We start from the raw sequence: 144,179 nt of genomic DNA on the forward strand, positions 1-144,179 counted from the left end.
GGTGTTTCGCAGAGAGCACCGGCATCCACCTATTCGGAGACACTGTCTATGGAGAAGATGGCCATCGCCAGATCTGAACACCCGGACAGGAAACAAACGGAGGCTGAAGCCGATAAAATCAGTGGGGAGCTGTCCAGGTGGGCCATTTGTGGCAAAGACGTCAGGATAAGCAGCTGCCATCTTGAAGGTGGAGCCTTGGTGGTTGGCTGTGCTAACGCAGCAACAAAGGATTGGCTGGTCAAGCAAGTTTAGGAGTAGAATCCCTTCAGGAAAATCTTGCTACAGCTTGCCCCAGCCAGAGACCTTGTGAAAGCTGTGAAGGTATCAGTGTTTCTTTCCACCTCAAAGGGGCAATGACCAGGAAGGCCTCAAGCTGGAGAATGACCTTGACATGGACCACTGGGCATCAAAGGTAAAGATAAAGGGCATTGTCGGGGGAAACTCAAACCCTAACGGACAATTCCTCGTCATGATAATGGCAACATTTCCATTTCCATTTCCATTTTGTTTTGTCATGAGAGCCGAAGCCCCCTGACTGCATACCCGGTACCTATCCTTTAGGACATACCCGGGCCCCATGATGTAGGCCGAAGCTTACGCATCAACCTTTAGCACATCATGGGCGGATGACTTAAGGTCATCAGGCTCGCCGGCTGCCGAAGCAGACCCTTCGGAAGGAGGGTTGCCCCTCAATCCTAACCAGGGATTCCGGCTGCTTGTTTAAGCGTCACTCCACCTGGGTTCCACTAGGTCGAGACCTAGAGGTCCATGGTAGAGCGCCCCGACGCATTTAGTGCAAGCAACACTCGGGACCTATCTAATCCCTGACAGGCAGAACCCGCCATCAATAGCCAGGAGGAAGGGGACCCTCCCATTTACACCGCTGCCCGATCGAGGCCTTACCCATTGCTGGGAAACCAGAGATAACCAGAGCGATAGATCCCCAGATACCCCTGGCGGGCTCGGACCCAGCACCCGATCTACTTCGTTTGCCCGTCAGACCCAAACATCACCCAAACATAATGGCAACATACAGTCAAAGAGAATGCTGCAGACCTTTGGGTGCGATAGTGGCAGATGCCCTTGGGCTGAGTAGGAAAACCCTGCTTCATCAACGGCCACTTAGTTTTGCGCAAAACAATCCATTATTTCATAAATTTCCCTTTAGGTCGTAATTTCTTTTTAAAGGGAACTTTCCAAATAACTAATGTTAAAAATACCTCAGCTGTAACTTACTTTTTTGTTTGTTACTCTTTCAATTTATTACCTTACTAGCTGAACCCGGCAGACGTTGTCTTGCCTTTGACTATTTATAATTTAAGTACCGTAACGTTTAATTGTCTTATTGTATATGAAGTGCTTATAACTAAATTAAAATACTTACGACAACTAATGAAACACATATAGTTCAAAGGATAACCGATTCTTTATTATTGCTCTTATATTAATGCTAGTGGGTAGACAATATTTTTGGTCTTTCTATTCGGCTCAATCACGTCCTGGTTGAAGTTCGTTCGCTACGCTCACTCACCTTTAGGTTGGAGCTCGTTCGCTACGCTCACTCACCTTTAGGTTGGAGCTCGTTCGCTGCGCTCACTTGCCTTCAGGTTAGCTCGTTCACTACGCAAACTCGCCTCCAGGTTGAAGTTCGTTCGCTATGCTCACTCACCTTTTGGTTGCAAATTGTTGTCATAAATGTAAAAGAAATAATAGTGCTACACCCTGTTGGTAATCCTTGTAACTTTAATGCTATTGAACATCATAGAACAGAACCAACTTGTTTAATTGAAACAGCTGTTAAGATTCATTAATTCCATTTCTCATAAGGTTAACATGGGAAACTCCAGAGCCACTGGGGCAGAGCCGATTGGACGGATCACGAAATTGATGGTGTATAAACCTATTCCATGAAATTCTACACGTATGTACCAAGTTTCGTGGCAATCGGTTCAGCGGTGTCTGAGTTTATCACTGCCAAACATATATATACAAACATCCTCTTTTATACTTATAGATTAAAAGTGTGATTATTTGTTTGTATTACTGTATTCTGTTTTGTTTCTTAACTTAACCAATCAATAGTTTTATTAATACTTATGAAGACAAACGGGGCGAAGCCCGTGGGTAACAGCTAGTTTATAATAATTGCTGCAGACAAGCCATTAATGGCTTTGTAACTAGATTTTATGAGTTTGTAAATTTTTTTTATGCAATAAATAAATAATCTTTTTATGTACTAGATCCCTTCCTGATGGTTAGTATCGGAATTGGTAAGATTCTAGATCTCAAACATCATAAAACCGTTTTACTGAAGGGATGGAAAAATATTTGCTATAACTCGTCTTTAAGCAATATTAACCCAGCATCATCAAGAATGACTCTAACTAAACAAACAATTGTCTGGAGTAGAACCGTGTGTGTTCAAAATCAAAAATATGTTTGGAATGGTTAAGAGATTTACATACTTTTGTCAGGAAAATAATTATTCCATTTGCACTTTATTCAAGTTTTGAAAAACCACGTTTTTATATAAAGAATAGTGAATGATTTTTACTTTTTAGAATCTTTTCATTGTGGATATGAGGCTTCATAGCAAATATTGCTTAACATCGATGTTCAAGTGTGTAACCAATCTTTCTGCAGTAAATGGTGGATCTGAAACAGAAAAAGTAACAAAAAAGGTAATTATTCATGAAAATAAAAAGTTGAATAAATTATTCAAATCAAAGCACCATTCATACTTTTTAATGAAACTAAGCGATACTCAAAATACAAGACAGTTCAATAGTTAGTATAAGTTTCCTTCAAAACCAAAAATGTTTTCCGCTTATCCCTCTAATTTAATTTTAATTTTAACACTTAAAAGAATCATGAACAATGATTCCCAGCTCAGAATGTTTACTTAGATTCAAAAGCCGGAACAGAATAACTTAAAAGAGCTTCATTATTACATCTATTGAAATGTAACCTTAATTAATTAATCTATATATACAGGGTTTCCATAAAATAATGGTGCGGTTTGATTATTAAATAAAAAGATAACGAGAAGAGGTACAAAAAAACTATTTATTTTATTGGATTCCTTACATTAAAAAGATTTTATACATATCTAAAAAAGCTCAACATGGCCACCATTCCTAGCCCTGCAGACGTCCAAACGATAATCTACTTCAGCCCACACATTTTGCAAAATCTCTTTTGTCACCGTTGAAACTGCTCATGAATGATTCTTTCCCTTAGGTAGTCCAAATTGCAATTTTTTTGAGCATATACTATGTTTTTTACATGACCCCAAAGAAAAAAATTGCATGGAGTCAGGTCCAGGCTCCTGGGGGGCCATGCTATAGGACCGCCTCTTCCAATCCACCTGTTCGGGAACTTAACATCTAAAGCATCTCGAACAATTGTTTTATAATGTGGAGGTGCTCCATCCTGCTGAAAATAAAGGCTTTTTGCATTTTCCATGTCGTCAAGTTGAGGAAAACAATAGTTTTCTAACATGTCCAAGTAAACATTTCCATTGATAGTTTTTTCAGCGAAGAAAAATGGCCCAATTACTTCTTCTCTGGATAGGCCGCACCAAACGTTTATTTTTGGTGAGTCTCTTTCCTTTTCAAAAGTTTCATGAGGATGCTGAGCTCCCCTAATTCTTACGTTGTGCCTATTAACACAACCACTGATGTGAAATGTGGCTTCATCTGAAAAACGACTTTATTCAAAAATGATTCATTTTCTGCCATTTGGTTCAACATAAATGTAGCGAATCCTGCTCTTTTTATCAAATCTGCCGTTTTTATTTTTTGAAGAAGTTGAATTTTGTAGGCATGAAGATGGAGTCTTTTGTGTAAAACTTTGTGAAGAGTACTTACAGGTATTCCTAATTCAAGACTACGGCGAGGGAGGGATTTCTTTGGACTTCTAACACAAGATAGTCTGATGTCTTCAACTGTCTGGTTAGATACTGGTGGTCTACCAGGTCTACTTTGCTTTTTAACTGACCCAGTGTTTATGAATTGCTTACTCCAACGATTAATGTTGTTTTTATGAGGCGGAGCTTTATTGAATGCTCTTCGAAATGCCCGTTGCACTAAAGTCACTGACTTTAACTCACTTAATAACAATACACACTTAGCTTTTTCCTGATCTGAAAACATGTTGGTCGAAAAAAAACTCAACTTATTGATTAAGAATGTTTTGAATAGTACAACAATCAAAACAGCTGTTTTAACAAATGTGAACAAAACTGAGCGACTAGATACAGGGATACCAACAGAAGTCATTTAATTTGTCTTATAACAGTTTTACAGGTTGTTAAAACCGCACCATTATTTTCTAGTAACTAATAAGCAACTAATATTCTAGCGGTTTTATTTTTTATGTAACATTCAGTTTAATAATTACCGATTTTGAGGTACTTATAAGGCAAGCCTAGGTCCGAGCGTGCGGAGGTAAGTGCCTGCCTGATTGCAAACATCACTGCAGATGCCAGGCAAAGTGGGGGTTGGAAAACAGCTGAAACATGTCACAGTTGATAACCTGATGCTGAAGAAGGGAAATAATAAGCAAGGATCAGACATGAGTTTAGTCATACTGCATGATTCTTAAATCTAAATAATTTACAAAAATGTAATTTTGTACATTGTTTATCTGTATTAATTAGCTCCCAAATGGTTCTTAGTGCATATAGAGCATATATAATCAGCCATAAAAACAAGTTTTATTGAGATTTTTTAAATTGGTAAATTGTACTAAAATTTACCTTTGGATCTTAGAACGCCATCAGGATTATCTCCATTTTTTAATAAATAAACCCTCAAATCTGTAGGTATGTCTTTGGCTCCAGGAATATGGTAGAACTGAAACAAACACATGGTAGCTGCAGTAGTAATTAGTGATATTCAAACAGGTAGATAACAATATGGTTTCCAATGGTTTTAATGTCTGTGTGAATTGATGTCCTCTATTGTATCCCTTCGAGGATAAATAAATCATGAAACTAACCACAAATTTAATATCATAATGAAGTAAGCTACCAAGAATACCTTTTTAATGCGTCATAACTTATGAAACTAAATAAAATTTGTTCAACCGTATAACATTTTTTTGCACTATACTACTAGTTTTTTGTGTACCGGTACACAATTAGTCATCAATATGTGATAATAATAATAATGACAATAATAATAATGCTATCAAATGGGTAGCAATTAATTAACCAACTGAGTATGTGGTTCGGAAGCATGAGGGATGTCTGACTGATATTTTTTATTTGTTGATTCGACCCTGAATCGGTCATTAGTTTGATAGCTCTTCTTTAGAACAAGAATAGTGTAGGAAAAATCATTTTTACTAAATGCCTTTTTATAAAGTGTCCGATCACTTAAGAAAGGTTTATAGGTGAAAAGCTGAGGACACCTGCAAAATGCTGCATTTTGGGACAGATGGTTTAACCCAAGGCTATTAAAAAGAAAAAGAGGTTGCCTCAGTCGCGCGTATGACGTCACCCGCCGACCCAGACGGTGCTGCTTTTAATTCACACAGCTGTCACCTGTCAAGTACTTTGTTATTGTTGTTTGTTTTTCATTTATTTATTTGTAAACAGATCCGGGTCGGCGGGTGACGTCATACGCGCGACTGAGGCAACCTCTTTTTCTTTTTAATAGCCTTGGGTTTAACCAAGGGAGCTTTTAAAAATTTGAATTGGAAATATTTTCATATGGCTCTAGGTTTGAGCTTCACTAGAAATAGCCATAGAAGAATTTATAAGGAGTGTACTTTTTGACAAAACCAACAGTTATAATTTCATCAAAGTTTGAAACGTGCTGTGATTTTATACAAAATTATGAGTTTTGACAGATAGGCCTACCTCTAGTTTTTGCTCTTTTTTAGGACATTTAAAATATGATGTCAATTAATGTGGGTTTCCGTATATCAGAAAATTTCAAACTGCCTGCTGAATACGAAATTTGAGGTAATAAACATATGCTATTATACTTAGAAAGTTCAATGTCATTACTCATTACTCAAAAGGTGTTATAGAATTGGTATGTACATCAAAAATTTAAAATGTGTTTAGACTTTTCACTAATCCTGTATATATTTTCTACTCTCCAACATATAGTTTTAATGTTTTATCTACATAGATATATATTTTATTACTTTGGTTTTCCTTTTTTGTTCAGTTAAAATGTTAACTTAATGATTTCCAAAGTTCATACCAAAGGTCTATTTGTGAGTAGACTCCCTGTCTTGGCATCATACTTGAGCTCTTCCGAAGTGAAATATCCCAAACCCATTACAAATGCTCCTTCTACTGCACCGATGTCAATGAACTGGTTAAGACTTTTGCCAACATCCTCTAGAATGTCTGCTCGGATCACCTATAAGCATAAATTACTTTTTGTCCAGAAAACCCATAAATACTTAATATTATTTTAGTTGATCATCAAAGTAGGACACTATAAGCTCTATCCGCAACTGTTTTTACATTACTTCAGTCTAGAGGGTCGCAGATTATCACTTAAATAAAATCCATTGATGATTGGTATGTGAACCCCAGACTTTGCTTCCGCATTTTACCATTAAACCAGCTCACTCCCAAGATCATAAAATAATTCTTATATTTACATACTTTAGGAAATCTATTTACAAAAGCATAAATCCTTATTAGCAGAATAACTGAATAACACGATGGGAGTTATTTGGTATTCTTCAAAGCTTGGCTGGTATGGTAGTGCAAGACTTAGATCCATGAAGGCCTCATATCAAAACCTGCCAACAGGATGGGGCTTATTTCCACAATCTCAAGATTCAAAGGGAGAAGGATGGGAGATAAACTAAATTAAAATTAAGTCATCAGAGTCAGAATAGCTCAGAGCCATTGTTTAGCTATTGTTCCACCAATCACAATAAAAATAAAAGATGGGTAGTTCAGGGGAGAAATTTTCTTTATGATACAAAACTCTGTTCACTGAAAGTCATTCAATAAATTGTATGTAAACAAACATGTAGCAGTTATTGGATGCACCTCAACCAAATTGCCTTTGGTAGTTGGTGAAATTCAGCTATGACTCTAAATAAAAGTAAATGCTTAAAAAATATTAATCAATTTCAATTTCACTGTCTGCCTGACTGCACATTACAAGCACTACATTAATAGGGTTTGTTGATTTTGAGTACACACATTGTGAGGACTTCTCACAATAATTACCGTATCTATTGTACTATATAGGAACATTTTTTACCTACCCTGTATTCTCCTGTGAGAATATCCACTTCAACCTCAAGAGCTGTAGCTCCAAAAACATTATAACATTTAAGATCACTTTCAGCTGAATACCTGAAACATTGTAAGAAAGGTTAATAGTATTTAATTTAAAACTCAAATCATTTAAGTCTACAAATGTTTAAAAAATAGACATGGTTACAAGTTGCAAGTCATATTTCCATTTAGCTATAAATTTAATCCTAATTTCTGCATATTTTTTAACAAACAGACTTATTGTTTTATAAGTGGTTCTTCCACTAAGATATCAGAAAATAGTACAATAATAAATGGTCATATGTGGCTAATGACGAAAAACTCGTTGACCGTTCTAGGACCTCTTTGGTGGCAGCAGGAGTCCAAGCCAGAAACATCTGTGGATTGAAGTAGGCCTTGTGGCCTGTGAGCAAAAGCAAGCCTCTTCTCTTGGCTGGGGGCTGGAACTGTAACCTTTAACTCCGACTACTCAAGTTATTCAATGGCGAGGTTTATAGTCAATTGATGGTCACACTCACATGTATGAGACGTTGAGGTTGACGTACTGGTTGAATGCAGCTCTGATGAGAGTCAGCCAGTCTGGGTCGCCTAGAGGTTGTCGGACTGGCTCCAGGCGTCTCAGCAGTTCCAGACAACACTGTTCTACTGCCTGAACATATTACAGTCAGTAATGTAGTTGTGAACTTCCCAGCTCAGGAGCGGTCATTTTGCTTCAGAAAAAGTCTTTTGTCAATAAAGATTTTTTTGGAAAATAGAACAGAGTGGTAACGCCCCCATGTGTTCCCTGCTCCACTTCACCACTGATCACAGTTATACCATGTTATACTGAATACTTTCCTATTTTTTCGTTCCTAACCTTTAGCCAAAACAGTAATAAATGTTAGGCAATTAAAAGATTTGTAATTCTACTATAAAATATCACAATGGTAGGGTAGACAGGACAAATATGGTCCAATAGAATTTCAGGTGTGTAAACAGGTGAAACGTGTCACACGAATGTAGTATTACACAGGGTGGCCAGGAACTCTCTTCCACCTGGTATTTATCATTCCTGGACCAAACACAAACAAAAATCACCCGTATAGTTGCCATTTTGTTTTTTCAACAAACCTTTTAATTTCATAATTGCTGTTAGTGATGGATTGAAATTTAGTGCATAGGTTGATAATGCAAAGACCTATTTTGAGACAAAATATTATTTTTTATCATGTTTACTTTCAAAATGGTAGCCATTTACTCCGTTTGATCACAGAAAACATACTACTATAGCCCAGAATGCCAACCGCATGATAAAAAGCGTTAAGTACTTTGAGAGAGCTTTGCCTGTCAATTCGTGATGTTGATATGTTGAGTGCATTGCAACGCTGGTGGCGCTGCCTACGAACTGTACCTCGAACCTAGAACTGGGTTATAGTAGTATGTTTTCTGTGGTTTGATTCTCATAATAGATGTGTGCATTACAATAAAGTTATTGGTTTGGATTCTGCCACACAGTTTAATGCAAATACTAAAGTGATTTACAACAATTGATTTACAACAAGTGATTTAAAACAAAACAAGCTATATGTACGACCGAGAACTGGCTGCAACATTTTTTATACAATTTGTATGGTAAGTGTAACAGTTTTTTTACAGTAGATTTAGAGACCCCCGCATCATTCTCTTTAATATTCCCTGTTGTGAAGAGTGGGCAGAACAACTATTGGTTATAATGTTTTGTAAACCAAACCACCCTATAAATGAGCAGTTATGTTACTTTTTAGAACTTGAACTATAGAGATTTCTATATTAAATCAAACATACTCACATAGAATACACTTTCATCTGAGAATCCGTTTTGAGCAGGAGCATCGTTTGCAGAGACTAAGTTGTTTGTTTTTGTTACAAACACATATTCAATGGGAATTTTAAATAATGCGGCGCAAATCTGTGCAACCTAAAACAATAAAATATGATAGGTTACGTACCTTTGCCCGTGTTCAGTCTTACATATGTCTGAGGATTACTAGTTTGTCTTAAAATCCAACAGACGTCTTTATCAGTGAACACACATTAAAAATATTTAAAAACAAAATGAAAACATTTATTAGCAGATGCTAGGCCAGCCACAAGTGAAACACAAGACAAATCATCAGAGGCTGCTTGGGTAACACAACCCAAATAACCATTGCAAAAACTGCCAATGATTTCGCCATGATCACAGTCAATGTTCATGATTTCGCTGTAAACGTGGAATATATTCATTTTTTTCCGTGACTACTGACTGCTGAAGATGTTCTCAATTTTGCCGATGGAGAAGTACCACAGGACGTGTCTTTAAAATAAAAATTATCATTTGCTATAGGAATTCATGAAAAAACATAGCTACCAACACTCTTCCATCGGACTAGGGCCAGTTCTCCATTTTGCGTAGACTTATAACTAGGCCTACACATATTTTTTACCTTTGTATTGATTCCTTGTCCAGTCTCAGTTCCACCATGGCTTATTCGGACAGTTGCATCTTTTTGATAGACTGATAATGTTGCATGATAGTTTCCTACTAGCTCTACTGGAAATCTCATTGGAACTAAGGATATTCCCTTTTTCTTCCACAGATTTTTCTGAAAATTTTAGAAGGTGCATAGAAATATTTAGAAATGCATTATGTAGTACAGTTAAGATTTAAAAAGTTAAAGCAACCTTGAAATTAATTAATCGTTTTTACCTTTATAAACTGTACATTAGAGAACAAATAAATGTGTGGAAACTAAAGTTCTAAATGGTAATTCTAAATGAAAACTTAAGTTGAAATTAATGATTCTCTTACCTTCGTTACAACACAGTATTTGAAATTAAAGTAGTAATTTGCTGATCACAAAAGATTAGAACTCTTGATTCAACTCTTTACTCAATAAATATGTGAGTAAAGATTGATATTGATTGATTGACCTAAGGCAAACACAGAAGGCAAATTGTAATATCAAACTTAGAAGTGGTTCATATGTATACAAGGTCCAGATCTAGATTCCAGATCTATACAAGGTTTCACAAGGGAACGCACAGTACATTCAGAGAGACAAGATTTTACGACTAAAAACATTTATGATAATAATTCTGCTTCTTACCCAAAATTCAATTATTGTTATTTTTATTCCAGTAAGTTGGGACTAGACAATGCAAATAATACACCCCATGCCTCCTTTGATATATGTGAGGAATCAGTTGCAAAACAGATTTAAAGTTCAAAAAATTATTTCTCAATAACCCCTTAAGAGATGGGACCTAAGTGAGTTACCTCTTTTGACAAATAGAAGCATCGGTCAACTCAAGAGATGTCTCATCTAGTTCACATTAAAGTATAAAAAATCTTACTAAACAAACACCACAGTAATCATCTCTAGTCTGGTACTTTAGCCTAGTAATTGGTTAAAAGTTTTTGCAGTTTCCTAGAAAATTATTAAAACAACCTACTATAATACATACAACAACCTACTATAGTACGGCGAGAATCACCTTGTTATAATCGTCTATGGCTGATTTCCGGGCATCAAAATTAGACTTCTTGATGAGTTGAGCTATAAGATCAGGTATGGGATAGCTCAAGTTCAAGTTGGACATTCTCACAGACAGCGGATCTCTGCCCAGCTCATGGGCAATGTGCTCCATCACATGCTCAGCCATCGTGATGGCCTCCAGGGAACCTGGCCACATTCAAACCAAATCATCAAATTAACTTAACTATCAGTTAGTATAGTGTTTAGATCTATACTTACTATTATATAAAAATCTAATGGTGTCTGTCTGTATGCGTATTACTAATAGGTGCAAAAACTACTGAATCAACTGGGCTTAAATTTTACAAAAATATAGCTACAATACCAAGGACCATTATAGGACTATTCACATTTCGATACTGACCGTAGGCTTTGCCCCTTTGGCTTTAAAAGTTCTGAGGTGAACATTTTAAAAGTAAATAATATTGATCGGTCTCCATGGCTGTGATGAGAACACCAACAATGTTTGTTTACATTTGCTTTGACATTTAAATATAAACAAGAAGAACTGTTAAACTGCATATTTCACAATTTCAGACAGCTGATACAAAGAAATTAAATATAATATTTTCCATAACTATGAAGTAGGTTTATTTTAATCTAACCTTTTATCATGGATTATTTATTCTAAAACTATGTCAATGATTATAGAAAAAAAAGATTTTATAACCGTTGCTGTATCAACTCCGACTCTGCTTTGGAATTTTTAAAGCGTCTTAAGTTAATAATCTTAAGTGAAAATAATGTTATTGATATGTTTTCATGAAAACAGTATGAAAATTACAATGTATAGATGTTTTGTATGAATTTAGAGGCTACTTTAAATAAATTTTAACTGCTTCACATGTGTTAGATTAACTTAACATAACTTGCACATCAGCACATCACATGGTTTTTTAAATGTATATTTAGGTAAATTAAGTTATTGTGTTTTGCTAAACCTATGCTTAAATTAAACTAAAGAATATCATCAATAACTAAATTGTTGTTGATTTTTGTTTTCTAAAATCTGTTGTATATGTGTAACTATATTTAATTATCAAATGATAATACAAAATACTCTTATTTTATCTAAACGTAGCTTTCAGTTCACATTTACTTTATTTGATACATTTATTATTTGTGTTTTGTCACACCACTGATTAAATTAAACCAAGGAAAATATCATAAAACTAAGCAGTACACAGTGTTCTTTCGTTTCTACAATCAATGAAATATCTGTTACTATGTTTTCTTAATGGTAAGTGTGAAAATGTCGATGGAACTGATTAAAAGAACTGGTTTGTATATTAAGTTGTTTGTTGATATTTTTGTAGAGTAGAATCAGAGATGCAATGAAACACTGTATTTGCTATTACATTTTTTAGTCCTTGATGCTTTGATAATCATATTAGTTTTGTCTGCTGTCTTTAATGCTAAATTATTTGTTTGAAATTTTTTATAGTACCTATATAGATATAGTTTCTTTAACATTTCAAAAGACTGAATTGATAAGGCACAGCAATATTTGTAAAGTTTATAACAGCTGACTTAGTTTTGCCAATTATTTATTGTGAGTGAAAAAACTGAAGATGAAAGGATTTGTGATTTAATATAAAGAAGAGTTTAATATAAAGATATTTTAATTTAATAATTAGTATTTTTGCAACTTCAAAATTGAAATTGAAAATGTCAATAATAAATTAAAAGATGTGTAATTAAGGGAGATGAAGGTAAATCTGGTAAATCATGTATCTCAAAGTTTTACTCGAAGATTTGGTCAGTTTTTCTCATATCAGCCTACACAAGATTTAAAATTTATCAAAACCAAAATGGTGGTATCCACTACTTACCAGATTTAAAAGTCATAACTTAAACGTTTCTATTAAGGCCATAAAAGTTTAATTTTGTTTCTAAAAGCGTTGGCGGATGTGTAACTATTATATGCAAGAGATAAAGATTAAAATGTCTCTATTTTGTGTCCTCTTCCCGTTGCAAAGCACGGGTACAACAGCTAGGCTAGTTTAAATATTACATTTTGTATTGTATAACTCAGGTTTTGAACAAATGTTGACAGTATCAAAAATCTAATTCCAAAGAGAAAATTTTACAAAATATACACATATTCAATATACAAAATAATATCTATACATTTAATAGTCCAGCGTGAATTGTGTGACAATTATTGTTTTGAAGTTAAAGTACACCCAAGTGATTAACAGATAGTTCTGGCAGGTACATTTGTTTAAAAAAAAAACTTGTTGAAATAACACCGAGGACATGGAGGAATTTTGCGGCAAAGTTACAACTTTTCCTTTCATTGAGATTGGGTGAGGGAGGCGTGTATCTTAAGAAGGTACGGTATAAGCTGAGTTTTGATGGATACTTGTACAAATCACAAACAGAAAACTATTCTCTTTAGATCCATGAATGTGTAAATGATTTCCTAGACCTCAGTAACAACATGCAAAGTATTTCCTTACCTCCAGCACGACTCCATATGTTACTTGGTTTATCAGTTTTTACATCATACATCTTAGTGCCCCAGGTACTGGTGTTGTAAACATTTGAAAAAGCTTTGAATGCTTGTGGCACAACATTGTCGTTGAAAGTGATTCCTGCATCTTCATAAAACTGAGAATGGAGATACTTAATTTCTCCCTCACCATCGACACCAGCCTGAAAAATTTAAGTTTTAAAATTCAGTAGTGATCAGAATTTGTTTGAGAAATTAAATCAATGAAAGTAAATAAATAAATTCAGAACTTTGAGGTCACCTTTTTGGTTATTTTATTTTTTAAGTTTGTGTTTTGTTTTATTTGTTGTTGCAAAAATCTGTGTACCAAGAAAACTGTACACATCACTTAACACTCTAGAAATCAGTTTACAGCTTATCAACAAGAAATTATTAATTTAATCAATATCATTTTTTAAATGTACCAGAAAAAAATTAAGTTATTGGTAAGTTGTTATTGCAGACTTAACATCTATACTGATAAGGCAAACTTAGGCCACATTTAAGATCACTTTCAGCTGAATACCTGAAACATTGTAAGAAAGGTTGATGGTATTTAATTTAAAACTCAAATCATTTAAGTCTACAAATATTTAAAAAAAATAGACATGGTTACAAGCTGCAACTCATATTTCCATTTAGCTATAAATTTAATCCTAATTTCAGCATATTTTTTAACAAACAGACTTATTGTTTTATAGGTTGTTCTTCCACCAAGATATCAGAAAATAATACAATAATGAATGGTCATATGGGGCTAATGACAAAAAACTCGTTGACCGTCCTAGGACCTCTTTGGTGGCAGCAGGAGTCCAAGCCAGAAAAATCTGTGGATTGAAGTAGGCCTTGTGGCCTGTGAGCAAAAGCAAGCTTAGTTGTAAGCTGACATAGTGAACACTTCTGGATAGCAGTTTTATGTAACATTTTTCTTCTATGTCAACACGGTTTATGTGGTCAAGTCACATGATCGATCCTGCAAGCCCAGTGTGTTGGAAACTCCAGGAAGTATTAGTGAAATAGATTATTACTTATATGACTAAAAAAAGATAAGATATATAACCAATATTTTACCTCATAAGTGAAATAACAAGGGTATCTTTTCCCGACAGCTTCCATTTGAGTTTCCACAGAGAGTAGCATGTGTACAGGACGTTGCAGCAGCCAGGCCGCTAGACTGCAAGCACAAGCTGCCAGACTACCACGGGAGACCTTCAGTCCATACGAGCCTCCTAGTCTGCTCACTGCCACATTGATACTACACAAGAACCAGTGCTATGTAGATCACACAACAATACAATGGTGAGTGAGTAGCACAAAAAACAAAGAAGTTGAGACAGTTATGTTCTAGTCGTACCCAGTGGAGCAGAAAAAATACATCAGTAGTTGATTAATTTACTGTATAGGCTCACCGTAGAAGAGTATAGGGGGGAAGAGCCACTGCAGGTAAACGTTGTAGCTACATGTTGGAAATGTGGTTAGCAAATTTGTAGTTAAGTGGTGTATAAAAGGATTTTGAAGATTTAACAGGAAATGAGGTTGTAGTACTCTATTTTACCTAAAAAATGTTTATATTTATGAAAATGATTTTAAAAAGTAGGTACCTTTTGAATTTTTTTGATAAAATCCACCATAACTTGCAACCTACTCCTCTTTATTAATGAATTTCAAAATATGAATTTACTTAAATTAGATAATAAAATTACAATAAAGTTATAATAAAATATATTTAGGTTCTATAGCTATTACAATAATCTCATTGGGCTAAGATAGTGAAATTATATTTTGGTTTAGGTTTTTTTTTTTGATGGGCTAGGCTAGTTAACAATTTGGAGAGAAAATTATTTAATCTAGGGGTTGGTTCGTGCCGGGTATGGAATTCTGATAGGCTGATTAACTTAATCCATACAGTACTAATATAGGCTAAATAATAGGAGATAGGCTAATAATGAGAATAAAAAAATTTAGGCTATAAGTTCTTAATTTGAAAGTCACTTGAATTTAGTCAATTCACAATGTGGTGGTTGAAATTGATGATGAGTTTTTTAAGTGTTAATTGAGGTTGAATTACCAATTTTGTTGAATAGTGATTTTCTTCTTTCTTTAAGTTATGTCTCTTTATATTCAATATTTATATGTATTCTGAATGTTAATTTTCAATTTTGGATATTTAAATCACTGGAGACTTGGCTCCCACATCCATCTCTCTCTATATCTTCCACCACAAGCACATTTTCTTCCTTTTCTTTAGCTTTCCTTCCAACAATTACTTCACACCTGGACACTGGACAGTACAAAAGAAATATTTCCTACCTAGACACTATTTAATTTTAGAATGGTATTTTTGAATATAGTTTTTCTTCTTCACTAATTTATATTTCATTAAATTTAAATATTCTTTTTGAAAATACAGTAATTAATAAATATTAAAAGTAATTTAGCTACAATTCACATATGAGTATATTCATGTTTTATCTCAATATCCCCTCAGAAATGATGGTATGGTGATGAATCAACAGAACATTATTTCGATAAGATAATGAATGAATGTATGACAACTTAACTAATTTACATAAACAGAACCTTTTTTTTATCTAGAATAAAAACAAACATTGAAAACATAAATATAACCTGATAAAACATAACATGGGACGTTAACACAACAAAAAAATGATTAATAATATTATTATTACAAACAAACAGTGGTAAAGAACAGAAACAGTGGAAAACATAAAGTGGTTTTGTGTCTATATATTTGTGATGTGTGAGTGTGTGGGAATTAACCATTTCCTATTGTCTATCAGTCTATCACCACTGAACACACAGTCCTCTCATCTTTTATAAAAGTTTATCTTGAGCACTATAATTGTCTTTTAAACAATACGGTCATTTTCACTAAAAGATTGTTTATGCACTTGATTTTCAGAGAACAGGAAAGGGAATTAAACATTTTCGTTGTTCATGGGGGGAAAATAGTTCTTGATTGAAGAAATGTGGTATGGACCGAATTCTTCTGGGTTTTCTAAACTACTAATGAAGTATGTCGATGATCCTAACACTCTGCTAATCTTGAATGGTCCTTCATACACTTCAAATAGTTTGGCAGTCTCGCCTTGCGCTAAATTTGAAAGAGGATGATTTCTTATGAGTACTAAATCGCCTGGATGAAAATAAGTTATATGTGATTTGTTAAGATTGTTGGCTATTTTATTACGCTTTTCTTTTATTATATGACATAATATCCCTTCTGTACTAACTTTGTCAAACTTTAATATTTTCTGTGAATCATTTATATTTATTATTATTTGTTCTTGATTGAAATCCATAACAGTTTTCCATGAGCTTAACACGTCCATTCCGAATATAATAGGTCTTACTAAATTGGGTACAATCAACATTTGAATGTTCGTGATTTGATCATCTATGGTGATTGGCAACATTATTATTTTTGATATTTTCTTTGATTTATCATTTACAGCGGTTTTAATACTTGTACCCACAACTGGTAATTGTTCATGACGGCCAATGTTTATTTGGTTCTCAGAGTACCAATTTTCAGACATACACGTTACGTTTGAACCTGTATCAATAAGAGCATTTACAGAAATATTATTAATTTTAATTTTGATTTCTGGATAATGAATTGGAATTTGTTTTAATGAGCATTGTTCATTAAGACTTGGTTCTTCTGTAAGTAGGAATTCTCGGTCACAATAGATATTACATATAGTTTGAGCGTCTTCGTCATTTGGTTTATAATTATTAATTTGCCTACTTAATCCGATTTTGTTAATATTTGGCACTGAAGATCTTTGTTCATTTAATATAGATTCTGATGTTGATTGTAGGCAACTATTATCGACAGTGCCTAACAGTTTAAAGGCTCCTTATATTCGTTAGGAGTTGTTGGGGAAATATTTGGTTGATTTGGACTTCGTTCGATAGTTATGTGGCATATTTGTTTTTGTTCATGGGTAGGATATCGCCTTCCGTCATTTTGATTAACGTGGTAATTGGGTTTGGAACTTGTCTGGTTATTCGCTGGTGGTTGATAATTATTTGTCCTACGGTCGTTATATCTATTATAAGGCTGATCATTTGGTTGAGGTGCTGTCCGGTAGTATTGGTTCTTTGGAACATAGGCTCTATTATCGTAACGGTTTCGATTTGAATCTGATCCCCTCCATTCTTTCTTATGTGGATCATTATAATCTTCATTTCTTCGTGATTGCTCGTTGAATTTGTTTTGCGGATTTTGATGTAAGTTTGAGATGTATGGTTTATGTTGATTTTTCTTCTGTTGATCTTTGATGTCTTCCCGTAAAAGTAAGGCTTCAAACCCTTGGATAGTAGTTATATTTTGTACTCGTCGTGCATTCTGGATTAGTTCTTCGAAATGTTCGCACAGGCAATCCACTATTTCTTCTTCATCAAGGGGTGGTGTCAATGATTGTAGTGTGAGGACACGTTCGACAAAATATTCAGATCGTGAAAGATTACCATTGTTACGATATTTTTCAGATTCCAGTCTTTGTCTGATTCCTCGTTGTGTGTCTTTATTCCAGTATTTGCTTTCGAACATGTTTTGGAAACATTCCCAATTACTTACGTCACGTTTCACTAGGTTAAACCAACGTGCAGCGTGATTTTCTAGGCTATTTTCAATAAGGTCAGTTAAAAATTCAACATCGTCATCGTTTGGATTCTTTTTAAGGAGACTTTTCTTGTAATATTTATATAATTTGGCAATGAACTCTTTAGGGTTATGTCCTCTACCATTGAATTTTGGTAATGTCATATCTGACACGATTCCGGAGTTTCCGTTACATGTAACATAGATATGTTGAGGGGACGATGTTACTTGTCCATGTTTAGTGATATTTTGTTTTATTTTAATAATCTCCTCACTTTGTTTTTGTAGATTCTGTTGGATAGCTGAAATTTCTTGACCTTGATTTTTAATAACGATCAGTGAATTTTGTATTTCATGGGCATTTTGTTTTGATTTTGCTGTTATAAGTTGTTCATGTTCCGACCTGAATTGGTTTATCTGTGAATGAATATCATATTTTTGTTTTTGTATTTCCAAATTCACTTTTTCAAGAGTTTGAGAATTATTTTGGATTATCATGGACTTCATTTCGGATTTTTGTTCTTCTAAGTCTTGGATTAAATTTTCACGTATTTTGGTATCACATTCATATATTTCTGCTTTAAACGTTTCTTTCATTGTAAGGATCTCTTTGGAATGTTGAATCTGAGTTATTTGTATCTGATCCATTTCCTTACGCATGTTTTCTTGGTTAGTTTTAACAGAGGTGATTTTTTCTTCAAGGGAAATCTGGCACTGTTTAATTTCACGCTGAATTTCTGATTTTAAATTATCATTTTGTAATTTTATTTCTGACATTTCAGATTGTATTTCTAATTTTAATGTGTCGTGTTGTGAAATTATTAATGCATTATTCTGTTGAACCATTCGCATTAATTGAAGAATAGAATCATTCATATTTATTTCACTCGCAGCTGTTAGAGGCAGTGATGCGATGTCTGTGACTCCAGTCGTATGTTCATTCGATGTCAGTGTGGTGGCTTTCATAGTGACGTCACTCACATCAGCTGATTTGTCTGTCTGTTGTTGTGACGATTCATCTCCGCCGTTCTTCTTCTCCTCTATGTCAAGTCCTTCTGCTGTGTCCAGTTCTCGTTCCACCATTCCCTGTGTTCCCATTGGCTGGTGTGAATTCGATGCGGATGTCATGGCGGCGTTGTCTTGTGCGTCTGCTGTGTTGTCTGTTCTAGTTCTAGTAGTGACGCTTTGTATATGAATGTGTTCTTGTAGATCGTGTCCTTCGTTGTGCTGTGTGTTCATGTCGTTTGATTGTATGTTGTTTACGGTGTTCACAAAATTATCTTGCTTATTAGCATTTGCTAATTCGCCACAATTATCGTCTGGGTCTGATTCACTGTCGGTATTGTAACGCAAATTATTTTCGGCTGCCTTCCACGATAACTTCGGCTTTGGTCGTAAATTGTACCTTTTGTCATCGTCACTCATATTGATTAAATAAATGATTATTCCCTGTGTTGTTGCATATACTTTTTATTTGTGTATTTGAAGGTTTGTTAGTTGTGTGTTAATTTGGTTACTAGGGCCTATCTTAAATTGTGTAGGTTAATCGTAGGTTAGGCCTAGATCAGAATTTTCAATAGCCCCACGTTGGGCGCCAATTTGCAACCTACTCCTCTTTATTAATGAATTTCAAAATATGAATTTACTTAAATTAGATAATAAAATTACAATAAAGTTATAATAAAATATATTTAGGTTCTATAGCTATTACAATAATCTCATTCGGCTAAGATAGTGAAATTATATTTTGGTTTAGGTTTTTTTTTTTGATGGGCTAGGCTAGTTAACAATTTGGAGAGAAAATTATCTTAATCTAGGGGTTGGTTCGTGCCGGGTATGGAATTCTGATAGGCTGATTAACTTAATTCATACAGTACTAAATATAGGCTAAATAATAGGAGATAGGCTAATAATGAGAATAAAAAAATTTAGGCTATAAGTTCTTAATTTGAAAGTCACTTGAATTTAGTCAATTCACAATGTGGTGGTTGGAAATTGATGATGAGTTTTTTAAGTGTTAATTGAGGTTGATATTACCAATTTTGTTGAATAGTGATTTTCTTCTTTCTTTAAGTTATGTCTCTTTATATTCAATATTTATATGTATTCTGAATGTTAATTTTCAATTTTGGATATTTAAATCACTGGAGACTTGGCTCCCACATCCATCTCTCTCTATATCTTCCACCACAAGCACATTTTCTTCCTTTTCTTTAGCTTTCCTTCCAACAATTACTTCACACCTGGACACTGGACAGTACAAAAGAAATATTTCCTACCTAGACACTATTTAATTTTAGAATGGTATTTTTGAATATAGTTTTTCTTCTTCACTAATTTATATTTCATTAAATTTAAATATTCTTTTTGAAAATACAGTAATTAATAAATATTAAAAGTAATTTAGCTACAATTCACATATGAGTATATTCATGTTTTATCTCAATATCCCCTCAGAAATGATGGTATGGTGATGAATCAACAGAACATTATTTCGATAAGATAATGAATGAATGTATGACAACTTAACTAATTTACATAAACAGAACCTTTTTTTTATCTAGAATAAAAACAAACATTGAAAACATAAATATAACCTGATAAAACATAACATGGGACGTTAACACAACAAAAAAATGATTAATAATATTATTATTACAAACAAACAGTGGTAAAGAACAGAAACAGTGGAAAACATAAAGTGGTTTTGTGTCTATATATTTGTGATGTGTGAGTGTGTGGGAATTAACCATTTCCTATTGTCTATCAGTCTATCACCACTGAACACACAGTCCTCTCATCTTTTATAAAAGTTTATCTTGAGCACTATAATTGTCTTTTAAACAATACGGTCATTTTCACTAAAAGATTGTTTATGCACTTGATTTTCAGAGAACAGGAAAGGGAATTAAACATTTTCGTTGTTCATGGGGGGAAAATAGTTCTTGATTGAAGAAATGTGGTATGGACCGAATTCTTCTGGGTTTTCTAAACTACTAATGAAGTATGTCGATGATCCTAACACTCTGCTAATCTTGAATGGTCCTTCATACACTTCAAATAGTTTGGCAGTCTCGCCTTGCGCTAAATTTGAAAGAGGATGATTTCTTATGAGTACTAAATCGCCTGGATGAAAATAAGTTATATGTGATTTGTTAAGATTGTTGGCTATTTTATTACGCTTTTCTTTTATTATATGACATAATATCCCTTCTGTACTAACTTTGTCAAACTTTAATATTTTCTGTGAATCATTTATATTTATTATTATTTGTTCTTGATTGAAATCCATAACAGTTTTCCATGAGCTTAACACGTCCATTCCGAATATAATAGGTCTTACTAAATTGGGTACAATCAACATTTGAATGTTCGTGATTTGATCATCTATGGTGATTGGCAACATTATTATTTTTGATATTTTCTTTGATTTATCATTTACAGCGGTTTTAATACTTGTACCCACAACTGGTAATTGTTCATGACGGCCAATGTTTATTTGGTTCTCAGAGTACCAATTTTCAGACATACACGTTACGTTTGAACCTGTATCAATAAGAGCATTTACAGAAATATTATTAATTTTAATTTTGATTTCTGGATAATGAATTGGAATTTGTTTTAATGAGCATTGTTCATTAAGACTTGGTTCTTCTGTAAGTAGGAATTCTCGGTCACAATAGATATTACATATAGTTTGAGCGTCTTCGTCATTTGGTTTATAATTATTAATTTGCCTACTTAATCCGATTTTGTTAATATTTGGCACTGAAGATCTTTGTTCATTTAATTTAGATTCTGATGTTGATTGTAGGCAACTATTATCGACAGTGCCTAACAGTTTAAAGGCTCCTTATATTCGTTAGGAGTTGTTGGGGAAATATTTGGTTGATTTGGACTTCGTTCGATAGTTATGTGGCATATTTGTTTTTGTTCATGGGTAGGATATCGCCTTCCGTCATTTTGATTAACGTGGTAATTGGGTTTGGAACTTGTCTGGTTATTCGCTGGTGGTTGATAATTATTTGTCCTACGGTCGTTATATCTATTATAAGGCTGATCATTTGGTTGAGGTGCTGTCCGGTAGTATTGGTTCTTTGGAACATAGGCTCTATTATCGTAACGGTTTCGATTTGAATCTGATCCCCTCCATTCTTTCTTATGTGGATCATTATAATCTTCATTTCTTCGTGATTGCTCGTTGAATTTGTTTTGCGGATTTTGATGTAAGTTTGAGATGTATGGTTTATGTTGATTTTTCTTCTGTTGATCTTTGATGTCTTCCCGTAAAAGTAAGGCTTCAAACCCTTGGATAGTAGTTATATTTTGTACTCGTCGTGCATTCTGGATTAGTTCTTCGAAATGTTCGCACAGGCAATCCACTATTTCTTCTTCATCAAGGGGTGGTGTCAATGATTGTAGTGTGAGGACACGTTCGACAAAATATTCAGATCGTGAAAGATTACCATTGTTACGATATTTTTCAGATTCCAGTCTTTGTCTGATTCCTCGTTGTGTGTCTTTATTCCAGTATTTGCTTTCGAACATGTTTTGGAAACATTCCCAATTACTTACGTCACGTTTCACTAGGTTAAACCAACGTGCAGCGTGATTTTCTAGGCTATTTTCAATAAGGTCAGTTAAAAATTCAACATCGTCATCGTTTGGATTCTTTTTAAGGAGACTTTTCTTGTAATATTTATATAATTTGGCAATGAACTCTTTAGGGTTATGTCCTCTACCATTGAATTTTGGTAATGTCATATCTGACACGATTCCGGAGTTTCCGTTACATGTAACATAGATATGTTGAGGGGACGATGTTACTTGTCCATGTTTAGTGATATTTTGTTTTATTTTAATAATCTCCTCACTTTGTTTTTGTAGATTCTGTTGGATAGCTGAAATTTCTTGACCTTGATTTTTAATAACGATCAGTGAATTTTGTATTTCATGGGCATTTTGTTTTGATTTTGCTGTTATAAGTTGTTCATGTTCCGACCTGAATTGGTTTATCTGTGAATGAATATCATATTTTTGTTTTTGTATTTCCAAATTCACTTTTTCAAGAGTTTGAGAATTATTTTGGATTATCATGGACTTCATTTCGGATTTTTGTTCTTCTAAGTCTTGGATTAAATTTTCACGTATTTTGGTATCACATTCATATATTTCTGCTTTAAACGTTTCTTTCATTGTAAGGATCTCTTTGGAATGTTGAATCTGAGTTATTTGTATCTGATCCATTTCCTTACGCATGTTTTCTTGGTTAGTTTTAACAGAGGTGATTTTTTCTTCAAGGGAAATCTGGCACTGTTTAATTTCACGCTGAATTTCTGATTTTAAATTATCATTTTGTAATTTTATTTCTGACATTTCAGATTGTATTTCTAATTTTAATGTGTCGTGTTGTGAAATTATTAATGCATTATTCTGTTGAACCATTCGCATTAATTGAAGAATAGAATCATTCATATTTATTTCACTCGCAGCTGTTAGAGGCAGTGATGCGATGTCTGTGACTCCAGTCGTATGTTCATTCGATGTCAGTGTGGTGGCTTTCATAGTGACGTCACTCACATCAGCTGATTTGTCTGTCTGTTGTTGTGACGATTCATCTCCGCCGTTCTTCTTCTCCTCTATGTCAAGTCCTTCTGCTGTGTCCAGTTCTCGTTCCACCATTCCCTGTGTTCCCATTGGCTGGTGTGAATTCGATGCGGATGTCATGGCGGCGTTGTCTTGTGCGTCTGCTGTGTTGTCTGTTCTAGTTCTAGTAGTGACGCTTTGTATATGAATGTGTTCTTGTAGATCGTGTCCTTCGTTGTGCTGTGTGTTCATGTCGTTTGATTGTATGTTGTTTACGGTGTTCACAAAATTATCTTGCTTATTAGCATTTGCTAATTCGCCACAATTATCGTCTGGGTCTGATTCACTGTCGGTATTGTAACGCAAATTATTTTCGGCTGCCTTCCACGATAACTTCGGCTTTGGTCGTAAATTGTACCTTTTGTCATCGTCACTCATATTGATTAAATAAATGATTATTCCCTGTGTTGTTGCATATACTTTTTATTTGTGTATTTGAAGGTTTGTTAGTTGTGTGTTAATTTGGTTACTAGGGCCTATCTTAAATTGTGTAGGTTAATCGTAGGTTAGGCCTAGATCAGAATTTTCAATAGCCCCACGTTGGGCGCCAATTTGCAACCTACTCCTCTTTATTAATGAATTTCAAAATATGAATTTACTTAAATTAGATAATAAAATTACAATAAAGTTATAATAAAATATATTTAGGTTCTATAGCTATTACAATAATCTCATTCGGCTAAGATAGTGAAATTATATTTTGGTTTAGGTTTTTTTTTTTGATGGGCTAGGCTAGTTAACAATTTGGAGAGAAAATTATCTTAATCTAGGGGTTGGTTCGTGCCGGGTATGGAATTCTGATAGGCTGATTAACTTAATTCATACAGTACTAAATATAGGCTAAATAATAGGAGATAGGCTAATAATGAGAATAAAAAAAATTAGGCTATAAGTTCTTAATTTGAAAGTCACTTGAATTTAGTCAATTCACAATGTGGTGGTTGGAAATTGATGATGAGTTTTTTAAGTGTTAATTGAGGTTGATATTACCAATTTTGTTGAATAGTGATTTTCTTCTTTCTTTAAGTTATGTCTCTTTATATTCAATATTTATATGTATTCTGAATGTTAATTTTCAATTTTGGATATTTAAATCACTGGAGACTTGGCTCCCACATCCATCTCTTTCTATATCTTCGGGGTAGCGGATTTCTACCCCCGGATATTTACCCCCATGAAAAAACGCCTACGTCATTTTGACGTCACGAGGGGCGGGGCCTATACACGGTCGAGAAACAGCCCGCGACTGGAAATTTACCCCCAATATATTATTAAATAATCAACATGTAATTGTTTGATTATAAAGTTATTTGCCATAGCACGGAAATCTACCCCCGGATATCTACCCCCAGACATTTACCCCCGGATATCTACCCCCGGACATCTACCCCCGGAAATCTACCCCCGGACATCTACCCCCAGATATCTACCCCCGGACATCTGCCCCCAGACATCTACCCCCGGACATCTACCCCCGGACATCTACCCCCGGAAATCAACGGCTCTTCGGTTAAGCATTGTCTTGTAATATCCAGTATTAAGCATGCGATATGTCATTGTCTTGTTTAACATTATCTATCTTCCTAATTCAATAAGCTGCAACAGTCCTTTTTTCACCCGACCTTCTTCGCCGATTGTTACGATTGAGGTGTCATTTTAAAGCTTAAGATCTTGCGCAGAGCAAAATGGTAATTAAAAAGCATATTTCGATTAGGGCTTCAAAAGGTTGACCCCTAAGCCTTTGATTTATTCCTAGAAGGTGCTTCCAATGGTTGACCAACTTTCACACTATACAATAACAGTTATAAAGGTGAAATGTGCGCAGATTACTAATCAGTTCCATTTTTAAGTCAGGTTGAAAACTAGAATAGATCGTCTGCAACTGTGAACAAGAGATGGAACACTACCCCAAAACGACTTTTCGTTCTCAATTGGCCCTCTATCAATAACCTGTGTTGCCTGTACAGCAAGGCATTTTGAGAAGGAGAAAACCCGCCGGATGAATGCTTTAGGTTTATCAATAACGAAAATAAACATGGTTTTAGTTACACACCGGTAATCTTTGAGTTGACTCATTTAAACTCATTGTAAATATTCATTGTTATTCATTTTGAAATAACTCCTTTAACACTTTGCAATTGCTCGAATTCGAGCAACATGTACACTAAATACATATTATTGCACTTACGATTTATTTGATCCGTTTATTTACGTGAGTCACAACATTTTTAATCTTACTTGGTTTTGGATTTTATTACAAAACTTGATCGGAAATGGTTGCAGTATTTGTAAACTAAATGTAATAACAAATTTCCAGTGACAGCTAGAAAAAATAATTTTTATCCAGCTTTTCATCTTTAACAGCTGTTCGTTATTTCATTGATGTCGTATTCTCCAAACAAATTATTAGTATTTCATTAAATACTGGTAAACATTAGGAGTAGCCTAAACTTGACAAAAATGCAAAAAATTGGGGGTTTGAACCAAATTTATTTTAATTCAAAAGTAGTGAGGCCATATTTTAATGGCTTGAGTTACTCGTGTCAATCCACCGAATCCAAAAAGACTATTTAAATCGAATCACGATCGATGCTCTAGTTTTTGAGAAGAAGGCCACGTAAAATGCCTTCTGGGCCTTGACAGACAAGACAGAAATTGAGATACAGACTTGTTTTGGCTTCTTTAATGTATGAAACGTAAAAATGATAAAAATAAATAATTTTAAGCAATGTTCATACTAAACTTTAATTTCATTAAAATAAATTCGTAAAACCAAAAGAACCATGAGGTAAAAATACCTTCCCTATCCCGAAATATCCAATTTTATTCTTTTACATTATTCTCCGTTATTTCACAACCAGCATTGACAACCAGAACCAATCATAAAATATGTTTATGTTTTATTTCTTACGATTTATTATATGTGTAAACAACTAGACTTTTTAACCAATGTAAAACTCCGGATAGTGTCTACGACATAGGAGGTAATTACTACTTATTACTAGGAGGTAATTGATAGTGAAAAAATTATTAATTCATTAATCAACCTGTGGCAGGCTTTTTATCAACATTTAATTGCATTTTTACCACTAGTAATCAGAAAATAACCTCCTTCAGTGATATGTTTTAAATTTCACGATCTGCGCTCGTGCATGTGCCGTTGCCGTTAGCTATGAATGTATGTGAAAATTGGTTAACAATTTAAATCACTGTCTGAAAATAAATCAAATGCTTATGGGTTACACTTTTGGAGCCCTTTATCAAAATATCCTTTTAAATTACCATTTGCGTTGCACTGAAACTCCTAAGCTTAAAAATTACACCTAAATCAGTAACAGCTTAATGAATTGGGAAGATAGATGACATTAAACAAGACAACGACATATCACATGCTTAATACTAGATATTAGAGAGTAATTATTAAACGAAGAGCCATTGATTATTTTTATAAACCAATTACTAAAATCAACTACAACAATGAATATTGACCGATACGTAGTGTTGCACGGGGGTAGATTTCTGGGGGTCGGAAATAAATAATTCCGGGGTCAGACATTTATGATTTGACCACTGGGGGTACATTTCTGGGGGTAGATTTCCGGGGGTAGATATCCGGGGGTAGATGTCTGGGGGTAAATGTCCGGGGGTAGATGTCCGGGGGTAGATGTCCGGGGGTAGATGTCTGGGGGTAGATTTCCGGGGGTAGATGTCTGGGGGTAAATGTCCGGGGGTAGATGTCCGGGGGTGGATGTCTGGGGGTAGATTTCCGGGGGTAAAGTTCCGGTGTCAGGTTTATTAGCATTTTGATTAATTACAACTGTTAAGTAAACCGTGAAATGCGAGTTGATTGAATATACAATAATTTATCCATCCTAAAAGTTCGCGGCCGGAAATCTACCCCCATACATGTGACGTCAAAGTGACGTAGGCGTTTTTTCATGGGGGTAAATATCCGGGGGTAGAAATCCGGCGACCCATATCTTCCACCACAAGCACATTTTCTTCCTTTTCTTTAGCTTTCCTTCCAACAATTACTTCACACCTGGACACTGGACAGTACAAAAGAAATATTTCCTACCTAGACACTATTTAATTTTAGAATGGTATTTTTGAATATAGTTTTTCTTCTTCACTAATTTATATTTCATTAAATTTAAATATTCTTTTTGAAAATACAGTAATTAATAAATATAAATATTAAAAGTAATTTAGCTACAATTCACATATGAGTACATTCATGTTTTATCTCAAACTACTAAATAAACTAATTCAATTAGCTACAAATTTAGTTGCACTTTCAAGTTGTTGGGAGAATGTAAATTATGATTTAAGCATAGATTTTAAGACAAATGTTTGGTTTAGTTTTTTAAAAATTAAAATAACTGAATCATACTGTGATTACTTGTTGTCTGGTATGTTGAGCAGCAGAGACACGCTCTCCTGCACAGCTTGAGGCCACTGAGAGGAGCAGAAGACGTCCAAACTGTCATCATCAACCGGGACTGTCAAGCAAGTCAACGTCTCCAGTGTGAAGTGGTACTGTCCTGGCAGTCTGTAATCTCCTTTCACTACTTTTGTAACTCCAGCTGAAAATAGTATTACAATGATTAGCACACTTGGAAAGGTGTGATATTAGACGTGTTATGGATGGTATGAAATAAACCCATAATAATAGAATTTTATCCATGATGACGTTTTGAGAGCTTCTCTAAAACTTTACCTTCAAACTTTCTTTCCTAACTCATGTTTGGAAATATTGTAATAGATTCTGAATGACTAATGGAAATCTAAAATCGGATGAACTCGCTAAACTTGTTAATGGGTAGATCCTTATCTGGGCAAAGGTTGGTTTAAATTTTGTTGTTCAATTTGCACTAGGAAGTATAATTGTTTCTCGTGGATCCTTCTCACCATCCCTATTCACCCTCTCCTCTTTGTTCCCTTGTTTCATTTGTCTATGCTGTGTACACTTTAATACGAAATTGTCACTACTTTCTCTTATACATCGGCAGATACAAAAAATATGTATGTTTGTGATTAGATTACGTTCTGAACAAATTAGTATAAAGAAAATGTACAGCATTAAACCTGTTTCTACAAATTTCTTTGTGTTACGTTAAACTGTGTTCTGAAATAAAATAGTGTGGCTCTTATCCTAACATTAATTCAAATCTGCAATGAAAGTTCCGTATATAAATTTGAACAAAGGTATATTCATCTAAAGATGGTGAAATAATTGTAATTTAATCACATAAACTGTTACACACTTTGTTATATCATGATGAATATGAATTTGCAAGGCTTTCAAAATTGTTCTCGCTTACATTTCAAAACAGGTATTAAAGCTGTTCAATGAGATAAATATTTTGTTGCCTGTCATCCTCGAACTGTAAGATTGGTTTCAGGTATCGGCTAATAATTGGACTGCCTATTATTTATATATTTATTTTTCATTTTTACTATTTTGCTTGTATTTTGAAAGTACAAGTTCAAAAGTACCAACAGTATATTTAAGGGCAAAAACACAGACTGTGTCTCTTTTATTTTTACACAATTCTGCATATAAACAAGTGTTAATTAACTTAGTTTTTTTCCTAAAACCTCAGAAAACACAGAAAACAGTACATGTACAAGTTACTTTTTGGAACGGCAGTTTTCCCTTGTCTGAACACGACTCTGGAAGTGTCATGTTTCTTGACTGCCTCCTCTACGTCCAGTACAGGTGTCGTCTGGTCTGTGTAGTTGATACTGATCAGCTGTGCAGCCTTGTCCGCCAGTTGTTGACTACAAGCCACTACCAGACCTACAGGCTGTCCCGCAAACTGCACCACTTTCTCTGCAAACAACTGTATAACAACACTGCCATTTGAAGAATACACATTTCAATGGATTATAGCTACTGTAATACAAATATAGATTGAACGGGATATACAGTCACCTCAAAAACTGTTATTAGAGCTCATTTAGTATACTTAGACATACTATTCTGAGTAGAGTAGGTGTTCTAGTTCTCTCACTATCCTCCTTCAGTGTATTTAATAAATTCTTTTATCTATTTAAAATTAATTATCTACTAGGTACTAACTATATTTAGTTTTAACATTTAATACTACTTATAGTTTTGATAGATAGTAACAGTTTTTTTACATTTTGTTTCCAGTGAATTCTGATCATTCCTGCAATTGAATTAACTTAAGGTTTGGGTTACAAACACAATAATTACCTGTTCTCTATAAGACTGAAGTAGGTTGTTTGTAGTGAAAGTATTTTCTCCAGGAATGTCTTGAGCAGAAATAAATGTCACAACTCCTGGGATTTTCTGAAGGGAAAATTAGCATTGAACTTGAATGAAATATTGCATCTTAGACTACAATTTTAGTAATTTTACTTGCTTCATTGATTGAACATATAATCTCAAAAACAGCCGTTTCTATATGTTCATCACTAAAATTTTTAATTATTGAACGATTTGTTACCTTTAGCCTTTGTTCTTGCAGATGTGTTTAGATTGCTCCAATATTTTGCCACACGGACACGGGCAGTTCTATTTTGAAATACAGATATACACAGCACAACTCTGTAAGTTTATTAACAAGGCTAAAGGTAACAGTTAAATAATTAAATTTTCTAGTTCTTTCGGGAAAATAGATACAATTTTTATTGGCATAAAATCAAATATAAATATCACCTAATGGATTTAAATATATCAATATATTTAACAGTTGTAATCTTGACTTGATTGTAGTCAATATTTAATTTGGTTGTTTTTGTTTTTGTGATTTTTTTACTTTTCAAATGCTTTCTGAATAACCCTTGTATTTATGATATTGGTCTTGGATTATATTTTTAAATAACAGAGTTTAAAATAAAAGCAATAAAAAAGTAAAATAAACATACAGTAAAAAAAAATCACACCTAGATCATGTTCAAGATCACTTTATCTTTCCGCTAATGTATAAGACATAATTAAAAACAATCATTCTTTTTAAGAAGTATTCTGTCCATATTAAAAACCAACTTTTCTATATAAAAGCTACCTTTACCTGTTGAGTAAATTTTAACAGAACAATACCATATTTTATATACTTACTAAGGCTTTCGATGAATCTATGCTTGCAAGTTTAGCAGGCCCTTGCTTGGCTAAGACTAATGCAGCGTAAAGATCTTTCACTGATGAACGGATGTCAGGTATGTATTCTGCTTCTCCTAAAATTGTATTAGGGTTGTATTGTATATGCTTTTTCTTGTATAGAGATAAAAAATAATTAATCACAATTGCAAAAATATTTGTCTAAAAATTCCTTTTGCTATGATTTACTTCAAAGTGTCCATTTTTGGGTCACTCTTTTCTTATTGCCTTAAGCTATTATCCATCTAATATTTTAAGAAAATTGTACATATTTTCTGAGAGAAACAATAGAGAGCAAACTTTAGTTGAGCCAAGGTACTAGAGTTAAGTTTCAGAATCCAGTTTTACCAAATCTACTGTAAAAAAGCAATCAGTGGTTTTCAATGGAAGAGTTTGCTGATGACCATTGTTTCTTGAGTTTAAAGCTGAACATCCTCTATATTTGTTTTTAATATTTTATTAGAGTATAAGCTTCATTACAATTATATACATCTAAGTATAAGTCTCTTAAGATTAAACTTGTGAATAAGCATATAGCCCAAAAAAAATTTTTATGATTGACTTTTAAAATTGGTTAAACAAACAAATAACTTGATAAAATCTTCAAGGCAAAATCAATCAAACAACAAGCTAAAATCTCTAAAATAAAATAAACAAATTAATCAAACTAATTATTTTATTGCAAGTGAGTGCTAAATAATCCACAATCCACAACCAATTTGCATTAGGTTCATCTATAATGGTAATTATAATGTAACAATGGTTACTAAGTATTACTGTTGAATTTGAAAACTGCTGCTAGACTTCTCATTTGATCTTAAACTTTAAATCTATAAGTATAAAAGAGGATGTTTGTATATATATTTGGCAGTGATAAACTCAGACACCGCTGAACCGATTGCCACGAAACTTGGTACATACATGTAGAATAAGAGGATGTTTGTATATTTGGCAGTGATAAACTCAGACACCGCTGAACGGATTACCACGAAACTTGGTACATACGTGTAGAAATTCATGGAATAGGTTTATACACCATCAATTTCGTGATCCGTTCAATCGGCTCCGCCCCAGTGGCTCTGGAGTTTCCCATGTTGACCTTATGAGAAATGGAATTAATGAATCTTAACAGCTGTTTCAATTAAACAAGTTGGTTCTGTTCTATGATGTTCAATAGCATTAAAGTTACAAGGATTACCAACAGGGTGCAGCACCCCCCCCCCCCCAACATGTTATTTCTTTTACATTTATGACAACAGCTAATTTGCAACCAAAAGGTGAGTGAGCATAGCGAACGAACTTCAACCTGGAGGCAAGTTAGCGTAGTGAACGAGCTAACCTGAAGGCAAGTGAGCGTAGCAAACGAGCTAACCTGAAGGCAAATGAGCGCAGCCAACGAGCTCCAACCTAAAGGTGAGTGAGCGTAGCAAACGAGCTCCAACCTAAAGGTGAGTGAGCGTAGCAAACGAGCTCCAACCTAAAGGTGAGTGAGCGTAGCGAACAAACTTCAACCAGGACATGATTGAGCCATGCGAACGAGATCATCTTGAAAATTAAGAAGTTAAACGGGGCAAAGCCCGCGGGTTACAGCTAGTATAGTATAAAATATGTTTGAGCACACAGACCTGGATAAAATGAATTCTCCTAGATATAGCAAACATAAAAACAAAAACAGACTCTACATGTACCAAACCAAAACATACAGAATTACTAAATTTTTTCAGTTAATCCAAGAGGATGGCCAATCTACAAGAAGTATGTTCATACCTGAGCACTGGATAAGTGATTCCAGTTTAGGGAGTGGTTGATAGAGAGGTGGTTGACTCGTATCACAAGAGTACTCTTGCTTGCCTGAGGACAGTGGTCGTACTAGATCATCCCCACCACTGCGAATTTTGGGAGCAATGTTATCTGGACTTAGGCTCAACACCGCCTGGTTGATAAAGGAAAAATATATGTTTTAACAAAATTACCTGGATATACTAAGAGTAAAATAGTGTATGTAAAACAGTTGTCATTTTTAGACTAAATTAACTACAAGGGATTATGATTAAAGACTGGTCAATTACATGAGAGCTTCTTGAAAAACACTAAAACGGAACACAATAAGGTTGGTTATCCAGAAGAGGATCAAACAGGAGTGTCAATGAGCAGGAAATAAATAAATAAATAAACTCATATGCAGTGAGGCATGAACAAACTGGTACATTTGGTGACGGTCAGTACTGAATCTTCTCTATAGTATTCCTGGTTGTAAGCATAATAATTTATACTAGATAAGTTTTTGAGTACATAAAATTTCAATTTAAAATTTGCTTTGTTTCACAGTTTCGTCAATAAATTCTGGGTTTTATTTTTTAGTTCTTGTCACACTGAGAACACAGGTTTCATGTCTCATTAATAATTGTATCTTCCTCCAAACAAAAACTGATGCTCTAAAATATCAGTATAACTATGACCAACTATGTAACCAAATTGTTGTTACTGTTTACGCTATAGGTAAACTTTGGTAACTATTTGTCACGTCCAGGTAATTATAGTTACCTTGTACAGTAGAGCCTGGGCAAGACCTCGTCTGTAGAGGGGGCTGCAGTTTCTCTGGTCACGGTCAGGTTTCAGTTCTGTACCAAGAATTGTCAAGGCTTTCTGCAGCACTACTACGTCAAGTAAATGTTTTCCGTTTAAATAATCTTCGGTTGCTCGAGCATGAACCTTGAGCAAAACCATTAGATGTCTTTATTGGATTACGTGTAAAATATTGAGATCAAAATTAAGAAATCGTTTTAACCTCTTTCCATACCTACCTACTGTTTGTTGTATTTTTCTTTAAAAAATCGTGAAATATAATTAAAGGTAATGGAATAACTTATTGCAAGAGGTTCTTTTGCTTAAATATCACCATTACATGTTTATCTTGTTTCATAGATGCTACCCTACTAATATTTCTTGGTCTCTGTTACTAATATACTCCCAGTGTTGGCAATTAGATAGGGCATGGATGGCAACCCCAAATAACCCAAATATGAGTGAAGGATGAGTGTTGAATGGTGTGTGGTGACCTGTGTAGCTTTGTTACTGACTAAGATCAGCGGTTTCATTAGTCAGGATCATTTATTTAAAGCCCAATGATCAGGAACAGCTTGGTCCAGTTTCGAACCATCAAAAAGCTACTGACTTTTCTCAGGATCGAACCGGCGACCTTTTGATTACTAAGCGAGCATTTTGTGCGAAATAAAGGGATTAACTCAGAACATTGAAATACAATCTTTTTTTTAGCAAATTTCCCACATAGGGAATAAGCTATTTAATTGGTTGACTGCCTTTTTGACACTGCACCTGACCGTCTACATGAGCCATAGGTCTATCTGTGCACACAAATCATATTAGGCAAATCAAGGGAGTAGATAATACAAATTAATGAAAATCCTTTCATTATTTAGTTAAAGAAGCAACAGTAGAAATCTTTTTAGAATTGTGCCTCTGAAATATTAACCAACAACATCTTTTCCATGATTTACAGTTCAGCTTAGCCAAACAAGCCGATGTATTGCCTTTCAAACCTCAAGTTTATTTGAGCAAAAATAAAATTTCTAAAGAATGTATTCTTTTTTCTTACCAAAATTGTATTTAAACTATGTCAAGCAAAGTACTTACAAAGGATGAGTTGATGTTTCCATACACCAGGCTAGGTCGTTCCAAAACTTGATATCCATTACTTTTGTTAACTTTGAATCTGAACCCAGCATTTAGGTATGCTAATGCATTCTGAGCTCTTGGTGAAATCTAGAAAAAACATTTTGTGTTACAACTCTAACCCTCACCAATGTGTGTGCTTGGGTTGTCATACATTTTTTAACACTGTTTCATCAAAATGAAAGAATGTAAATGTTACATATCACATTTTATTATGTAATATTATGTAATGTATATTATGTAATGTAATAATAAAATATTCATTTTATTTATTTAAAATCATCCATAGTGTGGGGGGGGGCAGAACCCAATAAATTATTCTTTATGAATAAAGCATATTTGATTTGATTTAATTATGTTAAGCGTTTATCAATAGTTTTCCCTCGATATTCAAGTGTTGAAGTGCTCTTGTTGGTTTATTTGCGATTTTTTATACTAGGTATTTGTTATCTCAAACTAAATTAAACTTAAATTTAATTTTTAGTTGAAAAAGTCTTTTTGAAATGCTTATTTTATTGGTATTTTAGTTTGGTTGAACCGTGTTATGTTTGTTTCAGTAAATATAATCTTTTTACCTCATTCTTGTTTTTAATTACTATCATTGTCTGTCATTATTATTGACATTTTTACTATTTATTAATCGTACACTTAATTTATCGTTATGTTTAGTACTAGTCTAGTTCCAGTTAATTCTTGCATATTTATTTCTTGTTGGGAGTCAAAAAAAAAATATAGTATAGAGTAGTATTTTACCACACATATGATATGTGATTGTACCAATTCATCTACACACTATAAACTTCACTTGGGAAAGGTGACACTGTAATCCTAAAAGCATCCATTTGATAGAAAAGACTGTCATCGTCACTTGTCAGTTAATGCCTTGTTTTCTTAAATAAAATTAATTAGTTTATTAATTGGAGACAGGCATACGGTACCTTGTAAGTAACAACTTCATTTGTAGAGCTGTCAAGAGGAGGTAGAATTATTTGAAGAATCACTTTCTTGTACATATTAAGTTCTAAATACTCAAGTAATGAATGTGTTGTAACAGATCCGTTTTCACTTCCTAAAAAATTAAATACATTTTTAACAACTAGTCAATTAAATATAAAAAAATACCACAAAAAAGTGGCGCAACCGGACACAATTTTTTTTTCAGAAGACAGAATTGGAAACAACTTTACTGACAAGTGAACAACTTAAATTTTTTTTTTTTTTTTCGCTCAGAGTTTAAGTATCCAAAGCACCACACCAAAGGCATTTATTCTGTTTGTACCAATAGCACTTGAAAAATGCGTTTACTTATACAGCACTGTCAGCACTTCAACTCAAGGACTCAAGGCATTGATTTGCAGTTTTGATTTGTAGTGAGCTGACAGTCGGCAGTGTACAGCGCGGCGCCTGTGAGTTTCATTTGATGACTCATGCTCGAGATAAGCGCGCAGCGCCACTACTTGTCACAATAAGAATCTTCCCCCTCCCTTCTACCCCTGATCATTCACCCCTCCTAGAGCAGAGCAGTACGTTGTATCGCTCTCTTAGTTGTATACCGATACTGTTTTTCATTGTAATAGGCTTTATAAAAACTTATATCGTATCCAAGTTATCCTGTAAAAATTTATTTCACATTTAGAAATAAATTATTATCCAAGGGTTTTGCTAAAGTGTGATGAGTAAAAAAGAGTAAACATTTTAAATTTCTGTGAATAATAAACAGTAGTTGAAATTTTTCACCACACTATACCCCACCTATACCCTATTACCACTATTCCCCGCAATAATAATGCACACTGATAGTCAACTCAACTACAACTTTAAGGTTATGTGAAGAAATAATTTGAGGAATCAGCAAAAATAATAATAAATAGTTGCGGTGACAGTAAAACAATTTTATTGCAAGTATTCTTCTAACATAAACTTATAAAAAATTTCTTCCCAAACATTTCACAAATAGGGTTAAGTTATGTTCCTATTGGGTGGGGTGGGGGGGAATTCTAGGTGGCGCTGATTAGGGTGTTTGCTTAACTCTGAAAAATTCCTAGAACCGGCCCTGATTTAACCCTATTTTTAAGTACATACGCCTTTTCAGTTTAAGACAAACATGAAGATTTTGTTAATCAACAACTGAGGAGGATTGCAAGGATTAATAAATTCATGAGAATTAACATACAACGAGCAAAAAGCATTTTTGTTTGATCTTGGATTGAATTGATTCATATTTGTTGTTCACTATTCAGGAATCATGTGAATACTGTGGGTTCCCACAAGCCTGTGGCTAGCAGCAGAAAAATTTGCTTAATTTACTACAAAAATGAGTGTGATGGCCATATAAAAGCTGGACTTAAAGCAGCAGGAAAATACAGTCGCGTGGTCGAAGTCTTAACACCCACATGAATCAGGAGGTTCTCGTCTGATAATAATGAAAAAATGTGTCTGGTAACCTGGTCTGATTTGTTATCCAGAAGTCCAGTGACATGGCATCCTTTCTGCAATTAATTTACAATTATTCTATCGGACAACGGTAATAGTTGTAAAAAATATAAAACTGTATATATCATATTTTTTTCATAACTGGTTTGTTTAGTTACAGGTTGTTTATTACTCACTAATTGACAGCACAGCTCCTACTGTTTCTAGAATAACAAATAGGTCAGATTGGAAGTGTTTATACTGATGTTTTAAAGAGAGGTTGCCAGCTATTGTCCCCACCTAAAACAACCAACCACAAACAAATTATACTAAATAGTCTCCACTAAAATACATTTATATTTTTAGTTATTTTCTAAGAATGCCTTTTTGATATTTTTCCTTTCAAGGTAAAATTTCTGCCGTTTAGCAGACAATATTAGATGTCTTAAACTGAGCTCCTGAAGTAAGCATTCAGAAATCTAAATTCAATAGACCAAATGTTTTAGCAACCAGATGAAAATAAAATGTTCTAATATCGCTTTGAAAAAGGTTCACACTTAAGAGTAAATAAAGCTGGTAGACAATAGGTTAAAAAAAGATGATGTACATTCCAATGAAAAACCTATCACATTGTTTCCGATTTATTATTAAAATGTATTTACTGTCTTCTGTCTTCTGTGTGTACTGTGTAGAAAATCAATGTGTTTTTTCAAAGTGTTCTACCAGTATACAGGCCGCTTATCGCACCGGGGACGGGGCATTAAGTTCAGTCATCGCAAGTCAAGACGCCTCTTCGTGAGCCTTGCCAGGTGCTACAGGCACCACCAGTGCTCCCCGTGGCTTTGGAGATTAATTGTTTTCCCTTTGCTGTTCTCAGTGTTTGGATGCTTTGACATACAGTAGACTCCCCCTTATCCGGACTCCTCGGGACCGAGGCCAGTCCGGATTAAGTTTTCCCAAAAACTTGTTAAAACGGACCATTTAAATGCATACTGTATACAGTATTTGACTTAAATTTAGGAGAGCATTGTATTAAGACACGTGATCACTGGTCTCAAATCTTTCCCACGACAACAATCGTTTCAGTACTGCCCACTTCCTGCCAATTTAGTCTGGTTAAACCGATTCGCTGATAAAAATTGTCCAGTTAAAGAGATGTCATTTCCGCCAAGTGCGGTCCGGTTAAAAGGTGTCTGGATAAGAGGGAGTCTACTGTATTATCCTTGATGTTCTTGGCAAAGAGGATGTTTTTCATTAAAGTATCTTTAAAACACAATTTAAAAACTACCTAAACATTTAACAAAGTAAATAAATATTTTAATAGCTATTTACATTACAAGTGTAGTAAGAGCGTTTTTACTTCACGCAGGTGAATGTTGTGCAACGAGCGGAAGCGAGTTGCATAATTCACCTAAGTGATGTAAACACGCTCTTGCGTAAGTGTAACGTACAAGATTTTACCTGACCCGACAATATACATGGGTTTACGTACAATATTTTTCATTATCCATTTCACTCATCTTCTATCAGTAATGTTCTTTTACTAACAAAAGCTAGGTTAGGTAGGAAAATACTTTAAAGCATAACAATAACATTCAAGCGCACAGCTGATTTCTAGCGTTGAACGTCGTTGGCTCCATAGAGTTATATTTTTTAAGTTAAGCACTCAATGTTATTTAAATGGGTTTCTTTACATCACCGAGTGAGTTTTTGATACTTTACATCACTCGAGAAAGAGAAGTAAGGAAGTTGTATACATCACGCTTGGGATAGGGAAGTTTAACATGGCGGGTTAGGTAAAAGGGTTTAATATTTGACATTACTTTAAAGATTTAATGTATTGTAAAATAAATACCTCACTACTTACATTTCTTACAGCAACATTTCCAACTTTCCAGACGTGTTTCGCTAGCTCCAGCAAGTATGAGAACTGACCCGGCCGGTCCTGTGCAGCTCGTCTGAGAATGTCTACAGTGTCAGACAGCGTTACATTGGCACCCAAATACAGCCCGTCTGATTGGTACCAGTGCTCTTTGAGGAAAGATACACCATTTATGTCTATGTAGGCATCAGGAGTTTTTTCATACTTAAAAATACCTGCAAAACCATGTTTAGGTTAGGAAGACTGAAATGGTATAGCATAGCAACATTTTTTTTACAAAACATTTTAAGGATCTAATAACATTTACTGTAATCTGAGATGAAACACGAATGAGGATAAGAATTGAACAAGCAATGTTGAAATTGATCATAATCCTTAGGTTTCAAATTTGTTTATCACCGTTATTTCTGTACTGACCTTTGTCAATATGTGGATTGGTTATTTATTAGACTACCAATTCTTTAGAACAACCCTTACCACAGCACCAGCCTAGCCATTTGTTTATTTGTATCTCAACGAGTTTTGAACACATACTCCATTGGTTCAGAAAACTTGTGACACATTGGCCGCGAAGTGAGATAAAATAGGAATGAAATATTGTTCAAAAGAAAATAAGAAGCATTAATTTTATAACACACTGCATTCATTTAGACATAACCAGACCTAGAAGCAGGCCATAAACACAAAATTGGCAATTTTATCATGAAAAGATGTTGCAAAATTGTGCTATGACACGTTTTTCAGGCTAATTCTGACCTCATTTACTATAATCCTTTAACAACAGAGAGTATGCAAATCAAACTGCCGGGGTTGTTAGCATTACCTCGACTGGTAAAGCCAGCTACCAGCATGTAAGTGCCACTTATCATGGTGAAGATCTCAAATATCTCATTAACACTGTCCACCTTGTACCACTGCACATGTCCGCCACAAGTTAGTCTCAAGGACGGGGCAGCCAACGCCATCTCTACGAACTCTGCATCACTCTCCTCCCACTCACAATCTTCTGGATCACACTTCTTTTTGCAGGTTTTACCTTTTTGACAAGTTACAATCAAATCCTGAAAATTAGTCCTAACGTTAGAAATACCAACTAAAGTGACATTTTAGCATCCAATTGTAAATATTCAGTCATAAAGGTTCAACCAACTTTTCTCAATATTCGTAAAAACTATGTGACTCCTAATAAATAAAAGTTGTCACATTAAGTACACATATAGTGTTTTATATGTATTTTTCTTTTTTTTTTTTTTTTTGTGGGAAGAGTAAATGTTTATTGTAGTCCTACCGGTAATGATAGTTTAATCAGATTTTATTACTCACAAAACATGAAAGAAAAACAATTTTATTGAGTAATGTGAATATATTTAACAGGAGATCCTAAATTGAAATGAGCCAAGTCTATCTGAATAGTACACAAACATGTATGAGAGGGAAAATGTAATGACAGGTTTAATTACACGGTTATGTGATGGTCCAACTTTACCAGCACTTTTTTAAAGTGTAAAATTAGTCAACTGTATAGGTAGGAGGGGCAATAAAAGAGATTATTGATGCATCTTAAGCTTTTCTCTATCAGTGATGCATGTAATAAAAGGAAAATGATCTTTTTGGTAAAATTGTACAGGGAAATGATCTTTAGCTTCTACTCTTACATTTTTTAACTGATGGTATGAAAATGGTATGGGATGTTGATGTTACATGAACATTTTTTAAGGCACTAACAGTGTTTCATAGATATTAGGAGCCTTAATCGGCTGAGACAGAGGACTCCCTAAATATTGTGATTTGCAAACTCACATTAGTGTATGCATAACAATGTGGCAGATTGCAATAGAAATGTAACTTCACAAAGCAAAGGACTACTTAAATAAAACAATATTTTACTTGCCTAATCTCATTAATTAGCTTACTTCAATATCTATCACTTTCTGTGTCAATTCTTTGTTTCTATCAGATGCGAAACTCTTAAATGCATCTAGGATCGGCCGGTAACCTGTACATCGGCACAGATTTCCAGAAAATGATTCTTCTATTTCTTTCATGGTTGCACCTGGTTTGGACTGTAGCAAACTGTAAAAGATCAGAAAATCTATCTATTATAATGAAATGATTTTTTTTTTGCCAGTGGCATTTTACGAGAGTATAAATGTTAAGTGGATGTGCCGGGGATTGAACCCGTCCCTCCCGCACCGAAGTCTGAGACGCTAACCACTAGGCTAGCAACACAACCATTTAAATGACATAGAACAATTAATTAAATAAATAATAATAATGTTACCTTCTACCGTTCCGAATTGGTGTAGTTTACGACGCGTTTCATCAACACAATGACATCGTCAGGTTATCCGCTATTGATTCGTCTTGAATATTAAAATAAAACAAATTGGTATTGTCGTCGCGGTGTCACCTTGGTCGACTCAGTCGTCCACCAGAATTAATCATGTGTATATGCAAGTTGTGGCCAACGCGTACCCATGTTTAAAGCCCCTGAGATGTTGGACATAATGATAGACAAAATTTCTTGAACGTAATTTCTTGTCACAGTTCAACAAAATATGTCAATTCAGTACTTGTTTGGGTGTTACAACATCATTGTCAGCTTTAGGTACGTGTAGAGTTGAAAAACAGCCCTGATCTGACAAAAGTTGACTGACCGCACTGGTATTAAGGGACAGACTGGCTCTTGCTACCTAAGCGTCAACTTTTGTCAGAACCGGCCTTTTTTCATGTTTATATGTTTTTAGAATTTTATTTTGTTCGACAGGTGTTAATCCCCCTACTACAGGTGTGGCTCTTGAAAGCATATTGAAAAGCGTGCCACACATTTGTATTCACTTCCTGTGGGAACGTGGCTTAACTATATACTATAGTGACCTTCATGAAGGTGAGCTCTATAATCATTTAACTCCCCAGATGATGTAAATACTCATCAAATAGTACGTGGGAACGGCTAAGCTCACCTGTACATGCTCATTACCCATCCAGGGCTGCAGTAGCCACATTGGCTGCCGTAGAAGTTAGCCAACCTGATCTGCACCTCGTTATATCCTGTCTCCTTGCTGCCGATACCTTCTACTGTGGTCACTTTGAGACCGTGACATGCGTACACCGGATATATACACTGTAAAACATTGTATAAAATGATAGTGACTTATCGAGTCTTATAAACGCTAAATGTGCAATTTCTTTTCCTACATTATGGTCTGGTGTTTGTTTTCTTTGCAACTAATCTTAGTTTATGGATAAATATACAAAATAGTATAGGCACTTCTTCTGGATTTTCCTTTGTATAGTTGAACTAAAGATAAATGAAAAACATTGGTTGGATTTAAAATTTATTCTTAATGTACAACTGTGTAGCCTAAACGATTTCTGGTGATAATTCTTTGAAATGTAAGTTGTTCAAATATGGAGGGATTTTCAAACCAGTGTAACAATACCCAAACATGACTTTACGTACCGAGTTGACAGCGACAGTTTTCCGTTTGTCAGTGGCAGAATTGACCAGCTCCAGAGAGACTACACAAGCTCCACAGTTGCCCTCACGACACATGACCTTTGTGCCCTTCAGACCAGCATGGTCCCTGATGTAGGAGCTGAGAGACAGATCCCCCGGCACACCCACCACTGCACATACAACAAACATACGCTGCTAGCTTCAACATGCAAGGTTTTATATAGAATTCTATTAATCCTAAATTTTGTTTCAAATTACATTTACTGCCATACCTAACAAACTAAACTGACTAAATAGTATTGTTTGAAATAATTTCATTACCTTTTTGAAGTTTTCCATTCAATGTAAATGTTGCGCAATCATCTTCAAATCTAAAACAAACATGATCTTACAACATTATTGAGTTATTTACAAAAAGCAAATTTACTAATGTAATCTTTTTGAGTTGAATGTATCAAAATCATAAAAAATGTTTTGAGGAAAGCAAACAAATTATAAAACTGATTGCTCTGATAAAGAAAATAACAAGCTGTTTCAAGTTACAATAGGCTAACCTTTAATCATAAAAAAACAACCATAGATTAGGAGGGTAAAAGATTTGATTTTTCTAGCTGGCATAGTGTGGCAAAGTTTTGATTCTTAAGCCATGTTTACACAAGGCCAGTCAACAGGCTGATTACCTGCCTACTGCAGTTTGTTACAAGTTACCTGAGGCCAAGATGTATGGAGTAAAAGAGGTGGGCCAGACAGAGCGGACTGCGCGCGGTGACGTCACTGCAGTCCCGGCCGCGGCTGCCTCGCCGCTAGATACATGCTAAACGCACAAACCTACTTTTTCAGACACGATTTAAGCTGGTTTGGAGGAGGTATTTCCCGTTATGAAACAAATATCTTTGTGTACTAACTAATGATTTTTATGATTTTTAGCTAACATGAATTGTGAACAGTTTGACAATAGTAAATAACCAATTAGGCCTGTATGTTGCATAGAAAGTGATGAAATGCGGGCGTCTACCGATTCAGTTGGAATAATAATTACACTTTAGAATAATTTTAGATTGAGATATAAAACTCCCCTTTTTCAGGTTAATTAATAAAATATATGTTTTAGCACTAGGTAAAAAAGTTGCCTGTTTAAAAGTTACTTCAACTGCTTTGTGGTGTTAGCTATAAATTAAACGCCTTCTTTTTCATTTTTAATTTCTTCTTTTTCTATTTAATGATAAACTTATTTGGGTTTGTTGATACAAAAAAACAACAACCAATTATATAATATTTTACATGAGAATCATAAATGTTGCTTACCAATCAAAATCAACTACGATACTGCATTACTATTTTACAGGAATTAAATAGACCACAAAAATCTGTTTGGATAAATATAGCATTGACCAAAGAATACGCTCAGAGAATACTAATGATTTTCCCCGAGGAAAGCTTGTTTCACAGGTACTTTTAAAGAAAAAATATCAATACCGTATGTATATACATATATTTCATTTTAGACTTTATTATTTTCGTGTTAAAAGGATTTTCTCTTTTATGTAAGTGCACGTTGTTCGGTGTTTTTATACGAGTTTACTTTCTGAAAACTTTACTTTACTTTCTGAGATAAAAAATGCTAGGTATGCGTTTTCCTCTAGCTATAGTTACCTATTTTAAGACTAAAACTCAATCCGACATAAGAGTCATATTTTATTCGCAAAAAAATTTGTCTTTATTGAAAGGTGCAAAAGAAACGATTTTTGGATTTCAAACATTTTTATATTTATTTTGAAGATGTTTAAAGAAATTAATTTAATGATTATTGGGTTTGGGGAATTTTTAACATTCGTGAGCCCTGAATCAAACTTGTGTTTTCTGAACACAGTATTATCGCAGTGATGCGGAGGAATGCTCGACAAAACGAAAATTCAGAAAACTTTACCGGGGAAACAAAAAAGTTGTGCAAGCTGTGTTGTAATAATAAAACATCGCAATGCAGGCTAAATAAAAATTGAGTTTGGAAAAGGAATTTTAATTTTTTAAATTGAAAAATAAATATTTAAAATGGTTTGATATGAATAAAGTCAAAGTCAAAGTCATCTTTATTGTCACAAAACGTTTTTTTTATGCTCTGGCACAGCCAGGCAAAACAGGTGACATTGTCAAACTATACTAAAATAAACTAGCTTATATTGGTAAAAATAAATACATAGTAGGTAACAAAACAAACAATTCACATTGATTTATCTTCAAGAAACTGACCAATACTATAATAATTCTTTTCCAATAAAAATTCAAAAAATTTTTCTTTAAAAGATACTAATCCTATTATAGATTTGTAGTACCCAGGCAAATTGTTAAAAAATCTTTTACCCATATAAGAAGGTGTCCTTTCCACAAGATTTAATCTGTGTATAGGATATTGAAAATCTGTATGAAATCTAGTGTTATAATTGTGTCGATTATTTTCACTGTGGAGTTTTTCAAAATTTGATTTCACATACAATAAACATTTAAGAATATACAAATTAGGGACGGTTAGAATCTTTAGTTCTTTAAAAAGTTGTTTGCAAGAATGTTTTACAGGTTTAAAAGTCATAATTCTAAGTATTCTTTTTTGAAGTTTAAAAAGTTGATACGAATCAGATGTGACGCCCCAAAGCTCTATTCCATACTGTAAAATTGACGAAAATAAAGCGTGATAAATCATTAGTCTAGTGTTTAAATCAACAACATTTCTTAAGACCAACATTTGAAAACATACTGAATTTCACTTTTTAGAGGTGTTATGAATGTGATTCTTCCAATTCAATAAACTATCTACATCAATTCCTAAAAATTTAGCTGTGTTGCTAAGATTTATTTTTTCATTATCAAAATAAACAAAGCCTTCAAGATCGTCCCTACACTGTGCAGTTTGAAATTTTACTATTTGTGTTTTAATGTGGTTCATTTTTAAACCGTTTACTTTAAACCATTTTGACAGATCTTGAAGAGCTTGATTCAAGGCTAAACTTAGTTCATGACTGTCTTTTGATTTAATGATGGCTGTCGTATCGTCAGCATATAACAACAAACTAGGTTTAACATTCTTAGGTAGATCATTTATGTACATCAAAAACAATAACGGTCCTAATATAGAGCCCTGAGGCACCCCCATAACAATCTTTTCCCATTCAGAAGCATACTTAATGTTTTCTTTAATAATAACTGTTCTTTGAAAGCGATCGTTTAAATATGATTTCAACCACAAAATAACTGATTCTGAGAATCTATAGGAGGATAATTTATCAAGAAGAATTTGATGGTGTACACTATCAAAGGCTTTGGATAGATCACAGAACACGCCAATAGTGCTCTGTGACCCATCCAAGCTCTGTGTTATTGAATTTACAAAATGAGCCACAGTGGAAGTGGTACTTCGATTTTTCCTAAAACCAAACTGTTCATCAGCTAATAAGTTATTAGATTCCAGAATATAGGACATTTGATTGAATGCAATTTTTTCAAATATCTTTGAAAAAGAAGGCAGGACAGAAACAGGTCGGTAGTTATCTGAATTACTCTTAGAACCTTTTTTAAATAATGGCTTCACCTCTGCATACTTCAAATGATTAGGGAAAGTGCTATTGGTTAAAGTCTGATTGATGATTATGGACAATGGCTCAGCAACAAACTTAATTACTTTTTTTAACATAGTAGTTGAAATCCCATCCCAACCAGCCGTTTTTTTATCACTTAGTGACTTGACTATTTTGATAACTTGCTGAGGTGTAACTAAACTAAAGTTAAAAATTGGAATATCAGGCCTATGTGTGATTGATTTTTTTACTAGTTCCATTGCCTTACTCTTGGAAAAATTTACCCCTAAATCCTTCCCTACCTCAATAAATTTAGAATTAAAGTGACTTGCAATAACTGTGCCATCTGAGACTAACTTGCTATCAATAACTAAATCAGGAAAAGAATTATTGATTGGCTTGTAACCAAGTTCGGCTTTAACCACAACCCATGCTGCTTTAGTCTTATTACTAGCCTTATTTATATAACTACAATTATACATTTTCTTTGCTAGGTTACAAACAGATTTAAAAACTTTTTTGTACATTTTTACATAGCCAATAAAGTTAACATCAGTAGAACTCTTTGCTAAGTTGCTTAACATTCTTTTCTTTTGACTAGAAATTTGACTAGAATAAATGACCCTGTGAAGAAAGTAAAGACATTAAGCCATACGCCATAAAGTAAATTGTTTACCTCTAGACCGTCTTGAGCTATTTGCTCAAAGAAGAATAGTAGAGTCTAATGATATTGAAGTTTTTAAACAGGTAAAAACAAATGAGCGGCAACAAAAAATCAAAAACAATCAACTAAGAAACGTCATCGTCAGTACTGAATTTAGGAGTAAGTAAAAGATTTCAATAACTCTAATAACTCAATGTGTTTATATTATATCTGATTACATGTCCAATGGTGAGAGATACACTTGGTAAATAAAGTGTTTTTATTTCCAATGCGTTTTCTTTCCATTTATAAAAATATTAAATATAAATCTCAATTCCTAATTACACTAATCTAATAATGATTGTACATTACCAAAAGCTACTTTTATTTGGCATATCTGTATAGTGAAAAATGTTTGTTTGATTAAATTAATAATTTGAAAAATCTTTAGGGTATCTAATTTAGTTACCAATAAATATATTCATGGACAACTGTAGTTCAGTAGGCTATCCTAAAAATATATAGATCATAAAATTAGTTGCTATTTACCGGATCAGAGTAGATCCTTAGAGACATTACAACAATTGCAGAAATGGACATAAATTTAATCAACAATTGCTCTAATATTTGAGTAGTAATATAATAAGGAATAACATATTAATATATTGAAAACCAAGCAAAACCAATTTTAACAATTACGTAGTACAAACTGGCGTGAACAACGCAAAATAACATCTAAAAGTGTTGTGTACGGGCTGTGAGTAGCGGCTCGAGGACTGCAGTGACGTCACTGCCTCGGTCCGATGGGCGAGGGGGGGAGAGGGGCGCACTCTGTCTGGCCCACCTCTTTTACTCCATGCATCTTGACCTGAGGCAGGTGACCTGATGCCAACTATTTTCGTGAAAACACAGCTTTAGGGAGATGTATTAGGCTTTTTATTCAGAAAATCTAAGTGTCGTAATGCCCAAGACTACAGATTAGTCTCGTAATCTCCAAAAACTGATATTCAACAAAAGTGTCATTTTGTCCAGAACTGTACCTAAGTGTTGAAAGGTCTAAGAGTGACAATTTTCAGAAGTATAAATTAAGAAGTGTTGAAAGGTCCAATTTGCATAATGTCCATGACTATTGGAGAGTTTTAACATGTCCAAAGGACTGTCATTGCTGATGACATACATCCTTCTACCGAAACGTTTTTGCAGGTACTGAGCCAGTTCATACCTGCATTCTTCTAGCTTAAAAAAAAAATACTGCAAAAACTTTTCATACATTTATGATTTGAATGAATGACTAAATAATACAGAGCACATGACATAATAACAAACTAGTTGGTGGTCTTACTGTACATTATGACAATTGGAAATTGTAAAACTCTAACCAGGCATGTTGTGTAAAACATCAGTGGGTGGGTTTGCAGTTTTTTGCCGATAATACTTTTAGTTCAAAATAAATAAAATTATAAAAATAGTTTTTACTGACCTGATATTTGAATTCATATTTTCTACAGTTTCTATACCTATATAAACTCAGAAATGTATTGCTCCATTTAACTCTTAATACTTTTTAATGAGTTATTGTAAACCAAAAGTAGTTGTTTAACTAAAGTGCTTTAGCACAATATAAGAAACTGAACACATCTGCAAAACACTGCAACACAATCTAAAATAAACATATTGGTTATAAATATGACACTGATACCTACAACTTCAGTTCTGTACATTAGAGTTCTGTATGAGACAATGTGAAAGCTGATACTGGTCTACAGAGAATGGAAATTAGAAATGTTAGTCAAGTGTTGTTGAAGTTACACAAAATTAATTAATTTGAAGGAAAAATAAAACCTATGTAACATCCAAACATCCATGAGACTTTATAAAAAGCTTAAAATTACAGTATTCCTAATTTTTCACTTTAGTTTAATGTGGAAGCAACAAACTCAGTCACAAAGAGTGCAATCAAAGATTATTTACTTTAACAAGTTTGCTCCCACATGTACTAAATCTTTCATTCATATGGATCAGCGACGCACATATTATGCGACAGAGCTGGTTTCCACCCATAGACTGCCATCGCATATAAGCGTCGGTGTCCCAATGTTATTAAAAAGCTTATCTTGGTAATAGTCTATTTGAAGGCCCTGAATTCTCTGCAGTGGTCTACAGGGATGTCTGTCACATATGTGCGTCACTTGGTCTGTGGATATGATGATTAGTAACATCATATGATTGTTGGCAAAACTGTTTTTTACTTTGCTGCATCGCTGGCCCGTGGTCTGCGTGTACTGTTAACCAAGTGACACCCGGTCCATGTGTAATATCAAAATGTATACCTCGGGCAATGGCAATGACCGCAGCGTTGCAAATATGTGGTGATCAGTAGCGAACGTGTTAATACTGCTAGGTGTAAAGTATTTCTCCAGACAATCTGAATCTGGCATTTCTACTGCTTTGTTAAGGTAATTAGTTAAAATGAGAATTGATAATAATTAATAGATAAATTAAAATAACTAAGGATCTAAGTTACACCTCTATCGAACAGAATTACTAATCTTCCTATCTGGATTTGTAGAAGTTACAAAATTAATTACATTTTTTTGATGCAGTACATATTTCAAACTAAGCCTGTCATAATGTAAAAAAAACATAATAAATTATGAATAAAGGATAACAATTTATAAAAGAAAATTTGTGGCTATATAGGAAACTTAAGTACCTACATAATTTGATCTCACAGTTTTGTTCAAGGAAACCCTTTAGACCAGGATTTTTTAGTATGAAGGGATACCAGCTGGCTTACCTCATAAAAAGTACAGGTAAGCCATAGAGCACACGGAAAATAAAATATATGGTGCATTTCGTCCACTGGGGTCTTGGTCAAGTGTTGACAAAGAAAGAATGAAATGTTATGAATTACTAAATCACTACTCCATTATGTGCAACTCTCTTCGTTACACTTGATGAAATCCTCCATTGGATGAAATATTAAATATTTTTGTGTGTTCTATGGCCTAGGTTTACGGTTTACTTTTTCTTAAGGTGGACTATTGTCGGGACCACATAAGTTTGCAGTTGAGGGAGGAGCCTATTTACCACATGGTTTTGAATGAAAAAATGAGAACCGTGTGGTGTTGCCAAATCTAATAATACCAGCTGATTTGAAAATATTGCTTTGTATGTTTTAATTAGTGTTGTCAATGGGCGATGTGGCAACGTCGCACTTGCCTTGTCTTGTGATTGGCTGCCACCAACCGCAAACTTACGTGGTCCCGACAATAGGTGTTGAAATCACAATTTCTATTTCACAGAATTTTTAAATACTATTAGGTGGAAGGATAATCACAATAAGTTGTCTGCACTCTTAAGGAATTCAAATTACAACTAGAACACAATAATAAATTGCAACACAAGTGCTAAATTTCAGTGGTCAAAGATTAGGGTACCAGTACTAAAAACACAAATTTTATTACACAATACTAATTTTATTTTAGTATAAAATAGTGATATAAAAGTATACATTTAACACTAACAGTAGAAAACATTAAATATGATTTTTCCTACAAAAAGGATGTTTAATGTATAATTTTTATTATCTACAAAAGATCACAGGGAATTGAACGGTTTCTGCTTATTAAATGTTATTATACCAATTACAATAGGATGGGTTAAGATTTTTTTTTCAAATCGGGTAGGTATTTGTTATGTAGTTTTTCATTTTAACTTAATCTTAAGAGTTATTAAATATAGTGTTATTAGGTTTTACCAACTATACAGTACTTACGTAAACAAAACGTCCTTTACAATAATTTATGCAATAACTTGCCTAACAATCTCCTCAATTTTGATTAGCATGTGTTTTTATTTTCAAGGATTTACAAAATCTTAGTAGTCCATAAAACGTTCATAGTTATTGTTTCCTTAGGGTTCAAATACATAATAATATTTTATCAACTTAACTTTAAATGTGTTGAGGATGGAAGACGGAGCCTTTTGGCTGGTTCAAACCTCTAGTTTTTGCATTGTGTACTAGGCCATCCTTTTCGGTGGGCTATTAATATGGGTTTCCCTTCCATGCGAATTAATAATAGTATTAAATACACCCATTTCAGTCATCATAATTCGTAGCATATTTAAGATAGAAACACACAGTGCTTGATCCGTAACAACTAAAACAACCGGAACTAAGACATTTTCCCACCTCCATTTAATTCCTTCTTTTCTGTCATGTTTCAACAACTTTGTTAGGGGTGATTGCTGGTAGAGTTTGCTATAGAGAAATTCTGCTTTCAAATTAAGTTTTGGTGACATACATACGGATGTACAGTAGAGCGTCGAAAATATGAACATCAAAAATCCTAACCGCTCCTGAGGGTTTAAAATATTTAAATAGCACTGAGACAACAGATGTTTTACAATTTCGCAGGCAAAACAGTCGGCTTAAAGGTAATGTACCAAAAATACCTAAGTACAAAAACCACTGTTTTTATTTTATTTAGGCCTACTGTATCCTAGAACTGTATTTTTATTTTTTAATACTGTAGGCCTAATTATGTCTCTATTATAGGCATTTCTAGGTTATGTTTGAAAATCCGAACAAATCGGTAATCTGAACTATCTACGGTCCCAATTGGTTCGGACTTATGACGTTCCACTGTATATCTAAAGCTGAGTTAAGGATGAAAGAAGCATACAACAAAACTCCTTGTATAACCTTATTAGTGACTACAGCCGTGTTTATTACATGATAGTTTAGAACAAAATATTTTGATCTTTTTTGACCACATGGCATTAAAGTTTTTATCTCCAGTGTCTACGCAACTTTAGACTAACTGATCTAGTCAGAATTACTAAAAAAAACTATTGTTTAATGATGACTACTGGATTTTCTTATTTTAAACATTTTAACCATCATTAACTTTTCTTGAGAGCAAACAAATATTTTAGAAGTAGTATTGTTATATGGTATTTGGTCCTTCATACTTGATGAGAATCAATTCATAAACTAACAGTGAAACCTATCACAATTACCCTGACACACCTGAGGCCGTAATAACTTTCAAGGGTCCTCTTACAGCTCTCAAGACAGTCTTATATGACAATTAGTTCTTGCAATACTCACAGATAATACTGACCCAAGCATTATCAATCAATTAACTATTTATAAAAAGTGGATATGTTATACAGGGTATGAGTAACAGATCGAGTCTTTGTTTTATCTACAAAAATTAGACAGAATTGGACCAAAAATTATCTGAAATGTCTGAATATTTTGGAATAAATGCCAGGGTATGAGAATAACAACAAAATATTTAACTATTGATGAGCATTGTCTATCATGGAGATATTTTTACAAAAACGTGAGGACAAGTTTGATGGGTGGTTACAAACTTAAAAACTTAATTAAGTTACGAGGCATGGCGATTTTTAAAAGATAATAAAGATTTTAACGGTTCCAAATTTGATTTCACCCATAATTAGAAAAAATATGATACAAATATATTTATACCCTACAAGGCATGAAAACTGGATCATCACTCGTCACTTGGCTATTTTTAGGTTATGAAGATACAGTATTTAGATGTTTAATAATGTAAAACAACCTGTTAGAAATTTCATTGAACAAGAGATTTTCTTAAATTCATTAAGATTTGTTACAGTGTTTTGATAAAATAGACTGGACTACAAATAACCCTTGTTGGTCAATGCATTTTCCCAAAACCTCAAGTGATATAGTCAAAGACATTTTTTTCACTCAGCACTCAGCTTAATAATTAGTCGGTCCAATTGATTTGAGACTACAAAATGTTTTGTAATTTTAAGAACCTTCATTACCATTTAATAAAAGTATTATGAAATGTATTTGCAACAGTTACAAGGCAAAACTTTATTTAGCTCCGTGATATTCAAAGATTTAAATACATTGTTTGGATTCAACTTTTTCTTGTTGACAAAAAAAGGCAATATTGACCATTAGTTTCATTGAAGAGTAGCTAGTAGGAACAGGAACTATTTATTAAATGAGCTTAAAAAATATATATATATAGATTGTAAATTCATCCCTAGCTGTTACTTTTCAAAAACTTTAGGATGGAAATCTTTACAGTCCGATTCAACTTAGAGTAACACTATGAAATGGAATCATAATTGTAAAATAAAATTTGCAATACGAAATTAGTATTCAACACTGCAAAAAAGTGTTTCATACAATTGATTACATACCAATTTCTTTTAATCTACTTGGGCTTTAAGTACACAATAAGAAAATATTATTTATCGTCCTTAGTAAATAAAGCATCAGTCTTGATGTTGCATTAAAAAATATATGATTTCTAGTTCTAGCATATTGTACCGGTATATAACCAATGGCCAGGACAAGTCTATGTACTATTGTCAAAGATTCTCTCAGCTTATATGTAGCCTTAGAAAATAGTATATCTTTAAAATGTATATAGTGGTTTACAAATAAAAACTTTACTTTTATTAGAAAAGTAAAAAAAAACCTTATGTAAATTTTATTGAGTAATAATTACTTAAAAACTAACAATAGTACTGCAATAAGTGTTACGGTAAAATAGTTCTATATACACTATATACATGTTCTAGATGATTGTTAATGTTGATGAACTGAAACATTCTTCTCTAACCTCTCCAAATACTACAAGTACACTTAGGCTACTGATCAGACACCAGTCAGTCTTACGTTTGCAATATTTCACCTTTTATATAAAAATACTCCCTTCATAGTTTATGATACGAATCCAAACTCAAATTTGTAATGCCCGTCTACAAAATGTATAAGTAGCTCAAATACGAGGACTTGAAACAAAAGAATGCCACAAAATTGTGAAAGAGAGAGATCAGATCAGACATACTATAAACAGTTAAACACATGAACTGTCTGATGCCAATATCAAAATGAACTCCAAGACCGTTGAAGTACAGAAATGTAACTGATCTTAACTCTTTATACAGCAATTGATATGTTCAACTAGAACATAAAACACTTCTCATTGAATAGTTCTGCAGCAATCCATAATGTTACGGTAGTTTGAATGAATTAGAGTTAAAAGATTAATCTATTACAATGAATGCTTTGAACACACAATACTTACGAGGCTAATAATTATTAATTAGTAAGTAACACATGATGGTCTGTAACCCTTGGTAATGCTCACCATTTCCCTGGGTTTTGTTGTTTACCAGTAAAATTAAGTAATTTAACTATTGGGATGTATTGTATTTCTAGTATAAACATGTCCATTTTTAAATTTTGACAGACACAAGCAGTCTGTTTTAAAGTAAATCAAAGGCATTTAGCCATTATGCTGTGTTTACACCGTAGTTGGCCACAGATATTTTAAACAAACGATTACAACAATCCAAAAAATGGAAGTTTTTATGTTGAAAACATTTTGATGTTTCCAACAGTTTTTCAGTATTTTCAACAAAAAAATTGTTTTCTTAAAGAAGTTGTGAACATTTATCTACATCAATATTCCAAACTTACACTGGAGATTAAGAATTTACGGTCAATACACTTGTTACCTTAGACTATTTGGTATTTTTAAGACTTTTCTTTGGAAGTATACAACCAACAGAAAAATAAACGGGAGTCCTTATTTCTCTTACGAACAACAGACCATCATATGATACAACATTTGAGCTTAATCATAATTGATTTTTAAAAGCATCATGATATTAGGTATTAAGTGTCACTTTCGGAATGTAAAGGAATGTATAATTAAGTGAAATACACTTTAATGAGATAAACTCCAGAAAGCATACAAATTCTTTAACTTGTTTTGAGTTTCCTTCGTGAATGAAGATTGAAATCAGAATGTAACCTTAAAAGGAAATACCGAGACCAAACTGAAATTTTACACAATCAAATTTATTGACATCTCCATTTTTTTAGACAGTATTTTTTACTCAGGATTAATGTCTGTAAGAAAAAAATAAAATCCACTTAACTGTGTATTCACATAAGTAGGTACATAAAATGGAGATCAAAATAATACTTCTGTAAAAAAAATCTAAGAATACAAAGTGAGCTAGTTTATTTAAAATTTGATTTCATAATTAGTAAAGGCATCTGATATTCACCAACTATTATCTAGAGGTTCAGTATAAAATTATCATAAACTTGAAATGCCTCTTATCGGATTATTTAAATAGAAATTCAAATAGAGATCAATATTGATTCATCTGTATCTAGTACTGTCACAAATAGGCTTTTGCTGTAAAGCTAGATCAACAATCTACTGAGAGTTAACGCCTAATCTATTACCTTTTTACAAATCTATTACTATTATTGCAAAAATACGTACAAAGCTAAGCCCACTTAAGGGAAATACAAAAATATCAAAGACTATAAAAGTAAAAAAGCCCTCTATAAAATGGGGAAGAAAATTTGAGTAGGAAGACAGGAAGGTCGGTGAAGGTGTTGATAGGCCGACAAGAGTCTCCTGACTGGAGACGACTCATGTTTCATTGAAATACCACAAATGCATAGAAAATACATCACTCACACACGAAAAGTGTTCAGTCTATTATGTCTCAGAAAATTAATATTTTAAATAAATTAAATTAATAGAACAAACCTTATTAAAGTTAATACTTATAATAATAATAATAAAAACAAAACTAGCCAAACTTGACATAAAATCATATTTTAATTTCTGAAAAAAAAAACACTTACCAGACCATAGTTAACTACGAGATTGAATTTGAACAAGAAAAATGTGACTCGTGGCTTTGTTTACAATAATATGTCAAATACTTCACACCCATCTCCTCAGTATGAGCCAATAACTGCATAATGAGAGTGTCAGAAATACGAGGGGATCTGTGTGCTAATTGTTCATCTGAACAGGATTTAAAACTTCCGAGGCAAACAAAATTATTTAACAGGACTAACCGCCTAGCTTTCAAAGCTTATATTATGAAAATTTGGCCTATTAGGTAAATATAACTACTAGTTTACAATAAATAAAATGATATGGTTTTAGAACTGCGCCAAAGAGTAATTTACCTAACTTAATAATGTAACAATAATTATAAAAAAGTTGACTACTCAATTAGCATCGCTAGATCTTTTAAAGCAAATTTAGAAATAATTAAAACGATAGGGGGAATAAGTTACGCTTTGTTCCTCCGCTAGATGATAAGCTTTGAAATGACACCATAAACGTAAAAATCATCTACAAAGAATACAGAAACCTACCTACTGTGTTGTGTGAGGAAGATAATATTTGTACATTACATCTTGAAAAAATAAAAGGAAGACTACCTAATGAGCCTAGTTTAATGTTACATTTGTTATGACATGTATCCAACCAGATTGACCAGTATCAATATAATAATGTCAAATGCTTTTGCAATTATGTTTGTGGATTATGTGGATATCACAAGTTAATAGTTTTACTGTAATGTTAATAGACCTACAATGTACAAGTTATATCAATTGAAACAATCTTGGATACACATTTCAAGAGTCACATTATTCTTTTTTAACTAAAATAAAATTTCATAAAACCTTTAAAAAAGAATTATTACACATAGCTAACTCTTATTCTAGAATCCTACAAAAGCCCCATTCCCATTTAAAAAAGTGGCACAAACATGTTGTAAGATACAGATAATTCCCTGAGCACCTTCCTCAGAAAAATTCCATGAGGGGTTCGTACAAATTGAAACGGGGCTTAAAACTTTAAGTATTCAATCATTAAATGAAAGTTCAATTTTGTAAGTAAAGTTTATTCCATAGAAAAGTTAGATTGAGCATTTTATGTTATTAGACTTTTAAAAAATATAGATGTTTGTTTTTAAAAATAGTATACTATGTGAAACAAGATAATCGTCTTGTTGATGAAGACATCAAAAACTAGATTTAAACATTGCAAAAAAAATAATGAGAACAACTAACGACGGTACATTTTTCTTTTCTGATTTCAACTGAATTAATTTGGAACTTAATTTTAATACATCACCTTTCAATAGAAACTACACGCTTTAGTGAAACTGTATTGTAAAGGTGGGTATACATAACGACTAGGCTATTGGTTTTTGGTTTCACTTAAGATTATTTAGTACTAATCAGACAATAGCCAAGATCACTTGTGGGAGTCGCTGCCAGATGCTTATGCCGAGTTGTAGAGTATGTTGTCGGTGGACAGCACCATGACTGTGGTTGGTCCACTACCTACAGTCTGTAGGAAGGCCAACTGAGGCTCATTCTCCAAATTCACCTCTGACTCCAGGAGATTGGTGTTCCAGGTGTCGCTCAAGTTCAACTTCTGAGACAAATCCCCGATTTCTTCGTCCTCCTCAGGCCTCTTCTGTTTGTTTCGGCGTATTAAATTGACAACTTTAGTACGAGGTCTTCGGTTATTCTCTTTGTCGCTTGAAACTCTGGCTTGCAAGGATCGAGGTGCAGTTCGCACTCTGCGGAATTCTTCTTCAGAAAGAATTATAATGCCACCTGACTGAGTGAGCACTTTGCCATGACGTGTCTTCAGGTGTCTTTTGTAAGTATTCCTTGTCTTGAATCTAGAAATAAAAGATAGATGGAGAAAACTGGAATGAAAATTATAATTAAATGAAAGATTTGATTTAAAAAAAACTGCCAAAATTTCTTTATGAGCAAAAAAATCTAGCGTCATTTGTATAAACACTTTTCATTCTAACACTTAATTTAAGTAGCCTATAAATATAATTTTTGAATCATAAGATTATTAATTAATTTTTATGCTAAATGAATAGATATTTTAAAATAATTACTGTCATGATAATAAACTAGGTGGCGTTCGCAGAGGCATCCACAAAATTGCGCGGAGTCGTCAAGGGTTCATATTATATTGTTTTTGTCACACTGCAGTAAAAACAGTCGTTTTTAATGCATGCGTTGCGGGTCTAAAGTAGCATTTTTACTCTTTAGGGAGTAAAAATCGTATTTAGCATCTATGGAGTAAAAATCAGCATTTGTCAACTCAGTTGTAAATTTATATTGTAAACAATTGCATGTATTGAAATATGTATCGATTCGTGCTTCGTAATCATTTTAAGCTACAGTCTACAGTTTCTTCCCATAGCATTTTAGCATTACAGATAGGTACATTAATCCATTCCCACACTCAAAACTGCTCACCTTTACTACTTCCTTCACCACCCCCTACGTCGTGGACCTACTTTCCTCTCTTCCCATAGCATTTTAGGATTGCAGATACATTAATGTAATTGCCAAAGACAGTTCCCACACTCTGCACTGCAAGCCTTACTACTTCCTTCACCATTTCCTACGTCGTGGGGCCTGTTTCCTTCCCTTCTCATAGCATTTTAGGATAAAGATACATCTAACAGCCACAGACGGTTCTCACACTATGATCATACTTTACTACTTCCTAAGCCACTTCCTACATCGTGGACCTGTTTCCATCACTTTCCATAGCATTTTAGTATTTTAGATATGTTAATCTAATTGCCACAAACATTCCCCACACTCCGCACTGCTAGCCTTTAGTAGGTTACTTCTTTCACCATTTTCTATGTCGTGGGGATGCTCCCATTCCTTCTTATGGCATTTTAGCATTGCAGATACATTAATCTAACTGCTACAAACAGTTCCCAGTTCCCACACTCCACACTGCTCACCTTACTACTTCCTTCACCTCTTCTTACGTCGCGGACCTGTTTCGCTCTCTTCCCATAGAATTTTAAGATTGTAAATACCTTAATCTAATCGTCATAAACAGTGCCCACACTCCGGACAGCTCGCCTTGACTACTTCCTTCACCACTTCCTACGTCTCAGACCTGTTTCCCTCCCTTCCCATAGCATTTTATTATTAAAGATCCCTTAATCTAATCGTCATAAGCAGTTCCCACACTCCAGACTGCTCGCATTTACTGCTTCCTTTACTACTTCCTACGTCACGGACCTGTTTCCCTCCCTTCCCATAGCATTTAAGGGTTGTAGATACCTTAATCTAATCATCATAAAACGTTCCCACACTGTGGACTGCTCACCTTGACTACTTCCTTCACCATTTCCTACGTCAAGGACCTGTTTACCTCCCTTCCCTTAGCATTATTGGATTGCAAACACCTTAATCTAATCGTCATAAACAGTTTCCACACTCCGGACAGCTCGCCTTGACTACTTCCTTCACCACTTCCTACGTCGCGGACCTGTTTTCCTCCCTTCCCAAAGCATTTTAGGATTGCAGATACCTTAATCTAATCGTCACAAACAGTTCCCACAATCAGGACTGCTTGCCTTTACTACTTCCTTCACCATTTCAAATACGTCACGGACCTGTTTCCCTTCCTTCCCATAGCATCATAGGATTGCAAATACCTTAATCTAATGGTCATACACAGATCCCATACCCCGAACAGCTCATCGTTCGGTATGATGAGTTTACTCACGTTTACTACTTCCTTCACCACTTCCTACGTCACGGACCTCAAGCTAGTGTCGTCATTTGATTATATTTATGATCCATACCGTTTCTGTTCTAATATCTGTGGAATAATGCTATTAGCTATTTCTTTATCTACTGTATTCAAAAGTCAACAGCTGATCATATGTCTTTGTTTATGTGTCAAATACTGCGTCCATAAGGATTACATTGAAACTTTGAGACCCAGTGGGGCGGATTCCTGAGAGACCTTTTTAACGCCATATAGATGTTGGCACTCACCGATATGGTCTTTATAAACATGCAAAATTTGAAAACGATTGATTCAGCCGTCTAGGAGTTTGCGTATTACGAAATGCATAAGAGTCGACGTATAAGAGCTTCGCTCGCTCCCCTCAATAATCAAGAAATGAAGACTCAGCCCTTAAAACCTAATTATTGACTACTTGATTAATAATTTGTTTTAAAATCATAATAAAGAAAAAAAATTTTTACAAAATTAGGGTCACTAAAACTTATAGTGGTAACAACTTCTTAGTTATTTAAAGAGTATATAAACTTCAATATAAATCTCTGTTTTTTTTTATACCTGATAACACAGTCAGAGCACTCAAAGGGTGCCTCGCCAGTGTGTCTCCGCTGGTGCTCTTTGAAGTGTGAGGGATGTCGGAACTTGCGACCACAGTCTGAACAGGTAAACCTAGTCTTGTTGGAGTGGATCAGCAGATGGTAATTGAGACTGTGCTGTCTAGTGAACACTCCTCCACACAAGTGACACTCGTACGGTTTGATGCCTACAACACATTACTGGTTACTACTAAGCTTGCTACACAGTCAGAGAAGGTGAACCTAGTCTTGTTGGAGTGGATCAGCAGATGGTAATTGAGACTGTGCTGTCTATTGAACACTCCTCCACACAAGTGACACTCTTACGGTTTGGTCCCTACAACACATTACTGGTTACTACTAAACTTGGTACCTGTACAGTGTACAGAGTCAGAGAAAAAAAACAAAAAACAAACAAGAGTCTTGTTGAGAGCTTTATGTTCTCAAACTAACATCTTTTGACAATATTTAAATGTACCTATGTGTGTTGACTCACCAGCATGACTGCGGTAGTGGCTGATGAGAGTGGTGGGGGCAGTGAACACTCGGGAAGGCACACAGATCTGACACTCTAGAGGCTCGCTACTGCCCTGCCGCAGCTTCATACTCTCGATCATGCGTACGGCCATCTCCTTCTCCGCCGCAGACTGGCCAATGAACTTGGCTTTTCCCTTCGGCTTCTTATGTTGTCGGTGTTCGTCTCTTTCCACACAGTTCTCCTCAAAGTTTCCATCCTCCAGAAGCCGGTTATCTTGCAATACTGGAGGTTCTAGAAAATTTTTTTCTAACTTAGTACTATTACACAAAACTTACATATTATTATTGTATGATTTCTTGGTAAAGTTTTGTTTGTACTTTTACAGGGTAGAATGAGAACTCCTAGAAAAATTCAAGCATTTTCCCCAGGTTTCCTGGCAGCAAAACCTAGCTTTCCCGCAAGTGTACCTTTGTACTACAATTCAACACCTCCCCTTACCTGTCTTTATGGTGATAAATTCATCAACATATTGTTCCGGTTGGATTTCTTCAAAGACAAAGTCACTATCCACAATTTCAGTTTTCACAACAACTTCATTACTCACAGAGAGCATCTGAAAAAAAAAAATACTTGTCAAAACATAAGAGGAAACTTGTCTCTGTGATGACAGATCTTATTTTACACTATTTGTATTCCATTTAGTTTATTTTGTAGTTTGAGCCTAAGTGAGGTAAGTCGACTTTTCACATATACATTTTACTGTCAATGACCTAACACTTCTAGAACCAGGGGAATGTCGGTTTATCAAAAATTTTGAACTGTCGAAAATAATAAATTTAACCCATGTGCTAGGGATAGTAAACTTATAGAACTTGACTATGAACTTTTGAGGGTTTAAATTAATCAGTTTATGCACTATTTCACAAAAGAATAATTTTTAGTAAAGACAGAAAAAGACATAATTTTATTTTGATTTTGATTGTTATTAACAGCTGTATCTTGTGAGCCTGAATATCGCACGGTTATCCCATAAGCGTGTTTCCTCAGTACCTTACTTGAAATGAAATAAAATACATAACAACAACTTACAGGATTGTCCTCATTGTCGTCGACGGCCACTACATAGTTAGTGATGCCGTTAGACTCGTACTCTTCCTCAGCTTTGACCCAGATGGTCTCCACAGCAGTGTACTCCTCCTGATTGGTGGTCATGTCCACACTTTGTACCGGAGCTTTGAAGTAGTCGTGATCTGCAGCGTTGTTAATGTCGTGGGTCTGAAGCTCCTCGTAGCACTTCGCCAAAGCCATTGATATCGGGTTGCATGGCTGTCCTACATGTACGTCTATTGGAGGTTCGGATTCTATCACTATTTCAGGGCATGTCTCAATAGGAATTTCAGTAGTTTCAATTATTTGTCTTGGCTCTGGTTTTATTGCTTTCACCTTTTTATTTTTAACATAGTAAGTTTGTTTCTTGACTGGAATCTCTTCATGCTGTTTAGGTACTTGTAAAACCTCACCTAGAACAAAACTAATTGTTGGCACAGGCAAACAAGTTTATCAGACATCCGTCAAGGTACAAAATGATGTATCTTGTAATTTTAGGAAATTAATTGTAATCCATGGATTAAACGTTGGCCTCAAAAGCAGAAAATTATATACTAAAAAAGAATAGTTTACACTAATGTGATTATATTGAATTATGTTGCGCAGTAGTATTATGGTGTGTTTTCGCCACTATTTTGAACTATTTAAAATAGTTTTTAGCTTGCAATATGCCTATTATGATTATGTAATCTTTTCTTTTGTTAAAATAAATATTTTTATTTCATGTTTCATATATAGACCAGACTATAACTCCTACACTTAATTTTGTATTTATGTTGCCTATATTACTATAACCTACAAGAAATCTGTCCAGAATAATAAAAAGGCACATTCTACACTAATTACTATCACCAAAGATTACATATGCTAACGCAAAATAGATAATGCACCTTACGGCAAAATTGTGCCAAGTCGTTTTTGGATGGGGCCACCTTCTCGTAGTTGGGTGGTCCCTCAACAGAGGCGCTGTGTCAAGTCTCGATCTGCATTACCATTCAAGCTCGGGTGAGTTCGGTAATGTTCGAGTGCTCGGGATTAACTTTTCTGTACTATTGACTAATGATTATACTGAGGCCTTATGTTTTATCTATGCCTGTATGCAACGCGCTCGCCGACCCGTCGTCATCGTATCTCTACTGCGCTCCTCAACATCGTATCTCTACTGCGCACAGCTATCATTAATGTACCATAACTTTATCTTTTTACAAAAATGGCAGTTATTTAATTTAAAATGAAAGTGACCACGTAACAAAGAGCTAAAGGATACTAAAGGTTTACTGATAAAAAACATGAATTAATAAAAATCTTCAAAAATTGGAGTCACAGTGATAGGTTAATAAGCTTACAATGTTATACTAGTTTTTCTGCATTGAATTTTAACTTACATTTAGAGAACCCTTAACAATTTAGAAATGTATAAATCCTACAAGTTTTAATAATCAGGGACTATTTGTGAGTTCGTCGACTTTTCTGTTTTTGGAATTTTTATCCACAAAGTTTGCTTCCGGATTTCTAGACTCGCGCAATATCTTGCTACTAACTCACGATGAGAAATGTATGGTTAGTCAACTACTACCTAACCATTCAATGGCTACTTGACCTTTTTAAACATAGCAATATACACATAATTTGTAGGAAGAACATTTATCTACACAGATCGGCATTTGTTTTCAAACTACGTATTATCTCGTCACATTGTTGGTGTTTCATAAGTGCAGTTTGCAACTGAGCTTTGAAGAAAATGGAGAGCATAAGATACAAAACATAGATTTTTGATTTGGATTGTTTTATGCAACAAATCTTTCAACTGACGACTATATAAAATAAATTTAAGAACACATAGTTTTAGAAACAGCGGAACCTTAGTTGTACATAAATTAAAGAGGTTATCTTCACCACGTATAAACGATATTTAGATTGGAAATTGGAGGTCAGTCACACTCTCGCCTTCCCAGTAAGTTCCTGAATCAACATTAAGGCATTGTACTGGCGTAGCCAGGTTTGGATTGGAGCGCCCTGGAGCAGAAATTGCCTAACCACCCCTCTCCAAAATTGAACCCCATAAATATATAGCCTAGGATAGTTTATTTCCCTCTTAGTGGTCTTCGTTGATAAACACTTAAACCACAACGTACCTACGTCTATTTTCAATTGACAATAAATTACAAATTATTGCATAATAGTATGATGAAGGTAGTTAATAATATATTTCGGAACTCTATCGTAACTGTTTTAGGCAGACTCTAAAGATAATGAGACATTGACAGTAGAAATACTGGTGAATTTAACGCTATGTGACGAAGGGGCTGCCGCGAGACGGTGGTGATCGTATGTAGAGGCAGTAATGGGTACAGACTGCTGAGTGACAACTGGTGTACATCCATAGTTTGTTAGTACATAACTAGTCATGTTGGTACAGTTTCCTTTTTACTTCTCATATTATTTATAAAGCAGTCAGGTTCAAAATGCAGTTCACACACTAAACGTGAATGTAAAGCAGTGTCGGGAAGGCCTTGCCGTTTTTTGATTGCCGTGTTTGCCATTTATCACATAGGCAGATACACTAGTCTTAATACCTGGTATTGTGCATGAAAATATCCACATCATAATACAATTGTAATTCACTACACATAATACTAACACTTCTTCACTCTTGCTAATCCCTTCTAACAACCCTCCTGTTACTTACATAAGCAAAAGCAAACAACCATAAATAAAGGTTAACCATAATAATAAACAACAACAAAAAATACGTAAATAACAGCTGGTCGTGTCGGCAATGAAGTCTTAGGCCCCGGCCACACGAGGCGGTTTAACCGCGCGAAGTTAAGCCGCGCGAAGTTAAGGGGTTCGACAACACATTGAATCAAATGAGAGTGGCCACACGAGGCGAAGTTTAGCCGCATGTACGGTTGAGCCGCGACATGTCGTCCCCCGACCGCGCGAAGTTAAGCCGCGTTGGAGGGGATGACACATGCAGTCTTATGAGAGTGGCCACACGATACGGTTCGACCGCGCGGCAGCCGCGCTTATTGGAGATATTCTTCGGACATTTTCAGTGGGTTTTGAGTTTGTTTTGGTTGTTTTTTACCGGTTGTGTGGTGTTTAAACAATGTTTGATACATACAAACTCCGAACTATGGTTTCGCATGTGCTCGTAAAAGGTTTGGAACACAAAAAATGGGTTTTCCGTTATGAAGGGATGGACCAAATGATTTATGTAACATTTGGTTCCAGATCACCACGAGCTACTAATGCACAAACTAACATAAATGTTTTGTCCATGACTAAAAGAGTGGACTGAACTATTTAATAGAGTACTGATACTGGGAAAACCCAACAGGAAGCGGTTCATCCGCCCCGTGTGGCCAGGCACTTCGCGCGGCTTAACTTCGCGCGAAGATAAGCCGCGCGGCTTAAATTCGCCTCGTGTGGCCGGGGCCTTAGGTTATGAAGACATTCGCTAGGCTTCGCATGGAAATTGATGTCACAAAAATGGCTTGGCTGCAATATCTATTTTGCGTTAGCATATGTAATCTTTGCTATCACTAATTATTGTGGTTCATCAAGCTACTACAAGCCTTACCTTCAGGAAGATCGTCTAAATGGGAAAGCAAATGGTCCTTAATTAGGTTTCTAGCTTTGGTTTCACTACCAAAACTTTCAAATCGAACACAGCATTTCCTAGGTATCAGAAGGCACTGGAATGAAAATGTACGCCTCAGCTCGTCTCCCTCAAACCTTGAGAACGTACGCACAAGTTGGTTTCCTGACAGCATTTTAGCTTGATTAAGAGGCATTCCACAAGCTTCTTTTGATCTCTGAAACATACAAAATGGATAAACTTTTATAGCTTTTACACAGTTATGATAAGTTATTTAATATAGCTATAAATATTTTAACCCATATAATGGTGTGAGATTATCTGTGTAGGTTTGTTACTAAGATCAGCTGTTTCATTAACCAGGATCATTTATTTAAAGCCCAATGATCAGGAACATCTAGGTCCAGTTTTGAACTATAAAAGCTAATGACTTTTCTCAGGATTGAAACAGTGACCTTTTGATTGCTAGGCAAGCACTAATCGGCTACCCAGCCATTTTGATATATTACTATTGGTAATCAGACAGTAAAAATATACATCTTTAACAAACTACTGTTTTCTACTTTGATCCAACTGTTTTCCAACTAATTTTCTTTTATGAGAAAAATCCAGTTCCACTAACAGATTGTAGAGAAGAATTAGTTCTACCTGGCATTTTTCTTTTTTGATTAGACAAAACAATTGTTTTTTAAACTGTTTTGTCCTTAATTTCTTTTTCAGTTATGTTACATCCGTTCTAATGGTGAGTGATGATTCCTAACCACGGGGCATGGGCCTATTTAAATTTAAAAAGCCAATTAAAATTGATTTATTGTTGGCTATAAGAAGCATTTTAATCTATTTTGGATCAGAGAAAAGTTAAGTTAGGCCGTGCATGAAATAAAAGGATCTAAATAAAAACTACGCTTGTTCCAATTATATACAACTTACAGGCATGTCCAGACGTGACAAACATATCAACAACAATTCAAACCTCAAACAAAAGTGGAGCAACATGTAACAAACCCAACTTTTACAGTTGTGTAATTGATGTCCTAGTGGATGATCAAAATATGAAGTAGTTATAAAAAAAACACATATTACTAGAAATTAGTAGAAGTCAAAGGAGTCCCAGAAGCTACTCAAGTCTACTGTCGGGGAAAAAAGTTTAAACACTCGAGTTTGGAGCTCTACAGAAAAGTGACCAAACTAACTTAGAAAAACACGTAGTATATATAAATTTTCGTTGTTTTATTCTACGTATTCCTGTGAAAACAAAAAATTTTTAGCTCGTTTAGGAAATTTTTTATGACAGTCGGAAGGTAAAAACTACCTATTTTTAAAGTATCAAAAACCATCTTATGACAAATTAAATGTTAACTTATATAAATAATATGCGTAATAATTTGGTTGAGCAATATCAATATTTCAAATACAAAAACAATCACCTTCGAAACAAGCTTTTAATTTTTTTTCTAGCGTTTGCCGTTTTTGAGAAAAAGTTGATTTACAAAAGTTACAACAAAAACTTTTTGGGTAGAGTAAAAATTCTGAAACTACACAAATTAATTCATTATATATGTGTCTATATTGTATTAAAGTTTGATAAAGTTCTGCCGTTTAGTTTACATTGTGCGAATTTTCAAAGTCATAAGATGGTTTTTGGTACTCTAAAAACAGGCAGTTTTTACCTTCCGACTGTCATAAAAAAATTTCCTAAACGAGCTTAATTTTTTTTTTTCACAGGAATACGTAGAATAAAACAACGAAAATTTATATATACAACGCGTTTTTCTAAGTTAGTTGGTTACTTTTCTGTACAGCTGCAAACTCGAGTGTCTAAACTTTTTTCCCCGACAGTAGTTGCTGGGTTTTCTAATGTCTAATGTGATATCATAAGCACTTAGTGATCCAAATTCAAATAAACAGATATCATAGGGAGTTTGTCGTAGACGTACCTTTCGCCTGACAACAGGGGTAGCAGTCTCCGTCTGTCGCAAAGTCTGAGAGGCGACCTCCGCCAACATGTTGAGCATAGCCCCTGTCTGGCCATTGCTGTCGTCCTTCTCACCTAGATTACATATTAAAGACATTGATTACTGTAATTCATAATAGTGTTTGAAATATTTGCATCAAGCCTAGACTAACTTTCAACATTTCAGTTTAGCCTATTAAAATTAATTGGTTTTTAGTAGTATTTGATCACATAAAATTTGAAGAGATAAGTTGTGGTTTCAACAACGCGAGATTTTTAATAACTAATCAATACCGGTATTTGTATTTTCTAAATTTAAATTTAAAATTTGAGACTAATTAAGTCAATGAGTAGGCCTAACTGATGTGGACAGACATTTTTTACATGGTCTAAGCAGTGCTTAATTTTAGAATTTGATGTATCGGAGCTGAAAATAAGTTATGAAACCTCCTTTCTAACCTTTATTTTAACTCAGGCTCCAACCGATTCATAAACCTGTTTGTACTTACTTGCCAAAAGAAGAAAAAAATTATTTATTTAGCAATTTATTTTTGAAATATTTCTTTAAATTAGGTACCTATTTAAAATCCTTTTTATATCCACCCATACCATCATCTCTCTGGTTATTTTTTTTTATGTTTAAGTCTCTCTACCACACACTGTCATGGAAAGTGATTTTACACTCATTAGCTGCAGCTAAAATTAGTTCTTGCTGAGACACTTTGACACTTATTTTAGAATTTTTGAAAAACATTAAATAAAATACCCCCGGCACAGCAAACATGCAGGCTAAGAGAATTTCCATTTGTCCGATGTATTAAAAAATGTCATAATTATTACCTATTTAAATAGCATTAACTACTTTAACAAGTATAGCTTTGTTGCTTCAGGGAATGTAATAATGTGTTTTTAGTGAAATGTTATTAGTTTAGTATAAAATATCAACTACATTTCAATGTCATTTTAATAATTTAAATACAATTTTATCTTGTCACTACATAATAAATCAAAAGTCAATACCGGTACTCAATAGGCTACTGTTTTAATAAAGGTTTTAACAGAGTACACAATACTGCCTGACAGAACAGTTAACATTTACATCTTACATGTTAAAGGTGACTCTTTCCATACGATTTTTTTCCGAAAACACTCTAATAACGTCTTTAACCTGAAGACCTTGGTTTCGTTGTTTTTTCACCATTATTTTTAGTTAATCGAAAGTGTGGTACGTACAATGCCCAATGCTCAATGCAGGGCTATGGCAGATAAGACTAACTTTTTCAAAAAAGTGTCTGTCCTTGAATTTTTGTGATGGTCATGGCAAAAGAAATTTGGCATTGAAACTGCAATGTTTGAATTTTAGGAGAAATTTTCCCTCTAAACTTAATTGGAATAATAATACTCTCGTTTTCCAGTCGAACTTCCAGTAATCATTTTCATATTTAAGACTCATTAATCTCTTTCACCATTATTCTGGTTCCATTAACCTGTCCTTTTTGTGGATTTAAATTTATTAGTAAAATTACAATTCCACCTTTTTATAAACATAACTTGTGAGACATAACCACTTGGTGCTAAAGTTTGGAGAAATTCATCAAGGACATGTAACCGGTCTTCCTCTTCTTGAATCAAAGTGTCCACTGAGTATTAAACTCTACTGTCATTATTTAGTTGCTTAGCTATTTTATTATTAATTTCGTCACCATCATGTTCATTCTTTGGTTAAATTATTGCCTGAATTTTGTCTTTTTTTAAGCATTTTCAAAGAATCCTTCACTGAAGATTTCGTCAATGATATTTTTATTCGCAATACATTGTGGTGGAAGACTTATCAATGTCTCACAAAGACCGTTAAGGTAGCTCTCTTGGCCATTCCTTATTCGTAAAAGATATTCAGCAAATATTGATTCCCTTGGATTTGCTCGATCATGTTTTTAGCTAGTGAAAATAAACATTGACCATAAAGGTGATATAATTATTGAATTTTCTACCATTTCACAGCGACTCGCACCAGAGAATATAGTAACTCATTGTCGGAAATTACCTCCAAAACCTTTCCACCAAAAGACTTTGCTTGGCCTTCTCTTTTGGCGATATCTCGCAGTAATCATTATACAGACGATAAAGCATACTTATTGGACATAGAAGCTTCATCCCATAATATTATTTTACAAATATTTTGCTTCCTTACTATTGGATTTTATTCCGGAGACTGAGACTGACTCATTTAATTTTATTGGCAATTTAAATCTGTTTTGTACTGTACGCTAAAATCTCCTAAGTCAAAATAGTCTGCTTTGTGACAGCATCTGTCCTTGCAATATTAAAAAAAAAAATCAAGCGGTCACATAACATTTCTTTGAACTTCAAAAACCAGCATAGGTAACCTTTTACAATTTATTATCATACCATCTCTGTTGTTAATGCGTCGCTGAATCGCAAACACGGGATTGTTTCTTCTAGGTAGAATTTTATGATAATCAAAATCAGAAATTGGAAAACACAACACATAAAAATATCTATGAAAACTTTAAACACACTATTATATGAAAATAAAATACAATCACATAATGGAATAGACTGGTTTTTACTCCCTATGATTGAAACTGCATAAATAAACTATCCCATCTCATAAGTTAGGCCTATCATTGTATTTGAAAGTAAACTAATAGGTAAACAGAAAAGGTTGATATTAAAATGACAGAAGGGAAACAGGCTATTTTTATGAAGACGGATGTTTTCTTTTAAGAAATGAACCATATGTTACAAAGTACATTGAACTGAGCGTGACAAAAGTTATTCCATGACTTCTACAGAGAATTCCCTTTAATTTGACACCTTAATCATCAAAATCGGTTCATAAATAAAAGAGTTTTGCTGTGCTGCTGTGCACAAGAAATTCCTTAAGGAATTAGAATAATAGACTAGATGGATTTGTCAAATGTTATAAAGCTATGTTCATATAAAAGCAAACACAAAATGGTTTAGAAAGAAATCCCAAAATTTTTTGTTTTTGGTCAAAAATGGTACTCCAAAACAAGAATAGGCCTACATTTTACTATTTATAAACTGACTGCAGAAAAAGTGTATACGTTAGAATGGAAATTAGTAAAACTCTATAGACATGATAAATTCATTTAACTTAATTCTATACATTTTCTCCATAGTAAAACCTATTCAAGGCTTTGGATTTTTCTTCTATTGAAACTCCTACCTTACTTATTTAGTTCTATAGCAATGAACTTATTTACTGATAATAAGTTAAAGTACAGTAGCAACAAATAAAATAATTGACATTTGTTAGTTTACTTTGAGGTTAACAAAACACTGAACATACCACGACTGTAACAATAAAATATAATGTTAAGTGTGATACTCTTTTACTCAGTCATCTCCGTTTACACTGACCCCAAATCCTTAGGAATTCAGAAAAGTATGCAGGTTAGAGAAAACGAATAAGGTTTTACACCTAAACAATCAAAAATTGCAATCAAGTGCAGGGGTAGAACCAAAGCATTTTCTGAATAAGTACAGTTGGGATGACAAAAAGTTGTCTCCAAGTATTTGCTACGGTCACCAGTCATTCCAAACTGAAATAGTGTGAATGTCACAGTAACCTAATGTATTGTCAACAGGGAAGATTGGACAACCAGAAGGTTGGGTATTCCGGAATCTAATGCATCAACTTATTATTACTCGTATCATTGGTGTTTAATAAGTAGGCCTGGAGAAAATAAAAATTAGAAAAAAAAAGTTAACTTATTAACCAAGCTGTAAGTTATTGAAACATTTTAGGAATTGGTGTTAACAGTTCAGTGGCGGTCTCAGGAAGGGATGGGAGGGATAACTTATATCCCCCAAAAATATTTTATATTTTATTAGCTAACATAAAAACTATTAGCTTGAGCATAATTTAGAGCTCACATAAGTATAAAAATATGTTTTTAGGCTTTTAATTCCACATTTTTCCTGGGGGGGAACCCCGGTGGTCATCCCCCTCCCCAGAAATGAAATCCTCGGACCGCGGCTGTAACAGTGTAACAAATAAGTTTAGCTCCAAGTTAACTTACACTAAGTAATATTGATTTAGGAAATATGTACATTTTTAACTAGCCAACAACTGGAGCAGGGCGTGAGCTAGACGTTTCAACTCAATGGTAGGCCTATGTAGGGTGGAGTGTGTTTCAAGTGATAGCCAAAATTCCAGCATAACATGATACAACCTGTCATTTTTTTAATTACACCTTAAGCTAAGCTAAATGTACGCAATTTTCACTCTTTTGAGGAAGTTCTGAAGTGAAATATTTTATGGTATAGGCCTTAATAGAAAAACAGGCCTCCCACCAACTTGCAATTTGGAATCAAGCAATGGCCCTAAACAGTAACTTAGGCCTATTGTAGCCTAGCCTATGTTGCCACTGGAGGAAGGAATTGATGGTTCTTGATGTTTAAAAGAACCAAAAGAAAATATAATCGTTTGTCATCAATTAAAACTTGTCGACAGGATCTATGCAAATAATATAGATATAAACTTTGTACAGTAGTCTACTGCTATTCAACAACTGTGACGTCATACGGCAGAAGCGTCAAAATGAAACAAAGAAATGTAGAAATTCAAGAACGAGATTGACAGAAAACCATGATCAATATGGAATTTGGTGACAATGGTTTTATTGCAATTTTGTAAGGGTTGATATGAAACGTTTAAGATTGGGTAAGCCAAACAGAAATCTAGCAGATATCTTGTCAACATGCAGACGCCAGTTGGCTTGGCGCGATTAAACGTAGCAGACGCCATCCCTGTCACAACAAGTAGCAGCCGACAGCGAGGTTTAATACACGAGAATAACTGTTAAATTAACTAATTCTAAACACAAATGTGGCATGGCAACCAAAGAGAATACATTACCTCCGCATGTTTTGCAGGATTTGGTTTTATTTTCTGGAGTATACATTGTAAATCATAAACAAAACAACATACATTATTTCTACCCACTACAAATGAATGTTTGGTCCGTTTCTGTCTCTTCTCTCTGCTCTGCAGTCGCAGTTTCCTCTCTTCTCTTTTGTCTGTACGCTAAATTTTGCTTCTGCTCTTCCGCACATTTCCAGCCAATGGACAGGTAATGGCGGTAAAATTGCTTTGGATTTTAATTTAGGCCAATAAAATGTATAAACCATCTTATATTTTAAATAATTATATAAAAAAACTGTTTCAAAGCTTATGGCAGCTAGCCCGCTAGCCCTACCATGCTACTGGACCTACACTCGGGTTGTACCAAAATAAAGGTTATCGGTCCTATATGTGTAGGTTTTATTTGTATTTTTAAAATATTTATGTTGGGCCAAAATTGGAAATTACACTATTTTATGGAGATTTAACATAAGGCTAATTCTTTCTATATATTAATAGCCAAGCATGTTTTTTGAATTTTTTTTCTCAGCTCCTGTGCATCGTAGGGAAAATCCACGGCCACCTTTAACTCCCAGGCTAGGGCCTTCAAAATGATAACGTCGCAAGAAAGTGTTTTGTTTGGAGGCTGCTAATGTTACTGTATCATTTGTGTATTAGCGAACTTCCCATATAGGGAATAAAGCTATTACCGCAGGTCTCATGGTAAGACCTGGACCCGAGACCGATTTACTTTTTTCATTTTGAGGTCCCTAGAGGCCAAAAAACACCATCCGTTCAAATTCATATATATATATATATGTATATGTGTGTGTGTGTGTGTGTGTGTGTCCGTTAGCACGTTAACCCTTTGATGCACAGGGAAATTTTTTTATTTCAATTTTTACTGAATTGATGTTTTTTGGTAACCTTAACCGTGTCAGAGCTCAGGAAAAATAATTTAAAAAATTTAATTTTGTTTTTATAATTTTTATTAATAAAAAACAAGGTGGTATTCTATATATACCACTGTGTATCAGTGCGTAGTCTAATGTGCATATAAAATATTAAAAACCTTCCTTGAAACGTAAAACCTACCAATATGTTACAGATAAGAAACAATTATTTACCTGTTCATGTATTGTAATAAAAAGATTACTTATCTAATCTATGTGAAAAATAGTAAATTAGCTCAAGATATTAGTACTCGTAAATACATTTGTATGACAATACTGAATACATTTGAAGGTCTGTTATAAAATAACAAGTTTCCAGAGAATCATTGTACAACATCGTATTCTCCAATCTTAAGATTCAAGATTAATCTTTATCTTAGTTCAGTTGTGAAACTCATAAAAACCATTTTTTGTCTGTCTAGCATAAGCACACTTTGCGCTCGTTACATTCCCAGTATGAGCGAATCTTTTTCTCTTTTGTTCTGCATAAGTTGCATCTCGTCCATGTTGATATTATGGGCATGTGAACGTTCTCCTTGAGCCTCTTTTCTACTGGCATTTTAAATTTATGTTTGATCAAATTTAATTTAGCCTTTCCTTTGCCTTTCGTCGATTTTGAGTGTAAGCCATTCGTGACGGAGATACGGAATTGCTTCACCTGGGTTATGATTCCAAACGCAATAGGTGATTTATAATGATAAAAATAAATTATGTATTTTCATCAATGAAGATGATTATATTTGCTGAAGAGAGACTACTGTCATCTGGTCAATTATCTGATAAACCTATTTCATCTTAGCAACCGTCATTTAGAATTTCTGTTAGTAAGATGTCTTCAGTCATGTCTTTTGGATATCTGAGAATAATAAATAAATATTTAAAATATAGTAAGTAAAATTTATATGACTGAGTTACCTAAAAAAAATAACGAAAGTTATCACAAAATATGCTTGAAATTATATTTTAGCTTAGTAAGGCAACAACAAAATATGTCTAGTGTTAGTAGCATAGTGGTATTGTAGGTATACCACCTATATTTGGCAAAATAAACTTTCAGTTTGAACAAAAACAGTGTTTTTGACGCAATATAACAATTACATAGTGTCTAATTCAACATAAAAACATATATCTTACTTTGTTATATGTAATAGAAGGGTATACAAGACAGTCAAAACCTCTGCATAACAGCCTGTAGCCTGTAGCATACAACGACGCTTTGAAACTTCAACTTTAATACTAAATTAATCTAGAAGCTACTAGTTCCTCCAAAATACGCTAGGTTACAGCACTGACTAGGCCCCTGGTATGGTATTTCCACAATACCAGTATGCATCAATGCAGTAAAAATTATTTTACAAGTGGTATCCTGATAATACCACTGTGAATCAAAGGGTTAACTTGAACAAAAATGATCCGATTTTGATGAAATTTTGTATAAACGTGTAAACCTGCATCTATTTGAACGAGTTCGCGAACCAGCATGATCGGACCATGGGAACGGGGGTTTATGGGGTAAAAATGGGGCTTTCTCATTTTTTACCCTAAAAACATAAAATTTTGGAATTTCTTTCCCAACCATTTTGTAGAGCTTAAAAATAGAAATAATTTAGTATATTTAAGCATTGTTGTATGCCTAATGGTTACGGAGAAAATTCAAAAAAGTGTAAATTTAAAATTCCCATGTTATTCTTATGGAGAAAATGAAAACTGTTGTAGTTTACTTGTTTATGGATACATGTTGATAAGATTTGGCAAATTTATTTATTTCATCGTATACTATTGACGTTTGGTAAAAAAACTGTTTACCTTCCCCGTAGCAGCAAACCTAAGCACTCATTAAATCTAATGTTATTTAAATTGGGAATAAATATGTCTTATTTATGGAAATATATTTTTAAAAATGTACCTAATCATACAAGTTGCAATTCGCTTAGTCTGCAGGTTTACTGCGGCGGGGGTATTTTTTAAGAATAAGCTTAAAAGCTACTGCTAAGATCAAGCTCTAAAGAGCAAGCCTCAGATCTGTCTAAGATTAAGCTTGGTTACTGGGGCTATGAAAATATTGACTCCATTTTAAATGTACAGAAATATATTTTCAATTTATATTGTTTTCTCTTTCAATTCTATATGTTATTTTCAATATTTTAATAAATTTATATTCATACATGTAAATGAATAATACTCGAATTAATGAGCTGGTGTCACCTGCCATGTTATCTTACTCATGGTATGTCTGGCGCTGAACAACACTACTTGCAACTTCAACCAATTCACCCAGACAGTCCTGCATAGACATTTTTAAAAAATTCCGAATTCTAACCTTTCCATCCTTATACATTTTTGAAACATTATCCTTCACCAGAAAAAAATATATCTTCTTTTCGTTCACAGCTCAACAACAGATGATATCCATTTCGTAATTCTCCAGACCTTTCAATTCCTAATCACTCAACGTAATTCTTCCAAAATAATTTTCAATACAATGCCGTCAAGCTTTTTCCTCCTTCCCCAAAGACCGAACAGGATTTAAATAGATTTCAGAAAAAACTAAAGAATTTTTTGCTGGATAATGCCTTCTGCAGCGTTCGTGAGTTTCTTTGCCCTAGAACTGGTAGTGTAAATAAAGTAGCATAGTTGACAGTTTTATTTTATATAAGAGATTTTTTGTTATGTAAATATTGTATTTTATTTTGTTTTTGACGTAGCTAATGCATTTTATGTTAATTTTGCTGAATAAACTACTTATGACTTATGACTTGGGCCGCGGCCTGAAGAGCTATCCACGGTGGCCGTGGAAAATCGTAGGTAGCGTATGGGAGCGTATCTACGTCGTGGTCGTCAAATTATGTACCTATTTTCGTGTTATTCTTCAAGGAATTCTTTGACGCTATATTCTTCTCCACAAGGTAGATTTTTAATAATTAATTGTTTTCTTGAGGACATTATTATCTTCACTTTTTAAATGTTGAGGAAATTATTGTAAATTTTGATGTTCATGTGAATGTGATAGGGACTTATTTTTACCAATGTTGTTCTCACTTGCTGTACATGTAGATCTCGGGCTTGTCTGGCGTTGTGATTATTGATACTATTGTTGTTGGTGAAATGTTCTGGTTTGATTTTACCAGTAACGGCACATTCTAAAACATAAACTTCTGTAGGGTTAAAATGCTAAGTTCCTTGAAGATATCTCTGCAGGAGTCTTGACCTTTCATCTTACAAAAATTATTCATTAATACCATCAACAGATTTTCCAGTATAAACATTCTTTGAGCTACAGTGCTATTTTCCCTTTGCCATTACAATATATGGAAGCAACCGTAGTGATTTTGTACAGCATCAGGACATCTCTATCAATTATATTTTTGAGTCTTCGAATAGGATAGCACTCAACTAGTAAACCCTTTAGCTATGTTTTCTACGTAGTTTTCCCGATTAAGATAAATGTTCAAAATATGGTTATTCCTAAAATTAAGTTACTTTTCTTTTATTCGATTACCATTCCACATTTTTTAAGTGCTGGTAAAGTCCGATTCTTTCCTATTATAAAACTGAATTAGACCTATTATTTTACTCTTTACGGTCATTTTGCCATTGATCCTCCAGTTTTACATATTATTAATTAATTCCGGAGAAAAAGGCATCAGCGTAATGTACAAAGAGCTAAAAAGCGTCTGGAGCCTCTGGATCGTTATTGAACATACACAATTAAATCTAAGGCTTACCTTACGATCCAATTTATTTATATATATCGTTAGTCCTTTGTCTTATAGGTTAGCTAAACTTATTGTTTGCCATCTCTTGTTTGAGATATTGTCGATTTGGTATAATTTTTACACACATTGATCCCATATAAATATTTACAAAGGTCACCATGGCTATAATAACATTGACTGCTATAAATTCTTTTAGCTCAGTGGTGGCACAGAAAACATACTACTATAACCTATAGTACTAACATAGATAAAACATACTGTTCTAATATACAGTATACAGTTATAGCACGGCCTCTAAAGGCGGCCGTGGTTAGTTATAATTTTAGCTCAGTGGTTATAGTATGTTTTCTGTGGTAGTGGTCTGGTGGAAGCGGGGCAAAGTGAAGTGAAATGCATCGAGAATCGACTGAATCAGTGAATCGAGTGAATGTTTTAATTAATTGCATGCAATGTAAATATCAGCTGAGTTTATGTGTTGGTTGGGGAAGCAATTCGTTAATGTCAAAACAAAACAGTATAGCGTAATAGTGTTTAAAAATATCCCAATTAAATAAGTTTAGTTTGAACACTTTTATTTGGTCTAAAATTGATGATATAGATTTTGATAATACCTACCCGAATTAATTGACTAGTTACCTGAAGGAGTTTCTTAAGTTAAGGTTTACAATATATTGATACAAGTTAGAGTGCAAACTAGCCTAAGTTACTACCCTGTACGTTATATTTAAAGCCAAAGCTGTTACTGTGTTTACAACTTTCAAGTTTACATAAATTATTTACAAACGTTCCTGTTTGATTTACCATGGTAGATAGTAAAATCAACGTTAGTTTTGTGTGTCAAAGATGTCTCCAACCATTGAAGATGGACTCTTCTTTTGGGAATATAAATGAACATACCCTTGCAGAACTTACACGTAAGAAAGATTTTTTTATTCTTATGGCCTAGGCTACAAGTTTTATTTTTAGTTCATAACAATTCAACATTTTGACAAAGTCACAGTTGATCTTTGATGGAATAGGAATTCCTAACTTAGATCCATTGCAGTCAAAATTTTGGTATAGGCTACAATTCCACCATTAGCTAAGTATTTACGAACATTATCAAAACAAAAAACTATCACAATTTTCCATTCTATGAACCTAAGTTATGTCTAGGCCGCCCTACTTTTGATAATCATAGGCCTATCTTAATTAATAATTACCAGGTAAGTTTATACGGTAATTATTTACCCTACTATATGTCTACTTACAGTATTTTTAACGCTGAATCCAAAAATGCAATCAGTTTTGATCGGAGAGATTCCTAAGCGCCGTACAGTTATATAATTAATATTAAGCTTAAGTTTTGTTGATTTATTAACATATTTGTGGTATGGACGAGTCCAAGTTCTAGTGGTGACTAACACTAAAAGGGATGGAAGGTTTGTGGAGTGGAAACAGCTGTCAGTTGTTTACATTCTATACTAAACAGACAAAACCACACTCAACGCCATGAGAGCAAAATCAGAGTTACAATATGCAATAACTAGATTTTAAAAAGAAAATGGACTTTGGTGCTGTTTAGAAAATACAATAAATCAATTACGATACATAAACTATTAATCACATGAACATAAATTATAAAACAAAATAGAATTTATTCACGTAAAATATCAGTAATAGAAGCTAGGCCACTGCCGACATGATCATCGTCCTCATTCCAATCCTCAAACATTGACTAATGCCTCAACGTCTGGTAATGAACGTGCCATAGTGCAATCCCATAGTACATAATCCCATTGTGTCTAAAAGTGAAAACGTTCTACAGTGCATAATTTAATGTATCAGCAACTAATATAAATGATGTTACATAATCTAATCTAATCTAACCTAACCCAACCCAACCTTAATATTAATGTCGAAATCGCATTTTATGTCAGAAAGGGCATGTGAGGAAGATAGGTCGGACTTTATGCGGATTCGTGACTATATTAAGTCCTTTGAAGTGAGGTTAGATTAGGTAAGTTAAAGGTTAGGTTATAATGAACCGACTCATTAATTTATGCAACTTCCAGACTGTTTTTGCACTTGAAATAGTGGGTGAAACACAACGAAATAACAATATCAAAAATGTGCAAGCTCGTCGGTTCATTAAACCTAACCTTTACCTTCCTAATCTAACCTCACTTCAAAACACTTACCGGTAATACAGTCACGAATCCGCATAAAACCCGACCTACCTCCCTCACATGCCTAAATAAGAACTGATTATTTGGTTTCAAAGCGAATTTATTTGATTTCATTCCGCATTAGATCAAGTATAAACAGTTGTTTGCTCTTCTCACTCAGTCCTCACTCCTCACTCTTCACTCAGTACGGACCCGTCCAGACCACGCCATATTACCATTAGCCTACCACCTTCAGTACCACTCAATTATCCTTAGATTCGTAATCCTAACCTTCGTTTTACGGCCACTACGGCCACTTAGGAATCTCTCCGTCAAAAACTGATTGCATTTTTGGATTCAGCGTTAAAAATACTGTAAGTAGACATATAAAAATTACATCATATCCCAATGTAAATACGGTAAATATTAGCCACTTACCTTAATATTTTTAATTATAGAGTTAAGTTAATGTTAAGCCTAAGTTAGGCTTAGAATTAAAAAAGTAAAAATACCCATCCATCCTAACCTTGCCTTAGCCTATTACCTTATTACCGGTTCTTCATCTTTTACCCCATGGGAGATTGATGGTGTCATTAAATAACATGAAAAACACTTTACTAAACTTGATTGACTGAACTTGATACATTTACAAATTAAAAAAAAAACATATTTTTAACACTGAGGCTGTGGACAGGTGTACTTCAGCCCAGGCCTAGTAGAGGGTCATCAAAATACTCCTTCAGCGAGTAGTAGGCTTTTTCTTTAAAGTAGGCCTATGCAGTGAGTAGGCCTACCTTAAGGAGTTCCCTTTTGTCGAGAAGTACGATGGAGTTTGGCAACCTATTATATATTGTTAGGGCTCCATTACTAAAGGCCTTCTGTGTCCTTGATAGTCTAACTCTAGGAACATCTAGTTGGTTGCGATGCCTAGTAAGGTGATGATGTTTTGCAGCTCTGGAAGGAAACTCCTCAATATTATCTAGTACATACTTTATGCAGGCGAGGATATAGTGACCAAACACTGTTAGAATTCCCAGCCTGGCAAAGATAGGCTTGCAGTGAGCCAGACGATCGCTGAAGGTGATTGTTCGTAAAGCTCTCTTTTGCTGGACCAGGATGTCTTCGGTCGTGGGTGCGTGTCCCCATAACAGCACACCATAGCTCACGTGACAATGAAACATTTAATGATAGACATTCATTAGGTATTTCTCCGTGACCAGATACCTAGGTTTCAGGAGCAGGCAGCATAATGCCTAATTTATTCCAAGTTATTTTGTGTTTTACATTTGACATGAAATGTAAACGACGCAATTCGTGTAGCAAACATAACATTTCAATCGGAAATTGAAGTATTATTTTCATTGAAGCGATAAAATATAACTATAAACACACCATTATAATCTCATTATTAAGTTTGCTTATATTTAGGGTCTATAACATTATCTTCGTATTTGGTTATTAGTGTGGTGATTACATTTCTTACAATCTAAAATTACGTTTTTCTACACGCTACTACATAAGCAGATGGTTTATTGTTTTACAGTATCTTATATTATTTTATTGCTGTTAGTCAAAATAACATTTTTACGCTGCTACTCGTGAATCTTCACATTTTATCTTTTTATATTAGCTATCTTTAATCAATCTATTAGCGTGACGTATAGGCTACGTGCGAGTGCGGTTGCTAGTTTTTTCAAATGTATTTATTATATTCTAGAGTGACATATGAACATTTAAATACACTGTGAATAAGAAATACGGGTGATGAAAGTTCCGCGTGGTAATATTTATTTAGGTACTTAGAAAACGGAAACATTGCGCAGTGTTACACTGGTAAGGCCAGTTTAAAACATTAAAGTACTCAACGAGGGGACTTCTCGCTCATTTAAAATGGCTAATAAGTTAAAAATCATAATACTATATATTATATAATCCCGGGATCGGCTGAGACAAATCCCGAAATCCCGGGATTGAGACGCCAAGTTGGATATAAAATGTTCTTAGGACCAAGAAGGAAAATATAAACCCTAAGATATTTTTGAATGAAAACAAATTGTTACATTAGGTTTATTTCCCTTAAATAGTTGTAATTTTTTTCAGTACCTATTCTCTCAAGCCCTGAGGTAGATTTAGAATCACAAACTGCCAGTTTAGATCACATGATACCAGCATTCAGACTTATGGACTCAGCCAATGGCAGTAATGGATTCACCCTTGTTGGCAATGAGAATTCTACTACGGGGAGTTTGAGCCATATTATGAAAGTAAGTACAGTAGCCTTGTTCATATTTTTGTGTAGCTTAGGTATTGCGTATATAAGTATTGTTTCCTATGTGTATGCCTTGCCATTTTTAAGTTTTTTAATGAAATCGTCCAACCCCCAGGGTCCAGTTTTGTTACCAACCAATATCAATTTTATGTTTAATATAGCATGGTTAATTTGTCATCAACCAAATCATTTGAAAGCCCAATGTCAAGTAGCGCCTGGGCCAGAACTAGCTTGGAATCGAACCGGTGACCTTCAGATTTCAAGGCGACATCAATAACCAATCGGCTACCCAGACAATTTATTGTGAGCGACAGTGCTTATTTGTTTTTACCCACCTCTGCTCTAAATTTAAGTAGGGCTCTAAATTTATTCTGTGTCCCTTCAAAGTTACCGTAATTATTCTGCTGAAAATGGTATGAAACCACTGTAACCAGCTTTTATGAATTCTCCTTTTTTTTAGAAAACAGCAAGCTTGTTTGACGTTGTTTCTGCAAACTCGGAGGTGGACCACCCTCTGTGTGAGGAATGTACAGACACTCTGCTGGAGCTGATGGATAAGCAGTATCAGCTCACTGCTCAGGAGTGGAATGACTACAGTCAGTTTCTGAAAAGGTAAATTGGTCTACAGGCCTACACAGCCAGTAACTATATACAGCCCTGATTCTATAGGCCTTGGCCTGCTCAGCTGTTAATACAGTCCTGACTTTATAGGCCTCTATTTTAGTATCATGAACTTAAAGAAAAGCACGTTTCCCGTGATAGAAATCTTATCCCGAATTGGCTTTAATATTTTGAGGTATTATGCTAAACTTAAGCTACCTAGTTATCTAGACTTCTTTTTTTACTTTGCCCATCTGAAGGGGTGGGCTAATAAAACGGGAAGACCAAGTTTGAAGTTTCTAAGTAATTCAATCTACTCATCCATAGTTGCATTCATCTCCTACATTTCTTTATGTTTCTCAAACATTTTTCCACTGCAAATTCTTTGGCACTTAACTCAAAACAACCCTTACAACTATGTGGACAACATAAGGTCTCTGTTTGGTTCTGTAGCCTCTTATTTTCCTGGTTACTTAATATAGTGATCCTCTGTTAGTTCTTATGTTGCATTAGTGACAAGAACGGAAGAATTCTGCCAAGTTTTCATTGATCTTTGATCTTCCAGAACCGTTACACTTTGTACCCTCTGAAATGGAGCAAATACACTAAACTTTCTTGAATCTGTAATCTTCCTCAGAATGACCTTGACAGGAGGAACAATTTCATCTTGGATTAATTTATTTTGTCTGTAAATGATTTAAATAATTATTTTGTTTCTAAGGAAACATACAAATTACTTACTGTCAACATGCTGTTCAAGAGCCTTAGACCTTTTACAATGGATAGATTAAGACATTCAATTTTTCCTATAAAGTTGAAACCAAATTTAGAATGAAAAAAAAAAACATATGTATCTTAACTGAGTCTCCAACAGAATGTGCTGCTGTCAATTAGTGATTTATGTTATATCATTGACTATTGGATACTAACTATTGTATCCAAAGTCAAAGGTTTCAAACCAACCTCAAATCAAGCCAAGCAGAAAGGTCTACTTATGGATTTTTGTTAGGATAGCAGGCCTACCTAAGTATGTCCACTCTGGCCTAAGAAACACAAACAATGTATTCCACAGAAATTTGATGCAAGAGAGATACAGTAACTAATATGTAGTCCCATCTTCCTGACATTAGCACCTCGTTTCAAGCGTTGGACATTGTGAAAACAAAGTTCAAAGATAGGTTTTGGAGATTCAGTTAAAATATTATACTTAATTTGTTTGTAATTAGATGAGTTTTAGATAATTAATTCACACAATTTATTTTGATTTTCAGACTCGAAAAAGAAGAAACAAGTGATGGTCATGAAGCTCTTATGCAAGAATTAGCAAGTGTAAGAGATAAATATTCCTATCCTTAACAGAATATCCTATCTTTTTATACTATTTCATTCATGTTCAATACTTTTGGCTGTCATAGCCATAAAACAGAATGGAAGTTTTTACTAAGGGATAAAACAATATAATCAAACAATAGATATATTTGAGTTGTTTTGAGATATATTTTTTACTTTTAAAAGTTTTAAAGTATGGTGAATTCTTAATTATTATTGTGGTTGTTTGGGATGAAAATGCCTGCAAACTATAGATAGATAAATGAAAATTGTTGAAGCCATTTTGCATTTTATGATACAGATTTAGTATTCATTTGTTGTTAAAAACAGCAATACAAATTTAAATGGTGGCAAAAATAAAATATTTTGGAGACATGGTAGGGCCTATAGTACTTTCCAGCTATAATAAAGTATTTAATATAATAAATAGGTTACATACCTTATAAATCCGACAAACAGCTCATTTTAATTGAAGGTCGTTTACATGTTTCGGCTTGTATCGGCCATTGTCAAAACGTTGCAGTTGGATGGTGAAATCCTTGTCATTGTTTTCTACTAAAAGTACATACACAAACACATACACACGGACGGGACGAAAACATTACGAAAAACGAATAAAACTTTAAATAGGCCTATTAAATACACGGGCAGGACGCACGCACACCGTTGTCAAGGTCAGGATGCAGACTGGACTAGTTGTGTCGGTGTTGTCTTATCAGCTGATGTGGACTGCTGACCAATGGGCGTCAAACTCTGCCTTTGTTTTAATATGCTATTGAAAATGTGATGGGATTTGAATTTAAGTTTTTCATTCAGAATTACGCTCTCAAAATTGTTGTTCTCATTAACCTGTGCCTTATAAATTTCAAATTCTTCGAGAGTGTTAAGTCTGCTTCCCTTTTGGCAAATATGTAGGATTTCAAGGCCTTTACTAATATCGTTCATATCATGGTTTTTATCGACCAAATGCTGAGCAAACGATGATTTTTGTTTTGTATTACGAGGATCTGGTCTATGCTCCTTGTATCTAGTATTGAAATCTCTACCTGTCTGCCCAGTATACGTGCTAGGACAACTGGCGCAAGTTAATTTATATACACCACATTTGTCATATTTATCACCACATCTGGTTGAATTGTTTAAAATATTTACGGAACGATTAGTTGTTCTGAAGGATAGATTTATACCATGTTTTTTCAATTGTTTGGATAGGCCGTTATGCAGAATGTTACTGTATTCAACGCAAACATACTTCTCATTGTCCTTTCTTGTGAACTCAGATTTACTGGCTTTTGATTTATGTTTGTGAATGAGCTTATCAATTAAATTAATATGGTAACCATTGGCTATGGCAGTGTGTTTTATTATGCCTAGTTCTTTCTCATAATTCGCAATAGACATGGGTATGTTCAAGAGCCTATGTACCATACTGTTGTAAGCGGCATGTTTCTGAGATGGCGGGTGGTAAGATGAGGTGTGGATTGTCATATCTTTAGTCAATTACACAACAGCACCAGCCTTCAAAGTTGCTAAAAAGCTAGAACAGATTTTGAAAACGTACTTTAAGTTTTTAAATAACTACAGTTTAATTAATTCTTACGACTTTATCAACAAGACAAAAAATACAAACATAAAAATGCATTCAACGTTGGCATCTTTCGACATTGTAAATTTATACACCAACGTCCCTGTCAACAAAACATTAACCATCATTGAAAACAAGTTATTATCCGATTCCGATTTATTACCAGAGGCAGTAAATGAAATAATAGTTCTACTTAAGGAAATACTTAATCAAAACTATTTCACTTTCAACAACAACTTTTACAAACAATGTGATGGACTAGCCATGGGGTCTCCATTATCTGGAATTTTGGCTGATATATACCTTAACCACATTGAGAATGAACATATATTTTCTGATAAAAATAAACTCAAAAATAAAATACTAATGTACCATCGTTATGTTGATGACACTATACTGTTGTTTGATGGAAGTGCTAGACAACTTGATATATTACATAAATATTTAAACAGCATTGATCCAAAGCTAAAATTCACCCTGGAAACTGAAAACGCCAATAAAATCAACTTTTTAGACCTCACTATTGAGAAAATCAACAACAAATTTGATTACAGTGTTTATAGGAAACCAACCACAACAGATATGACAATCCACACCTCATCTTACCACCCGCCATCTCAGAAACATGCCGCTTACAACAGTATGGTACATAGGCTCTTGAACATACCCATGTCTATTGCGAATTATGAGAAAGAACTAGGCATAATAAAACACACTGCCATAGCCAATGGTTACCATATTAATTTAATTGATAAGCTCATTCACAAACATAAATCAAAAGCCAGTAAATCTGAGTTCACAAGAAAGGACAATGAGAAGTATGTTTGCGTTGAATACAGTAACATTCTGCATAACGGCCTATCCAAACAATTGAAAAAACATGGTATAAATCTATCCTTCAGAACAACTAATCGTTCCGTAAATATTTTAAACAATTCAACCAGATGTGGTGATAAATATGACAAATGTGGTGTATATAAATTAACTTGCGCCAGTTGTCCTAGCACGTATACTGGGCAGACAGGTAGAGATTTCAATACTAGATACAAGGAGCATAGACCAGATCCTCGTAATACAAAACAAAAATCATCGTTTGCTCAGCATTTGGTCGATAAAAACCATGATATGAACGATATTAGTAAAGGCCTTGAAATCCTACATATTTGCCAAAAGGGAAGCAGACTTAACACTCTCGAAGAATTTGAAATTTATAAGGCACAGGTTAATGAGAACAACAATTTTGAGAGCGTAATTCTGAATGAAAAACTTAAATTCAAATCCCATCACATTTTCAATAGCATATTAAAACAAAGGCAGAGTTTGACGCCCATTGGTCAGCAGTCCACATCAGCTGATAAGACAACACCGACACAACTAGTCCAGTCTGCATCCTGACCTTGACAACGGTGTGCGTGCGTCCTGCCCGTGTATTTAATAGGCCTATTTAAAGTTTTATTCGTTTTTCGTAATGTTTTCGTCCCGTCCGTGTGTATGTGTTTGTGTATGTACTTTTAGTAGAAAACAATGACAAGGATTTCACCATCCAACTGCAACGTTTTGACAATGGCCGATACAAGCCGAAACATGTAAACGACCTTCAATTAAAATGAGCTGTTTGTCGGATTTATAAGGTATGTAACCTATTTATTATATTGAATACAACAGCTCAGGAGCTAGAATGGAAATGAATTTTAATAAAGTATTTGGTATTAAAGCTAGTTTATATGAAAATTAGACCCCTCGTGTGTATTCTTTCTCAGTACAAATCAATACAAATGGATACTTACACACATTTACTTACATCACTCCTAAACAATTTTTTTGATTCAGTTAAAAAAAAAACACAAATATTTCTATACGTCTCGCCACCCTAAGTTGAGGCAGCCCAAACTGACCGGGAGGGTCATTACCGGCTGTTCCCGCACGACCCTTTATAATCCGATTAGCGACACTTCCGTGAACGCTCTAGTTCAATAATTATCATTAACAACTTTGATGCTGTTTGAACATGTTTGATGCATTAACAACATTATCATTAATAACTTTGATTTAATACACATTTCCGTTTTTGATGGGACAAAAACGGAAATGTTTGTTACCGGTAAATCAAAGTTATTAATGTAAATGACTATATTTATACATCGAAATTAAAATTTGTTAATGATAATTATTGAACTAGAGCGTTCTCGGAAGTGTTGCTAATCGGATTATAAAGGGTCGTGCGGGACCAGCCGGTAATGACCCTCCCGGTCAGTTTGGGCTGCCTCAACTTAGGGTGGCGAGACGTATACCCAAAACTCAAGAAAATTGATGACAAAGAGAAAGTAAAACGTTATTTCCCGTTAAAATTAAAACTTATATACGCTAGATTTATAAACCAAAGTTAAGGGTTGGCTCTATCACTTAAAAATCATTGGGTGCTATAAGTACTTGAAATACTTGTTACCTATTGCAGTTGAAGGATGAAGAAGAGCGTTTGAAGGCAGACTTGTTGGCTTTGCAAGAAGAACATCAGGCTGTAGAGAGGGATCTGAAAGAGAAGGAGTCAGAAAGAGAGAGATTGGAGAGAGAAGAGGACAGATACTGGAGAGAGTACAGCAGGCACAGGCGCGACTATATGATCAATGAAGATGAGCTGCAGAGGTAGGAGAGTCCCTTATAACAACCTCGTATCCGGCCACCACGGGACCAAGCCCCTGGCCAGATAAACCAATTTCTATGATAAAACCAAAAAAATTATACCTAATAAACACAACACTGCAACAGACTTGGAACATTTAACAGACTGTGTTTTCAATGTAACTGGTGTTTTCCACTTGGCCTAGTAAGTCCTACTAATATTATAAATGAGAAAGTTTGGATGTATGGATATATGGATGTATGGATGTATGTTTGTGACAAGTGAACGCGAAAAATACTGGTCGGATTGGGCTGAAATTTGGCATGATGATAGCTGACATTCCCGATTAACATATAGGCATATTCTTATTTCAAAAATCCTTTCGGGCTCCGCCCCAGTGGCTCTGGAGTTTCCCATGTTAACCTAATGAGAAATGGAATTATTGAATCTTAACAGCTGTTTCAATTAAACAAGTTGGTCCTGTTCTATGATGTTCAATAGCATTAAAGTTACAAGGATTGCCAACAGGGTGCAGCACTATTATTTCTTTTACATTTATGACAACAGCTAATTTGCAACCAAAAGGTGAGTGAGCGTAGCGAACGAACTTCAACCTGGAGGCGAGTTAGCGAAGCGAACGAGCTAAACTGAAGGCAAGTGAGCGCAGCGAATGAGCTCCAACCTAAAGGTGAGTGAGCGTAGCGAACGAGCTCCAACCTAAAGGTGAGTGAGCGTAGCAAACAAACTTCAACAAGGACGGCCTAGTAAGTTTATACATATTTTTGTTTAATAAAAGTTAGCTATGATGTTGTTGGTGTTGTATCCATTTCAAATGTGACCATTAATTTTGCTCTTCTCAGTTCATAGACATCTCCTTAAATAAACTACTAGCTACTTTTTTCGGTAATCAAATTGTTTAAATTTCAGCATAGAGTGTCAGCTATCCTATGCTCAGTCACAGCTGGACAGGTTGAAGAAGACCAATGTGTTCAACGCTACTTTCCACATCTGGCACAGTGGGCATGGCCACTTCGGCACAATAAACAACTTCCGTCTGGGTCGGCTGCCGAGCGCTCCTGTAGACTGGAGTGAGATCAATGCTGCGTGGGGCCAGACTGCGCTGCTGCTCACTGCACTTGCACGCAAAATGAACCTCACGTTTGAGAGGTACCGAGTTGTACCTTACGGCAATCACTCGTACATTGAGGTAACTACATATTATCTTGTATGTCTATTGGTTGCTAGGAATGTATTCATAATTTGCTATTAGTAGTAAATAATTTCCTTGTCATGTTATCATCATGGAGAATAAACTAAAACCAATGTAGATAGTTTGGTGTGGATAATTTTCTTTAGGTTGGCAAATTTCTTTATTTGAGTAGGATTTTACAACAAAAAAACATTTGTGACATTTGGGAGTTCCTTGCGAATATAAGCACTCATAATGTATAACTTTATTTGTATTAGGTGTAGGTATGATAGTTAAACCCCCTTGGTTAAAATCTTTTATAGAATAAAAAATCAAAATGCAATATTGCGACTCAATTATGCACCTGGGTGCAAAATACACCTTGTTTTTCAACTTTGTGCTGCTCTTCCTGACAAACTATTGATATGAAACTTTTACTGAAAAATCTGCAAGTACCTGATAATTTCTTGTCAGATCAGACCAACAGTTGGCCAAAGGGGTTGGTTTGGACCTGGAATAATTTTTGGGCCAGACCCGGGTCAAGTCGGGCCAAGCTTTTATTTTTGTGTTCGCAGATAGCATTTGTGAAAACGCACAATCAAAAATTGACATGCTTAACGGTTTGCAGCAATAATGATGATGTTGTCTCGAGACTGGAAAATATATTAATTAGTTTTCTATGTAATTCGTTATATATAACATATAATTATTATAAATATATTATATATAACAATATATTATATAAAACAAATATAAAATATATAATTAGTTAATTACACGTTTGCTACTGATTGCCACAGACCGAGGTATACATTTGAATCTTACACATAGACCGGCTGTCACTTGGCTAACAGTACACACAGACCATGGGCGAAAACCTGTAAAACAGTGATCATTGACATTGTAATACGCTACAGTAAAGTTTGTAAATAATTTATCTTGTTTTTTTGAATTTTTATAACCTTTTGTAATGTCGCATATTTACGACGCTCGGTCTACAGCGAAGATAATAGTGAAAATTATCATACTGTAGTTTTCATGAAATAGACCAAACGTCACATATGCGACAGCTCATTTTTGTTTGTGTTTTGAGGTGAAAATCGGACGACTAATATTAAAGTGGCGTTTTAAATTGTTTTAAATCCAAATAACCAGGAGGGTAGCTGAAAATTAACTTGCACCCCCTTAACTTTTTAAATATTTGAGATATGTGAAATTGGTTTGTGGCAACCTTTTTAGATAGTGGCCACCCTCCTGGTTAATTGGATTTGATGCGTGGTTTTAGGGCGCCACTTTGTTATTAGTGGTCCGATTTTGGTTTTCTTTACGACAATTGTTTAAGGTCGCCATTTCATTGAAAAGTATTAATTAAAAGTATTAAAGTATTTTTGTCATGGAAAATTTTAAGCTACTCCCTATCCCCGCTACCCCTTAGGGCAAAATTTAAACTAGCCATAATTGTTGTAGCTCCTCATTTCTAAGAAGGAGAAAACCGCTTCCATTTATCTCAAGTTCAAAATTTAAGGGGGAATGCAAGTTACTTTTCAGCCACCCTGTATAATATACAGAACAACAGAACCTATCTTTAAATTTATAGCCTCTTTTGTTATGTACCCAAGGTGTTATCAGACCACAAGGAGTTACCATTGTATGGTTCTGGAGGCTTCAGATTCCTGTGGGACACCAAGTTTGATGCTGCCATGGTAGCCTTCCTAGACTGTCTACAGCAGTTCAAAGAGGAGGTTGAGAAGGGAGATTCTGGCTTCTGCCTACCTTACAAAATGGACCGAGGAAAGATCGAGGATGCTTCCACTGGCAACTCTTTTTCGGTCAAGTAAGTTAATTTTGATTAATTTTAATTGTTGATCAGCTAGTAAGTTTGTTTACTGATTTGTGTGCCCATTTAGGTGAGGTAATAAATGTGGCAGTGTTGTAAAAGTTTTACTGCTTTAGAAGGTTAAATAAGAGAATTTTAATATTTTACAGTCATAACTTATAAAATACTTTTATTTTTTTTACAGAATTCAGTTCAACTCAGAAGAGCAATGGACTAAAGCACTAAAGTTCTTGCTTACAAATCTCAAATGGGGCTTGGCTTGGGTTTCATCGCAGTTTGCCAAAGATCAACTAGAGTAGATCAACATTCAGACAGGTAAGTCTTTGTACTTGAAGAATAATTATATTTTTTTTAGTTGCTTTATCTCATGTAATAACTTCTTGCAACTGCTACGAACAAGTTTGGGAAAATCTTAGGTTTGTTTTGAATTAAAACTTTTTAAACCCACCATATTTATCATTATCATTTCATTTTAATTCAAACAATGCTGTCCCTGTGTCAATGAGTCAATCCTTTATTTTAAAATAAAAAATAACATAACTTTACATTCAGCAAAGCTGGCGTAACAGGTGATATTGTCACGAAGTAGGCCTACTAAAACCTTAAGACTAAAAAGACTAGCCTATTTATATGAAATTACTAAAACTAAATCAACTCATCGTTCAAAATAAAAAGAGAGTTAACATTTTGATAGTCCTATGTCTTATTGGTTAACAATTTAGAGACTTCCTTTTTGAATTCATCAATTGTTTCTACAGTTTTGATACGTTCTGGTAATTAGTTACACATTTCCCCCCAAATACTGTGGAAGATTTTCAATTGCAATAAGCCTGTGAATGGGCAGTGTAAATCATATTAATTCCTAGTTCAGAAAGTTAGTTTTCAAAGTCCAAGACTTGTTGTAGAACTGTAATTTGAAAAGCATACTTTATTAAGGTTTTTTTTAGCCAGAATAGCTACATATTCATCCCAATTCAGATTATCGTGCAAAGCCTAAAAGTTTGATAGAGTTGGTGCCATTAATAACTTTACCACTAAAGTTTAGTTGTATATTTATTTTAAAAGTCATGAGTGGTTTTGAATCTGATTATGTGAGTTTTTGCATAATCATAAAGTTAGGTCTTAAGCCATTTGCTTGGAACCATGAGTTCATCAAATACATGATTGATTGTGTATTTTTCATAATGTTTTGGAATTTCAAATCTGACCCCATTCTCAATTGAGTGAGAAAGTCTGATAGTGCTCTACTGTACTTTGATTGCTCAGTGAGAAAGAGTATAATCAACAAGCCATTTGTAAAGATTTAAATATTCACATTGGACTTGGATCATTTTACAATCATATTTCCCTGTTACAGGTTCTAGGGCTGTGCTTGAATCAGTGTGATCATACTAGACATGTGATTTTTCCTACAAGATATTTGCAATGCTAAGTATATTCTATATGAAGTCTTATCTGTGTACTGTTAATTAATTGTTTTAGTATTTATTCTGCAATGTTTAGTTAAAATTGTATCAGCTTTTGTATGGCTTTAGTTTGTACTAGTGAAGTTAAAATAATTATATCAATTATATTTGTATGTTAAAATTTTGTTAAAATAAGTTGTTCTTATTTATTACCTTTCAAAAGAAAGACCCATATTTGATAAAAATATTGTAGTTTTCTTGTGTATTTCCTGAACAAGTTACTTGGCACCCCATCATAATCCAGAATAAACACTATCCTAACATACTTTTAAAGATTGATTGAGCTGAAAACCCTAACACTTTATACTATACTTTGAAAAACCTAGTAAAATAATTTAAGAATCTAAATCAGCCAACCTAATCAATAAGTTAAAAAATAGAGTTTTTAGGTTTGCTATCTATTTTATCGTTATGTCTACAGTACTCAATAAGGCGTTACATTGTATGCACTGCCAGACTGATTGAAACAATTTGAAACGTTGATATGAGCAATGGATTGGTGACTAAATGAAAATCAATAAACATTATGTACTATACTAAACATCACCTGTGTAGTGTTCTTATTGCACTCGTACCACTGAATAGTACATTCTATCTTTACAATATAATTTTCACCACACTACACTGAAAGGGGTACAGTAGCTGGTTTCTATACTCTTAAGCAGCCCACACACTAGCGCGCATATGCCTTGCGTGGCTCGTGTTGAGGTGACTGCGAGCGGTCGAGGCACATGTGTGACTTAAATAGTGACCACCCACTAAAGACACATGCGCGCCACATTGTCCTTGACTATGCAAATACTGGGTTATAACAGCAAATACTGTACAACAGTTATGTTGAAATCATTATAATAAACTGAATTGTATTGTGACCTTGTTACTTTTTAACTATTTGTTTTTCATTTTTGTATTTTTTAGTACTGAGGATTTTTAAGATAACAAACAAAGTTACTAAAGAATAAAATATGCCTTTTAATAGGACATCAGACGTGATTATTCTTCAATTAATGGCTGAGTTAAATCCAGCAAAAAGTGATGAAAAGTTGTTATGGTTTTTAGGTTTATAATACGCTTATAAGCCTATAAAGAGTGATAACTAAGGCATTTAGAGTATAAGAGTTTTAGACTTGGATTTAATAAGTGTACATATGTATGAAAAAAATAAAATTTGATTTTTTAAGATGTTTTAACCAATTGTAAGGACCTCAAAGTTAAAAAAGCTAAATAGAGTCAAAAGCTGAGAAGTTTAAAATTTCCAAATATAGAGTATTGCAAAGTTTGGGGGGGGGGAGTAAATATTAAATTTTGGACCTTTTGGACCACCTAAGGCTGTTCTTCCTTGGCATGAGCTTGCCTTATACAAATTTGTCAAATATCTTTGTGTTATCTTCAATAATTGTGAATATGCATTAAGTTAAGTAATAAAACACGTATACAAATTAAACTGTATTTACTGACACATAAACAAACATTGAGTACCTAGTATTTAAGCATAATGTAAATAGGTAACTCAACAAATGGTTTGCACAATGTAGGTATGCATTGTACACTCTTATATAACGAGATCAAATGTTAAATATTTCCACTGAACAGATACACATTGAACAATATTTTCAACAAAGAAACATAAATCATGTCACCGAACTACTTGCCAAATGAGGCGCCTTTGCCAATGAATGGAATGTTTAAGTATTATTGAGCTGTGAGGTTAGGTGCAACATTAACAAAAAACCAAAACACAGCACAAAGGCATCCTGGTGGGACGTTGACTGTATCTTCCTCAAAGAAGAACACTTTGGCTTCTGTCAAAGACATCTCCACAACTTCTATGAACTCCCCTTCTCCTTGTAGACCTCCTCCTGCAATGAAAACATTGGGTCTTGAATATTATATTTCATCGCTAGGGCTAAAATGTCTGAGACGAAGCCGAGGTCGGAAAATGAGCGAGTGTTGAAAAGACACTGTTTGCTGTGCGATGAACTATATTTTTTGTCATTTTGCACCATTACTACAAATGAACTACAAAACAAAAATTGTTTTTATGTAAAATAAGCTCCCAAAATAACCATTGCGTAAAGATAGTTTTAACGACAGGAGTAGAAAATTTAAGGTACGAGCCTTAAAACTTCTACGAGTGTCGTTAACACTATTTACGCGAGTTACGTACACTCCTTTACCTAAGACAGTGTTTTAATCACTAAAAATCACTACTCATAACTTTTAAGGGAGGTTATGTTTTTGTTTATATCCTCTCATTGCCACTGACAGTGATGCATCAAAACATTGAAACACTAACTGCACCACTCAACAATTAAATTGGTCTGAACAGCTGATTAGTTGAAGTTCAAATCATTACAATTTTACTTCTTTTCTCTCAATCCTTCAACCTCATTGGTCCGGTACCCGTGTTGTTATGAGTAAAACTATGCTGCTATGAAAGTAACCATGCTGTTATGAGAAACTTTTCAATTCCAAGAACTTAACTGAAACGGCTACTTTAAAAAACGGTCGTAGGCAAACACATTAACATTGCTGTTTGGATATTTAACAGAAGAATATGCTACGTTGTACTGTATCAACTCAAATACTTAATGGGGTTACTTTTTTCTGTAAGTTTTAAACTTTTGATAAAAAAAAACATATTTTACAAATAACATTACTCTATGACAAAGAAAAAACACAGTTTATGTGAGAGTAAAACATTATTTAAAGCAGCGGTTCCCAAATCTTTTGGTCCGGTGACCCACCACTGACTTGGAATTTTTCCTGACGACCCACTTATAAAATAATATTATTAGGCTATGATTATATATTAATATATATTTATTAATTTAATCATGCACATTGAGAAACACACAACTAAATGGAAATTGTGAGGACAGCGTTATTCAAAACAAAATTTCTAGTCCAAAACACTATTTTTTTTTTTATTTAGAACATAACAAAATTTTAGAACATAAGTTTAGGCTTAATATTTAGGCCTACAAGAGACTTTATCTCGATTGAATGTTGACAACTACTTGGGCATTTTCCACACATATCCTATTACTAAATTTAATTTTTAAAGAGGATGCCCTCTCACACAAATATGTTTTTAACGACTCAATTAGCTATTTTCGATACTGAATTGATACGATTTCTTTTTATTGGTCTACGTGTTTTAAAACATTAACTAACTATAGTTCATAAAATAATTGTTTTATAACTCTTCAGCTAAAAGATGAACAAATATGTTATATTTTCTTTAGATTTCAGTAAAACAAGTGTTTTTGGAAGTTTTTGGGTCCAGTTGGCCTACTAATACACAGCAGTGGCCTACTTCGGGTCAGGCTCAAAATAAACAATATCCGATATCTAGTATTTCAAAAGATAAAGATAACTGAAGAAACTGTCGTACTAACACTTTCTTCATCTTCACTTCTTCAACAATCTTTAAATTGTAAAGATAAAAAACCATTATAAATTATAAATTAAACATTATCAGAAATGTTTGTACATGAGGTTAATTGTTTACAATTTAACTAAGCCTTCCTGTCGATTCAACAACATAAACTCAAGTTTAGAAAAAATAGGGGCATGAAGGTACGTTTCATATGTTTGTTCAGTAAATTTTGTGTAAGTTTGTATACATAATGTTATGTATCTATCACAAATCCATATTACTTATTTTCTGTAATCGGGGCACTAAGGTAATACTCTCCAACAATTACTGTGACGTCATAATCATCGTCCGCATTTGTAGTAACGCCATGATAATCTACACGTCGTAAAGAATCAACAAAAAACATATGTGCTAAATCGGCCCTTTGCATTTTGCAGCAATACTGTAAAACTTTGGTTGCAAAATCATTGAAGACATTTTCTTTTATCGCAATATTAGAGCGTTATTCACGCTCAAAACACCCAAAACTTAAGGGGGGGGGGGATGAGGGGGATAGAACCCCCCCTCATCATAATCCCAAAATGAAAATAAATATTTGTATCACAGCAATCCTGCTTCTTTAAAATACAGTTGCGTGAAATGAAATCTGTAGTAGGTAAAGACTACTATACTGTTTACTTTCAACTATCTATGTGCATTATGAATGGTTTAACGAGTTTATGAACAGATTTGTTTAAGAAACACATTGTGACTGTAACTGTGGGTAGTTCTAGTTCTAGTATTTCCTGAATCTGACCGGCCAGACTCAGAGATAGCCTCAACTGAGTTGATTTTTTGAGTTCTTTTGAACGTGATTACACCTCTGAAATGCCTGAAAACAAAAACATGAGTTTGGAGTTCTATTTTTTCAAAATTTTCTGGAACCCCCTCTTTGCTGGGGGGTGTACCTCCCCCCCCCCCACATGAGTGCAGACTTTGAGCTCATCCATCCCCCCCAAAGCCATGTTCTAGTTACTCCACTGATTGAAATCCACACATAGAAATTGGGAACAAAAGTTTCCTGAACAAATTGGCATTTTAAATTCCTAATGTAAAGCTAAAACAAGTCAATCACATTAAACAGTGAATAATATTCTGAAAAATGTTCATGTACCGTACAGTACACTCTACGTACAGCCCTGTCCTTATTATCTGCTCGGTACTGTTCTGGTACACAGCAGACCGTTCCAGTAGTCCGGGGTACAAAAAAAAGGACTCATCGCGACCCACCAAAATTGCTCCCGCGTAATCGTGACCCATAGTTTGGGAACCGCAGGTTTAAAGATAAAAAAAACTGAAAACAACAGATTGTTATAACAAAATTTTAAGTATCATTATGGGTGAACTTTTTAGTACGCCTGGAATTATAAATCTACTCTAAGAATAACATGCTCAATATTAACATTAATAAAATTATAATCTGATATATTAATTTACTCGTTTACATTATAAAATATAAATGTGAACAACCACAACTGTCAACTACACAACCAATGAGTCTTATGATTAAATTGTTAATGGGTTATTTCTACCACTACTGACAGTGAGTGAACTAATAATGGACTTACTAAAGCCATGCTATATGGGCTAGACATTAGGAATTATGTGGCAGAATAGCCACATCAATGCAAACAGAAACTCTGGCGGAGAGTTTTCTAAATCTCCGCTATCTAGTAACTGTTTTGTTTCTAACAGACCCATCTCAACAACCTCTATAAACTCTCCTTCCTCCGCTAAACCACCACCTGCAAAACATCAATATCTCAGGCAGAGACAAAAAAAAAAAAAAAAAATATTAGGCTACATCATATCACAGTTCCCAAAACAAACATAACTTTCAATTTTTTGTGTCCTTCATTTCAATTATCAGGCCAAAACTTGTTAGAGTCCCTTCTACATAAGGATTAATTTTGAATGGAAAAAGACAGTTAGTTATCTTTTAGAGATTGGCCACACATGATCAGGGAATTGGAAAATTTAGAAAAAGATCACTCGCTAGATTTTATGCTCCAAATAGGAGTTCGCTAACATTACTAACATTAGCTGTGAAAGTTGGAGGTAGACTCTTATAACTCGTTAAAAATCTGATTAGGATCCAACAAAATATTTATTAAATTTGATTTTTACCTGCCTATATAGGCCTACTTAATATATACATTTTCCAATAGGTATTGAATATCAGTTTGGCAAGATGGTTAAAATAAAAAGACGTCCCAAATCAGTCAGAGTGACTACATACAAAGAAGCTCACCACATGCACATTACTGTATTTCATGACCACATTTCATAAAACACACACACCAAATTCTTATCCCCATATTCACAACCAATGATGATAAATTTAAATACTGTCATACTTCTCACCCCAAACAAAATGAAATATGTTTCCTTTATACATGCCTATACAGTGGACTCTCTCTTCTTAGGGTTCCTATGACCGACTCAGGTACTCGCTCCACCTTGTGTGTAGTATGCTTTGTAAAGGAAGAACAATGGTTTGATAGATAACAAAATCAACAAGTCTCAACATGACAATCAAACCCTTCATGGACCATTACCAGCTGGTCCCGCACAACGCTTTTACAACCCAATTCACGGCGCTTCCGTGGACGCCCTAGCTCAATATTAACATTAATAAAATTATTATAATAATAAAATTATTATTATTAATATTGAACTATGGCGTTCAAGGAAGCGTCACTAATAAGATTGTAAGGGGTCGTGCGGGACCAGCCGATAATGACCCTGCAGGTCAGTTTGGGCTACCTCAAGTTAAGGTGTGACTATAGTGCCTAATTTTGATAGTTTGGATTTTTTTAGTTCTTTTTTTTCGGATCTTGAGGTGGATTTTTTAATTCTTTTTTCAGATCTTGAGGTGCCCAAAGGAGATGGAGTCTACTGTATCTATTCTGGGAGGACACAGAGACCCACAAGGCCATAGCCTGGAGTGGCTTCACAGGATTTCTTTTTCTACTGAAAATGAATTTTGTGTCGAGCTCGGGCTACAATGATGGTGTTCAGTATTTTGCCATCATCACAGGACATGATGATGATGTTTCGGCGATCGTGGAAGATGTTCACATGTCCGTCATAGAAGTAGTTTAATCTGATTGTAGTTTAATCTGATTGTAGTACAATATTCATTTTTTAAATAATATTTTCCAAAGTAATCCGACTTTGACTAGACAAGATTTTGGTCCGAGACCCGGAGGTCAACTTTTTTGACCTGATGTAAAAGTCTGACCTTCAGACCCCTAATATTACTTTTAAATATGATATAAAATTATTTATCAGCTAGTCTCCTAGGTCTATTCGCCGGTAAGATTATAGAAAAAGGTTGTGATCATTAAGTTTGAATCATTACCATGTTTATTTTTAAACCTCTAACTACCAATGAATCAGATGAGAGGGGCCTCTCTGGAGTGAACCACCAGGGGCCATATACAGGGTGTCACAAAAAAGTGTGATGGGCTATACAGGACCTAATTCTACATGCAAAAATAAGTCAAAAATGAAGAATAAAATTTTTTGGATTTCGGCTTAGCTTAGCCGTAATCCGCCATTTTGTTTTTTTGGGAAAATATTTATTATTTCAAAATCCCTTTGAGATATTTTTACGAAACTTGGCAAAATTGTTTACACTATAGTAAGTAACATTTATAAGAAAATTATTATTTTAACTTTCCAAATTTCAAAATGGCGGCCGTTTGAATTTTTTAATGCCAAATTTCATGAAAACCGGTACCTAAATCAAAATTTTGTAAGACACAAAAGTTTTGGTATTTATTATGACAAATCCAACAAAACAAAAATAAATAAAATCGGTTCATAAATAAAGAAGCTGTGTTTATTTTAGTAATTTATACTGAAATTATTAATACTAAAATGTATTAAATGTAATGTAATAATTTATGTAACGTATTAAGTAATTTCAGTCTAAATCACTAAAATAAACACAGCTTCTTTATTTATGAACCGATTTTATTCATTTTTGTTTTGTTGGATTTGTCATAATAAATACTAATACTACTTGATTTTCATGAAATTAGGCATTAAAAAATTCAAACGGCCGCCATTTTGAAATTTGGAAAGTTAAAATAATAATTTTTTGTATAAATGTTACTTACTATAGTGTAAACAACTTTGCCAAGTTTCGTAAAAATATCTCAAAGGGATTTTGAAATAATAAATATTTTCCCCAAAAAACAAAATGGCGGATTACGGCTAAGCTAAGCCGAAATCCAAAAAATTTTATTCTACATTTTTGACTTATTTTTGCATGTAGAATTAGGTCCTGTATAGCCCATCACACTTTTTTGTGACACCCTGTAGATTGAGACAGTAGCGGAAATACTGCTAAATCAAAAATCCAACCGACATCTGAAGATCGATCTTGATCTTCGAATGATTGCTTCCAAAGTCTGAACAAACAGTAAAGACGTCTGTCGATAGCGCTAAAACAACTTAAGACTGTACAAAAATTTTGTTTAAACTGATGCCAAAGTATTGAAAGTACCGACCATCAGATGCCGGATTAGCAAGCTTTTACTGTAGAACAAAATAAGTGTTACCCTAATGTATTAGCTCTCATGATGCTCTACGTGAGTGTTATTTATTATTCCTCCAATGGTTAGAAATATGTATTCATTTTAAACTGCTTACCTCCACCAACTTTCATGTCATCAGTTACTTCTGCATAGAATAAAGTTTGCTGTTCTCCTGCGAATCCTACAGCTCCCCTGAAACAAATTTGTTTCTAGGAGAACATGTAGACTTATACCAGTGACTTGGCAGGGCAAAGAAATCATTTAAATCTCAACTTGGTAAGCAACCTACTTAATTTTTTAAGCAAAGTTTTAAGAGCATGTTCATTATTTACCCTTATTTTTATTATCAAATGGGTTAAAAGTGATAACACGGTTTAAGGGTGCGCTTTACCTCAGCTCGGAAATCTCAGCTTGGGATTCAGTACCTAGCTATGTTTTACCATTGGACAGCGCTGCGAGAAGCGCTCACAGACGTTTCCAAGATTACTGTTTTAGAATTAACAAATAATGATAGCTACGCACTCTAAACGGCTTATAGTAGTACAAAGACCAATCTATAGTTCTGTGTTTTTCAAAAGTTCGAAAAACGTTTTTTTGTATAAGTTAAGGCTAGTTGAAAAGACCCTTTTTTCTTGTACTACAACTCAAGTTTATAAGGTGTGTATTTAAAATAATTGAAATATAGAAACAAAGAACTATAGAAAATTTCATCCTCTTTAATATGAGACCTTAACTTTGATTCTACCTTCAATGTAGCAGGTGAAAACAGAAATCTTGCAAACCCTTGCATTCGGTTGCGTGTCAGGGGTAAAGCGCACCCTTAAATGCATTCTCAAATATACCTGTATTTCTTTATCTGTTTCAGGTTTTTGAGTGGAACATCATAACCACACTCTTCCAAAACCTCTTCACGAGCTATTTCTTCAATTGATTTATCTTTATCAATTATACCAGCACACAGTTCTAATGTGATTCCTAAACTTGCAGGATACTTTTCTGTATCTATGGGGTTACTTCTGTCTTGAAAAGGAATGGAGTTGTACCACACAGCTGAAACAACATAAATTACAGTTGTGATAAGTAACACATAAAAATATGCTATCTATAGAATTTTAAGAAGGAATTACAATTGATTGTATTGTACCTGTTTGGGGGGGGGGGGGTACCTAGGGGAGGTATTGTTTGATTTTGTTTAATATTTTAATTACCAACCCGAAAAGATTCAAAAGGGCACTTACTTCATAAAAAAATAAAATCTTTTTAACACTTGCACATTTAAAAACCTGGTTTCTTTATAAAAACAGAATCTATTTTGGATTGTTTAAATTTGACCTGTGATATATATATATTAAAAATATTGATAAATTAGTACAGTTGGCATATTGAAAAATTGTGCTTGAAAGGGATAATTATGCTGCTTAACAACTACTTATTTTGATTTTGTTACCAAATTAATGTCACTAATAATATAAATACACTTAGATTAATGGGAAATCATTTTGTAATGCAGTAAATTTCCTACAATTAGCCTAGATAGCTTCAGCAGATTTACACAAAGTCAGCTACTGGTACCTATTTAATTTACTAATAATGAATAGGCCCACTTATGGCTTGTCAAATATAAACAAGAACCAGCTTAATTCTTAGATTTTGCTAATAATTGAAAAATAAAAAATTAATATATGTCTAATAATACAAAAAGGATGGTAAGTGGTGATCAATTTAGATTGGACACTCAATTCAGAATCAGACACAATAGGCACTATTACATTTGCCCATTGGGTCTGATGATGAATGGAGAGTCCAATCTAAATCAATTACCACTTACCATCCTTTATATGTATTTGCCGTCTTGTGAGTCAACAGTATAGGTGTAAATATTTAATATATCAAGTGCTCTCATACGTAAATATTTTTGTTTTTTCAGGTAATTTCATATCATGTACAAAGCTAATCAAGAAGTTATTAATAATAGTTGTATTCTTTTGGTTTTATTGGTTATAGCGAAATCAAACTTAATTTAGGCAACTAGGAACCTCAAGTAAAAAAGTTTAGAAGGAGCCATTCTGTTGATAGGTTCCAAATCAATGTTAATTGATAGCATCCACAGAAAATTTATAGTTTTAATTTAATATTAGATATAGAAACGGGGCAACATCTACATATTCAACAAAATAGTTTTTGGCTGCAATGACGAACCTTTCAACGGCAGCCCAAAAATTCACATAAGCACATAAATCGTCTTTGTCTTGTACAAATAATTATAACCAAAATTAATTTAAATAAGGTACATATAAAAATCATTATTGAATTAAGGCCAACACACACCGGGCGTCCATCCATCCACAGATGGACGTCTGCACGCGGACTAAAGACACTCTCAACACACACCAAAATATCCATCCAGTAAGCATGGTTTTTGTTTCGATGGTGTGAGAGTTAGGGGGGGTGCACTAAAGATAGGAGAGAGAGTCAGAGACGTCTGCGGTGAATCGCTCATCGACGGATTTTTGTCGCATCTGCGAGTTGATAGAGGCAGTGTGTGTTGACCCATTTAATAAGCAGGGTAGCGATATTTCCGTTTGGGGTTGGACGCAAGCCTGGTGTGTGTTGGGCTTTATTAAAAATTGTGAATTTCAAGCTTAAGTTTTTTAACCAACAAATGTATTACAACCTTAAAGAGCCATTTTATTTTATTAAAGGAAAGCATACAAAAACGAACCCTACATTTATATATAAAAAAAACATAACAAGCTGTAAGTGCAACAATACATATCTTGACTATCAAACTGAACAGGTAGGCTATTTGGTAGGGGAAACAATAAATAACTTTTATGCTACAAATAAATTTCAAACTAAAATAAATAAGTGCGTAGTGATGATTAAAATTTGGCACTAAAGCTACTTACACAATATTTGTCACTATCACAATATGAATAAGCTAGTATACACATATAAGTTACTAGACTAATTCTTACCAGGTCTAAATTGTTTCACAAAAACCAAAACTTTCCTCGATGTATTGAAAATTATGATCGAGACACTGAAAAAGGATTAGATTAATAGATGAGGAAAAACCATTAAAAATTTTAACGTAAATAATTGTTTTATTCAATAGTCAGTAACAACCATTTTCTTAGCTATTTCCATTTATGTTGAGAAAACTTTGATACATAGCATGTGTTACACACTGCGCTTGTTTTATAATGTACTTAGCTGCTCTACCCGTGCTTCGCAACGCGAAGAAAAATCAGTTTCATAATCATTGAAGTAGATTTAGAATAAATAATCTATGATAAAGTTTTAGATTGAATCATCCTACCACATAAGTTAGTTGTGTAACATATATTTAATTTCTTTGGATCAGCTGTCTAATTGTGAAATACGCATTTGGCAATTTGTCTTTGCCTTTATTCACTTATTTACTAGTCGTGTAGTCCCATCCTACACACAGAGATAAAATAGTCGGTTAAAAGTGTCAAACAGTATTTAATTTAGGAACACTGATTTACACATAAAGTTCAAATTTTTCAAGAGCTGCAGATAAAAAAACTCTTTTACACATGCAATTGTATCACTTGTCTCTTTAATATAGACCACAGTCTAAAGATGTCTTTTACCTCATCTTTGGTCTTCCATTCTTTGGTCGTCTACCTTGCGGTACTCATTGGAATACAATTTTAACTATTGAACAAAAGTCGATTCTCTCCTCCACACTTGGCATGTTCCCCTTAGCCGTTTACCTTTAAAGTAAGTGTTTAAGTTTTTGAACATTTTCTGTTACGTCTCACCGTCCTAATCCAATAAGAGTCTGATTACAGAGGGCTGAATGTAGTTTAAAGTTGTATTCTATGATGAGTTACATTACTTATTCTATTCTTTTGGAGGAGTGTTACTATGAATGTAACAATTCTACTAAAAAAGGGCCACAAACTATCCCTAGTCTTGCAGCCAACTGCTTCCTCTCAATTTGTCAGCAATTTACAATGATATAAAAAGTATTTTTTAAAGGTACAAGTAAAACCAAATATTATTAAGGTTTAAGGATAGCTATAGCTAATTGATTTTTACTTAAGTAATAATAAAACGTTGCTATAAAAATTCTAGGTATCAATAAAACATTTATATAGCTAGATACCGTAGGTAAAAAGGCAAAGGTCTGGTATGTTCCCATATAAATATTAGAAGTTACATTCACATACTAAAAAAACAAAAAAAAAAACAGTACCTAGTTCATACAGTAGCCTAAAAGTGTTAAACTTTGATTTACAATTTTTCAATTTTACAAGTTTTCAATACAGTACTAATAAACCACATGGATTTTAGATAGGTTTAATTACCTGCTATGAGTTTGAATAAGATCCCATCTCTTTTTCACGCCATTCTAAAACATACATTTTAATTTAGATACATAGATTTTAGATAGGTTTAATTACCTGCTATGAGTTTGAATAAGATCCCATCTCTTTTTCACGCCATTCTAAAACATACATTTGGAATAAAGCAAGTAAGTTCTAAATCAAATTGTTATGACAAATAAAAAGATCACAGACCTAAAAAATCATTTTTTAAATTAAAAATACAATCTATTAATTCTTTACTGAATTTCCATAAGATAAGGACGTTTTTTAAGATCCTGAGTTGCCACACAGGTTCCAAAAATATTTCTAAAAATAAATTATGGCAATCTTTTTTGTACAACTCCATTGTATTTAACTTACAAAAGTAACAAACCAAAATCTGTTAGTATTTTCATGGGTCACTGGGAGTTTTAACCCCCTGGAGTTTTACTTCCCATGGGTAAAACTGATGTTAGCCTACTTACTATTACGTAGTAAACTGAGTGATCTCAAGTTTAATCATAGTAATAGAATTTTACCTCCTTTTGATATGGGAGTGTGATAAAATAGACAGAGAGCAATTATCAAATATTATCATAAATTATATAAATTATTTAAGATGGGATACCACTATGTGCGTATTTAAACCCAAATATGAGTGAAGGATGAGTGGCGTGATCTTGTAGTCTTTTTAGTAACTAAGGCCAAACATGTTCTTTAAACACTAATTAATAACAATGATAATATTAATCTGTATAAATATAAAAGAGGATGTTTGTATATATATATTTGGCAATGATAAACTCAGACACCGCTGGACCGATGGCCATGGAACTTGGTACCGGTACATATATGTGGAATTTCATGGAATAGGTTTGTACATAATTCATTTTATGATAACTTTCAGGGCTTAGCCCCCCTGGGACCATCTTGAAGGTAACCATGTCAGGGATTTTTAAAGACTATTTGAAAAAAATCAAAGATATGTTTGATTGAACATTGTTCATTTATTCTACTCATACTGTGCAACTCACGTGTTTGCGGTCTGAAAACAACTCACCTCTGCTGTGACGTTAACTTCGCCTTGGGGTAGATTCCAGGGGGATAAATTTCACTAATTCATTTTCATTATTGAAAATTGAATTAAAAGGCGAGGACGCAGCAGCGACTTAGTCACTCGGATATTAAATTAAAATGCTGCTTTTAAACACCAAAACGAGCCGACAGTGCTGTGGTAGCGAGTTGGATTCGGATACTGAACTAAGGCGTGTCCACACCAAAGATGACAAAGAGTTGACGACCAAAAGTTGATAACTAAAGTTTACAAACTAAATGTTACTCTCAAATTTGAGCAACTAAGTTAGTGGAAAATTTTTTTTAGGGCGCGGCGGGCCGGGGGATTCTACTGCCTGACGTCACCGTTGGGTGCCTGGAGGGGGAATAGTTCTCCACAAGTTTTCTTCTACAAGTTGCTTGCGCAAGGTATGTAGCAACTTATCTTCCACCTTTAGTTGTCAACTTCCTTTGATCTTTACTGAAACTCCACGGGAAACCCAAATCAAGTAGAAGACTTGTCTCTCCACTAGTGGGAGACAGAAACAGTTGCGGTATTTTGTTGAAAAAGCAACTAATTGCCGCAAATAGTGGAACATGGAAGACTTTGGTGTAAACACTGCTTTAAACTGTAAGTTAGGCTATTAAAACCGTCACTACAAGTCGGCAGCACTTTTGAAGCGAGTCGTATTACTCGGGATTGAATACTGAGTCGAGTTGTCCCAGTATCGAGCACAACAGTCTCGAGTAAGCCAAATATTCGACTCATCACAACACTACGTTAAAATCTAAAGGAACCTGGGCTATAACTTTTATTGTTTGGATAAAGTAAATTATGAATGAAATTGAAACTGATCATGCAAAAATTTTCTTTGTTTAGGCTGTCCCCAAACTGGAGACGATTTAAATTTAAACAAAATAGCATAATGTCTGAAAAGCTCTAAATAAAAAAAGTTTACAAAGTATGCCTGGCAGTAGGAAAGGCGTTTGTCGATTAGTTCTTTTAGAACTATGAACGCTTATATTTATAGCTATCGTATGCAATAATGGGAGAATTATAGAATTATTTTATAGAAGCTAATGGATAGAAATACTGTACTGTAATCTCATCATAGGCCTAACTTACCTGCGTGTAATCAATTGATAATGGTTTTACATATTTTGATTCAACCGTTTTAGAAACAGAAACATTAGAAATGTTGAACATTTTACGATGAGTATTAAATTAATTTATATATGCTAGTAATATACGTTAGTTGTTTCTAAATAAAAAATTAACTGACTTAATTAATTATTGACTGCTTTGATGCAATCTAGTTTTGAGGTTATATTTTGAAAACATCTGTTCTGTTGAGTTTGAGTGTTGAATGTCGAGAAAAAGGTTTGCATAGAGTATAAGGCCACTAGAATAAAATAATGACAAGTAAGTAAGTTTATTTCAATAGTTAGCCTGTAAGCATTGATTATTAGTCACAATAATCAAAATCACCTTATTGCAAAATCCAAAGCCCATTTTAATGAGTGTTTATGGTTTAATATTTATTCCATGCCAACGTATTATGTACTCTGTAAAACGATCTTTAGGCTATAGTTTTAAATTTTTGTTATTTTATCTTACTGTGCTAGTATATTAATTTTTACTTTCTCCCCCTATACCATAGTATATGGAGAAAGTATTGTTTTCGTCAAAATTTTCGAGTTTGAGTTTTAAGTGGATATATTCGTTTTGGGCCCCCCTGGACCCAAAAAAGTGGTTTTCGAAGTGATGTGTGTGTCTGTGTGTCTGGTGGATATGTACAGAGCTAGAGACTACACCTGTGGTCCGATTTCGATGAAATGTGGTATGTAGGTTCTAATCCATGGTATCTCCAGGAGTTTTTTTTCATTTTTTTGAAATTTTTATTTTTAATGGGGATTTTCCCATAAAAACCCATAAAATAACGAAAAAATCGGATTTTCTCAAAAATGGCCCGAACGATTTTGATAAAAATTTAGTATGTTGTAGCCCTTCAAATTCTAAATAAAAAGGTACAAATCCCATTTCTGTAAAAATTACGGTTCAAAAATTATGGTTTAAAATGTTATTTTCCCATAAAAACCCCATAAAATAACGAAAAATAGGATTTTAGAAAAAAATCTGGTTTTGATTTAACATATTATGTTATGATCCTTACAATTTTGATAGTTTTTTTTATTTTTTAGAAATTTTTATTTTTAATGGGGATTTTCCCACAAAACCCCATAAAATAACGGAAAAATAGGATTTTCCCAAAAATGGACCGAACGATTTTGAAAAAATATTTTGTATGTTATAGTCCTTTAAATTCTGAAAAAAATTTTACAAATCCCATTTCCGTATATTTACTCTCACCGCTTACACAGTGGCGGTTGTAGGACCTTGTCAAGGGGGGGGGCTACCGGGGGGCTTGGGGGATGTGGAGCACCCACAAATAAAGCCGGGGGGTCCGGGGGTCCTCCCCCGGGAAAATTTGGAATTTTCTATGCTGTTTGGTGACTTTCTAAAGCCATTTTTAACACCTGAAACCGTGCCCAATTGTCCATAAACTCCCATTTCACCTGTTGTTTGTCATGAGCAAATAGACATTTAAAAAATTAAACTATGACGATTGCATTCATGAATTTCAAAACACACTGTAGACTACGGCCATATCCTCCTAAAAGCCGTTGGGTGACTTTCTACAGCCAGTTTTAACGTCTAGAACTGTGTGCAAAACCTCAAATTTACCCATTTATTTGTCATGAATAATCAGACATTTTTTAAACTAACTATGACGATTGCATTCATAAATCTCAAAACATATTGTAGGCAACGGCCATATCCTCCTAAAAGCTGTTTACTGACTTTCTAAAGCCATTATTAATGTCTATATCTGTGTCCAACTGTCCAAAAACCTCCCATTTCACCTGTTATTTGTCTTTGTTATGAGTAAGTAGACATTTAAAAAATCAAACTATGTTGAACTTGCATTCATGCATTTCAAAACATAGGCCTACTGTAGAATACGAAGCCATATATCCTAAAAGCCGTTTGGTGACTTTACAAAGCCATTTCTAACGTCTAGAACTGTGCCCAATTGTCATAAAACCTTCAATTTCACCTGTTATATGTCATGCAAACAAGTAGACACGTTTTTTTAACCTTACGTTTTTCTCCATTTCATAGATCTGTCACAATATGTATAGTATCGTATTCAGTAATAAACTCACTTCAGTATTGACTATATAAACTTAACACTAGTGTTTATATAGTCAATGGTAATAGGCTACTGGTGCTACCGCTGATTGTTGATTGATGCCTGTGTAAAGTGTTAGTGGCTAGCAGACAATTTGAAAACTAACTATGGAACATCAGGAAATCAGCTGTTTCACCGTCCTCGCTCGGCGCTCGCCTTTGCCCTAGCATGTCAACAGCTGACTGCTGTAAATATTGGATGATGCGTACAACCTTCCATAGCGTAATATTGTTTTATTCTTTGTGCTATTGTCCACAAAGTTTATCTATGTGCAACTTAATACTACTTCTGCCATTGCTTATTAAGTGTAATAAAAACTACACTGATGTCTGTTTTGTGACATTGCGTGTTTTAAGGACGAAACGTACGTTTAAATTTATTTTTCCAGGGTCCAGGGGGGGGGCTTTAGCCCCTGTATCCCCCCCCCCTTGGAACCGCCACTGCGCTTACACATGATAATGGTTGTTGACAAACTTATGGGAGATAGTATGTGTCAGAATGCTGATACCGTTTATTAGTATTATATTAGTATAGTAATAGTTTTCTTTGATAAAGCTTAGCAAAGATATGGAGCCCCTTGGGGGATCAATTCTCGATCCCTTCTTATTCCTCTGTTACCTGGAGGGTCTAGCTGTGCTATCTGGTCTAGAAATATGGGACAAGAACTAAAGAACAATACAATAATTAATTCGTCTCTATACAGAATGATACCTGTATGATTACATTACAACTAAATAAAGAAAACCTTGACGAATTCATAAATAAGTAAAGGTTTCTTATAAAGCTAAAATACTCTTCTAAATAATTGTAAAATCTAATTTTGAAACCAAAAAGGCCAATAGGACCTTTATATCCCACAATAACTCAAGATCACTGATTAGATCAATTTACAAAATAAACTTTTTCAGCAAATTGATACATACTTTCTCCCATAAAATCATATGCACCAACTTATATTCATTCAAGATAAATGATTAGATCAATTTACAAAACAAACTGTCCGAGTAAACTGATATATACTAACTTTCTCCCATGGAACAATAACTTTTTAAATATGTAAGCCATGTGAGTAAATCTGCTATTTTAGGGGGAAAATAACAAAAATTGCAATACTCTGTTGAAAAGTAAATTTGATTAAACATCATAGGGTGTTTGTCATATCCTTTATTCTATCTTGACTTCATATGATTTAGTTAATAATTCAAATAAGGTCAAGACAGATGATAATTGTTTTTCAATGTTTACATTTTACTTTATTATAGTCAATCATAACAATTTCAATAAAAGAGTTTCTTCAAATGTGTGCTTATTAATTCAAAGTCACAACAATTATTTGGCGACGAAGGAAAAACAGAATTATTACATGTAAGATTACTAAATTTTTCAGAATTTGGGTTCAAATTATTTTGTATTCAAAATGAATGCAGATCAGTTCAATCAATTCCTTACTATCTTTCAAGAACAACAAAGACAACAGCAAGAAAACCAGAACAAGTTTATTAAAGAAGTATTAGAAACTGTCTTAAAACAGAATGATCAACAGACTGAGATACCTCGGGTCAACTACTCAAATGTGGCTCCTTTTGAAAACTATGATCCAAAGAAAGAAAAATTTACATGTTACCTAGAACGTTTTGAAAACTATTACACCATGAAAGGCCTAACAGACTCAACTAAGATTGGACAGCTACTGTGCATCTCTATCGGCAGTGATCATTATAACAATCTTAATTCTTTTCTAGGCCCCGAGAAACAATTGAAAAGTCTCAACTATGATGAGCTTATCACAGCATTCAAGCAGTTATTGATTCCTAAGAAGAACGTTGTAGTATCTCAACACTATTTTCTAAATGTATTTCAAAAAGAACACCAATCAATAACAGAATTCGTGGCTTCCCTACAACGTGATATTGCTGAGTGTGAATTTTCTGTCAAGTGTTCATGTGACCAGACAGTTTCAATTGCCGAAGTTTTCCTGAGAGCCCAGTTTATTCGAGGTTTGCGAGATGACTGGCTACGAGAACAAATTCTACAGTCAACTGAAGTTACTTTTGAAGGAATCCTTACCAGAGCAATCGCCCTCGAAGCATCAAAAATTGAATCCAGGGAACTGTCTAAACGTTCACATTCAAGTAATGCAAATTTCAATATATGTGACGATGTGAATAAAGTTTCACATAAAGCAAGGAAATCTCAATTCCAAACCGGTAATCGACCTTCCAGACAGCATCAGGGTCACTCCTCACGCTCTCGAAAACGTCCAGATCTGAAATCTCTTGGAATTGGTAATCTTTGCTTCAGGTGTGGAAAAGACAATCACCAAGCATCCGAGTGCCGCACCGACAAATCTAAGCTCAAGTGCAACAAATGTAACAAGCAAGGACACATATCTAAAGTGTGCATTTCGACCCTTATCGCAGAACAGAAGAAAATCAATTCTCCCAGTGCAGCCAACTACATCCAGTGCTGTTCTCCTACAGAGTCTACATCGAAATTTTCTGATTACGGACTAAATAAAGTAACTAATGTCAATTCAAGCCCGAAGTTACTAGATCTGTTTGAAGTAAATAACGATTCAGACAAATACATGATCACAGTTAATCTCAATGGTAAACCACAACAATTCGAAGTAGACACAGGAGCAAAATTCTCACTTCTAGCTAAAAATGATTTCGACAAACTCAAATTGGACATTCCATTGGAAACAACTAACATTGCTTTCAGAACTTACTCAGGTAATATTATCAAACCTGAAGGGAAAGTGAAAATAAATGTTACTTACTGTGGACGTTGCGTCAAAGAGGAACTCCACATTGTTCCAACAGGACACGAAGCACTCTTGGGACGTCAATGGATAAGAGCCCTAGGAATCGAACTGAACAAATTGAATGAAGACACAAATCAAAGCACTCAAATTTCCCAAATCAAAAGAATCCAGTCTCCTGAAGAAATCTTTCAGTCTTTTTCCAACATTTTTGAAGAGAAAATTGGATGCGTTCCAGACTTCAAAGTGTCATTACAGCTTCGAAATGGTGCAAAACCTATTTTTGTTAAGGAACGAAATGTCCCACATGCTTTAACCGACCGAGTGAACAAGGAATTGGACACACTGGAAAATGAAGGGATCATTTCACCCGTGGAGGCCAGCGATTGGGGATCGCCACTGGTTGTCATTCCTAAACCAGACGGTGGTGTCCGCCTCTGCGTCGATTACAAATGCGGTGTCAACGAGCGTCTAATTCAAGCAAATCATCCTATAAGGCGTATTGATGATGTTATTGACAGTTTGCGCAATTCAAAATACTTTTGCAAACTTGACCTCTACAAAGCCTATTTACATCTCCAGGTGGATGAAGAATCTAGCATGATACAGACAATGACGACTCACAGAGGTACTTATAGAGTACATAGACTCAGTTTTGGCATCAAAACTGCACCATCAGAATTCAACCGCATACTCTCTCAGATCTTAAAGGGGTTACGTAAGACAGAAGCATATTTTGATGACATTATTGTGCATGGTTCGACCATTGAAGAATGCAGTGAAAATTTACAAGCCTGTCTACAGAGACTCTCTGATTACAATTTACATGTCAACAGAAACAAATGCTCATTTTTTCAAGAAAAAATTGAGTATTTAGGACGAGTCGTAGAGTTCAACAAAATTAGTAAATCTCCAACGAAAATTCAAGCAGTCCAACAGATGCCTCGCCCGTCCAATACTGAAGAGGTCAAACGTCTACTCGGACTTGTGTCGTACTACTCACGTTTCATCCCTGATGCTTCAACTATCACATATCCTCTGCGACGTCTGTTACAGAAAAATATGAAATGGGAATGGAATTCATCCTGTGAAGCAGCATTTTTACAAATCAAATCAGAGCTCTGCAGTGATCGAGTTCTCGTACCTTTCGATCCGGCTCTCCCTCTAGTACTAACTACAGACGCCAGCCCTACAGGACTTGCAGCCGTGCTTAGTCATGTCACAGAAGGAGAAGAAAAGCCCATTGCATATGCTTCTCGTTCTCTTACAGTTTCTGAAAGAAATTACAGTCAATTAGACCGTGAAAGCCTCGCTATTATTTTTGGCGTGTCACATTTCTACTATTACCTTTTTGGGACTCACTTCACACTAGTAACTGACAATGCACCCATTTCACGGATTTTCCAGCACAACAAAGCACTCCCTCAAATGACATCAGGACGTTTACTCCGATATGCATCTTACTTATCCGGGTTCAACTACACATTAAAATTCAAACCTGGCAAGGAAAATGAAAATGTTGACTGCCTCTCGAGAGCTCCACTTCAGCAAGTAAATTCGACTGTTGATGAAATCATTGCCAATGAAGTCAACCAAGTATACGAACAAATGATTTTCGAGATGTCAGATGAACACATAACCGCTTCAACAATAAGGAGTGAAACAGAAAAGGATCCAGACTTATCAAGAATTGTAAAAGATCTAAAAAACAAGTCTGATGAAACAGAATATACATTGGTTGACGGGATTTTATTTCGCCAAGATCGTGTAATTATTCCAAGAAGCTTACGACCATCAATCTTAAATGAACTTCATTATACCCACCTAGGTATAACAAAAATGAAACAGCTGGCCCGCCGCTACGTCTACTGGCCCAGTATCGACAAAGAAATAGAACGTATTGTCAAAGGATGTGAAAAATGTGCTCTCACACGTCACAGCCCTCCCAAAGTTCCAGTACATCCCTGGGATACACCACAAGAGAATTGGGAAAGGGTTCATATCGACTATGCAGGACCGCTTGATAATACATATTTCCTCATGTGTGTTGATGCAAAATCTAAATGGGCGGAGGTGAAAATCATCAAAGACTCACCTACTAGTGCGAACACAATTAATCTTTTAGAAGGAATTTTCTCATGTCATGGATATCCTCAAGTACTCGTTTCAGATAATGCTACCATTTTCAAAAGTGATATTTTTCAAAATTACTGCAAAACAAACGGTATTTTCCAGAAATTCATCGCTCCAGGGCATCCGGCAACAAACGGTTTAGGTGAGAGATCAATCCAAACACTAAAGAATCGCCTGAAAGCAGTCTCAACTGACCAAACTCCAATCCAAACCAAAATTCAAAATATTTTACAAAGGTACAGAGCAACACCGCTAGCTTGTGGTCAGTCCCCGGCGGAACTCTACCTGCACAGAAAAATAAGGATAAGACTAAATGCCATTTTCCCGTACAAACCTCAACCTTCAACTACACAGTCTTCACCTGCACGTTCACTATATGTGGGGGAGAGGGTACAGGTCAAACTTTTCATCAATAATAAAAACATATGGCAGTTTGGTCAAGTAAAGAAGAGGCTTGGGAAAAGACACTATCTCGTAGTTCTCGACTCATCTGATAGAATCCTGAAGAGGCACATCAATCAACTACGCCCAACGCTGGTACAGAGTCCAAAAACAAAAAATGTTACATTCGGACCAACGCAGTTGTTTGATGTTCCCAGAATTCCAAGACGACCAGAAATACATAGGAATCCAGATCCAGTTGCAGCTCCAGAACCAAGGCAACCAGAAGAACAATCTCCAGCAGAAAGAGCTCAAGCTGAGAATGTCATACCACATCGTGAGCAAGCTGATAATACCAACGCCAGACCACAGCGTAAGCGTCACATGCCCCCAAGATTTAGAGACTACCAGATTTGATTGAAAAAGATTGTTCTTAATTAGTGGGGAAGACTGTCATATCCTTTATTCTATCTTGACTTCATATGATTTAGTTAATAATTCAAATAAGGTCAAGACAGATGATAATTGTTTTTCAATGTTTACATTTTACTTTATTATAGTCAATCATAACAATTTCAATAAAAGAGTTTCTTCAAATGTGTGCTTATTAATTCAAAGTCACAACAGTGTTTTACCATTGTGTTTTAAGTTTAAAAACGACCTTAACATACTAAATTTATATCAAAACCATTCGAGCCGTATTCTTGAAAATCTTATATTTCATTTACCTAATGGGGTTTTAAAAAAAAAAAAAAAAAAAAAAAAACTATCAACAGAGCGGTCTCTAGAAAAATAGTAGCCTACATAATATATATTATGCTTTATTTCCTTGTAAAATACTTGAAAATATTTATTCGATTTACTCACCACTATATAACTATGGAGATTGCTTATAGCATTTTTGCAAATAAATTTTAAATAGTTAGGAAATCGACCAAAGTAGAAGATGATATTTTGAAAGAGAGTACATTTTCCTACAAATTACTATTATTCATTTCTCGATAATACTCAAATAAAAGCAGCTTAAACTTGGCTACAAATAGAAACTTGAAAAAAACGGGTTTTAAATATTTCTTATATGAAACTCGTGTTTTAATTTTCATCATACATCGTTATTATAGAACTTTCATAAATATTTGCAAATCTACACAGATTAAGCTTTCCAAGACAGTTAATTAATAATGGATCATACCAGTAGTAGTGAATATAGCCAATGGTTGTACAAAGTTTAAATATCATACACCAAATTTTCTTAAACCGTGTCCTCTCTCCTATTAACGAGTATAACTGCAATAAGCATTTTATACTTATACGCCAACCCCGTACGAAGGACGGGTACGCTGCTGGTAATCTTTAACTCTGTATTTTCTCATCACTAAATTCGGATGTTGCTTAGTTTTTTTGCAAATAACCTTTAAATGGTGAAGAAATTGACCAAAGTGGAAGGTGATTTTCTGAAAGAGAAGAACATTTCCTACAATTTACTATCATACATTTCTTGAAAATACTCAATAAAGGCATCCTAAATTTTACTACAAATAAAAACTTGAAACCCCCCTGCTTTAGCGAATTTCCCTATAGGGAATAAGCTATTACCGTAGGTCTCATGGTAAGACTTAGTCCCGGGACCGATTTACTTTTTCATTTTGATGTTCCTAGAAGCCAAAAACACCATCCGTTCAAATTCATATATATATATATATATATATATATATATATATATATATATATATCCGTCAGCACGATAACTCGAGCAAAAATGATCCGATTTCGAGCAAAAATGATCCGATTTCGATGAAATTTGGTACAAACGTGTAAACCTACGTTTATTTGAACGAGTTCGCGAGCCAGCATGATCGGACCATGGGAACGGGGTTTTATGGGGGGATTTATGGGGTAAAAATTGGTTTTTCTAATTTTTGACCCTCAAAACATAACATTTCCCGAATTTCTTCTAGACCATTTTGAAGAGCTTAAAAAAACAAATAATTCAGTATATTGAAGTGTTTTTGTATGGTTATTGGTTACGGAGAAGATTATAAATTAAAAATTCCCATGTTATTCTTATGGAGAATAAGTAAACTATTGTAGTTTGCTTGTATATGCATATATTTGGATCAAACTTGGCCAATCGATTTATTTTATACTAAGCTGTTAATATTTTACTGAAAAACACACTTTATTACCCTGTAGGCAGCAAACCTAGGTACTCGTTAAACCTAATGTTATTTGAATAGATTTAATTGAAAATCAAATCAGGCAAATGGAAATTCGCTTAGTCTGCAGGTTTGCTGCGGCGGGGGTATTAAATTACGTATTGTTGGGCTTTTACTTTTTCACCACAAATCTTTGATCAAATAAAAAATCCATAATAATTATTTGCAAATCTACACGAATTAAGTTTTCCAGCGACACATTAAATCGATCCTGTATAACTGAAGATTTAGTTGTACTGTACAAAGATAAACTGAATTATTATAAGGGTAGATTACCAAGTCGAAATTTAAACACACATTTTAAACGTCTGGATATACCATTGATTACCACCCATATACTAAATTTCATTAAAATTACACCACATGTGTAGTTTGTAGCTCTTTTACACATCTTCACAAACATAGACATTACTTCGAAACCACTTTTTGATTTTAGGGGGGCCCAAAACAGATATTTCCTCTCAAAACTCAAGCTCGTAAATGTTGACGAAAACATTACATTCTCTTCCCCTTATATTATGTATATGCGAGGAATATGCAGATCATAAGCTTTGAAATGTTACCAAGCGGTAAAAATCGTTTACGGGATATTATACAGCAATAAGTTGTAATAGAGAAACCCTTTATTGTATTTCAATATCATTTAGTGATTTTATTATATGTAAGCAAAATATGTAATTTTAGCGAATTTCCCTATAGGGAAGTAGCTATTACCGTAGGTGGTACGGTAAGACCTAGGCCCGGGACCGATTTACTTTTCATTTTGATGTCCCTAGAGGCCAAAAACACCATTCGTTCAAATTTTTATATATGTATATATATATATATATACATATATATATATATATATATATATATATATATATATATGTCCGTGAACACGATAACTTGAGTAATTTTTGTCCGATTTTGATGAAATTTGGTTTAAAGGTGTAAGGCGGGATAAACTTGAATGAGTTCGCGAACCAGCATGATCGGACCATGGGAACGGGGTTTTATGGGGTAAAAAATGGTTTTTCTCATTTTTGACCTTCAAAACACAAAATTTCCTAATTTCTCTCTAGACCTTTTTAAAGAGCTTAAAAAACAAATAATTTGGTGTATCAAAGTGTTTTTGTACGGTTATTGGTAACGGAGAAAATTCAAAAAATTGTAAATGTAAAATTTCTATACTATTCTTATGGAGAATATTGTAAAATGTTGTAGTTTGCTTGTTTATGGATATATTTTGATCAAACTTGGTAAATTTATTTATTTTATACTAAGCTATTAATATTTTACAAAAAAAAAATACACTTTATTAGTTTCCTTGTGGCAGCAAACCTATGTAGGTACTCATTAAACCTAATGTTATTTTAAAAGGTTTAGTTGAAAATTAATTCAGACAAATGGAAATTCGCTTAGTCTGCAGGTTTGCTGTGGCGGGGGTATTTATACTTTCACAAATCAGAAATAACCCATATTCGTATTCTTGGTCATAGACTATAAATGGCTGACTGTTTTATAATCGGTTTTAGAAGAAGATATTACTCGTTAAGAAATTGCCCTCTAAACTAATTTAGCCAATAAAAACTACAAATTATTTAGTCTTGACCTTTTTAAGTGAAAACTACACTACTCACAGGCACACATCTACTGTAGATCTTTGATATTTCGGAATGTCTAGACACTTCCCGCAACGAGAGTCTGGGAAATATCCATATTCAAATGCAATTTGTAACCTACCTTTTGACTTTTTTCAACCTGATTCCTCGTTATTTTCGCTCATCTCCCAGCTGCTGTATCACGAATTTTTGGTAACATATCGGTTTGAGAATTCTGTCTTCATGAAGAAGAAATCATATTGTGAACTTACAAAAACAGAAATATTGATCGTAATCTGACCTCAGTAAACAAGAATATATCTAAGATACTAAGTGTACAATGCTGTTGTTGTCTGCTTGCAATATTGAGCGGAGCTAGCATATTAATCTAACACTCTTCCAAAGTCAATACTACATCTGGTTAACGTAAATTGGATGTATACTTGCTGTCTCATAAGTCAATTCTGAATCTAGTTCACGTAAAATTAGACGTCTCCTTACATATCTTAAGTGAATGATACATCTGCTTCACATAAATGGGATCTACTTGCAGTATCTAAAGTCAATGCTTAACCTGTTTCTCGTACACGGGATCTCTACTTGCAGTATCTTAAGTCAATGGTACGTCTGGTTCACGTAAATGGAAAGTCTACTTGCAGTATCCAAAGTCAATGTTATAATTCGTTAACATGAATGGAATGGCTATTTGGAGTATGTATAGTCTTCTTCCCTTTTGTTCTGTATTTATAATGTGCTAGTTTGGATGATTCGTTGACTAACATATTTTAGTTAGGACTGTGCTGTGCTAAATTCCATCACAGAAAACATACTATTCCATGCGCATCGCTATGTAGCCCTTCAGGAGGAGTAATGTTGTAAAACAAAATCAGGGGCGTAAACAATTATTCCCCCATGATTTTGCTCAACTAAAAACCATAAATTAAATTCAGTGCGTTCATTTGGAACATTGAGTTGCTTTGCAGACACATTAGGTAATTGTTTACAATAAAGGAACAAAACGCCGTGTTCCCGATATTTTTATAACCAACCTGATCAATTAAAACGCGTTTCTGTTTGTTTAGTTCTGCATAATGGGTTGAACACGTATGGTTTAGAGAGCACACTCTTTGTACTATTTAATACAAAACAGCAATACAGTATACGATGAGTAGGTATGGTATGGAGTGAAAGGTATGGTATAAGTTGTTAGGTTGGCCGCCGGCCGCCGAGGTCCACCTCATGGGGGAGGGTCAGGCTAAGACTGCATCGTTACCTATTGGAAATTCCGAGTCGGAATGCGGGGACATTAATTAGCAAGCATCGGTCTCGTGAGAAAGTAATGTAGGAAATTATTTAATGTGTAGAGTCGCAAAAAGCAAAGTCTGAGGCCAAACAGGATGTTCAAGGAGCCGGTTCTGTGATTTATAAAACGCACTTCGATTTGTGTTCCCAATTAACAGGGGCTCTCCGCCCGCCACCAAAAAAACTGACACATCACCAGAAAAGATAACAGTGGGAAGATAAAACAACATTCAACAAATATTTTTGATTGTCTTGACGAAAGTCTCCGGGAATGTGAGGCGAAGACGTTCATTAAAATATCTCAGCGCTAGTGGCTAACGTCATAATTCGACGTGGATTCATGGGGAAAACGCCCTTGTTACATCACGTTGAATAACAGACCAGTCACCAGTACACTAGAAACACGCATTAGGAAGCGGGCAAACTATGTACTATTTACTGCATTTGTTATCTAATCACAGATTCACACTAAGGTGCATTCCCCACGTTTTGAATGCATCCAAAGAATGCTAATCAATCCAGAAATCATAGTTTAACTTAACTCTTTCAAACTACAGTACTTGTGAGGACACTTAGAAATATTTGTTTTTCATATTAGGTATACCTTCTGCTGTGTGATTCGTGTTGAGACCATATTTTGCAATGCACATATTATACCCTAACCATTAAAACGTACAAAACCTATTTAATTTGTTCCTAGATTTGATTCTAAAAGTTAGAGAATCAATATATGTAACCATTTAGTGTAAAAGAACCGCTTCAATATTCTAATTATTTCATTTGTCAAGCTGTACAAAATGGTTTGGAAAGAAATCACCAAGGTTTATGTTTAGATGGTTAAAATGGGGGAAATCCCATTTCGCCATAAAACACCGCCGTAAACCCCCGTTCCCATTGTCCAATCATGCTGTTACTCAATCTTGTTCCATCAAACGCAGGTTTACACGTTTTTACCAAATGTAATGGAAAACGGGATGATTTTACTTAGAGTTATTGTGCTAAAGGGTTCTTATAAATGGTATATAAATATATGAATTTGAATGGATGGTGTGTTTGACCTCATGGGACATAAAAACGAAAAAGAAAATCGGTCCTGGGTCTATATAGGTCTTACCATGAGACCTGTACGGTAATAGCTTACCATAATAGTTAATAGCCCTTTATGGGAAATTTGCTAAAAGAAGATTATGTTTAATCATTGACTACTAACCTATAGTCTATGGTTTCGTCAATGAAAGGTAGGATACGTTGTATCCTTGACCTTATCGTTTCTTTGAAATTTGTATAAATGTGCAAAAGGGGGCTCAAATTAAAGAGTTCGAGTTGAACGAATCTATATTTTATGTGACGTAAGTATAATTCCTTTTTTGATTTATCGACTTCAAATCTAAGTCGGAGTTTAAAAGTAAGTACCCATTTAAGGGAGAATGCCGTTACACGTAGGTAGTAGCCTTTATTTTCAAATTAAATCATCAATCATAAAAATAGTTGCAGTATTTCTTAACACGAGGCTGCCTTATGACATTTAAATCCCTTTCACAAATAAAAACATTTAAAACAAAAAATGAATTTTAGATTATAAAATCAATAATATAATAATAACAATGATGGATGTGTAATTATGTCATACAGTAGATCTCATCAACCACATTATTATATCCCGCGTCCTCATCTCGTTGCGAAGCACGGGCTCAGCAGTCACCCAGTCAGTTAGTTAAATTGTACAATATACTACTCACGTTGTACTAAAACTACAATAGAATTACCGTATTTTTGATGACATATCTTTTATATAGATATTTGAAACTGGTTTTAAATATAATATCGTCTCACGCTGAAGTATTTGAAAGCGGCAAACCATCTCTTGGTTTTGAGACAAAGGAGAAGCCTACCCGATTCATTAACGACAACATGAAAATAACGCATTAAAGAAGTCGTTATCTATTTGTGCGAGTTAAATAAATGAGTCTTGTTCCCAGTAAGATTCCAAAACTATAAAAGTGCAGTCGAAACAGAAGTGGTCGAGCCTAATTAGGGAATACCTGCGACATTCCGGTGTCGCGGCCCCACATCACTCATGCCTCATGCCATGCCTCATGTCTCAGGCCACTACTAATGTCTATCGAACTCTTTTTTATTGATGTTTTTTAAGGCATAGATTTTGCCTATCTGCTCTGGGTTCTGCGGCCAGATCAAATCAAATCTAATCAAAATCTCTTTATTCCTGAATTAATGTGTTACATGTTTGTTAAAAATTGTGTGTACAGGAAAAATAATTCCCAAGTAGACTATCCGTCTGTGTTTGGGAATGAGTTGCTAATACAGCTATACACAGGTCCATAAACATTCAGGAGTACTTAGACACTTAATGATGATAGTAGATAAAAAAATATTAACAAGATCAAGAGAGAAAAAAAAACCCTAATTGCATCGAAACATCTAAAATTCAAATTTAGTGATTGTAAGTGGTATTTGGCAATGAAGGAAAGAAAGTGATTTGGTGACGCATGAAACTGCAGAAATTTACGAGTACAACGATTTGAGTAATCCTTCTGATTGCTCCCTGCCGATATTTAAAAGCCAGCTCATGACTCTACGCTTAAACACAGCGACGCTGTCACTCTCCGCCTCTCGAATATGTGAAGGCAAGTTTCTATACAATGTATGACAAACGTAATAAGGTATAGTTTTAAGGGTTGAATGGAAGAGTCTGGGAAAGGAAAAGCCGAAGTTAATGTTACTTCTAGTCAAATAACGATGTTGAACAGGAGAAAAAACCGAACATTTATTAAGTTTTATGAAAATAAGAAGATTTTTTATGAACAATTGTCGGATGTTTAAAACTGGAAAGTCGCAAAACAGTTGCAAGAAAGAAAATCTAGAGTTTTTATTAAAAATAGTTTTGATAACAGATCGTTGAACGACAGAAAGTGGTTCCAGAACAGTAGGAAGGGCACCACCCCAAGCCAGGATACCATACTGCAACACCGACTGCACGTAGGCAAAGTACACGGTCCGCAACTGCTGCCCCGAAAGCACCTCCCGAAGCTGCGTGAATGCGTAAATGAGCTTACGTACTTTGTTTTTGACGTATTGAACATGCGGAGCCCAAGTCAATTTACTATCGATCACAACCCCTAAATACTTATACTGACACGCTCAATCACTCCACATGCGCAGCCAATCGCGAGTGCATCGCCACAGCAGTGCAGCTTCAAAGATCTCTCATCTAGTCCAAAGTTATTTCTAAGAAAAATAGGAAGACATTTAGTTTTTCCAACATTGACTGTAAGTGTATTATAATCAAACCAAGATTTTAAATTGTGGAGATCTGTCGATGCAGAACCGTACACCTCGTCCCACGTACTGCCGGTAGTCACAACCGCCGTGTCATCAGCGAACAGTATCACCTTGCTATTTAATTTAACTTTAGATATGTCATTTATGTAAATAGAAAATAATAGAGGTCCGAGAGTACTGCCTTGAACCACACCATATTCTACCGTTGTTAAATCACTCACAACTCCATTTATGGAAACTACTTGTTCCCGATACTTAAAATAGTTCGCAAACCATCTTAGAGTTGGCCCTTCGATACCTATACATTCTAATTTACTTATTAGCATGTTTCTGTCAATTGAATCAAAGGCTTTGGTAAGATCCAAAAAAGTTATAAGAATTTTTTTGTTTTCACTGAATGATTCAAAGATAAATTTTGTAAGATCGAATAGAGCGTCTGAAGTATTTGCAGTTAGTAGTTGGTAAAATCAAATCAAATCAAATAATTTTATTCAGGCAAAGTTAACAATGAATTGCATTATTTATGTTATAAAATACGAAATAAGAAATACACTTATTCAACACTAAATCTAGGTTTACAAAGGTATTTACAGCTTACTCCTAATATCTACACTTAAAATTACTAGATTCCAGTTCATCTGGTCCAAAAACTCTTGTATGCTATAACAGGAGGTATTTATTAGTTGTTTCTTTAGGCATCTTTTATTTTTGGAGTGGTTTGATTCCAAGGGGAATGGGGAAGGGGAAGGCTATTGTACAATTGGATGCTATTGTAAAGACAATGGTTTTTTTTAAGAAAGATGTTGAGTGTTTGGGTATTGGCAAATTATAGGAGCTACGAAGAAAATACGGGATGATGCGGTGTTTTCCTGAATCATAGAACAAAGGAAGATTTTATTTCACAAAAAGGAGAGATTCAAGGATAGATGGATGGAAGAGTTATACATTTTGGATTGATAAAAGAATCTTCTGCAAGATAGGTGTTTAAATTAGTAAATTAACTACCAACACGTTACAAATCTTACAACAGTACAAATCTATGTTTGACAATTCGTTGAATTAGAGCTCCCATTCTAATGTCGAACCTTCATCTAAATTTAGAATAAAATGAACGTACAGTAGTTGGATTTGGTAACCAGACTGCGCTGATGTCAGTTCTGGTATCTGGTTTTATGACGAATACACAGTCACCAACTTTAAACTAATCTCAACTGAACATGACAACTTATCGAAAGCAATAGCATCTTCTGTGTTCTATAAAACTACCAAAGTATTAACAATCAAGTGAGAAAAACAAATTTGAAAGTAATGCATGCTATGAGTGACTCATTCAACAATTTTTTATTTTAATATCAATTTTTTAACAGCGAATCCATACAGATGGAAAGCCTATTTCATTGTACAAAATAAAATTATTTATTTTAAATTAGCTAAAAAGTAATAATCTAGAATACAGAATTACTCTTTACGGCTGCACATTCTGGATGAATGAAGGTATAATGCGGTTTGCTGTATGCATCTGTTATATCTGTACATGTACAGCATACATTTGGTAATAACACGGGGTTTTTGCAGCTATTTCGTAGCCTGGAAGGTTTTGGCTTGACATTTTTCCTGTTTAGAACTGCGTAATAGAAGAAGAATGTGACAACCTCCATATTTTCCTTGCCGAAGCCTTTGCTTGTCATGTTCAAGTCTTCCATGACTGTGGTGATTGATTTGGAAGACTATATTAAATTCTCTCGTAACAAAACTATATTATGTTAGGTAAGAAAGCAATATGGGAGTGCCCCTGAAAATACGAGGATGTCTTTTAAATGGCGTTCAGAGACACCGAACATCAGTCCTTTAACTCCAATGAATATCAGCCTCACGCCTCACCCAATGATACTCCAGCTGATAGGGGCAAGGAAGCATCCTCAGCTTGATGTCCGGTCATCTCAATAATTTCAGACTTACCTAAGCCAACAAGTTGTGCTTCAGATTCCAGCCTAGACCAAGTGTAAGAATTATTGGTCCCTGTCGCATAATCTTATTGATGTTTGACGTGTTTCTTTGATTACATTATCAAAAATTCCCTCAAAGAGCTATTAGTGTAGCTTTCGTGTTAAAAGCTGTACAAGACCATACACTACCAAAACACACAATTTTTGTATCAATGCATAGGCTATATGCATAATAAATGCATATGCTAATATAAAAAAAACTCTTTCAATTTTTATTTTTATTATTGTTTTAAACCTTTTAACCATTAAGGCACACGATTGATATGATAAAAAACTAAATCGAAAAAAGCAAATAAATGTTGAATACTTGCTATACTTTAGGCAGGAATTACCCAATTCAATCGGTGAATCAAAAGATAATTTTTAATTTCCATAAATTTATCTCGAATAATATAAACCACTATTTCTGATTCAATTATAGTTTTGCTTGCTTTGCTTGGAAACAGTCTAACAATTAAGAATACATATCTTTAAATATTTGGTGGCCGAATTGAATTTCAAGTTACCGTGTGAACTTATAAGAAGATTGAGTTGACTGTGAGTACAGAGTGAAGAAAAGAAATTTCATCATCATCGCTTCTCATTACCCAGTAGCGGAGCGGCCGTTTGAACCCAAGAATGTCATTAATTGGTGTAGAAACTGCGACCCTTTCCAATTTGGTTTATTGTAGACATACGTTGTGGCGGCCATGCAATTACACTCTCTAAGAGGCCGACTCACAGGGACATTAGCGGTAACTGGTCCATCGGCCCCTCTCTTCTCTTTGTTGGACATTTCTCGGGTGAAATGAAGATGAGCGATAAAGCGTCCACGCCAAATGAGTTCATTGACAACGGTTTCTGCCGCATTAACCTGCCATGTTAACAGCCCCAGCCCCGTCGTGTAACGACGCACTTGGCTCTCTGCAACGAACCTGACATGTGAACTCACTACTCCCTCAGTGCACAAGGAATATTGTCAAGACCACTGTAACAGCGTGGCCAGATATACAGGGATGCATTCATAATCTGCCGTTGTAACAGAGTGACACGATATACAGGGAATTATACGTCATGATCTGCCGTTGTAACAGAGTGACAATGTATACAGGGAAGTATCCGGTATACATTATTTGCCAATGTAACAGTATGACCATATACAGGGGTGTATATATGATCTGCCGAACAGTACGGCCTGATATACAGGGATGTATATACATTATCTGCCGCTGTAACAGAGTGACAAGATATACAGGGAAGTATACATGATCTACCGCTGTAACAGAGTGACAAGATATACAGGGATGTATACATGATCTACCGCTGTAACAGAGTGACAAGATATACAGGGAAGTATACATTATCTACCGCTGTAACAGAGTGACACGATATACAGGGAAGTATACATTATCTACCGCTGTAACAGAGTGACACGATATACAGGGATGTATACATGATCTACCGCTGTAACAGAGTGACAAGATATACAGGGAAGTATACATTATCTACCGCTGTAACAGAGTGACAAGATATACAGGGATGTATACATGATCTACCGCTGTAACAGAGTGACAAGATATACAGGGAAGTATACATTATCTACCGCTGTAACAGAGTGACAAGATATACAGGGATGTATACATGATCTACCGCTGTAACAGAGTGACAAGATATACAGGGAAGTATACATTATCTACCGCTGTAACAGAGTGACACGATATACAGGGATGTATACATGATCTACCGCTGTAACAGAGTGACAAGATATACAGGGAAGTACACATTATCTACCGCTGTAACAGAGTGACAAGATATACAGGGATGTATACATGATCTACCGCTGTAACAGAGTGACAAGATATACAGGGAAGTATACATTATCTACCGCTGTAACAGAGTGACAAGATATACAGGGATGTATACATGATCTACCGCTGTAACAGAGTGACAAGATATACAGGGATGTATACATTATCTGCCGCTGTAACAGAGTGACAAGATATACAGGGACGTATACATTATCTGCCGCTGTAACAGAGTGACAAAATTTACAGGGAAGTATACAGGATCTACCGCTGTAACAGAGTGACAAGATATACAGGGATGTATACATGCTCTGCCACTGTACTAGTGTGACCAGATACACATACGGTCGGGGTCGCTCATACGACCAGCCGGGGTGGTGACGTCAGGTTGGTCGAGGCGGCAATCATCCACCTCCTGCTGTGTATGCAACAAAACATCGGCTCAGATAAATCACGAAGCTCGCGTCAAACGCCTTGTCATCCACGGCCGACAACTGGCATTCCACCTCCAGCCTTGCCACTCGCCACCGCCACTCGCTCTACACTCTACTGTACGTTCGCTGCTACTCAATATCGACTGTTTCTTTGTATCCGCTTCTTTTTAAATATTTGCTATTACTCTACATTCACTTCACTTTTCTTATTCAAAATTGGTGTCTTAATAGAGCTCCCGTTGCGGGCTATATCAAATCTGAGAGTGACATAGTGTCTCTTACTTTATCCACTACATTATAGTTGGTTATTTCTCCTATAGGAAAATTAGTTTTGTTGTAGTATTCGGAAATGCCATGAGAGAAAATTGTCGCTCCCGCCACATTGTATCGCGTTCTGCGATTGGGTTGAGTAGGAAGGTTGAGGAGTATTTACTAGGAGGTTGAGAAGGTCAATCCCTGTTTATTACTGGTTGCCAGTTGACAGAGGTGTGTATGCAGAAAAGTGGTTTGATGTAGAATATGTTCTCAAGTGGCTTAGTGAGTTCATAGAAGGCCGTCAAGTTTCCTCAATGAGACATTGTGTTAATCACTCATCAGTTTCCATTAAAACCGGGATTGAATTGAAGAAACAGTGCTTGCTCATGGTCGTGTTTCAAACTTCCAGGGATGGCCGTTGTTCTTGATAATGTTATAAATACAATCTCATTGGTTCAGACATACCATGATCCGAAAGCAAAATTCGCCACTTGTATAAATGTATCTACTGTACCAAAAAAAGTTTAATTATGATAGGAAGATTTGTTTAAACAAGTGTTTGAATGAAGTGTTTGTGCCTGGCTGGAGGCAGCGGCCAGCAGCGGAGGGAGTTGCTCTGAGGCCTTGGGCCATCACGACCGCCCCAGGCAATAATTAATACGGCCGGCGGGACTGGCTCCTAGATCCTTGATTCGACACGAACACACGGACAGATTCACAGCTCAAACTCACCGTTTACCTGGCAGTCACGGCCAAGCCGCCACAACAACGCGCTTATACTCCCATTTTAAAAACAGCACAGCCACATGCTCTCCCCGTGCTCTCATGGCATTCAAGACTTTAGTTCCAATCATTGCTCTTGTTCTTTTATTGCTAAATCATTGCACACATAAAAATCTTTTTTTGTTGTGATTCAAACAGTCAAATGTCGATATTAAAAAAAAAGAAAGTTTATCACCTTTCTTATGATACCTCAATATTTCTGCTTGATTCACAATCAAGCTGGGCTACCTCATGTTAGCATTTCTCCACCTGTCTTTTTTTTTCTTTTAAATAGGCCTACTTGTTTTCACAAATCCCCATTTTTAATAATCAAGCTATATATAACCAGGAGTTGATCTTGCTTCTCTCTTCACTCGTCTCACGAAGTCCCCGCTCGTGGAGAATCAATCTATCCAACCAGACGTACGACCAAAACGTTGTAAAGATTTGACTGTCGAAATCCTTATTTGCCAGCTTTTTAGATCTGCTCAACCAACTGAATACATATCTAATGTTGTAGACCATGAATTGTGTAAGTTAAGGTCTTTAGAATTATGTACTCATAACAACATCCAGGATTATTTTATTGTATCCCCATGGTCAATGCGTGATCAAGACACCTTTGATCAAGAACGATTGAGACAAAGACTTGAGAGTCTACCATTCTAATAGTTCCTAATCAACCCTAACCCTCGAGAAACAAGCCCAGAAAACTATGAGCTGAGCCTTGCCCGGCCTATTGGCTAACAGTATTGCTACAGTATCAAATAAGGGTAGCCGAATTAATCAACTGCAAGACAGAAAAACAAAGCGGTTAACGAGGTCACCTCCCAGGGGTCTTTACCGAACCCTTACCTTTAATTATACATTGTTTTTGTGAAGAGGGGGCAAAATAAATTGGAATGGTAGCGAGAGATGAGCTTCTTTTTAAGAATAGAGCACGACGGGGGGAGGTATAATCAAGGGCGTCGCGGATTGTGGATACTCCCTTCGTAATTCACGGTCCGGAGGTTCACACACCGCGGCAGCGGTTATTACACATCGTTTAATATCCACTTGTGGCGGCCTTCACTGGACCGGACTTATCTTTTATCTGCATTCCCTTTAGATTGAGCAACAATCCGGTCGATCGTAGATGGTTTTGGTAGTTCGACGGAATGTAAAACGTAGTATTGCTTTTACTTGTCAGTCTTTAATCTAATACTCTTGAACTGTTTCAGTGCCAGTTGGCACGCCAATATTGGCAACTGATGAAAAAGAAGACAAGATATTGTAGCCACTATCTTAAAAAAGTCCAAATGTAAAAGGATGATTAGTTTGATTTGGTTTCCATGAAACACAGAGTAAATGTCCGAATAACGGCAAGACCTCACAGTTGACGGGAGACGGCATGAGTAGGAGCAGGAGGAGATCGTAATGTGATCAATCAAGAGTGGCGGAGAAGGAGGATGTCCTGAGTCACTGGGTGACTTGCGACTTGCAACTGTCCTGCCACCGCCAACGCCAACACGCACAAACACGAAACACACATACACACACACACACAAACACATCAGTTTATACACCACCGAAGGCAACTGTCCTGCCTCCTCCAACGCCAAAAGGCACAAAAACACACACACACATAAGATGATGCAACGTAATTTTTACTTCTCCTACATTGCTATCTTTAATTGAATTGAGAAAAATAGTCATAAGTTAGATCGTACTACTGCTTTTTCATGTTTACAAAATTAATTACAGTAACTAATTTCCAAGCTGTAATTTAATTACACGAATTAATTAAATCGCCCGCTACACGTTCAAAGGTCACTTGCAGACGTGAAAAACTGAACTTATTTTGGTTTATGCAATTATAACAGTGCGCAAAGATTTATATTTGGCAAAAAGCTGGACCGGTCTCCCGGAGTGCGTGTTTGGAGAGGTTTGCACGTTTACTGTGCACCAAAGACAAATTGTCAGCGGCACGGAAGCACCCTGGGGTCTGACACGTCCCCGTGTCACAACACGAGTTATCCCTCATCCCTAATATGCTAACGACAACCTGTGCGATTCAACACAATGTCATATATTTTAAAATGTAATTAGATTACTTTCTATATTAGTGGGATCCGCGGAATAACATCTGATCATTTTAATCCTAATAATAACTAACAAGATTGCATGAACCATAATAGTTTTCATTGCTTCCGAAGCCGAAAATGATAAACGTAAGAAAATATACTTAAATTAACACGTGGCATATACAGTAGCAAGAGGGTTGACAAACTATGACGCTGTGTTATTGAATATATAAATGACTTTCCAAACACGAGATTACTCTTCTGCACAACATATGTTAGGAAAACTACGTTAGTATTAAGTGAGTGTTGTGTATCGTCACATTATCACTAGTAAGGTTAATTCAAGACGGTTTGAAATTAATTTCAAGAAGAGGGAACTTAGTCATGCGAAAGTGATCGCACTTGTGTTGGAGACATCTTATTATGATGGTATGATTGTGCGGCCCTCTTTCATGATACGTGATAAAACGAGTTCTTTGTTTGCCAGGAAGCTGAGATTTAGAAAGTGACTGTTGAAACAGAGGCTCAGTGGGTAGTGGGTGGAAGGACGCACGACCGAGCGACCGCTCCAATTGGCGGAATGGCGGGAGACAGCGGACAACTCGCGACCGTGCGACAGGCAGGCCCACGCGGCCACAACTACAACATTTATTCATTAACGAAATCGATAAGAGAGACGATCAATCAGAGAGCGGAGTTAAGCCTTGATAGATGCGGTCGGCGATGAGCCGCCTACAGTGTCATCATAATCAGTCACTCGCCTGTGGCTGAGACGCGCCCGCACCGAGCGTTATGTCTTCCTCTGCACTCATTGATCTACACGTGTCTCCTTCTGCATCACAACCATTCTCTGAATGATCTACACATGTCCCCTTCTGCATCACTACCAGCCTCTCTTTGATCTACGCATCAGCCTCTCATTGATCTACACGTGTCTCCTTCTGCATCACAACCATTCTCTGAATGATCTACACATGTCCCCTTCTGCATCACTACCAGCCTCTCTTTGATCTACGCGTGTCTCCTCTATATCGCCTTCAGCCTCTTATTGCTCTACACGTGTCTCCTTCTGCATCACAACCATTCTCTGAATGATCTACAGATGTCCCCTTCTGCATCACTACCAGCCTCTCACTGATCTACGCGTGTCTCCTTCTATATTGTCATCAGCCTCTCATTGATCTACATGTGTGTCCTTCTGCATCAGAACCATTCTCTGAATGATCTACACATGTCCCCTTCTGCATCACTACCAGCCTCTCACTGATCTACGCGTGTCTCCTTCTGCATAACCATCAGCCTCTTATTGCTCTACACGTGTCTCCTTTTGCATCATCATCAGCCCCTCTCATTTATCCACACGTGTCTTCTTCTGATTCATCACCATATACTCATTGATGTACACGTGTCAACTTCTGCATAACCATCAGCCTCTCTCATTCATCCACACGTTTCTACTTCTGCATCACCATCAGCCTCTCATTATACTTGTGTCTCCTTCTGCATCATCATCAGCCCCTCTCATTTATCTACACGTTTCTTCTTATGATTCGTCACCATATACTCATTGATGTACACGTGTCAACTTCTGCATAATCATCAGCTTCTTATTGCTCTGCATGTGTCTCCTTCTGCATCATCATCAGCCTCTCTCATTCATCCACTCGTAACTACTTCTACATCATCATCAGCCCCTCATTATACTTGTGTCTCCTTCTGCATTATCATCAGCCTCTCTCATTCATCCACACGTGTCTACTTCTGCATCATCATCAGCCCCTCATTATACTTGTGTCTCCTTCTGCATCACTACCAGCCTCTCACTGATCTACACGTGTCTCCTACTGCATAACCACCAGCCTCTTATTGCTCTACATATGTCTCCTTCTGCATCATCATCAGCCTCTCTCATTCATCCACAAGTGAAATCAAGCAATTGCAAAGAAGTAAAGCAACTGCAAATTTAAAAACAAATAAAAGCCATCATGTGACTCATCATAATTTCCGATGAGTAAAGACTCGACTCATAGATACGTACCTAACAGTTCCATATAATCACCATTTCTTATAAATAGTTTATAATTTTTTAAAAGGTGATCTGGTTTTTAAAATGTTTCCCACTTATAGCCGTATTAGGTTGTCCATGTTGATCTTCGTCAATGATAATGTAGTGTGCATGGTACCACCCATTGTCGCCAGTACGTATACAAATTTCAGTCAATTTTTTATAGCGATAACATTTTGTTTAGATGACTACCTGATTTTCTGCATAACCTCTCTGTCACAATTTTATTTGCATCAATCAATTGGCATTCATTTGGTTTGTTACTGTTATATCGTAAATTATATTTACCTGAAAAAATGCAGGATTGCAGGCCTAATGTCGTTCAGATGGTTTTTTGTTTCCGGGTTCCCTTAAATGTGAATAATAATGTGAATAATGCGAATCCTTCAATGGAAGTTTTATTAAGGTTTCTTGGATGTAGTCACATTCTTTTAAAATCACTTGACTTTTATGAAAACATATATTTAATGATTAATGTCCTTGCCGTACCAGTTTAATTCAGACTTAGAGGGGGTTCATTTGTCAATCATCATAAAGTTAAGTCCATGTTTCCTACAAAATAGTAGCACATCGGCTAACATACTTGTTCATTGTTTGTGGGAATCTTCATTGTAGCTGTAGGTGTTCTTCATTATATAGGTTGATAATGATAGTACTACTTACTTACTTTCCGTGTCCGGAAATCAGATTTTTACAAAAATTAGCTACCGATATGGCTTTGTCATTCGCATGTACAAGATCATCTAATGTGCAAGACTGGTCTAGGCGTGGGCAGTTTAGCAGATGACCAGGATCCTGAACAGCACCACACGCGCACAAGATGTTTTCTTCGCCTGGTAAGAGACCCCATTTCTGCATGTTTGTCTTGAAGTTTGGTACCTCGACCCTAATTCGATTTAGGGTCTTCCACACCGTGTAATGAAGGCCTCCACCAGGAGCCAGTTCCTCCCTGGCTGGTATGGGACGGTTAGTCAACGTGGCCTCCCACCTTGCCACCCGATTGCTTGAGAGTGATCCATCCAGGACTCGTGTCCGTGATAAAAAGCTCTTTCTGGACCGAAGCCGTCGCTCTGCAGGTTGGTGGCCGTGTAATGGGTGACGAGGGTATGTCTCTTGCTTAGTCCTTTCTGCGTCGGCAGCGACATCACGTCGGATTGATGGAGGGGCGATCCCTATGATAGGATAGAGTTTGTGTACTGGAGTTGGTTTCAAACACCCAGTTACAATCCGAGCCATGTCATTGACTGCAACCGGACGACTTCGGAAAAATGATAGTACTGTATTCTTACAATGATTTCTCAGGAAATACAGTACTTATGTCAATTCATTTTTTTTTATTTGGTAAAATATATCAAATTGTCCAGGCTTTCTTCAACAAAATCATCAGTAAATGTACACAATGCGTTTCATTGAATTGTAATAGCTATTTACCTTACAAGAGTAGTAAGAGCGCTTTTACATCACGCAGGTGAATGTTGTGAAACGAGCGGAAGCGAGTTGCATAATTTACCTAAGTGATGTAAACACGCTCATGCGTAACGTGTAACGTACAAGATTTTACCTGACCCGACAATATACAGGAGGTTACGAACAATATTTTTCATTATCCATTTCACTCATCTTCTAACAGTAACGTTCATTTACAAACAAAAGCTAGGTTAGGAAATTCTTCAAAACAACAATAAAATTCAAGCGCACAGCTGATTTCTAGCGTTGAAGCGCTCAATGTTATTTAAACGGGTTTCATTACCTCACCGAGTGAGTTTTTTTTTCAACTTTACATCACTCAAGAAGTAAAGAAGTTGTATACATCACGCTTGGGATAGGGAAGTTTAACATAGCGGGTTAGGTAAAATAAATAACAGCAATTAAATTTTACAGCTGATCAAAATGTAAACAATTATGTTCTTCAATAGGATAACATGGGAACTTTGACAGCCACTGGGGCAGAGCCCAAGGGACTTTTTCAAAAATTTAAGGCCAGTTTGCAAATCTACGCGACACGCTCTTTTCAATGAGACGTCAATGAATAACATCGGTTAAGAAATGGCGGAGGAGTTCAACCGACTAAGTTTCAAGTAGCGTATTAATTATATAGATAGGTACAGCTGAGGTATTTTTAACATTAGCTATATTGAAAGTTCCCTTTAGAAAGGAATTGCGACCTTAAAGGGCAATTTATAAAATAATGGATAGTTTTGCGCAAGGTTTCTGATCATGAAGAACATTTTAGCGAATTTCCCATATAGGGAATAAGCTATTACCGTAGGTCTCATGGTAAGAATTGGACCCGGGACCGATTTAGTTTTTTGTTTTGAGGTCCCCAGAGGCCAATAACACCATCCGTTCAAATTCATATATATTTATATATATATATATATTAATATATATATATATATATATATATATAAATGTGTCCGTTAGCGCGATAACTCGAGCAAAAATGATCCGATTTTGATGAAATTTGGTATAAACGTGTAAACCTACATTTGTTCGAACGAGTTCGCGAACCAGCATGATCAGACTATGGGAACAGGGGTTTATGGGGGGTTTTATGGGGTAAAAATGGGTTTTTCTAATTTTTCACCCTGAAAACATAAAATTTTACAATTTCTTTCTAAACCATTTTGTAGAGCTCAACAAAACAAATAATTTAGTATATTGAAGCATTGTTGCATGCCTAACGGTTAAAATGGAAAAATCGCAAAATAATGTAAATTTAAAATTACCATGCTATTCTTATGGAGAATAAATACAGTGTTGTAGCTTGCTTGTGTATAGACATATTTTAATGAAATTTTGAAATTTTGTTTACTTCATACTGAGCTATTAATATTTCAATAAAAAACCCCTATTTTCTTCCCTGTAGCAGCAAACCTAAGTACTCATTAATATTAATGATGTTTAAATAGGAAATAAATCTGACAATTTTAAGGGAATAATTTAGTGGAATTCCAGCTGTGTATATGGAAATTCGCTTAGTCTGAAGGTTTGCTGCGGCGGGGGTATTAAGTATATGGGATATGGGGGTGTGACTTGTATTATTCTCAAAAAAAGCATGGGAATTTTAGGATTTATCTATGGATGTGTATTTAAATAGCATTAGGTTTAATGAGCACCTAGGTTTGCTGCTACAGGTAGGGTAATTAGGTGTGTTTTCGTAAAATATCAATAGCTCAGTGTAAAGAAATTTGCTAAGTTTGATCAACATATACCCATAAAACAGCAACCTATAACAATTTAGTTATTCGCCGTAAGAATAACATAATAATTTTAAATTATAATTTTTCTTTATTTGCTTCAAACACTTCAATATAATAAATTATTTGCTTTTTAAAATCTTCAAAATGGTTTGAGCGTCGAAATGATAAAACAAATTTTTACCCCCACAAAACCCCGTTGCCATGGTCCGATCATGATGGTTCGCGAACTCGTTTAAGTAAAAGGAGGTTTACACATTTTCACCAAATTTCATCAAAATCGGGTGATTGCAGTTACAACTAGGATTGCTTTCAGAGCGGTGAAAGCCAGTTGAGCGGAGAAAACTTGTTTTAATATTTGTGTAACTAACTAAATAAAAAAAAACAATATATGTACTAATGCTTGTTTTATTGATTAAAATTATAATAATTTACCTCTTGACTACATCTTGTTGTGATTCAGATAGGCTACCTCTTGCAAAAGTAGATTAAATTATAACGAACGAGATTTTCTTGTTTATTAAAATCATAGGAATGGTTTAAAAACGTTTAAAAGAAAAGTATAGAAAGTTCAGAAATACCTTATGATTCTCTTGTTTACATTTTTCTTGTAAACAAAAAAAACTGTCATAGCTACTTTCGTCCCATAAGCCTAATGTTAAAAATTTTAAATTTTAAGTTTGTTTTAAATTGCATTAGCATTATCTAATTAAAATTTGTTTGTTTACAAACCATCTCATTATTAGTCTAAGAGTCTTGTTAAGTTTGGCTGAAATGTGTTCAGCCGTTATTGAGTGATGGTTTTATATTGTTTGCATTGAAGTTGATCCCAAAGAGCTTAACCAACTATTCCATTCCAAAAAGATAAAAATTATATCGTGCAACACAAATAAACAACCTGATCACCTACCTATAGCCTACACTTTACCTTCCTAATCTAACCTTACTTCAAAACACTTAATGTAGTCACGAATACTCATAAACTCCGACCTACCTCCCCACATGCCTAAATTAGATCAGTGTTCAATCTGCGTTTTATCAATAAGTGTAATAACTTACTGTACCGTCGATGTAATTCAACATAATATAACCATAGATAAAACATATAACCTATGAGGTATTATCGGATTAAATACCGATTTCGATGCGGTTCGATATATCACTTATTAAATCCTGATTTCTAACATTGGCTGTTTCTAATCAGCTGGCAACACAAATAGGCTCCCAAGAAAGTAGTCACCGGTCCGTATTCCTCCGCTCCTTGTTTATGCTCCGCGCATTGAGAACGTAGTTCCGTATATTTTCTCGATTTTCTGTGAATTCCGCGCCTTAAAAAAATGTTTTAACGTCATTTTCTTGTTTATTGAAATCATAGGAATGGTTTAAAAACGTTTAAAAGAAAAGTATAGAAAGTTCAGAAATACCTTATGATTCTCTTGTTTACATTTTACTTGTAAACAAAAAAACTGTCATAGCTACTTTAGTCCCATAAGCCTAATGTTAAAAATTTGAAATTTTAAGTTCGTTTTAAATTGCATTAGCATTATCTAATTGAAATTTGTTTGTTTACAAACCATCTTATTATTAGTCTAAGTAGTCTTGTTAAGTTTGGCTGAAATGTGTTCAGCCGTTAATGAGTGATGGTGTTATATTGTTTGCATTGAAGTTGATCCCAAAGAGCTTCGCTCGCTTCGCTCGCTCCGCTCAATAAAATGTAATTTTAAGATAGTAAAATTATTTATTTTTTTTTCATAACGACTAATTTCAAACAGCCGCTGAAGAGCTATTTAATATTTACCATCTCAAAATATTTTTTCAAACACCAGAGGGATTGTAATTAACTATCTAATAAACTTTGAGATTAGAAATTGTCTTTGTAGTTTATTTTAATTGTTTTACGTGTTAGAACGTCTAGGCTCCAAAAACTCTTAAGGAATACAAAATTCCCAAATTGATATAATATGAGTTTTCTGTGTGCGAAGTAGGCTACCACGCAAGAATAATTGTCATCCTGGATTTATCAAATATCAGACTTTTAGTCAAAAATAGAAGTGTTTAATAAAGATCCATACACAAACTCTAAGAAAGACAGGATTGTTTAATGACTATTGTTGTAATATACGTACGAATACTCATGAACAAGAACACCTGAACAGTTGATTAGATATTAAGGGCAACCTAAGGTGTTTACCGCTGTAAAGTGACGTAGGCCAGTTTCTATGAAGAACAATGTACTATAGTTTGCTATATGTAAATGTGTTTTCCTTTAGCTAGTAAATCTGTTACCTGATAAGAACATGGCATGAAAAAGTTGCAATATCATGATTATTGAAACTATATTAAGCGATTTATTTCGTTAGTCACGTAAGTATGAAAAAGATACTTTTCCATAGATTACATGGCCTTCCTACTTAAGAAATAAAATTACAAATGTCCAAAAACCCAACATTGTGTGATTTTTGTCGCATTCAACTGATTACTATAAGATCCCCGTACGTAGAACGGGCACACAGCTAGTTTTATTATAACAATAATGTTCAAAATAGAACTACTTGTGCTTATTTATAGAACTAACATTTTAATTCGTTCCAGTTGATGGCTATTTCATTCTAGACGATCAATTAAGACCACCTCAAAGCTAAAAACCCACGCTCACTTAAATAACTCCATTACCAAGGCGAATCACTGTAATTAAACAAAAATGTTACCAATAACTCTAATGGAGGTTTCTGTAAGTGATGTAGTTTTTGCGATTGGTTCATCAGCTAATGAACGATGATAATTGGCATCTGCGATGTTATTGCACGAGCTCGCTGTGGCTGTGACCATGGAGCAGAACCGCTTGATAAATGTATAACGGATGGGGAAACTGGTTGACTATCTCCTACTCATTCGAGCATAAACACTGGATCACAGGTCAATGATCATATCCAATCCACCATACGTCAGTCCCAGCTCTGGGTTCCCAAGCATACTCGTACATACGCCATCAACATGTAGATTATATGACTCGCCACCGATTTAGAAAACCCCCTGTGCACGTTGGTGATTGAAAGTGTCTTAAGAAGTATGCGCGATGTGTCTAGAATGATGCTATCAGCTATTGTGAAAATGTTTATAATAACAAACCCCCTCGTTCATATTTGTGTAGCCTATATTGTCTTACTTGTATAGTCCTAAGGAGTCTCTCAGAGTTCTAGTTTGTTGTTCATCATACCACATTAAATATGACCTACGTTATTTCTTTTGAATTTTCAAAAACCAAATTTCACTGCGAGTGACGATACAAAATAAAAATTTAATGTACGCACATAGAAGTATTACTTGTACAATAGATAAAAGATACTCCTATCTATGCTTGTACATATGATGTACGTATGCATGTCATGTGAAGATTTTCACAGGGTTTAGAGCAATAAGTCACTTCGGTTCTCTGATTGGACAATTAAATGTGTTTGGAAACAGTTTATTTTAAAAAGGTCAAATTATTCTTCCATCCACCTATTATCTGGATAATGTTTCGAAGAAAGCCCAGTGGTAATCGAAGGTGACTTGACTTAATTTCCTCCAAACTAGACCAAGATATCCGTATGAAGTTTTTCGAGAGGCGGTTCCACTATTAAGGTTTACTCGCCAAATATGCTGATTAGAGTAAGTTTTACCAGTTTCCTTCGTGAAATTCCAGGAGCCTTTTGTTGTTATATGCAGACATATTTTAATTTACAAATTTGCTGCTTACAAAACTATCTCTTTTAGTTTTGATGTGTGGTCACTACCAGCGGGGTTCAACACGCCACATTCGATAAACTCGTGTGCTGAAGCATCTACACGACATTGCCGCCTCTGCGTTCCAACTTCCAAGTCATGCATGCAAGCTGTACCATCAACGTCTAGACTAGAAGATAGCCACTACCGAGTAGACATGGAGTCCAACATGCAACGGTGGGGCCTCCTAGTCTTGTAAACAACTAGACGTTTCTACATCGTAACTGTGTTTTGTAACTAAAGACACTTTTTAAACTATCAACTTATTTGTTACTTTAATTTTTATACATTGATGAGTATTTTGTTGTATAACTGGGTTAGTTAAGTTGTTTTTACACAACATATCTTCTTATCGTATTTATACTTGATATCAATTCCCTCAGTCGCACATCAATCAATGTAGAACACCGTCATCTAATCAGGTTATGAAGTTTTTGTTTAGAAGTTTAATAGAGTAACATGTCCGACCTTGTTGTAAAAACTATCCGGAGAAAGCAAACAAGATTTAACCGGTAATTTATGATTATTAGCAGCTGCGAAACACTGTAAATCAGGCGGCTCCCGTTAACTCTCGTCTGGTCGTGGTCGTGTTGTCTGTCGTGCTGGGAGTAGAGGAGTAGAAGCCGTCAAGGGCACAACACAACTACACTTGCAACACATCCGCCATCACCATCGCCCTCATACAGATCATACAATCTTCGACTATTGATAGAACTCCAGTAATAATACAACATGTTAATTGGTTAACAGACCTCTAGACTGTGCAGAACTGCATTCAACAAAACTCGCAACTGTTCAGTAACGTTCGGAAAATTGGGGTTCTAACCTCAATTTATAACAAGGTAGCATTCTATTAACCTGCCCACACAAATTCACTGAAAAATCGCATTCATCCAAACTGATGTCCAGAACATTGCCGACCAAGTTTCGGCCATTTTTAATGAGGTTGAATGCCGGAAGTGACCTCAGCACCGCATCGTGAGGGTATTAGTCCAGCCTCCCCGCAGGAGGTCGGCTTTGCTAATGAATTAAATGTCATCCATTTTTCAGTTCAAGTTGTTAGCCGTTGATTTCACTCGAGTTCATTAATAACCTCGCAACCTCGCGAGGTGCACGTACAGGTACAGTTGTAGTTCAACACCCAAATATGAGGTCAAGTGTCCGTGCGTTGTTGGGGCTTTCGTTCATCAAAGGGTATGTATTGATTTTATCACGAGTTAGGCTGTCCAATGGGGCCAAAACATATTTTACCCTTGGCAAAAGACAATAGTTATTTGTGTAACTAGTGTGTTTGCTGCACACGAGATAAATGTTTACGCACGGGCACGAGCCGTAGGCGAGTGTTGAAAGTTTCTCGAGCGCAGCAAAGGCAGTTTGCACTCCTGTTACACATTATATTTTCCCTACAATTACTATAAATAAATCAAATAAATAATTAGTCTTTCAAACCATGCACAACACGTTTTTAGGTTAGGTTAAATCCAAACATTGAACGAAATGGGAAACGCTGCACCAACTGATCGTAGTCGTAATATCTTTAAGTGTTGCAAACCTATTTTCAAGCGTACACGGATTACGTGCATAATAAAAACACGGTGTTTTGTGTTGTTTGGTTGGAATACTGGTGTGCGCCAAAGTAAAAACTGTGCGCCAAAGTAAGGCTTTCTGTACTATAATCTGTGCAAGGAAGCCCACTTTGTCGGGCGACTGTAGGAAAAATAAATTTTTACTTTTAACTGTGGTAATTTACAGAGTCAAATTTTTCGAATAATTAATCAATTTCTTATACACTTTTTTATTTATACCACTATAGCTTAATCCATAATTTACTCGTAACTGCTTAATGTTGCAGATATTCTTAGGAGTATATTTATTCTAAGATGAATGTGCTATCGAGTGGCTGTTAGGGGTCATGGCCATGTTACTGCCCTGTGCTACTCTCTATTACTTGATCTTTCAGAATAGTATATTAACACATTTAACAATCCCGAAATGGATATTTTCTGAATAATGTTGGAAGAAATGACCCAAAACTTAAACAAGCCATGGATGTTCTGTGTAGCTATCTTTAAATGGATCTTTTAGGTCTTGATAAGGAGATTACAATTCACGATATTCACACTACGTTGCTAAAAAAGGTGGTATTTTGTGATCCCAGTTTCCTAATGTTGATGAAGTGGAGATAAACAAAACTGAATTTTATTAATAATGCGCACCGAAATGGGTTCACCAAAACAAATCTCTTATACAAATATTATTAGGACAAGTCTTAAAACGAAGTACACTACGTAACTGAACGTATATAACGTAGATCCTGGATAACAAATGGCCCTAGATAACAAGTGTTATTTTAAAATACCTTTGAATTTGTATTAACTCAATTTCATTTTGTTGTAAAACTCAATTAGAAGTCAACCTTGATATCAAAATAGTCTTACTTGATCATTCTCGTGATAGAGACTTGTAACCAAGGGTCTATTATATTATATGCAAAAATATAAGGACGCTCTTTTGAAAAATCTTCCTTTGTAGTATACCTCATACGAAAACAAATTCAAGCTCTATTACGTAAATATAATTTATACTTTGTGGCAATATTCATGATCTTACAGTTGGTGACGTCAGCGTTACGCCGGTTATTTTGTGTGACGCCGACAAAATACGTGCATTGTTCGTCGGGAGGTCTTGTGAGAAAATGCGGCGTCATGTGCAATAATTAGCAATCTGTTTGAACGCGTTTGCACAAATCTGAAAGTGAATGGGATTCTGGGAAATGAGTGAGGTGCTAGGATGGGCGGAACGGTTGACGGGCACGTCACGGCGCGGCGCCTGCGCACAAATCACGCGACAAGTGCTGCGCATGTGCATAGACAGCATGGGGACATTGTCAAAGTGGTTTACTAAGGATTTTAAAATTTGTCTATTTATGGATCAAATTTAATTTGAGTACTTAATTATAAATGTGTTTGTTATTTTGTGTTATCTACCCAGTTGACATATTTTGTTAAGTACTTGGTAAGGGAACGGTCCAAACCCTGGTCTTACTACCATCTCACATAGACCTTTACATAATAAGCGTAATTAATTAATAGTCCGAGGTAACTAGGTCCAGAATCTATCTCGCCTGGAAATTCTTCCTTCCTTAATATATTATTGAAACATGACGGGGATATTTGCACAAAGATTCTGAATCAACCACTTAGGAGTTTCATGATTTTTTTTCAGGAAATACAATTTTAAGAAAATATGGAATGCCTAAGCCATTCCATTTAATAGGTAGTTTTAATTTTGTGTTTGGGTTTTTTTGTTCGGTAATTTTATTTGAATTTTTGATAAATTTCTTGCAGCCGACGATGACTCTTTAAATAAGTATTTTTGTGTAAAACACCAAAAAAAATATTTGTTTATATTCAGCATATTATGGGACGTTAAATCAACATTTGCAAACAAATTGAAAATTCGGTTTTGATTAATTTATAGCATACCATGTGTATTGCCATAATCAATGCCATGTTAATTCGTTTGGTAAGATGATGACCTATAATTGATTTTTATGATTTAATACTAGTTGTTCGAGTTTGATTTTTACAATGATTGGCAGCAGACTCTAAAAGTGTTAACATGTTTTAGTTTAATACCACATAAATAAATATATAGGTAGGCCTACGAGGGGTCATGTGAAAATTGTGTAGTTTAATATGGCCCAAAATTAGCTTCCGAGGCAAAGTGAACAAAGTTCAATACATATTTACCTTTTCAAGATTATGTTTGTTTAGAACAGTTAATAGGTAAACAGAACTACTAATTTACAATACTTGTTGATTTTAAATCTAAACTATAAATAAAGAGTGATTTACCTGCCTCAATCAGGTGGTAGTTGGATGTAGTAACACTTCGGCCCAGTAACATTTCGGCCAAACTCAAATTTCTTAGAAAAACAGTATCACTTCGTCCCACTCGCTTTTACAGATGATTAAATAAGCTAATGGAGTAACATTTCGGCCCGACGAAAAATTGACAAGGGTTGAGGAACGCGAGTTAAGGTAGTAAGAGGTACATGACCTGTATACTTTGCAACCACCCTCTGGTGGAATGTCGCCCAACCGTCACCCCTTGCATTCACTGACCTCACATGACGGAGAATCGGTGGAATCTTACCTAACCTAACCTAACCTAACCTAACATAACCTAACCTAACCTAACCTAACCTAACCTGTCAAATATTTTGTTGGGACGAAGTGTTACTAGTGGGCAGGTAGAGAGTTGGACCGTAGGCCACATCTGAGGGTTTCGGGCCGAAATGTTACTGGGCCGAAGTGTTACTTGGGCCGAAGTGTTACGACACGGGTAGTTGTCAAACAACTTTGCAGGGGGCGAAGCCCTTAGGGAAATTACCTTTTTAATTACCATTCCCATATGCGCTATACCATCAGCTTTAAAATGACACCTTAATCGTAAAAATCTGTTTAGTAGGACGGCTGTAAGGGATGTAATAGGGAAATCCTTTACTGTATAAAATATATAGATAGAAGAGAGCTACCTATATAAATATATAAACACTAGCTGTACCCGCGGGCTTTGCCCCGTTTGACTTCATAAGTATTAATAAAACTATTGATTGCCGCACCGGGTTACTTCAAAGAACAACATTGGACTTAATAAGCTGCCAGACAGTATTTGGGCCATAGGAGAGTATTAAAATAATAATGACCATCTCCACTAAGCCTGTGGTTATATTGGATATATTCATGAAAAGTCAGCTCAAATTGTTCGAGTAGTTTTCACGTTATTCACATACATAAAACATTCATATCTATAAAATTGGTTCCTTTCCATCCAAGGCATTGACTTGATCAGTATGTACTAAAATTATTGACACGCTACTTCGTTTCTCAGACATTATTTTTGGAGAAAACAAACACGATAGTTTTTTATACAAATTTTAAAAAGATTGGGCCAATAGTTTGATGAATTATGGACTTAAAAAAATTACCCTATTCGCACAATACCACAACAATTTATCATTTGACAGTTCTCATTGTGTATCACACCTTTTTGTTGCTGCTTTGTTTAAATTATCTGTTATTATAAATTCAAACAAAAAGTTAATAGTGCTGCACCCTGTTGATAAACCTTGTAACTTTAATGATATTGAACATCATAGAACAGAACCAACTTGTTTAATTGAAACAGATCATAAGATTCATTAATTCCTTTTAAATATGAAAAATCATAAGGTTAACATGGGAAACTCCAGATCCACTGGGGCAGAGCCCGAAAGTCAGATCAGAATAAAAACTACTTTGTTTTCCTATTTAATGTCTAAAGAATAAGTGTACCAAATTTCAGCCTCCTAGGTAAATGGAAAGTAGGAGAATTAGTGATGAGGGAGTGAGTGAGTCAGTCAGTTAATATGTTTAGACATTTAAATATATCAAATCAAAATCAAATCAAATAAAATCATTTTATTGTGCCAAATTAACAATTATACAGTTTGCATTAGCCAGGTCAATACAAATATACTATACTATACATCGATTACTAATATTTTCTAATATTTACAATAATAATTACAAATTAGCGCTTTCAAAACATTTCAGGAATTCTTGGACGCTATAACAGGTTATACTTAGCAATTTATGTTTTAATTGTTTTTTTGAATTTTGAAAGGCTTGGTTCCAACTTAAGGGATAATGGAAGTGAGTTGAAAAGCTTTATGCCAATGTACAATGTGTGTTTTTTGAAAAAAGAAGTTTTGTGTTTAGGAATTGGCAAGTTAAATGAATTGCGCATTGTGTATTGATTTTTAGTAGAGAAGTCAAATTCAGGAAAGTTTTGTTTCAAAAAGGTCAAAGTTTCTAAAATGTAGATGGATGGAAAAGTCAAGATTTTTGAATTGAAAATGTACTCTCTGCAGGATTGACATTCTCACAGCCATCTTTTGGATTTTGAAAATAAATTTGGTTTGTTTTCTCTCAAATCCCCAAATTGCAACAGCATATGCCAGATGAGGATAAATGAGACCATAATAAGCCGTCCGCAGCACATTGAGATTTTCATTGTTTCTGAGATTGCGTAAAACAAAAATTCCAGAACTGAGTTTACTTGGAGTGTGTTTGGCATGGCTGCAAAAACTAAGTCTCTCGTCCAAGATCAACCCTAAAAAATTTACATTTGTAGTTAAATATGAATATCATATCAATATTATACTGTACTCGTAACCGTCCGGTTAAACTATTGAGTTTTTCTGCATTAAATATTAAATTTCTTGTCTAGTTAGAGGTTTGAACAAATATGTAAAAAAGCTTTTATAGTCCTAAAATTATATCTTCCAATATGAACAATGAGTAGACAACCCCAAACTGTGTACAACTAAAATGCCTCTTATACAATGTGTTAAGCTACATAATATAACTAGCTCAAATTTGTA

General features: G+C 34.8%; 5 protein-coding genes across 8 annotated transcripts; 2 read left to right on the forward strand and 3 right to left on the reverse strand.

The window, feature by feature from the left end:
* Positions 1–2,482: 2,482 nt before the first annotated feature.
* Positions 2,483–48,790, reverse strand: LOC129001378 (uncharacterized). The gene is made up of 24 exons (XM_054428633.1): positions 48,683–48,790; positions 42,852–42,957; positions 42,147–42,313; positions 41,647–41,807; positions 40,597–40,756; positions 39,507–39,744; positions 38,669–38,898; positions 34,351–34,479; positions 33,241–33,408; positions 32,464–32,629; positions 30,658–30,773; positions 29,206–29,413; positions 27,970–28,153; positions 14,363–14,546; positions 13,260–13,455; positions 10,757–10,944; positions 9,706–9,864; positions 9,069–9,197; positions 7,780–7,910; positions 7,249–7,339; positions 6,219–6,380; positions 4,760–4,856; positions 4,402–4,512; positions 2,483–2,655 (listed from the first exon to the last, which is right to left on the reverse strand). Exons 1-24 carry the CDS (start codon positions 48,788–48,790, stop codon positions 2,588–2,590), a joined length of 3,657 nt encoding a protein of 1,218 aa, XP_054284608.1. The 3' UTR covers positions 2,483–2,587.
* Positions 48,791–49,831: 1,041 nt separating this feature from the next.
* On the reverse strand, positions 49,832–71,565 carry LOC128986936 (zinc finger and BTB domain-containing protein 49-like). Its single transcript, XM_054407557.1, has 8 exons — positions 71,426–71,565; positions 66,500–66,612; positions 64,545–64,779; positions 60,941–61,371; positions 60,350–60,464; positions 59,870–60,142; positions 59,357–59,561; positions 49,832–56,897 (listed from the first exon to the last, which is right to left on the reverse strand). The coding sequence occupies exons 1-8, from the start codon at positions 71,469–71,471 to the stop codon at positions 56,489–56,491; spliced, it is 1,827 nt and encodes a 608-aa protein (XP_054263532.1). The 5' UTR covers positions 71,472–71,565; the 3' UTR covers positions 49,832–56,488.
* Positions 71,566–76,555: 4,990 nt separating this feature from the next.
* Positions 76,556–91,217, forward strand: LOC128982972 (beclin-1-like protein). The gene is made up of 9 exons (XM_054402087.1): positions 76,556–76,993; positions 80,327–80,490; positions 80,956–81,107; positions 82,367–82,424; positions 86,465–86,652; positions 87,557–87,836; positions 89,438–89,652; positions 89,840–89,970; positions 91,013–91,217. Exons 1-8 carry the CDS (start codon positions 76,882–76,884, stop codon positions 89,952–89,954), a joined length of 1,284 nt encoding a protein of 427 aa, XP_054258062.1. The 5' UTR covers positions 76,556–76,881; the 3' UTR covers positions 89,955–89,970; positions 91,013–91,217.
* A 1,337-nt stretch (positions 91,218–92,554) lies between these two features.
* LOC128982973 (uridine diphosphate glucose pyrophosphatase NUDT14-like) lies at positions 92,555–105,808 on the reverse strand. Of its 4 annotated transcripts, none has more exons than XM_054402090.1 (7): positions 105,609–105,808; positions 103,430–103,473; positions 102,068–102,132; positions 99,932–100,139; positions 99,205–99,281; positions 96,111–96,287; positions 92,847–92,980 (listed from the first exon to the last, which is right to left on the reverse strand). In XM_054402090.1, the coding sequence occupies exons 1-6, from the start codon at positions 105,687–105,689 to the stop codon at positions 96,130–96,132; spliced, it is 633 nt and encodes a 210-aa protein (XP_054258065.1). In that variant the 5' UTR covers positions 105,690–105,808; the 3' UTR covers positions 92,847–92,980; positions 96,111–96,129. The 4 variants fall into 4 exon arrangements, with proteins under 4 accessions (XP_054258064.1, XP_054258063.1, XP_054258065.1 ...); XM_054402091.1 differs by lacking the exon at positions 103,430–103,473 and adding an exon at positions 103,526–103,569; XM_054402089.1 differs by lacking the exon at positions 96,111–96,287 and having other exon boundaries at positions 92,555–92,980.
* Positions 105,809–109,153: 3,345 nt separating this feature from the next.
* Positions 109,154–113,431, forward strand: LOC129001390 (uncharacterized protein K02A2.6-like). The gene has a single exon (XM_054428643.1). It carries the CDS (start codon positions 109,154–109,156, stop codon positions 113,429–113,431), a length of 4,278 nt encoding a protein of 1,425 aa, XP_054284618.1.
* Positions 113,432–144,179: the final 30,748 nt, after the last annotated feature.

This window comes from Macrosteles quadrilineatus, unplaced genomic scaffold (genome assembly GCF_028750875.1).
Source record: "Macrosteles quadrilineatus isolate MER2022 unplaced genomic scaffold, UCM_ALF_1.0 Scaffold_1__1_contigs__length_201487025, whole genome shotgun sequence".
Lineage (NCBI taxonomy): Eukaryota > Metazoa > Arthropoda > Insecta > Hemiptera > Cicadellidae > Macrosteles > Macrosteles quadrilineatus.

Coding starts and splice junctions, on each gene's coding strand:
- LOC129001390 (XM_054428643.1), top strand. CDS start 109,154: ATGAATGCAGATCAGTTCAATCAATTCCTTACTATCTTTCAAGAACAA.
- LOC128986936 (XM_054407557.1), bottom strand. CDS start 71,471: ATGTATACTCCAGAAAATAAAACCAAATCCTGCAAAACATGCGGAG. Junction 64,780..66,499: donor CCCCTGTTGTCAGGCGAAAG/GTACGTCTACGA, acceptor TGTATGTTTCAG/AGATCAAAAGAAGCTTGTGG. Junction 60,143..60,349: donor ATTTATCACCATAAAGACAG/GTAAGGGGAGGT, acceptor AAAATTTTCTAG/AACCTCCAGTATTGCAAGAT.
- LOC128982972 (XM_054402087.1), top strand. CDS start 76,882: ATGGTAGATAGTAAAATCAACGTTAGTTTTGTGTGTCAAAGATGTCTC. Junction 82,425..86,464: donor TTATGCAAGAATTAGCAAGT/GTAAGAGATAAA, acceptor TACCTATTGCAG/TTGAAGGATGAAGAAGAGCG. Junction 86,653..87,556: donor AATGAAGATGAGCTGCAGAG/GTAGGAGAGTCC, acceptor TTTAAATTTCAG/CATAGAGTGTCAGCTATCCT.
- LOC128982973 (XM_054402089.1), bottom strand. CDS start 105,689: ATGTTCAACATTTCTAATGTTTCTGTTTCTAAAACGGTTGAATCAAAA. Junction 103,474..105,608: donor TATCAATTGATTACACGCAG/GTAAGTTAGGCC, acceptor TGTATGTTTTAG/AATGGCGTGAAAAAGAGATG. Junction 99,282..99,931: donor AAACAGATAAAGAAATACAG/GTATATTTGAGA, acceptor AATTTGTTTCAG/GGGAGCTGTAGGATTCGCAG.
- LOC129001378 (XM_054428633.1), bottom strand. CDS start 48,790: ATGCCAGATTCAGATTGTCTGGAGAAATACTTTACACCTAGCAGTATT. Junction 34,480..38,668: donor GAAATGTTGCTGTAAGAAAT/GTAAGTAGTGAG, acceptor TGTTTTTTCTAG/ATTTCACCAAGAGCTCAGAA. Junction 30,774..32,463: donor ATCACTTATCCAGTGCTCAG/GTATGAACATAC, acceptor ATACAATTTTAG/GAGAAGCAGAATACATACCT.